We start from the raw sequence: 144,179 nt of genomic DNA, 5'->3' as shown, positions 1-144,179 counted from the left end.
AATATGAATACACAGAAAAATAATAGTGATCATATGCAAAGGGACGATCAACCCTATGCAAAAGAAAGGAAATTGTTTTGTACTTATTGCAAGAAGGAAAACCATACTAGAGACCGGTGCTGGAAGCTCATGAAAAATTTGATTTTTAAAGGTCATGATAAAAGTGCTAACGTGGCTCAGACTCAATCAAAGGAAGAACCGCTGATAGTGGAAAAACTTACACAAATCTTGAGAGAGTTCACTAAATCTATTGTTGTTGCCACTACCGTAGTCGAATCAGGTATGCATTATGCTCATTTGAGTTCATGTTTTATGTCAAAACATAATGATACTGCGTGGGTAGTGGATTCAGAAGCATCTGATCATATGACAGGTTATAAACATTGTTTGATGGATTATAAAGAAAACAAATGGATTAAACCTATTTCTGCCGCTAATGGTACCCATATGCATGTTGAAGCCAAAGGAAAAGTGATTTTTTTTCAAAAGTAGAGAATGTTTTATGTATCCCTTCCTTGACTGCAAATTTAATGTCAGTTAGCAAAATAACACATGCTTTAGATTGTTATGCTATATTTTCTGCAACTGACGTTATTTTTCAGGATCGAAAGACAAGGAGGAGGATTGGTAAAGGAAAGAAATCAAATGGGTTATACATGTTGGACGAGTTCAATAAAACCTTTGTTGAGTTTGATAAAACTTTTGTTGTCGCATCCTATGACAAACATTATCTATGGCATGCTAGACTTGGACATGCCTCTATTCGTGTGTTGAAAAAGTTAATACCTTCTATGAATTTTGATTATAATAAATGTGAAGTATGTAAATTCACAAAAATGACTAGACCTCCTTTTCCAATATCTTAAATTTTTTCTGAGCATGCGTTTGATATCATTTATTCTGACGTCTAGAGACCATCATCTGTAGCCTGTATAAATGGATTCAAGTATTATGTGCTGTTTATTGGTGATTTTTCTAAGGTTACATGGATTTATTTTTTGAAAGGCAAGGATGAAGTTTTTTCAAAATTTGAAGATTTTTACAATCTCATACAAACACAATACAATTGCAAAATAAAAATTTTGTGAACAGATAGCGATAAGGAATATGTGAATGAAAATTTTATTGACTTCAAAAGGAAACATGGTATGAAACATGAAACTTCTTGTGTCAAAATGCCGCAACAAAATGGCATTGTTGAAAGAAAAAAATGGCACCTATTAGAAGTCACCAGGGCTTTGTTGTTTTAGATGAATGTTCATGAAACTTATTGGTGTGATGTTGTGAGTACTGCTAGATTTATTATAAATTGTCTAACAACTCCACATCTTGACTATAAAACTTCTATTGAAATGCTGAAAGGTAGACATCACTCTATCAATCATATGAAGACCTTTGGTTGTGTTGCTTATGTTTGGAATCAACCAATGCATAGAAATAAGTTGAAACATAGAGCAATCAAATGTGTGTTTTTAGGTTACTCCCCATCGCAAAAAGGTTATCGTTGCTTTGATGTAAAGAATCAAAGATTGTATGCTTCAAGAGCCGTACACTTTAATGAAGAGAAAGCCTTCTTTGAAACTGAAGGTAGCAGACAAGAGGGAGCTTTCGAGTCACACTATAGCTCTTCCTAACATAACTCATGATGATGTCTTGCCTCATGCATATGACCAGTTTGACACCAACGACTCTAGTCTTGAGAATGTTAGCAACAACAATTCAACCTTTGAAAACACTGATAATGGCAGCAATCAAAAAATTGTCCTTCGAAGGTCTGAAAGAGTTACTAGACCTTCAAGCAGACTTGATGACTTTGTGACGTACCAAACATCATCATATCCCATTGAAAGACAGGTTCAGTATAATCATTTGCCTAAAAAATATGTTGCTTATCTCACAAAAATCTCTAAAGTACAGGAACCATCTACTTATGAAGAGGCATTATTAAGTCAGGAATGACTCTACTTATGAAGAGGCATTATTGAGTTAGGAATGACGCATGGCAATGAAAGAAGAACTCAAAGCCTTAGAGAAGAATGGAACCTGGAAAGTTGTTACAAAGCCTAAGGATAAAAAGATGTTGGTTGCAAGTGGGTTTATCGTATAAAGTTTAAAAGTGATGGCTCCATTGAGCGATTAAAGGCTCGCCTTGTAACAAAAAAATATTCTCAAACCCCAGGTATTGACTTTACAGAAGCCTTCGCACCAGTCACAAAAATGAGTATGCTAAGAATTCTTCTCTCTATTGCTAGTAATCTTAACTAGGATCTCTTTTAATTAGATGTAAAAAGTGTTTTTTTGCAAGGAAACCTAACTGAGGAAGTTTTCATGGAAATGCTTCTGGGACATCAAAGTAGAGACAATCCTAATGTTTCTTGCAAACCTAAAAAAGCTATATATGAGCTTAAGCAGTCTCCAAGAGCTTGGTATTCAAAATTAAGTCAAGCACTGAAAAAATTTATTTTTTCTAAATGTGCTTTTGATAACACTTTATTTGTGAAGAAGGATTCTAACAATATTGCTGTGATATTAGTTTATGTTGATGATATAATAGTAACAAAAAACAATATAGAAAACATCAATAATGTGAAGACATACTTACATAAAACCTTTGATATCAAGGATTTGGGAAAATTAAAATATCTTTTGGAAATTGAAATTGGTCATTCAAAAAAAGGGTTGTATTTATCACAAAGAAAGTATGCTATTGATTTATTGACTGAGATAGAAAAAATTGATGCTAAACTGACTGAAACACCCATTAAAGTCAACCACAAAGTGAAGAAGGTTGTCAAAGATCTGATTGAGGATATAACTCAATATCAAAAGCTAGTAGGAAAGTTTATTTATTTGACCGTAACGCGACCTGATATTGCATACATTGTTGGAGAGGTAAGCAAATTCATGCATGATCCACAAAAAATTTATCAAGCAACAGTTGACAAAATACTTTTATATATTAAAAAGGCTCCTAGTCAAGGAATTTGGCATAAAATAATGAACAAACGAATGTTTTTAGATATTCGGACACCGATTGAGTTGGTAGTACTCTTGATAGAAAATCCACAATTGTTTTTTGCATTTTTGTCGAAGAAAATGTGGTGTCTTAAAAAAGTACAAAACAAAAGGTGGTTTAAAGATCAAGCGTCGAGGCTACAGAGCAATGGCAACCACTGCATGTGAGCTCACTTGAACAAAGGCACTTATCAAATAAATTGGTCTCAAAATTCATACACCAATGCCAATATATTGTGATAATCAAGCCACAATACATATCGCTGCAAATTTTGTGTTTCATGAAAGGACAAAGCACAGTGAAATAGACTGCCATTATGTTAGAGACAAGGTGCAAAACAACTCCTTTTATGCCTAGTTCTAATCAGTTGACAAATATTTTTACAAAGGCAATTGGTAAAGAACAACTTTGAGTGAAAGAAAGAGAGCATTCTGTGGAAAATCAGATCAACAACAATTTAAGTTTGTTACAATCCAAATCCAAAATATTGTGTTGCCTTATCGATATATCATTTTTCCTTGTTTTATGTATAACACATAGAAGAAAATGAAAGATGGACTGATCGATTTCTCTTCCTGGATGTAGGTCTAAAAGACCGAACCACATTATATCTCTGTTCTTTTTTCCTTTTAGCACCACCTTTGTTCAAATTGAGATATAGCGCATCTGATGCATGCAATACACATCGAAACAAAAAATCCTATCATAGGCTTAGATCATATAACCGATGATAGGGAATTGAGATGGTGTTGCACCTCATCACCTGCCATCTGCTGTTGAGCCCTAGAGCTGACAGACTTTATCCCAAAGATGATGGGTGATCAGGTGCAGCCGCACACTAAAAGTGTGCAATCATGTTGCACTTGATCCTCCCTCGATGACAGCCCAACCACACAGGGCCCCACATGATCATAAGATTGGCTAAATGTTCTAGCTGGTAAGATAATGGCCAAGTGTAGGTCCCATTATTTTCTAATTTGGATCCTCACAATAGGATCTTAATACGGGTTCAGATTGGGATTGAGATTTATTAAATATGATTTCTTTCCAAATGGAATCACTTTTAGGTTGGATGTAATTCTGATCCAGATCAAAATCCAAACCAATTTTGTCTTTTGCTAGTTTCTATTGGTTTTTACAGGATCAAATATTACCAAATATATTTCACATCAGGATTACAACCTAAGTTATCTACCTGATTCTGGATTTGGATTTGGATCAACATTGTAGATTTCAGATTCAGATTTGGATATAACAAGATGTGACTTGTATCCAATTCATTTGCAGCCTTATCTGCAGAGATAACTATACATGGAGGACGACATCAGTCGAGCTTGCAACCAAAGCCTCAATTTGGCAGCAGTCCAATACAACAATCATAAGTTGCAATCCATGTAGAGCCAGATGGCTTAGAAGGGACTACTGTTGGATCAAATTTCGGATCACACAGTTTCACAATCATCATCATGATATAAAACATGATATAAATCAGGAAATATAATAGTATAGACATCATGATCAACAGACGATCGAAACAATAACAGGGAGCAAACATGTCAGGTTCCACCATATACCAAAATCCAGACATATGCAAATGAACAAACATATGCATAGAACATAATATAAACAACAGAAGCATGTTAATACTGTATAAACAACTAAGGCGTATGAAAGTACTCCCCTTAGAGAAGATTCACCCCCACATACAATGCAAAACAGGGTCCGACGTCCTTCCTCCATGATACAATAGCCTCGACGATCAGACCGGTGCACTCTGACGGATCGTCCTTCAAAAACAACCTTTACGAACCAAAGTTGCAGAAAAACCCCTTTCGGGATAACTCAGGAAAGAGAGAGAGAGAGAGGGGGTAATAGGGAAATGAAAAACCGCAGAACTCTTTTTCATAAATCAGTGCGTCTCAGATATGTTGTAACCCCAGCCCTAACCACGCTTTTATAACCCACGAACAATTACAAAGCGTGGAAGGAACCCGTTACGGAATCGGAGGAGACGTGACCCGTTAACGAAAATCGAAGAGTCGAGATCCGTTAAAGGAAACCGAAGAGCCATAACGGGCACAAACTACGAGGAGTCGTGACCCGTTATCATTTCTCATAACTCGTTAAAGAATCCAAATATCTACAGAAACTTTGGGCAAAAAGGTACTTTGGTCTTGATTGGATATGGCCATAAAGGGCCCGACCCGACCCAGCACGACGGGCAGGCGGGCGGGTGTGTGTGTGTGTGGTAGTCATCCCAACCTCTTGTTCTCAGGAACAAATGTAAGAGTTTACATGTGGGTTATAAAACCCACAACAAACTCAAACACAATCAATATGAGTCTATTCCACGTCATCAAAACCACTTTTTCCAAAAAAGAAGGAAAACAACCCACGTTTCATATTTGAATTCTCTCTCCCCTTCCTTCTTACACCTAACAACTACGTCGTGCAAAGATTGCCGTTGGAGATGTTTACAACAAATTCCTTGAGTTGGTCGATCAACAATCCGATTCGCGGATAGGGGAGGACAAGGACAACATGTCCTGTCCTCTCCTTTTTGTGGACAGTCCAGGATGCGCAGGGGGGACCGAACAATGCACGACGACAAAACATTGTCCGCACATCCCACATTTGTCTGCATCCCGCCAAATCAAATGCCCCCAAAGGGTGCTGCTTGAGGCTTGTAAATTACAGGGTTGGGGAAGAAGGCTTGCCTACCGTTTCTTATTTTTGGTCTATAAAAGGGCATGGACAAATCATGACGTCTAGCTGCAGGAGCTAGGGGTGGTTACCCGGGCCGCTAATTGACCACGCCGGCCCTGTCAAAGCCTGACCCGTCAATTGATGGGCCAGGCTAAAAGCCCGCTGTGGGCTGGCCCATTGGGAAACCCCTTCCCTACGGCCTGCCTGTTAGGCCCATGGGCCTAATCAGGCCTCGCGATATATATATATATATATATATATATATATATATATATATATATATATATATATATATATATATATAAACTCTCTCTCACTCACCCACCAAAAGCCTGGTTTGGGTCAAGCTTGGGTCTAATTTATAAGCCCAACCGCAACAAACATTTAATTGATTTGCATTTGATCTTGGTTTGGTTTGACAATTTTGGCTAGGGATGCAACAAATCCAAGATGGAGGTTTTTGCAAATTTTGGCTGTTCTGGATCAGATTCCAATCCAAATCTTAATGTATTTAGTTGTTTTGAATCCACACTGTTTGCATCCCTAATTTTGGCAATAAAAGCAGTGATCCAAGTAATCGAACACTAACACCATTGCCGTTAATATTTTGGTCCTATTAACAAATATTGGATTCCATTTTTGTTAGGTCCCATTAAGTCCCTCCAAAAATCGTATTTTCAAGTATTTTATGGAATTCAATAAAATTCAAGTATTTTCAAGGGGGATGGCAACAGTGTCACTGGTAAGGTTAGGAGCAACACTTCTCTTTCTCAATGAAGGTTATATATATTCGCAATGGTAAAATCAAAATTAGAATAAATTGATTTTCTTTGGGCTAATTCTATTTGAAAAGATTTTAATTTTGCTTTTAAACCCTTAATGGGGTTGTTCTCTCCAACCTACTTTGTACATTTGTGTCCAGAGTCTGTTTTGTTTTAATTGAGTCTTGATGCAATGTCTTGAGTCACTTGTGACTTTCTCCGGGCCGGAGGCAAAAATGTGAATGAATGTAAATGCAAATAGCTTTCTTCGTTATGATTGTTTCCAAGTGATTACGATTTATGTCCTTTATTCTTTTGCTTTCTTACACTTTCAGTTATCATTCGCTATTGCAAGCGAGCGACTAGAAAGCTTGCGGTGGTAAGGAAAGACCATCGCGGTTAGCTGGCCTATTGAAAAAGTAGGCCCGTGACAGGGGCAATATGCATCGTAATTATTTTATTCTTGGTCCCATATTTATCGTGAGCTTTGCCTCAATGAGTTTTGTGGATTCTTACCATGATCTTAATTATTTTCAATTTTAAAAAAATGCAAATTTTTCTTAAAATCATGCTAGGTTGAACTCGTTTAACTCAAGCTCACCAAGAACTCGAGCAAAGCTGAGCTTGCGCACCTTCTATTTGGTTCGTTTGGTTCAGCTCATTTAAGAGAGAGAGAGAGAGAGGTTCTCAAAGGCAGCACATGGCTGTTGGATGGTGCAGATGTACCAAATTAATTTATATCCATAATTAGATGTACATTTACATATAATCGGGCGGGTCAGGTTCTGTTGAACTTTGAGTTGGACCCAGAACTGGATTCCAATTCCAAATATCAGAATTGCTAAGAAAGAATCTCAACCTGATCATCATTCAGATACAGTTTTAGTCACCCTGAATCCAAACGGAGTCGAATCCCGGATAGTCATACACTACCCAAAACCTAACCGTTCATATCACCATTCAGCCAGTTTGTTGATAAATGCAACAAAGGGTCATATGGTTGAGAGGCGGTTGTGTGCAATAAATTGATATCCATCAAAGTGTCTGTGCCAATAATAAAAGCAGGTGACCGAGGACGATTAATAAACATCAACTGGAGAGAGAGAGAGAGATGAGTAATCAACCAGTTAAAGACACCCGCACACCTGTGAGTAGGGGGTGGGCAAGGGGCTGGGAGGTCCGATGGGCCAGGCCGACCTGACCCACCATGAGCTAGATTCGGGTCAAGGTTTTAGGAGAAGGCCGGTTAGTTACCAGGATCCCCGCCATTTATATATGTGGACCGGGTGTGGGTCAGCCAACAGGCTACTGGCTCGGCCTGAGCTATTTATTAATTATTAATAATATACAAATTAAAAAAACAATTAATTCCATAGTAACTTGGTAATTATTATTATTTACCTAATCAATTGCGTTAGTTTTATATAAACTAGAAAGATAATTAATTGGGTACATGGAAACTTGTTAATTATTTATTTGTTACCTAATTAGTTGGGTTTGGGCCCGGCTAAACCCAACCCTCTTCACATTGGCCCATTGGGCCGGGTCATGGACTGTTCTTCAAACCTGAATCAGTTCAGAACCGGGTCAAAATCCCGCCCGTTAGTAAATGAGTCGAGCCATCTCTGGGCCGGGCTGCAGTTAAAGCTTGGTGGGCCGAGCTCTAACCAGGGCAGGGCCGAGCCAGCCCTATGCCCACCCCTACCTGTCGAAAGTAACCATGTACAATATATACATGTAACACATTCCTCTCCCCCACCCATTTTGGAGCGAGTCAAAGAATAAAAACAATCAACCAAGACTAGTATATATATATATATATATATATATATATAGAGAGAGAGAGAGAGAGAGAGAGAGAGCCGAACTATAATCATCAACATTACGAAACAGGTTCAACCAACATTGAACCTACCAGATAACCCACCAGGCCCAAGACATGCCAATGGGCCCCAAAATGAAGGAAAAAAGAAAAAAGAGAAATGAAAAATGAAAAAAAGATAACAGAAAAACACGAAACAACTCCAGATTGTCGGCGAGCATCACCCTGGATCATGAATGGTCCTTGTGGGCAGATTATGTTGAAGATCAGGGATGTTGATGCGAAGAATGACATACACGTCCACCAAAATAAGATTCACCATTTTGTTGAACACTGCCGGAATATGCCTAAAGATAGCGTTGTTGCGAGTCATCCATACAACCCACCATGACGAAGGAAGCCAGGTACGCCAAATAATCCGCCAATAGTTGCAATGACAAACTTGCTTAGGACCCCACAGCAAATCGTTGGCGAACGATTCCTGGCGCACGCTGACCCCCGACTTATTCCAAGTCACCTTGAAAATGTTTTGAAAGACAGAGCACTCCCAAAAAAGGTGAAACGCAGATTCTTCGGCCGCCTCGCACAACACACATTTACTCGGCTGATGGAATCCGATGGATTTGAGGAAATTGTCAGTCTGCACCCGATCGTGTAAGATTAGCCAAGCCAGGAAACATGATCTCGGAGTCGGACCCTTGCCCCAGAGCAGGCTCGTCGGAAACCGGTCCACCCCAGACGGAAGGAGAGCGTGGTAGCCTTCTATTGAGCGGAAAGATCCGTTCGGAGCAAAGATGTGACCAACGAACCGAGACACCGAGTCAACATTACTATTATGTAACATAACCGCAGACCAAGCTTTGATCCATGATCGATGAAGCTTTGACATTGTTCGCTAACGCACGCTAGTGGCCCCCACCAAGGATTTCACACCTCTGTATTTAGCTAGAAGCATGCTTGTACACGGGGACCCAGGTTGGTGGGCAAGCCAGCTCTGCTTCACGAAGAGAATCATACTCCTTAGCCTTGGATCCTTGATTCCCACCCCCCCCTATATAGAGGAAGTCGAAGGGTGTCCCACCCTATCAGGTGGCATTTGTTGTTGGTACCTCGCCCCGACCACAGAAAATTCGTCACTACCTGAGTAAGCTTCTTACTAACCCCCATAGGCATCAGAAACATAGACATAAAAAATTCTGGCATAACAGAAAAAACGTGCTTGATGAGAGTCAGTCTACCCGCGATAGAAAGGTAGGAAGCTTGCCAACCCGATATTTTGTTCTGAACCCTTTGAATAGTAGCGCTCCAGGCTAGCGTTGTTACACGACTGATTTGAAGCAGCAGACCCAAGTAAGAAAAGGAGTTTTCCGATACCGAGCACCCGAATATCCGCTGGCCCATGTCCAGCATTGACGGAGGGGCATTGACCATGGATAAACAACACTTATCTTAGTTGATGGATAACCCTGACATCGATAGGAAAAAAAGAAGGACAAGCTTGAATCTTAATATTTGTTGGATGGACGCCCTTCCGAAGATAATTATGTCATCCGCGAAGGTCAAGATCTGACTACGACACTCCTGTATACCGAGATACTCAATTAGACCATCCTCCACTGCCCTCTTAACCAAAACCACAATGCCTTCAAAGACAATGTTAAAGAGTAACGGAGACAAAGGACATCCTTGCCGAAGACCACAACCAAGTTTGAACTGATTTCCCTTGACCCCATTGATCTGAATTTGTGACTGGGCATTGGTAACCAGCTCCTGCACCCAGCTAGAGAAACGTCTACCGAAGCCCAGGTTCGCCAACATGTTGAAGATGAACGACCAATGAACCGAGTCGTAGGCTTTATGAAAGTCAAGCTTAAGGGTGAAGAAGGCCTCTCCGCTGATCTTCAGAGAGTGCAACACTTCGGTGGCCAAAATGAAGGAATGTTGAAGCCTTCTGTTAGAAATGAAAGCAAACTGAGCCTCCGAAAAAATCCTAGGAGCGACTGACCGCATCCTATTAGCCAAGACCTTGGCAATAATGCGATATAAGCTCCCTAACACTGATATAGGTCGAAACCGCGAGATATCCGATGCGGCTTCCTCCTTAGGAATAAGTGACACAATTGCTAGGTGAGCATGAACCGACAATCTGCCATTGCGATGAAATTTAGCGAAGACACTAAGAATGTCACTCTTAACACATTGCCAGAATATGCGAAAGAAATCCACTGGATACCCATCAAAACCTGGAGCTTTCCACCCAGACGAGTCCTGCACCGCCGAGGCGATTTCTTCTTCGGTGAATAACCCCTGAATCGAGTTGGATAGTGCTCGATCCAAGGACAAAAATAAAGTCCTACCCATATTGCCACCTGCAGCTTGGTTGCTGGAATACAGGTTAGAGAAATAGTTGGTGACAACATTGATTACCTGATCGCCCGAAAATGAGACACCGTTGATATACATAGAATGAATCGCATGTCTTCGATGCCTGTGCGACGCTAAAAAATAAAAGAACCTTGTATTCCCGTCACCCGCTTTAAGCCAAGTCGCCCTTGACCGCTGCTTCCAATGAATCTCATCCTTTAGACGCCAAGATTACACTAGAAGAGTCAGCTCGGCCGATCTAGCATTAAGGCTGTCAATATCTGATGCATTCATATAGGTCGTATCCAAGAGAGACTGATTTATAGAAGACAGCTCACGCTCTCAATTCTCCATATTTTGGAATTTGCTTATTTTATTGGAGATAAGCCAAGGTTTGATATCGCGGGATAGTCGAAAAAGCTTAATCATGCATCTAGTAGCCGCCCGGATCGCATAGCAAGGTCTACTCCAAGATTGTTGGACTAATGACTCGAAACCCGCCTCCTTAAGCCACCATTGCTCAAATCTAAAGGATTTGTCGCCGGTGAATCCTTGTCCCCATCGGATAACAATCTGACTATGGTCCGAGACAGATGGTGGAAGTAGGTAACATGAAATGTCATTAATAGAACTCAGCAGATCTGACGAAACAAACACCCTATCTAGCAGACGAAAGCATGGTCTAGATCGTCGATTGGTCCACGAGAAAGCTTCGCCTACATGGGGAACGTGGTACAACCGGTTAATCTGAATAAAGTTTTGGAAAATCCCCATTGAAGCCGAGTAGGTCACCAGAATACTTGAGTCGATAGGAGACAGAAGGCAGTTGAAATCTCCCATGATAATATGATGGTCCCCAAATGAAGCAATGACGCTATTCAAGTCCAACCAAAACTCCTCCTGCCGGCTTTGACGGTAGGGACCATACACCATAGTGACCACAGCTGGATTGGCGTTTGAAGGAAGTGGAAGAGTAATGGATATGGAAAACGTACCTTCATCCACCTGTTGTAAGGCTAGAGAATGCTTCCCGAGGATGAGGATGCCTCCCGCATATTGAATCGTAAGCTTGAAGAAGAAAACTGCACCACGCCAGATTTCGGAGACGACGGAGCTCGGGATATCTGCCATCTTCGTTTCACAAAGTGCAATCAGATCAGGCTTTTCTTGACGGATCCAACTCGCCAGGAAAAGACGTTTGGAGAGGCAATTCAGTCCCCGAATATTCCAACACAAGATCTTCATAACTGAAAGTCCGGAAATCCCCGAGGAGTGCGGATCCTCATTGACCGCCTAGGAGAGACCCCAGACTCGCCGGGTGGAGAAAGCGAGGGCCGACGACGTCTTCTTATTGGGAGACCACCCCGCTCAGGTTGAGATAACCCCCCGACCGAAGGAGATAGGGCGCTGGCGTTCGTGAAACACCCCTCATCTACGACCAAGGTCGGTAAACGATCCGCGATCACAGCCAGGGACTCACGCATAACAGAATCGATGTTGAGTAATTGGGATTGGGTAAGGGCGAGTTCGAGACGCCGAGCTGCATCGTCCACAGACACACCCATAATGGATGCAAGATGATCACACACAGAGAGAGAGAGAGAGAGAGAGAGAGAGAGAATGGATAATTTTTTTTTTTTTTTGCTAACCAATGAAAAACCTCTGCACTCACGTTCAAGCTTGTTGGTGAAAAACTCTAGGTCTCCTTTACTCGTCAGGGTGTACATCCAGCTTCAACCTTACTGCAAGGGCTCTCCAACTTATAATTCCTTGCTAAGTCACTTGTCTTATCACAAAGATCGCCACAGTAACCCTCACGTGGCCAGCGGGAGAGGAGGTGTGGTTGTGAAGGTGTTGAGTTGAAGACCCTGGATCAAATCCTATTGGCACACGGGTGTGTCCATAGCTTTTAGACTGTCTAATACCCAAGTAACACCTGTTCTGTGATGTGGATCCCAAATAGGATAAGTGACAATGTTTTGCTGGAGGGCAGATCAGGTGCAAACACATTGCACACCTCCAGTATGCCACTGCTCCAGACTGCCCTTCATCTGGTGTTCTACATTAAATCCGTTTTACTTGGCGTACTCTCCTTTGTGAGTTATCCATATTGAGCTCCTTAGCGGCCAGCCGCACAAATGAGATGAGGGAAAAGGTCTGGACTACAGTTTCACTCATACCCCTCTTAAATCTTATGAAGCAAGTTGTTTGAACAAATCTGACCCTATAGATTGATTCAGAATGGTCGATTTAATAAAAATCCAGTTATGGATTTATTTATTTATTTTTGGCAAAAAAGTATGATTTTTTAAATCACAAAATTTTATATTTTCTAAAACATTGATCTTTGAATCGCTAAAAAATCTTGCACACAACTTCTATTTTGATGATTTGAATGTTGATATTCACTAAATGAATTATGTAGATCACATCTATGGAGTCCAATTTGATCAAAACAACTTGCATCGATGTGATCCCAAAGAGAGGTATGAAGATAGGGATGACTTTGAGGATTAGTGGAACCCATTTGAAAGGTTTGTCCTGTGGGCTATATGGGGCACCCTAATCTGATCCAGTCTCTATTTTCTAACCGAACTGGGTCAGGTCACCATCATGGGCCCCTTGGACGCCATTAATCTTAAGATGAGCAGCATCTAACCAAGGATGGATGGGACCTCCATCTCTTTGGTAGGCCCAGCCATTTTTTTGGATTTCATTCATGCTCTAGATGAACGGCATCAAAGGGGTTTAAAACGGGCGGCCCACAAAATGGAAGTCCGTTTGCTTTTGAGGGTATCGTTCATTTTCAAGATGAACGACATCCAAGGCACTCGTAGGTTGTAGGATAAATTAAGCATGTCCCAACCAATTTCAAACTTCTTTTTACCCCTGATTATCATATTATGAAAACCATTATTCCAGACAGAGGATAGAACATCATATTTAGTAGTAATGCAAATAGGTCGGAGTTTGGACAAAGGATCCAACCCTTATTCTTTGATCTGGGTATGATATATCCATGCGATGGTTGGATTTTGAATAGGGATGTAAATGGTTTAGATTCGGATTGGATGCGGCCAATACCACATTCCACTAATCAGAAGTTGGCTAAACAGATTCGAACTGGGATTTAGATTCGATTGGTGAAAATCTCATCCACTTTTTTACATGTAAACAGATTCAGATATCCATCAAATTTGGATATTTTTTTGGATTTGATAGCAAAAATTTGAAACCATATCTGCATCCAATTATAATTGGATATAGTTTTGGCTTACCCAATGCAACTAAATGGAATCAAATTCGGTCAGATATCAGATAAAATCTGATTCATTGACATCCCTAATTGTGAGCAAATGGATAGATTAAAATCTGATTTTGAAATTTTGTTTCAATTAAACAGAATGATGAAAGTTAACTTTAATTAATTTGAGTTTCTTTATAAATTATCATCGAGTATGCTTTAGTTTCAGAAAATACTTTTTTAATAGTGATAACATCATTTATAATAGGCAGAAATAAGAATTAAGATGCAAATTGCCCAGTAATCCAACTATATATGTAATTCAAGTTCCACCATTGAGCAACACCCAAATGGGCTCCAAATTCTCATCCTAAAAAGACATTGAACTAAGAAAATAGAAAAAAAGCAATATAATATAGCAGCACCAATTGATGTGCATCACTGACTGCGTATATCAGTTCCATATCTATACCTGCAGAACAAGGGAAAATTTAATCATCAGAGTGATATGGAAAAAAATATATTGTTTATTGCTTGTATTTGATTTGTGAGGGAAGATCAGGTGCAATGTGAATGCACACTTTTATCATCCACCATCTTTGTGATACATCCTGTCAGCTATGGGGCCCAACAGCAGACGGTGGGTGATCATGTAAAATATTGCAGAATTGTATCCGATCCTGAATCTATTTTCAAAACGATTCAGGGAATCAGCCGATTTCGATTTTGAGCTGAATCAAACTGAATTGGCCAATTTTTAACCAGCAAATGACGTGTCATAAAATATAAAAATTATAAAAAATGATTTAAACTACTTTTAAAAATATTTAAAAACAAGCTGAACCAGCTTGGTTTCGTATCAATTTTTGGCCGATACAATCGACCAATTTACGCTGATTCATCTCTCTCTCTCTCTCTCTCTCTCTCTCTCTCTATAAATAGGAGAAACACACACCAGATAGTAGAGACAGCCATTTTGCAGCGGTTGCAAAGTGACACCAAATTCATCAACCAACACCGGCTGCCCAGAAGAATGAAGAAGCACGGCTCCCTCCCCGAAGGCCTCCCTCACATTCACTGGCTCCGGCGCCACCTCGAACTCCAGATCGTTTATAAACACTGTCATTCTCGTGGAAGCCCCGCTAGAATCACCAAAATCTGCAACACCCACAAATTAACACCACAGAATTCATCAATCTACAATACCACCACACCAAACACCACCCTGATGGTTACCCATGTGGTCAGCGGGGTCCTGTATCAAGCTGAAGGCTCAGGATCAAATCCCACTAGCGCATAGGGCTGCCGCTGCTTTATCACAGTTGGGATACCGGATACGTAAGGCTGGCTGGTCGTGTCCTCATCCCCGAGTTTTATCTTGGTGACCCAATTCTTGGTGAGGGTTTTCTTTCTTAAAAAACAAAAAAAAAAAACGTCGGTTACCTTGAAGCACTGGATTGATGGTAGGACTTCCGTTATCGCCTTCCCCTACCACACTCAGTTTTTCCTCTTGTCTCTGCAGTTCATGGAGTTGCGCCATGCTTGATAATTCACAGGGTGCAGTGTTTGGAGAATAGAAGGACAATGGAGTGTTATGGAAAACTAAAGGTGGTGGGCAATGAACTGGGAAGTTGTGCAGTGCTGTTTGCTTACACCCTCCTTGATCAATACAAGCAGTGGTTGGTGAATTCACAGCTTCCATTGTGTTAGAGAAAGTGTTTTCAGATGAATAGGATGAATTGGTGGTGGCGGCTCTTTGTTGTGATGGTGTTTCAGTAGTGGTGGTGGTCGTTGTCGCCCGAATGTGAGATTTTTCGGCGTGAAGATGGCGTTGCTTGTGTTTGCTTCTGGACTTGCGGTTTTGGAACCAGTAGAAGACGTTGGCATCGCCCACTTGGCCGTATTCTTGCAGCTGAGCCCTGATCTTCCTTATCTCATCCCTTGGTGGGTTCACCATCCCAGAGTTGAAGATGGCCTCTAGAATCCTTATCTGCTCTGGCTTCGGGTTCCATCTGGTTTTGGGCTGTGGGTTTCTTTCTTCAAAGCCTGTTGAGAGAAGTATTTGAAAAGAATTGAGATAATTATGCTCTGATTTCAGTTTGTTATGTGCAGTATTCTAGGCACTATGAAGAGAATAATCCATGATGTTTGGAGATCTGTTAGTGTCTAAGACGGTGTTTCATGCACAACGATGTCAATCACCGGCGCACGTACAAGTTTTGTTTTGAGTTTGATTTGACAGTATATCACACATGAATCTTGCTCTCTCAGTAAATTTTTTCTTTCAATCCATAAAACTTGAGGGTGGAAAAGTAGGATAAGGTACTAAAACTCGGAAATGATCACAGTGCACTTACCACGATAAGAGGCTGGATGCTTCACCATCTACCCAGAGAGAGAGAGAGAGAGAGAGAGGGTGTTAGGGAAGGTGTGAATGCCAGGCAAATTCTGGTTTTTGGTAAGTTCCAAAAGCAATATACATAAAGATGAGATTAGAGAAGACCCCGCTCTCCAATCTCCTCCACCCCCAACAACCCTTCCCCCCCCCCCCCCCCCCTTCTTTTTTGCAACCTATGATATAAGGTTTGACTCTCTCTCTCTCTCTCAATGAGTGAGAGGGTTGTGAATGTTTATGTCCCATGATGTATCCGAAGACCCAAAAGGCAAGACAGAAGAGAAATGCTGAATACCTGATGATGAATAGTGTTGCTTCTGGCGAGCTGAAATTATGTCATGCTGCCACTGGTGATGACGAGGGTTGCAGGGCTTAGACTTGAACATGTTGGGCCAATGTCTGTTTGAAGAAGCCATGATGATGAAACTGTTGATGGCAAACTATGAAACCCAAACTGAAGGAATGACAGCCCACCCCACTGATGATATCACTGATTCTCTGCTCTTTCTTGCTTGTTGATGAGTGCCCCAATGACTGAAGGATTGACTAAACTCTCCTCTTGTAGCTCTCACCTGCCCCGGTGAACAGAGGATCGTTCCAATAAATAATCGTCCCCTGCTCATCTGTCAAAGAATACTACTGCCCATAAGTTTAAATGTAACAAAGAAGAAGTCTGAGAAGAATTAAAAGCCGTACACATTTAGGAGGAAAAGAGATGAAACGGGCTATCTCCTTGGACGCCTTCTATCCTTTTTTCTTCTTTCTACTAAGCCTTAAAGGCTGAATCTTGCTTCCCACTACTCAAAAGTACAATAATTTCCCCTTGTATGATTAACAGGGCATCTGATGAAAAGGCGACACGATTGTTCTTAAATAGAACCACTGATATATAGAGAGAGAGATGGACTATGATCAGCTCGTCCCTTTAGTCATTTTTTTTTTTGATAGGCAAGTTGGGGTTAGGCAGACCCCACCAGTAACACAATATACCATTGGGTTTTGAGCTTGCAACCTCCCAACACATGGTGACGTACACTAACAGGTCCTACCAAACAGGGGTAGAACGAAAAAACAGTCTCTCTCTCTCTCAAAAGTGAAAAATGGGCATTAATGAATAGTAAAAGGGGGAGCCATATATAGGAGGGTTTGAAAGTCAGAATAAGGGATAAAGGAAGAGGGTGTTGTGTGTTCTTCCCGAAACACAAATTTGCGTGTTTCGGTGTGTACGAAAGAATATCTTGGGACCCACGATAATTCATATGTCAATGTTGCCCACGATGACTTTATAATAAAATAACATATAAAAAAGGTAGATATGCTTTTGACGGAAATATCCTCCTCTAAGATAGATATGCGTTGGACAAAATGTCATCCCGCTCCTTGTTAATAGATTTTCATGTTCCGCCTTTGTTTTTAGCTTGTGTTACAACACATGGTCGTCTTCTCATTCCTGCTTGATGAGTTGTGGAGAATGATTCATAGTTTTTTCCCTTACAGAAAGGAGGGGGGGGGGGGGGGGTCTGGAGGTTCTCCACTGCGCGGTCAGCGGGCGGAGGGTCCAGCGGGGCCACCCCTGGCGAGGGGGTCTCTGAGGGTCTGCGCCCCCAGAACAATTTTTTCTTGGACCTGACTTGTTTAGGTTTAGGGTTGTCGCCCTTGCCTTGTATAAATTATTTCTTTTCTTTCTCTCTTGTAACTGTTTAAAAGAGCAATAAGATTTCTTTCTGGGCGGTCATTGTGTTTTTTACTCTCTTTCTAGTTTGAGGGAAGGTTTTTCCACGTAAATCTGTGTATCTCTCTTCTTTGTGGTTTGATTATTCTTGTTTCTTCATTTTCTTGCTTGAGCGTTTTCTAACACTACCTCGTGTAGAAATCAGATTAGAGAGTAACGATTTATAATAAAAATCAGATTAAAAAGTAGCGATTTAAAGTAGAAATCAGATAAGAGAGTAGCGATTTACAGCAGAAATCAAACCAAAGAATGGCGATTTATAGTATAAATCAGATCAGAGAGTAGCGATTTATAATAGAAATCAAATCAGAGAGTAGCGATTTATAATAGAAATCAGATAAGAGAGTAACGATTTATAGTAAAAATCAAATAAGAGAGAAGAGATTTATAGTAGAAATCAGATAAGAGAGTAGCGATTTACAGTAGAAATCAGATAAGAGAGTAGCGATTTACAGTAGAAATCAAATTTCTACTGTAAATCGCTACTCTCTGATTTGATTTCTATTGTAAATCGCTACTCTCTTATCTGATTTCTATTATAAATCGCTACTCGCTTATCTGATTTCTACTATAAATCGTTACTCTTTGATCAAATTTGTAATATAAATCGCTGCTCTCTGATTTGATTTATATTGTAAATCGCTACTCTCTTATCTGATTTCTACTGTAAATCGCTACTCTCTAATATGATTTTTACTATAAATCGCTACTCTCTGATCTGATTTCTACTGTAAATTGCTACTCTCTTATTTGATTTCTACTATAAATCACTACTCTTTTATCTGATTTCTACTGTAAATTGTTACTCTCTTATCTAATTTCTACTGTAAATCGCTACTCCCTCGTTTGATTTCTACTGTAAATCGCTACTCTCTTATCTGATTTCTACTGTAAATTGCTACTCTCTGATCTGCTTTCTACTGTAAATTGCTACTCTCTGATTTGATTTCTACTATAAATCGCTACCCTCTTATCTGATTTTTACTATAAATTGCTACTCTCTGATCTGATTTCTACTGTAAATCACTACTCTCTTATCTGATTTCTACTGTAAATCGCTACTCTCTTATCCGATTTCTACTATAAATTGCTACTCTACTCAGTTCGACGCTATCACTATTATCTTTGATGTAAATCGCTCTTCTTTGTCTACTCAGTTCGACACTTGCACCCTGGTATCATAATGAACAATAGACAGAATGTTGATTCCTCTGGGAGTTCAACTATTTCTCATGAATAGATGATGACAAAGGGTGCTCCGACAATAATAGACGACGGCGATGACAAAGAGTGCTCTGGCGGCAGTAGACGATGGTAAAGGGTGCTCCGACGATAGCAGACGACGACAAAGGGTGCTTCGACAACAACAAACAATGGCAAAGGGTGTGTCATCAAAGGGAGCTCTTGTTACAACAGATGGTGCATCGTCAAAGGATGATCCAGAACGTTTAGGGCAACATATTGCAAAGAGCTCCGGTTAAAGTAGATGAGTTTACTTCTTAGGGCAAAAACAATGATGATTTTAACCCTTTCTGGTAGAAGGACATTTTTGTCTTTTACTCAAAACATTCTTTTATGGCGCTAATGGCGAAAAAGGGTACTTAAGAATTTGCAAACACACCAGACTCCGATGCTAAGTGATGTTGACACACACGGGGAAACAAGCCCCACGTGCTTACATACGTGGTGCTTATTCAGACCCGAGAACATGCACTTGCGTGTTCCAGGGGGGAATATATAACCTGCTTCGCGATAAAGGTGGCAACTGTTTGGAGTGAGTAATTGCGACCTTGGATTGTTTTTGGGAAGATACCAACCTGGGTCAAAGAAGAAAAGGTCGTAATTCACTCGAGGCTTCCCAATTTTCCATTGTAACATCATAAATTTAGCTAAGAAAATCTTACCAAATAAACTTATGTTAGTAAAATGGTTACGAGAAGGCAACCCCTAGAAGAATAGATGCACACCAAAAGCTTGGAGCTACGTTATGAAGCGATCTCTTAAAAGTGACAATCGCCCCCACCAGTATAAAATCGGGTGTAGCATGGTTTAACACTTTTTTTTTTGGGATACAACCAAACTTGTGCCTAACTCACGTTATGCTGACTTCCTTCTACACTAGGCAAGAAGGCTACCACAGGAGCCCCAAGAACAAAAGGAGGAAAAAGAAAGAGAAACAAAATGTGTTTAACACATGCAACATATAAATAGGCTTGAAGAGATGCATTAGGCATCCTTCCATGAACACTCAAAACTGTTAGAGTGTCTTCAATACCCAAGACGTTGGGTCACTCGTTGGAATAAGGTGCACTCAAAATGGGACAAAAAAGGCCTTTGACCAAATGGTCAAAGTTCCCAAACCTTGAAAATAGAAAGATGCACTTGTTTAGAAATAAAATCGCAATTCATAATTTAAATATTTTTTTACAAGTTCAAAATAGTAAAAAATAATAGTCAATGGTCAAAGTTAAAAATCAAGATCAAAACTAGACCAAATTGAACCAAGCCGAGTTGAGTCAGGTTAGGCCAAAGCCAAATCCAAGTCTTAAGTCTAAAGTTCAAAGTTCAAATTGATAAGCCCCCAAGAGGGCATTGCTCTTCAAGCCAAATCCAAGTTATAAGTCTAGCCTTTTTTCTAGCTTATGGAGCTCATTAAGAGACATGAGTCTCATCTATTAATCACAAATTTTGAGTACTAACATCAGAATAGGACTTGAAGATACTCTCTATCTTCATGTACTTTAGTGCTTATCTGTTTACTCTAATGACTTATTTTTTTCATTGAACCAATAACTCAGATGACTAAGTCACTTGGTTGGGTTTTCATCATAAGTAATCTCTTTGATAGATTCTAATCTCATTCCCTCAAATGTATTTTGAATAATTTTTTGTGAAAAGCTTTTCGTAAGAGAATCAACTAAGTTCTGGCAAGACTCAATCACTCGTGGATATAGAATCTTTTACATCCGAAATCCAATTAGCATCGTTGTACTCCTCAAGGTTAGCAGGTTTTTAATTGTAAAAAAAAATTAATATTCAAAGTTTCCTTTAGGTACTTTGAAACCCTATGAACAACATTTTAATGCTTAAGTCTTGGAATCCTAGTGTACCTACTTAGCTTACTTATGCAAAATGTTATATTTGGTTTAGTTATATTCATAGCATACATAAGACTGCTAATGACACTCGCATATTCAAGCTGAGAAATATCTCTTTCAGTGTACTTAGACAATTTAGCATTGTGATCAAAGGAGGTGTGTATAGTTTTGCAGTCAAAGCATTTTTTTTATATAATGTGACTGAGTCAAGGCATATCCATAATAATGTTTAATAAGCCTAATGTCTAAAATCACATCAACAGATCTCATATCTTTCGTATCAAAATTGAAAGAAAGAAATAACTTCTCATTAATGCATGCTATGTTATTGCTTAAAAGTAACATGCCATCGATGTATAAACAAATAATCTTTATGTTCGCTTTATCTAACTTAGCATATATGCATTTCTCATATTCAAAAATATGAAAACCATAATTTAAAATAACTAGATCAAAAATTTTATGCCATTATTTTGGAACTTGTTTTAAATCGTATATGGACTTACCTTTTTCTTGTTCAAGGATTATAAACCCTTAATGTTGATCCATATAAATTTTTTCTTTAAGATTTTCATTTAAAAAATAGTTTTGACATCCATTTGGTGAATTTCAAATTTGTAAATTAAAGCTAAAACAATTCAAGTCCTAATTAAAGAGATCCTTAAAACTTAAGTATAAGTATAAAAATAGTCAATATTGGGTTTTTGTTTAAAACCTTTAGCAACTAATCTTACTTTAAATTGATCTATAGATCCATCAGCCATAATTTTTCTTTTAAAAATCCATTTGCATCCAAGAGTCCTAAAATATGAACATAAATCAACTAAAGTTCATGTTTTATTTTTAAATATTTATTCAATTTCATTTTCAAACTCTTCCTTTCAAGATGAAACATCGGCAGAGGACATAACTTTAGAAAATTAAGGTTAATGGGTCTCTATCTATCATGTAAAGATGAAAGTCTCGTCTAAAATTCTTTGGTTTTCTCAATCGTTTGTTTTTTCTTATTTCTTCATTTTAAGGTTAAAGAATATATTTTCTAGAAACTATTTCACACAAAACATTTGGAGAAGAAATATTTTTCAAATATTTAAATGTTAAATCTTCTCTAAATTCAGCTTGCATGGACTCATAAATCACATACCGATAAGCTTTACTATTTTGGAAAATCCAATAAAAACAGAAGTGCCTGTCTTAAGTTCAAGTTTGGGTTGTTTTGGTTTATTTAATCTTACTTATGCAACACATCCTCAAACTTTAAGATAACTTTTACTCGGTTTTTCATTTTTTAATAGTTCATAAGGGGTAACATCATGATTAAAGTACATAATTTAATATATAACAAGCACTAAGTAAAGCATAACTACATAAATAAAAATTCCATAACTAATAAGAATAGCATTCATCATATCAATTTAAGTCCTATTTTTTCTTTCTACAACTCTATTATGCTCGGATATGTAAGGTGTAGTATTTTGCCTAAATATGTCATGTTCTTCACAAAATTTAATAAATTTTATGAGATAGATACACATCCTCTATCAAACCTAAAAAAATATATATAATTTTCAAAATTTTCAACTTCGATCTTAAAAATCTTGAATTTCTTAAAAGACTTATCTTTGCTTTTCGTAAGGTATACATATGCAAATTTCAAAAAATCATCAATAATGGTTATGAAATAAAGATTAACCCCATGAGTTGGAGTGTTTTTGAAATCACATACATTACTATGTATTAGGTTCAAAATTCTTAAATTTCTTTCTGCACTATGGTATGACTTTTTTGAAAACTTCACTTATGTTTATGTAATTTCTTATATTTATGAATCAAACCTAAATTACTCATTTTTCTAACAAAATCAAAATTAACATGCCTAATCTAGCATGCCACAATTTAAACGAGTCAATCCAGACCATTTGAAGCAAATTATTTCTCCAAAAATATGTGGTTCTTCGACAATATCAAATTTTTAGATTCAAACACAAGCTTAAACCCATGTGTGGTTAGTAGAAAAGTCGATATAAAGTTCTTAGTCATGATGGGTATATGATATACATTAGTAAGGGTAAGACATTTTTTAGATATGAAATAAAGTTCAACTGTTCCTTTGCCTTAAACTTTCGCCGAATGAGAGTCTCTCATGTAAATTGAATTGTCTTCTCCCATAACATCGTATGTATGAACATACTCTCGTCAATCCAAATGAATTAGAGACCCCAAGTCTATGTACCCCCCTTTGTCACTTTAAACCATGAAGACTAAGTTCATTACAACCATTAGGTTCTTATTAGGAGCATTCACCTTGGTGCCTTGCCTCTTGCCATGTTGGCACTCTCTCACGTAGCATCCCGGCTTGCCACACACATAGAAAAACATCTCTCTTGGATTTCTTGAAAATTTTGGGTTTCTTATTCTTTGATTTGAAACTCGGTTTGAACCTTTGTTTGCGGTCTAACATATTCACCTTAGTGCTAACCTCTTTAACCTCAAGTTTATCTTTAATAAGAGCTTCTTCTTCAATATGAAGATGTTGTGCTAAGGTGAATTTTTCATTTTTCATGTTTCAACATGTTTTGATAGTCTTTTCATGAATTAGGTAATTTCTTAATTATAGTAGCAACCTGAAAGGACTCATCAAGATTCATATCATCTGCGTTAATATGATGAGACACAAATTGCATTTCATGTACTTGAGGCAGAAGGGGTATGTCATCAAAGGATTTGAACTCCAAATATTTACTAACAAGGAACTTACGATTTGCTGCATCCTCTATGTTATACTTAGTTTGAAGAACTTCCCACAGCTTTTGGTCGAGTCCATGTCTGCATACAGGGCGAACAGTTGATCAGACAAGGTGTTCCGAATATGTCCTCGACATAGTCGTCCCCCTTCCACTTTTTGTCGATTTTGATTCTTGGCTATGGTTTCATCCCCATGCTCCTTAGGACAAGGTTCAAACAGGATATATGCAACCTTCGCCATCGTTAGGAAGATCATCAACTTGTTCTGCCATCAAACTATAAAAGCTTTGGGAGTTCTTACTTTCAAACCTTAACGGTGGTTGCCATGGAGCAAAACTGCCGCTTTTAAATTGTTAAAGAAATGGTTACGAGAAAGACCACCTGTATTATAGAAAAATGGATACAAACTGAAAGCTTGGAGGCACGTTGTGAAGTGCTCTCTTAAAAGCGACAGTCATCCCCACCAATATAAAACCAAGTGTAGCAGGGTTTGACACGACTTCACTTTTGGGATATAAGCAAGCATGTGACTAACTCTTGCTATGCCAACTTCCTTCTACACTAAACAAGAAATCCACCACAACACAATCACTATACAACCCCAAGAAGAAAAGGCGGAAGAATAAAGAGAGCAGAGAAAGATAATATAGAAAAAACCAAAAGGTGTTTAAGACCAAGCACGAGCAGTGTATAAATAGGCTTGAAGAGATGTGTCAGGCATCTCTCCATAAACACTAAAAATGGCTAGAGTGTGCCTCTTCAATACCCAAGATGTTGGGACACCCGTTGAAATAAAGCACACTCAATACAGGATGAAAAAGTCCCTCGACCAAATGTTTAAAGTTCCCAAACATTGAAAATAGAAAGACACACCCGTTAGAAAATGAAATGACATATAATAATTTAAATACCCTTTTTACAAGTTCAAAATGGTAAAAAATAATAACACAAAGTCAAAGACCAAGACGGGACTAGACCGAACCGAGACAAGTCTGGCCAAGCCAAAGCCAAATCCAAATTTAAGTCCAAAATCAAATCTAAATCCAAAGTTCAAAGTTCAAAATGACAAGCCCTCTGAAGAGTGTTGCTCTTAAAGCCAACTGTAGGCAATAAAAACTCCTTGAGCTTTTTAAAAAATGATTAATATAGAACTAAACATTTTTCAATGTAGTAGAGTTTCCCTTCAAAATCATTTCCCAAAAATCTTAGTCAAATAAACACAAGATAAAGTTCAAAAGAGGTGATTCAAAAGACATAATTTTGAATCAAATAACAACTTATACATGGGCTGCTAGAATATGAGAACTAGAGTGTGAACCAGAAAATTTTTATGCTATTTCTTATGAATCCAACCTTGTATATTTTTTTTTGTATGATCTATTTTCTAGGAATTGACTGATTTGATCGATTATATTTTTTAACAAAAAAAAACATCATTCATGGCCAGTGGGGTGGTTGTTAGGGTACTGAGATGAAGGCACTGAATCAATTCCCACTAATGCACAGTTGTGTCTTTAGCTTTTAGAGGTAGGCCACGTAAGGCAGGGTGGTCATAGGGCCCCACTCGGGGTTTTCCTTGCTTTGGCGAGGGTTCCTCATCATAAAAAGCTTATTATGCAAACCACAAAGGAAATGAAGCAAAACCACAAGATAAAGAGAAGAAAGAAAATAAGTAAAGGCACGAGATTTACATACACTTAGGCCTACATCCATGAAATAAGGAGTAGCAAAAATCCACCAGCAAAATACGAGATAATACAAAGTGAGTAGGGTTGTCAATGGGTCAGGTTTGTACCAGATACCTGACCCACCCGAACCTGAATTCTCGGGTATGGGCATGAAAAGTGTTGTCCTAGATAATATTCAGGTCAATTCAAACCTGTTCAGAGCAATATGAGAGTTGGGTTTGGGTTATGATTTTTGCTAGGTACTCGACCCAACCCAGCCTTTTTTCAGGTCCCGAACCTGATCTAAATATTTTTATATTATTTTCAGTAAAACTAAATTTTTGAAATTACGTGGATCTAGGTTTGATATTTTATTTTTGTAAACTGACAAAACCTGAACCTGGCAATTTTATTATATGAGTGGGTTTGGATATATTCTGATGGGTTGGGTACTGTTATCATTGTAAAATTTTACTTTTGCAAGTCAAACTGACCTTTGAAAATCTTTTTGAAAATAACTTGCCTTCGTTTTTAAAATATAGGATAATTTCGAAGAATGGGACTCGCCTGTCAGTACGAGGTTCAACCGTTCCTGGCGTCATAACCAAGGGCAATCGAACCAATGATCAATCTGGTGCTTTGCTTTGCTCAACTTATCTAAATCGATGTTCTATTCCTAAATGCACAAAGAATCAGGCATGTGCTATGAAATTCTGAAAAATGCAGATTGAAAAACATGATGTCTGTTCAAATATTGAAAATACTTGAAAGAAGGAGATACTTTAAAAATCGTGAATTGTATTTGGAAAGCATTTCTGAAGGAAAGGGAAATCAATTTCTGGAAAAATCTTGATGTTTTGACAAAATTGATTTTTGAGAAAATTCACATAACTTTGAGAGAATCGATTTTTCTGAGATAGGATTTTGAACTCTTGAATTGATCAAAAGGTTGGGTGTGTAGCTCTATGAAAAACTATTCATGATGCATGAATGCAATTTGAGAAAATACTTTTTGAGGAATTTTTAGAAAACCATCGATAAAAAGATTTTTTGTGCCTAATAGAATTTAGATGAAATAAATTCTTTACATATCCCTGACTATGACCACAAATACGTATTGAATATATCTCATTTGATTCTAAAAGAAGAAAAATATTTGAAAAACCTTGAAATATGCAATGGGTTTTTAAGATAGCCTAAGAGTGTAGGCTGATTGTGGCTTAGAAAAAGATGATAAATCTGGGTTTCGTTCATATTCTGGCTATAGCCACAAATACGAAACCCACCAAGTTTATCAACTCCTTAGAAGCTAGTGCACGTGCCATTCGTGTAGACCATAGTGGATTTGAAATATGCATGAATCATCATTCATCACACATTAACATTTATTAAAAATAACACTATATGCAACGCAACCTTATTCTAAGCAAGAAATTTTAATTCTTATTCTAATGTTTACAATTACAATTTACATAAAAAGATAAAAAGAAAATAAAAGAAAATACACTCTTGAATGTTCCATCAAAACTAAAAAACTTATTAGTGAAAATATGTCAGCTTTTCTGGATTTATCCAATAATATCTAGAAATTACTGGATTTATCCATATATAAACCTTTTCCATGGTTTCCTGAGATAAATATAATAAAATATAATATAAAATTCAATAAATAATAAAAATAAATAACTTTAAAATTTAGATCTTTGGAAAAAATAACAAAAATGCCCCTGAAAACAAGACCATGGCCTTGAAATCAGGGTTTTCAGAAAAGATTTTTGTATAACTTTGGATTTACGGCTTAAATAGATTCAAATAAACCCCAAATTGAGTGTGAAGCTTTCTAGAATGATTATAAACATAATAAAACATTAAAAATATAAAACGTTTCATAAAAAACTAAAATATCATGAAAATAATGATTTTTGCCAGTGTTTTACTCGAATTAGGACTCCGCAGACACCCTGTTTTCATGATTTAATTAAATAATATATCAAATAAATTAAAAAATTAACAAAAATTGACATGGACACTTATGATAACCCTAAAATTAAACTGCAATCAAAAAATATATTTTTGGCATTATTTTAATATGACATTGAATAAAACCCTAAAATATATGATTTTGCTTGTGGACACGTATCTATCACGGTGTCAGACCCGAATAGGGTACCAAACTACCACAGAACTTCATAAACACTAACAGAGAGATACTAGACAAAAAAACAAAGATTTTCCTTTTTACAAATTAAAAAAATCATCTCTGGTTAGGGAGATATCATTTCGACAATATACGTTTGATTCTGGAGAATATATAACAAGTTGAAATCAATACAGTCGGTTTCAGGTACAGGAAAATATAGTAAACAGTGTTCAAAAATTATAAAATTTTAGCAGATGATAGTAGATACATAAATGAAAACACTTCTTTTTATGGATCATTGATTAGATCTGGGTTAGGGAGATACGATCTGCCCAAGTTGATCTAGGGTTTAAACAAGGTATAACGGACTCTATAAAACCGATTCTGGTTTCTAACAGAGGAAAAATAGTAGACATATATATAAAAATCTGAACATTTTATAGGAAATACTAGACATGATAAAAAAAACACTGCAACTTACAGATCATCGATCAAGTTTTTGATGAAGGAGATATCACCCGGGCAAGTCACTTCTGAATCCACATAGCGATTTCACGGTTCAAAAAGCAAGCTTCAATTTTTTATTTTTTGACAGAGTTCCAGAACCCAAAATAATCCAATTTTTTTTATAAGAAATCACTGACATGTTCACAGTTTAACCCTAAAAAATCATATTTTTTTTACAGGAACTTGAACATAAAATAACGTTGTTTCCGCGTGCCCGGGATTGAAATCCATGGATTATCGATAAAGTATTAATAAACTAATCTAAACATGAAAAATAATAAAGAAAATAGCAATAACAAATATAACAAATTTGGATTTGATGCTTGACTAAATAAAATAAACATTAATATGATAAAATAAAATAAAAAAATTAGGGAAAGCATGGTTGAAATTCGATTTAGCCTTCGAAAGAGGGATTCAACCCATTGAACGGGTGAATCTTATATTTTATTCGACATAAATATAAAAAATATGAATCTAAGCTATTCTAATGAATCAAAAATGTAAAATACATCATGGTACAACATTAGATCATGTTCTTAAATTTTTTTCATGGTTTTTGAACTAAAAGCATGCTTGAATCCAACAAATAATGGGTGATAATGGTGAAATCAATGAAATAAAGCAATAAAATGATTAAAATAACAAAATAAATGAAATAGAACCTTACCTTGGGAGCTGCAACAATAGAGAACGTGCTGGAGCTTGGAGGAGGCTGAAGGAGGAGAGATAAAAAGCAAGAAAGAGAGGGAGCTCTAATGAGGGTCGACCCCCCTTTTGGCCCCTTGAAATAGATTTTTTTTTGGATTTGTTTAGGAAGAGTTTTTATTTTTTTGGTCTCTTTTTAATTATTTTGGATAAGCCACATGAGAGGATGATTTTTCTAAAGTCTCCTAACTTAATTAAAGCCCTAATTACTATCCCAATTAAGTCCTAATTGTTTAAAATAAATCACAAATGTGGCACCACCCCGTGTGTGGGCCCACATTTGGTTTTTTTAAAACCCTAAAAAAGAGTTAAAACAGATTTAAAGTTTTAAAATCAAATAGAATTTTAAAATCAATTAGACTTTTAAACTTCTAACCTAATTAGGACACTGACTAACTAGTGTGAGTTTTATGAAAATGCTTTTGAAAATGATATTTTATATAAAAACAATGTAAAAACCAGACACCAAATATAAAAATCGATTCTCACAAGTGGTAGAGACCGGGTCGAACACAGAGAACAGGTAATACTTTGTATTCAAACACACAATTAACTATTCTTTATTGCCAAAATTGAAAATGTATGAAAAATGAACTACTTATTACAACAAATGAATACTCTACGCAGAGGGCTTAAAATGGTTTTATTACAACCCAAAAATTGAATTGAATTCCTAAATTCTACAAGAAAAGCAAAAGAGGTCTTCTATGCTCGTGCCTCGTGTTGCGTATCAGACGCGCGCATAAGATATCACTTGCTTGCTTTCTCTACGCTTTCCTGCACAATTCAAAAGTACACGAGCAACACAAGAGACGATAATAAAACTATACTAATATGCACTAAATGACTACTTAAAGTTAAATGCTAATACAAACACAATCAAGTGCTAAAAAGCTAAAACATACACGCATGACAATGCTAAAGTATACTAATGTAAAGCAAAAGACTGAACACACCCACATTTAATGAATGCAAGTAACCATACAAAATTAAGATTTTAACTAACTAATGTGCAGATGAATGATATGTCGATGCTAGTTGCTATGCAAGAGTGATCGGCTTAACTAAATGAGTGATATGTATGTGATGAATCCTAACTAAATGCTTAGTAAATGCTACATAACACACAACTCAACTCAACAATGCTGTAACCACAACACACTCTACTCTCAACTCACAATGCTCACAGCACAATCGACTGTAACACACACAACACTCCACTCTCACTCACAGCACACTCTACACTCTCTCACATTCACAACACACTTGCTATTCACTCAACACACACTCACACACATATGCTAACACACTAGCCACACTACTCTGTAAACAACACTATTGCTATTTACTCAACACACACTCACACTCATATGCTAACACACTCACCACACTACTTTGTAAACAACACTATTGCTATTCTGATCCAATAAATAGTAAACAATCCAGACATCAGTCACAGTAACAATTACCGGATCCAGTAGACGAGCAGTATCTCAGCGCTCCAACCGGATCCAATCATCCGATCAAACCGATCCAGTAAATCTGAGATCCATAACAACACACTCACCGGAGAACAATAAAAAATTGGCAATCAGAACTTCTGAATTTCTATTGATATTTAGACAGTTGATATTCATATATTCAATTTCAGCTGATCACAACTCGTGTGTTTCATTGCTGGACTGCAATTGATCAAAATCCCAAACCGAAAATTAGCTTGGGAATCGATACTCAAAAATCGTTAATCGACTTTGGAAACAATAATCGCCAAGAATCAGAATTAGCAACAGTGATTAATAAAATTCCGATAGAAATCAAAATAGCAACAACACTAATTCCAACATAATAGAATCGATCCAGACGTCCGATCAAACTGAAGATCAGTAAATTAGATGATCACAATGCTCCTTCACACAAACCACTATCGATTGCCGAAAAAAATAGTAAATGCTGATGCTGCCGAAAAAATTAGTAAATGTTGATGCTAATGAATCGATCGATCGATCACGATGATTTATCCTCTGATGATGCTAATGAATTCCGATCAGATGCAACTGATGCAATGAAACATGGTGGATGCTAATGCTGAAACAGAGGCAAAGAAGATGATGCAACAAAAATGCAAAAATGAAAACCATAATCTACAATATTGATACCAGATTATGCTAAGAAGAGAAAGATTGATAAGAAGAAGAAGAAGAAAGAGGAAAAGAGATGCTTACCACACAAACCGGATTGGGTTGGGAAAAAGACTGGTCGTTCCCTAGCGTCGGCGTTCCTGTTGCAAGGAAGAATGGATCGACGACCACCGACGAGCAGAGGGTTTGAGAAGAGATGAGGGGGAAGGAAGAAGAGAAGAAGAGGAGTCGGTGGGGGAGAGGAGAAGGGTTGAGAGAAAAGAGGGGATCCATTTTTTTTCAAAGGGAAGACGCCTCCCCTCTTCAGCCGTGGGGTTTAAAAAGCTAGAACTAGGTTCTTTTTTTTTTCTTTCAAAGCACTCCCTTATTTCTTAGTGATTTCTAAAAAAAGTTTTGCTAAAACAATGTTTTCACTAAAATGCAACATCCTACACTGTTTAATCTAAACTAATCTAATTAAAAGAAAGAGAGATATGAATGCGATTTTTCCTGGCTTACTCTAATTAAAATCTAAATTACTTAAACTCTTATCTAAACTACTAAAATAATTATAAGTGACTAATTCCTTAATAAATCGCAAAATAAAACTTGTAATTCATGCTTTTTCCAAACATTATCTTTTTCGCGCATTTTCTTAAAACTAATGAAAAATGAGAGAATTTAATGCGATTACTCATCGGATCATGCATGAATTAATATGATAAAATGCTAAAATAAATGCATGATCACTAACCCTAAGCTAACCAAAATACCGTCAAATGTGGTGCCACTTAAGTGGGCCCCACTTGGTTTTTCAGAAAACAATTTTAAAACTTTAAAAACAAAGGGGTTAAAATGATTTTTCTCAAAAACTTTAAAAGGACACTTAAACTAACTAATATATTTTTGTATTTTTGAAATATGGAAGATATAAAATGAAATGAAATTGAAGATTAGGGTTTTGCACCCCTGCAGGGTGAGCCCCGCTTAAGAAAAAGTTAAAAACTGATTTGAAAATCAAGTTTTTGAAATAAAGGGTTTGAAGAAGAAAAGCTTTTAAAAGAAAGTTTGAAAATAAAACTGAGGTTCTAAATCAATTAGAGTCCTAAATGGATTAAAACTCTTCCAGATGTGGCGCCAACTGTGTGGGCCCCACATCAAGGTTTTGAAAAAGTTGAAATAAAGACTGAAGAGGGTTTTTAAACGGATTTGTAATCGCCAAATGAGAATCAGAAGTTTCAAAAACAGAGTCCTAGATTGACTGAAACTCTGGAACAGAGTTCTAAAATTTTGAAACTCTTGAAATTTGGGTTTTTTGAAAAAAAATAAAGAGCTTTTGAAAGTTTTTTTCAAAAATTGGTAAAAATGAACAAAATACGAGACCAGGGTCAGAGTCAACTGGGACTATAGGATAGAGACCTAGAATTTTGAAACTCTCAGAACTGAATCTGTTTTCAAAAAGCAAGTGAAATAAAATAAAAGGAGGAGATCATATTAGAGTTCTGGACCGATTGAAACTCTGAGGTAGAGTCCTAAAATTTTGAAACTCTACAATAAAGTCCTAAAATTTTGAAATTTGATTATTTGAAAGATAAATAAAGAGGTTTTTGAAAGATTTTCTAAAGAATGAAGTCAGGGTTAGAGTCCTAATCTAACTGAGACTCTAGAACATAGTCCTGATCTGACTAAAACTCTAAAATTTTGACTTCTTTCAAAATATTTTGAAAGATTTTCTTGAAAACAGGTAAAAATAATAATGAAATATAGAGTTTTGATTCAACTGAAACTCTAAAAAAAGAGTCATAGTCCAATTGGGACTCTGAGATTTTGGTCAAAATGAAAGGAATGGACAAGGGATAAGACTTCTTCTAGTTTAAAATCAAAATAGAATTCTGAAGAGGTTCAAAAAGATAAAAAGATAGAGTCCTAATCTGACTAGGACTCTGAAAATTTGAAAAATCTCGATGAAAGAAGCGATCCAGAAGTGACACCACCTAGATAGGTCTCATTCGAGAATTGAGATAAGTTAAAATTGAGTTTAAATGAATCCAAATCATTTTCTAAGGAAAATATTTTAAAATATAAGATCCTGAGGGTTAACAAATGGAAAAATATCGATTTAAAAATCAGGTTTTGAAATTGATTTCGAAAGAAAAGTTTTAAAATTTGAATATGGATTGAAAGATTTTGAAAAATAGGAGTGCTGGATCTCAAAAATGAGATGCAATGCAATGAAATGATAAGAAATGACAGAAAATGATAAGAAATGATGTGAAATGTTATAAAATGATTGCAAAAGGCAAACCCTGTATAAGAGATTTGAAGCTCCGGACCCCTGACAGAGATAAAGATTTGAACATTTTTGTTCAAAGGCAAAAATTGATGATTGAAATTGAGCCAAAATAGAGATTGAATCTTGATTGCAAGATGACATATTGAAATTTAATGCAAAATTTGGGCTCCGAATAGCCCTGGTTCAGATGACCACCAACTAGTCTTTTGAAGACTTCAGAGAGTGGGTTCCAGTGGCAGGAGGCAGGTGTTTGTGAATGACAGTGAAAAATTGAGGTATTTACAGGTACCCAACTCATTGACAACCCTAGAAGAGACAGAGCTCTCCAAACTCTAATCCCCACTAGACCCAAAACTCTCATACCTAACTCTCAAAATGAGACTATACATACTACAAATAGCATAAAACCCTAGCCGGTACAAAAGAGAATTACAAAAGCAGACAGGTTTCATACCACCCAAATCTCTCAGTTACCATCATAAACCTCATTGAAAATTCTCGGTGTATGGTCACCCAAATATTTTCGAATCAGGTCATGGATTGGAGCAGGTCCAAAACTCAATACACCATAACAAAACTGAATCACACACGTACGATAGGCAGCATAAGCACCATAGCTCTTTGACCATGTCACAGGGTTACTCCAATTTTCTGTCTTGTCGTGTCCTCTTCTATTACTTGATGAAAATTTTTGCAAAAATGGCGTGTCCCATGTCTTGTTTATCGTGTCCTTGTGACACAGTCTTGTTGTTGGTACCATATGAGTCGTGATCAAAGTCAAAAAGTTGCAACCAGTATTGGGTTTTGTCTTCTTCCGTGAAGAATGGCGACCCCTTCAAGGAGGTGCACCCAATAAAGGAAACAAGAGAGCAATTGAAGCAAAAAAAAAGCTGTTTCTTCATAAATAGAACAGCAAATGGATCTTTGGATCTATGCACAAGAAGGGTAAGGTAGCCTTTTTATTTAATTCATTTGTCTCCCCGTACAATCATATCCAGTCCTCGGTCCATGAATTCCGCACTTTAGGATTCAATATTTGAATACCATCATGCACGTAGTACAGGAATGGGCTCACTGAGCAACTGATTAGTTAATGAACAAGGTGAAATACACAAACCATGGTATGCATGCTACAGTTGCTGCATGAAGGTGTGGACATTGGGCCGGGTACCATTGGCCTTTGCGGTGTACCGGATCCGGTGCTGGCTGTGCTTATCTGCCATGCCTGATATGTGTCGGGCACTAGGGCTGGTAATTAAACGAGCCGAACAAACCGAACAGGGCATGTTCAGGCTTAGTTCGTTTATCAGTGGATTAAGCTCGTGACTCTTTTTTTGAGGGAACAGAATAAATATCATTAAAGCATAAATAGCTGAATATCAGGGCAGCCTCAAGTCATGATCCAGCTCCTCCCTAACCAGCCCAAACATTGCCCCGGCCACTTGCTGGTAGCCCTTTCCTTCACCTCCCATCTAAGTTGGCATATGATGGAGTGAAGACTGCAAGAGTGGTATGCATTGATTCCTTTCCAACCAAATAAGCCTCCACACAAACCTCCATTGATGGTCTATATATGGAATACAAATGTGAGACAATCAAAGCCTCCCAAAGAAATGCCATCCGTGCAAGATGAACCATGTAAAAATGATTCTTCTTCCCAAAGACAAAGTGAACAAGGACTGGAAAGGTGAAAACCCTGGCTTTTGAGCCTAATCTCAGTATTAACATCATAGAGAAGAGTCAAGCCAAAAAGGATCCACGAAGCGGTAGACCTGCAGTCCATAAGTCCTTTTCGGAAAGCTATGTGAGAGCCGGCATGCCAAGGGATCGGTACATAGTTGACATCTTGAAGATGCTGTCACTAGTGAGAGGCCAACTCACCGTATCCTGCTTTAGTGAAAGAGAGTTTCCCGATAAGAAGACCATGAGTGCATTCCATTCATAGAGAACCACGTCTGAGGGTTCCCTTCTAAGCACAATATCTCATGTTCGAACCTCATTAGACCAAAAATCACATATTTTTTCATATTTAGCTCTAGATGTTTCATATAAGAGAGAAAAAGAATCCTTAAGTTTGGTGTCACCGACACTACACATCATGCCAAAATAAGGTTTTAGATCCATTGTCCACCTTAATCCGAATCATCATGGTGAATGGTAGGGATGGCTGTGGACTGGGGGAAAGCGGGCCCCGCCCCGTTTGGACCGGGGATGAAGGGTATGAAACGGGGATGGAGGCGGGGACGAAGGATAAAATCCATCCCCGTTCGGGGATGGACGTACCATTTTCCCTGCCCCGCCCCGTCCCTGCCTCATCCCCGCCCCGCCTCATCCCCGTTTGAACCAGGGATGGAGGACATGAAACAGGGATGAAGGCGGGGATGGAGGTTAAAGTCCATCACCGCCGGGGATGGAGGTTCTAATCTTGAGGCAGGGTGGGGGTGGAGACCTTGTCCCCCGCCCCGCCCCACTGTCATCCCTAGTGAATGGTTCAAAGCAACCATCCACCACTTTCAAATTCTGGATCCTTTTCTCCATTTGTGTTTTTCGGACTAGCTCCAAGGCCAACCAACCTGCTCATATTTTTCCAAGTAGACTAGGCTAAGCTTCTCGTTCCTTCTACACAACCTCCATAGCCACTTAGAGAGAGAGAGAGAGAGATTAAATCTCTTTAAATTATGCATTCCCAAACCCCCAACATGTAGTGGTTGTGATAAAATCAACCACTTGACGGGCGCCCTCTTCTTTCCATCAATAGACCCATGCCATATAATTTTTTTAAACAAAGAGTTGAGTCTATTTTCAATCTTCTTGAAAATTTGGAGAAGTGTATGATCGTAGGAGAGATGTTAAAACGAACAAAGCTAAGAAAGCAAATGGCAAGAGCATAATTGGATTTTTTTGACAAGTACGATCATCCACCGTACTCCAATGTGATTCTCTAAAGACTCCTAAATGAAGAGAGAGATCCAAATATTTAAATGGAAGGGTACGATTCTCACAATTGAATATTGCCAAGGCAAGCTTCCTCAAATCCCCGATATTGTCATTAAGCGCCATGATTTGGCTCTTTCCCTCATTCATATGAAGACCCAAAATCTTTGAAAAATATTTCAGAATCATCCACAAGGCCCATGTATTTCCTTCGAAGCCTCTCCAACGATCAAGAGGTCATTGTCGAACAGGAGGTGAGAGATATTAACCGATGTCCTGCACCCCTAAAAAATACCCTCTTCAGTTGCACTAGATAACATCACTGAGAGAGCTTCCATAGCTATAATAAAAAGAAAAGGGGAAAGTGGGTCCCCTTGGCACAACCCTCTTTTATGTTTAAAAAAATCATCATTCTCTCCGATGATTGTTACCACAATCGAGGTTGCGAAAAGCAAACCCTCCAACCATTTTCTCCACCTCTCACAAAACTCCATACATTGCAAACAACAAAACAAGAATGTCCGATCAAGGGAATCAAAAGTTTTCTCAAGATTAATTTTGAGAACAAAGGATTTCATACCTTTAAGCTTCATGGAGTGGATGGTCTCATATGATAAAACACATGCTTCATGAAGTCGTCGCTCAGGAATTAAAGCACTTTGTGATTCTAAGATAAGGTGGCCAAGAACCTCTTTGATCCATGGCCAAAGTCTTGGAGATGATCTTAAAAAGCGTACTCACCAAAGATATGGGTCTAAATCTTCCAATCACATCAGCTTGCGGGTCCTTTGGGATGAGAACAAGAGTTGATTTACCTATAGCTCCCAAGATGCTCGCATTGAGGTGGAAATCCGTCATCATTTGGAGTAGCTCAACTCTTGCACAATTTCAAGTAAGTTTAAAGAACTCTATTGAGCAATCATCCGGACCTAGGCTCTTACTCTTAGGGAGAGACCAAATAGCAACATTGATCTCCTCCGTCAAGAGACGAGGTCATCCTCACCTCTTCTGTTAAGGTATTATTAGCTAAACCGGAGATATCATAGTCTGCCATGACTTTATACGAGAAGCAGCATTTGAGGTACTCAATGGCACTAGGCAAGAGGTGTGGGCCCTCCTCCCTCACCTCATTTATCACCAATGAAGAGATGCCATTTACTCTTCTCGTAGAGTCATATTGGTGAAAGTAGTGGGTGTTCAATTTCTCGAATTTTAGCCAATGTGCCTTCGCTCTTTGCTTCCACCTAATACATTCTCGTACCCTCTATTCCCAAATAGGATCAACAAGGTTTTGTTATTCCATTTTCAGATTTTGGGCCATCTCCTCATCTATATTTTTTTCTTGCCTTTGTTATAAGATCTTTAATTGAGCCTCTCACTCCTCAATATATTTGAACTTAGCCAAACAATGCTCCTTGTTCCACTCAATAAGCTTACTTTTTAACAAAAGCAAGTTTAGCATTGATTCTTTGTGTGGCCCACCCTCCTACACAAGGAACTCAATTCCACCAATTGCATAAGAGCTCCATGAGACTCAGTTCCCTCAACCACCAAAGCTCCATTCTAAATCATCTCCTTCTAAGACCACTCTCCTCCCCTCAAGACAACCAAATAGTAAAGTGGTATAACAGTACCATGATTGGGTCCACCACTGCCTGCAAATCATTATGTTGTTGGAGCATGTTAGTGGAGATCAAGAATCTATCAAGCTTCTGCATCACCCCGCTTGTTGGACCATGTTTAGCGTGAACCTTGCATGGGTAGGTCTGAAAATTGAGCCTCTTCCAAGAAACCAAGAAGAATGGAATTGAAGTCATCACTCACACACCAATCCTTTGTCAATGAGAACCCCAAGTCACTTTTAATTTTCAGAAACTTTCTCCAAAAATCCTTCTTCAACCCACTAGTGCAAGGCCCATAATTAAACCATTGTTAGGAGGAAGTCCGTCTCTGCACTCCCTAACGAGAAGAGGACGATAATAGAGAAGCAACCTGTGTGAACAATGTTGCCAACCAAGTCATCTTGCCACACCACCAAGATGCCTCTGGGCCGTCCAACCTAGGGACGATAGGTAAAAGAACAATGCCTCTATAGCTCTTCCATAAAAGTGAGCTAGAGCTCAGCTCATCCTTAAAGGAGATGAGCCAAACACGAATTGGATCATGTAAAAACATTTCATGTTATTTAGATGTAGAATATATGTATATTTTATATTTTATATTTTATATATTACGTTCAACGGTTCATATTTTATGAATATATTATCACTCATCCTTCTCTTTGTATATAAATTTTATGTATTCTTCTCTTTATAAATTATACCAATGGGGGGGCTCCAGCTGTCTGGTAGGAGCAGTGACTGCACGTCACCTTGCGTTGGGACGTTGCAAGCTCAAATCCCAATGGTATGGTTGTATAACTGCTAGGGGTCTGCTAACTCCAGCTTGCCTATCAAAAGAATGATACATAAATTATATATATTTTTTGTACAATCTCACTCGAGCCAAACGCCCCATGTTTGGGCTCGCCAGCTATATGAACCGATCATGAATGAGTTAGTGACGAGCGAACCTAGCTGAGTCACCAGTTGCTCAGTTAGTCAACCAAATAACAACCTACTAGTAAGTGCACCGATTCTAGAAAGGGTTAAAATGCCAATTCAATGGATACCAGCTTGGCCTGGCCAGCTTGCTGGTCGGGTTTAAAGGGCCTGGCCTGAACCACTCAGAACTTGCACGACAAGGCCCAGGTCCTACCGAACCCCCGAAACAGACAGGTTGGACTTTTGGCTTTCCTGGATCTTGGTTATAGATACAACGGGTCAGGCAGGCCCCGACTGATATCCAGCTCAAGCTACATAGAAACAATCATGTGTTGGGTGACTTGGTAAGCACTGCACAGGACTTAGTGTGGTGTCCAATTGTTGATTTTCCACATGCACATTTGCCATGTGGAACAACCAGGGCTGGGAAACGGATCGAGCAGCTCATGAATCCGCTCCATTCAGCTCGTCCCCAACTCATTCATGATCGGTTGGTGAGCCAAGCCACGAGCTACTCATTTACCATAAACAAGTCGAGCACGAACAAAGGGTATTTCTTGGCTCAGCTCGTATCTTATAAAGAGAATTCTGTATAAGCAGTTAGTTTTTATGGCTCGTTGAGGAGGAGTTTGGTGTTCAAATCCTAGCATTCGCAGTTCATTAAACAAGTGAGACCCAAACCTGAGCCCAAGTCTGAGCTGGATCCACTGGTAAATGAGCCGAGCCCGAACAAGCGGTTTTTTATTGGTTGGGTAGATATGTTATTTTTTAATTGAGAGAGAGGGAGAGTGTTTCAGGGTAAAAAGAAGACTTAAAAAAAAGCGTTGAGGTTTTCTTTACAAGATTTGTATTATTACCATGCAATGTTCAACTGTTCTAGTTTTACAGTGTCACGTGAGCCTTATTAAATGACACATGCTCCCTAAGATCTAGGAGAGGTTTCACCTTATTTTTTTTCTTCAGCCTTTAATTACATTCTCAGGGTAAATTCTAAAAACTTTCTACTTTGGAAATAGGTAGTGTACACCTAAGGCATTCATGAGAAGCACTCGGCTCCACGTGAGAGGGAGAGGGCATTTTTGTTATCCGAATTGCGGAAATTGACTGTATTATCCTTGTAAAATAGGATATTTTTTGTAAAAGCCTCATAATTTGCCGAAATCCACCCCCATCTAAAATTTTGATTATTGACCTTTTTAGGACATTTTTGCTCTTTTGCAATTGTTGGGTATGTTCTTAAAATATGTGAATCTCCTTTTTTACTAAAATGCACATGTTGGAGGACATTGAAAATATAGTACAACTGTGAATGTCTCCAAAATGTGTGAACCTCCTTTTACTAAAACTGCATAAGATGCACGGGCAGGAGGGCATTCACAAATATGTGAACATTAGGACATTCATAAATGTGAGAGTATTTAGTTCAAGGAAGCTCGCATATATTAAAAACCTTTGCAACTCATGGTTTGCGAATGTCCTAAAAAATGTGTGAACCTCTTTTCACTCAATACTCTTACATTTCCGAATGTCCTAACTTTCACATATTTGCAAATGTCTTCTTGCATGTGCCCCTTATGCAGTTTTAGTAAAAGAAGGTTGTAAACATGAGTTGTAAAGGTCATACTATATTTGCTAATGTCCTTCTGCTTGTACCCCTTATGCGATTTTAGTAAAAAAAAGGTTCACACATTTTGAGGACATTCACAACAATGATTTGTGAATGTTGTATTATATTTGTGAAAATAAAAAATATTCTAAAAAAGTTGAAAGTCAAAATTTTGAACATAAGTTAGATTTTGTGAAATTGTGAGGGTTTTTTTGAAAATGTGCTATTTTAGGACAGTACCATCACTCTCTGTACTAACTCCGCCTGTGTAGTTATACACTGCCGGTCCCAAGCCCGGATAAAGGAGGAGGGTTGCGGTAGGCCTGTGACAGCCAGCATAAAAACTTTGTCATATCCTATGAAAATGAACCAATATGAGAGATCAATTCAAGAAAATGTACCGTGGTGTATGTTGTTTGCTGATGATATTGTTTTGATTGATGAGTCTAGAGCTGGGGTTAATGCTAAGTTAGAATTATGAAGACAGACATTGGAAGCTAGAGGTTTTAAGTTGAGTAAGAGTAAGACTGAATATATGGAATGTCGGTTTAGTAAGCAACGAAGTAGTGATGGGAGTGTAGTGAAGCTTGGTGAGCAAGATATACCGGTGAATGATTATTTCAAATATTTGGGATCTATCATTCAAAAGTATGGAGAAATTGATGGAGATGTAAATCATAGGATAAAGGTTGGGTGGATGAAATGGAAAAGTGCTATTGGAGTGCTGTGCGATCGTAGAATGCCATTGCGGTTGAAGGGAAAGTTTTATAGGACGACTATTAGACCCGCTTTACTATATGGTACGGAATGTTGGGCTGCCAAGAGACATCATATTCAAAAAATGAGTGTAGCTGAGATGCGGATGCTTAGATGGATGTGTGAAAATACAATAAAAGATAAGATTCGGAACGAAGAGATACGTAAGAAGGTAGGTGTTGCACCCATTGAAAATAAGATGGGTGTTGCACCCATTGAAAATAAGATGCGAGAGAATCGTTTACGGTGGTTTGGACATATTCGGCGAAGGCCTAATGATGCTCCAGTTAGAAGGTTGGAGAAATGAGAAAATATATTAGTTAAAAGAGGTCGGGGTAGGCCTAGGAAGACTTGGATGGAGATGATAGGAAAGGATATGAATGCTTTGAACCTCACCGAGGACATGGCGTTGGATAGAAATGATTGGAGGAAAAGGATTGATGTGGAAGACCCAAAATGAATTTCTTTTTTGGTTCATATCGCTGACCCCAATTGTTTTGGGATGAAGGCGTAGTTGTTGTTGTTGTACCATCATTCTCTGTACTAATTATCTCTCAATTTAAAAGTTTTTACTCTTGGATTTTTTCATGAGATTAAGGCAGAGCGTTGAACAGGAGGTTGTGGGGGTGGTTTCCACCATGCTCTTGTACTCTCTTGCTGTTTGGGAGCATTGGGATTGCTCAAACAATGCGTTGAGACTGGTGTTGGCAGGCCCAACACCACATTTCATCACCTTTCACGTGAAGATGTTTTTGGCAACTTCATCTCTCAACATCATAAATTGCCAAAACGATATTTTAGCAACATGAAACTGTATCTTTATTCCATTGCAAGGGTCCCAAACATAGCCTAAAACTTTTTACTTATTTTGCACCCCATAGATGAGGTAGCTCATGGTGTCCCTTCGCAAAGAATGATAGAGCATTACACGGACAGACCTTGGAATTGGTTTCGATGACAGGAATGGCCCAACAGGAGATTTTGCCTGGTTAAGTGCAAGCTTTCCTACATGTGATAATTTCTTGGTAGGAATATAAATGGTTTGGATTCAGGTCGGATGTGGTTAACAACAGATCCAACTAATCATGTTGGTTAAACGGATTTGAATTTAGATTAATTCTAGGATCATGAAAAGCTCGCACCAAATCTACTTTTTTTTTTTCTTTACATGCAATCAGATCCAGATACCCGTTAAATCTGGATATCCCTCAAATTTAGCAGCAAAAAAACAAAATCATTTCTGCATCCAACTATAACGAGAGAGAGAGAGAGAGCAAAGTTGCCAGAATTGATTCAAAAGAAAAAGGCCTGGATGTGTTTGAATCCAACCAAATCCAATCATTTTGATTTGGTCTGTTTAAAACAATGATTTTTTAATTTCAAACAAAAAGTAGAATATATATATATATATATATATATATATATAGAAAAAGCCATAAAGTCGAATGGGCATTCCTCGAACAAGACACTCGTTCGCCAAGTGTTAAAAGAAAAAAAAATTAGTGGCGGTCCGCTAATTCCCTGAAAAACAACCTTTAGCAGCGATCAGTGACCGCTGCTAAAGGATCCCAAAACTCAAAAAAAAAAGACTAGCATCGTCATTGATCGCGACGATGCTGGTCCGACATATCATCACACAGTTTAACTGTTTGATGATATATATATATATATATATATATATATATATATATATATATATATATATATATATATATATATATATATATATATATATATTCAGGCCATATCAGGCCGATTCGACTCAATACAGCCGAATGGGGGCTGAATTGGCCACCCCCAGATCGAATTCAATTGGATGTAATTATAAGTTTAGAGAAATTTATTTTTTGTTTTAGGTCCACATAAGTTGAAAAAGACAAAGCTGAACCCAACCCAAGCTGAAACTGATTAAACCGGAGCCTGTTGACACCTGAAACATCATATACCCCAAATGGTCAAAAACCCAAATAAATACTATATAACCTTTTACATCCCACCCAACAAAGAACAGGATCCAATGACCTGTACGGTCCAATAGTACATTTACATCTAGAACCAGACCCAACCCTTTACAAAACGAGGATGGACCCAAACAGACCCTTCCCACTAGCCAGGTTCCCTCGGCCAACAATTTCCTCCCTCTAGGTAGATAAAACAAGAGTAAGATTGGTTCTTAGAGATTAAAAAGAGGGAAAAAAACAAGATTTTGATCCTCTATCAGCCCAAAAGTGCCAGATCCCAAATAAAATCCAGCATGCACCATAAACCTGAATTAAGGATTATTTCAAACATGTTTTTCAGAATATAATCCAACGCTATTTATATTTCTTCAACCCTAATATCGAAACCCACAGGTGGCTTCCCTTGCCGCAAGGTTAAAGCTGGGTGTACTCCCTAGTGAGCAGGGGGACTTCAAGGGTTTTACCAACCAGATCAAAACCGTCTTATTGAACATATCCAAACAAAAGAAGCCCACAAGGGCTCTGCCTTCCTGGCAAGGGGCAACCTCAGTTTGTCACCTGACACAGGATGACCACAGTAGGAAACCCACGAAGGGTACCCTTGCTGCAAGGTTGAAACTGGGTGTACTCCCCATAGACAGAAAAGACCCTCAAGGGTTTTACCAACTAGAAAGGCCTGACAAGGTCCAGTGGGTGATGGGAGTTTTTTCCTTGGCCTAGTCCAAAAAAAAAGTACAAACAAAAGAAATGCAACTAAAATAACAAAAAAAAAATCTTTTTATTTTTGCTAAATTTTAATACAAAGCAAACCTAGAAACGGGTAATTATATCAGAAACATAAATGATTTGGCAAAAGAAATTCTCAGGCTTAACCAGCTAATGCATCATTTGTACTGATATTATTATTATTATTATTACAGCTTAGATCACTCAAAACAGCAAATGCATGCTGTTGACAAAATAAGAAAAATAAAACAGTGCTGTTTAAACTTTAAACTTACAACTGTCCCTCACCACAGGGTTATCTATTTTACAATTACAAAAAAAAATGATGACTTTTGTTTAGATTCTGTAGTTCCCGAAATACTTTTCCCAAAATTCCTACTTACAAGCAAATTAAAACGCTACACTAGGTTCAAGTGATTGATTACCTCACGGTACAAGCAAAATAGAGAGTTTCAAAATTGTAGGAGCTCCTAATCCTTGGGCTTATTTCGCATGGTTTTTCGCTTGTTCACGTCAAGATATCTTTTCCTCAAGCGGATAGCTTTTGGTGTAACCTGCTCCGAACACAATTTTGGTCAGAAATTGGCAGGAAAATTGAAAGATGAAAATAAAGAGAGCAAGAGTAACTGTTGATAACTTGCCTCAATGAGCTCATCAGCAGCAACATACCCGATAGCTTCTTCAAGAGTCATCTGCATAATTATTTGCAAAGAACAGTAATAAGAAAGCAGACATAGTCAAAACACATACCTCTATGGATCTGTATCATGAAATACAAGAAACAACTTTGGGGAAAAAAACTATTGATATAGACTCCATCACAGATTACAAGGTTAAAGGCGTTGGCAAGAATCATTTTGAACTACAAATGCCGGTATTCAGCTCATGTTGGATCCTCTCAAAGGATGAATTTTTATCACGATGGGTATGATAGAATGTCAATAAGATTAAGACAGATGTCAACAAGAATGAGCAATACCAGGCGAGGAGGGGCCAACCGCACATTTTCATCTTTGCCAGCAGAACGCACATTAGTTAACTCCTTTGCTCTTACAGGGTTAATCTGTGTTGGCAGCCATGTAAAGAATTATGACAGACATGTGGATGTTCATGGGTTCATTTATCTAATAAGGTACCATGCTCTCGTTCCTTACATCAAGATCACTGTCCCGTGAGTGCTCACCAACAATCATCCCTTCATAAGTCTGAGTAAACAGACAATAGTCAGTAACGAGATTTAGTTTGTCAGACATGGACTTAGAAGAATGCAATTTCCTTTAAGATAACAGGGTCATGAGGAAAGAAAACCTCTGTGCCAGGAGTAACAAACAGAGTTCCACGAGCCTCTAAACTCATGAGTGCATGTGCAGTAATAGCTCCATTACCCACTGATACCTGTTGAATTGGAAACAAATAGGTAGCACGTTCCATACCTCAGACAAATCAGGTAATTATGCAGTATAAAAACATTGAAAGACCGATACATTCTTAAAACGGGAAGGTTATCATGTCAAAGAAATATGTAATGCTGCCACGAAGACTGGGTACATGCATGTACGAAACTGCTATTCTCTAAACTGGACTCTTCACGGGCCATAGTTTTCTGGGTAAGCAAAATACACAAGTCTAAATACTGCATAACATATCTTGAAATTGGTTGATGTTTTTTTGTAACTAATGTGTTAATTATGATTTATCGTGAATTTCAATGGATTTTTAAAGACAAATCTCAAGAAAATGCTAGACCCTTTGCGCAATGATGTCTTTGTAAAAGTATCTCCAATAAGATACTAATATCAAGACCTTAATATTCTTGATAATAAACCCACCACGAATGCACAATAAGAACACTTTAGAACACTTGTGCACAAAGGCACAACTCACAAATGCACAAAGGCATAAAAACAATGGAATCGATTTATTGAGAACTTGGGCTTTGACCCAAAGCCATAAGAAATACAAGGAGGTGAAACCCCTATTTATAACAACACAAGAGGAGCCTTGGAGGGGCTCCACTCATAGACGTTGGAGCCCCTCCAACGGTCACAAATGTGACCGTTGGAGAGGGCCCAACGTCTATATTAGTGGGGCCCCCAAGGTACCTTTTGGTACTTTACAAAAAGAAAATAAAAAATAAAAGAAAAAGAAAACTAAAAAACAAATTACAATCACATTCATAAAGTGAATGTGCGTAAAATAGAAAAAAGACTAATTTACCCCTACGGCTAAACAAAACAGAAATATATATTTTATATATATAATAAGTAGATACATATACATATATATTAATATATGTATATGTATTACCTTATATATATAAAATATATATATTACATTGAATGATTAGGTAGATAATTTAACACCCCCCCTCAAACTTAGGGCAGGATGACCGAAAGTTTGCTAAGAAGAAAGTTGAAACGCGAAACACACAAAGCTTTAGTGAAGAAGTCCGCCAATTGATATTCAGACGTGACATATGGAAGGTCAATGATTCCTTTGAGGTACGTCTCCCGAACGTAGTGACAATCCATCTCTATGTGTTTGGTCCGCTCATGAAAAGTGTGATTTTTAGCAATATAAATCGCACTTTTGTTGTCACAGCAAAGCTTGGTAGGCCCTTCAATAGTGATCCCCATGTCTTCCAACAACTGATGAATCCAAACAATTTCCATGGTAGTAGTTGTCATGGCACGATATTCCGCTTCAGTTGATGATAGGAACACCTTTTGCTGCTTCTTACATCTCCATGAGATTAATGAGTCTCCTAAGAATACACAAAAACCAGTAGTGGAGTGACGGTTATTTGGGTCATCTCCCCAATCAGAGTCAGTATAAGCAATCAATCTTAACTCAGAAGAAGAAGACAGAAAAACTCCCTTATTAATAGTGTGCTTTATGTATCTTACGACACGTAAGATAGCACCCATGTGAACAGAAGTTGGTGCATGCTGAAACTGACTTGCCGTATGCACCGCATGTGAGATATCTGGTCTGGTGATACTTAGGTACATCAACGATCCTACTAATTGCCTGTAGGGAGTAGGATCGGAGAGAGGAACACCATCATCAATCTTCATTTTAGCTCCTACTATAGCAGGAGTTTCACAAATTTTATCATATGTAATACCTGACCTGTCAATAATCTCATATGCAAGCTTAGTTTGAGACAGAAAATATCATCTATGAGAGTAAGTTACCTCAATACCCAAAAAATAAGTTAAGAAGCCTAAGTCAGACATTTCAAACTTATCCTTAAAAATGGATTTTATGTTTTTAATCCCTTTAGAATCGCTCCCAGTTATAAGCATGTCATCCACATAAAGTAGTAGAATAACAATCCCTGTATTAGATTTTCTAACAAACAAAGCAGTATCAGTAAAGCAGGATGAGAAATCATTTTCAAACATTACGGAGTTAAACCTATCATACCAAGCCTTGGGAGCTTGTTTTAAACCATAAAGTGCTTTCCGAAGACGAAGCACTTTTCCTTTAGGATACTCCATTCCAGGAGGAGCATCCATATATACTTCTTCGTTTAGATCTCTGTTTAAAAACGCATTCTTAACATCCATTTGATAGATGTTCCATTTATTGATTGAAGCAACGGTTATAAGACATCGGACGGTGACCATTCGAGCAACGGGGGCAAAAGTCTCCTCATAATCAATCCCATATTTTTGACCATATCCTTTTGCAACTAAGCGGGCCTTATATCTCTCAAGAGACCCATCACTCTTAGTTTTGACTTTAAATACCCATCTACACCCTATTGCTTTCTTGTCTTTAGGAAGGTCTTGAAACTCCCAGGTCTTTGCTTTCTTTAGAGCTTCAAGTTCATTATTCATAGCGACTATACATTCCGGGCTTTTTCGTGCTTCCTCGAAATCCCTAGGTTCTATGTAAGAGTGAATGACGCTTAGACAGGCTCTATATTTCGGTGAGAAGGACTCATATGAGATGAACCTAGAAGGGGGTCTTCTTGATCTTTCGGTCCTACGAAGATTTCCTTCACTTGAAGGGGTAGACTCACTATCATATCTTTCGAGGGCACTTCTAAAAGTATTCCTATCTCTATGAGAGTAGGTTATAGGATCTCTATGGGGTTCTTCATTGATGTGTTGATCAGAATAAGTTTCATTATTGTTCAAGTCATTTTGATTTGTTTCATCATCACTAGTATCATCATCTTTAGTTAATAAATCAAACAGAAAAGAATAGTCTATATTCTCGTCATTAGTTTCAAGTTTTTTGAAACCACTAATATTTTCCAAGAAGCTTACATTTCTGGAAACATATAGTTTATCACTTTTAACATCATAACAGCGAAAGCCTTTATGAGTTTCAGAATAACCAAGAAAGGCACAAGGAATGGCCTTAGGGGAGAGTTTGTCATTTTTATCAGTAAGGACAAAACATTTACATCCAAAAATCCTTAACCTGCTATAATCAGGTTCTTTTTCGTATAATTTTTCAAATGGGGAAATCTTGCTCAAGCTTTTAGATGGAAGTCTATTTATGAGATAGACAGAAGTAAGAGCGGCCTCCGCCCAAAGTTTTTTCGGAATATTTTGGGAAATTAGCAAAGTTCGTGTGGTTTCAATAATATGCCTATGTTTTCGGGGGGGTTTAGGACAAGACTTTTGATGAAGAATTCCATAATTTTCAAGATAGCTTTTGAATTCATTGGAAAGGTATTCACCACCCGAATCGGTTCTAAGAATTTTTAAATTTCCACTGAATTGATTTAAAACCATCATATGAAATGTTTTAAAAGTTGAAAAAACTTCATGTTTATGTTTAAGAAAATATATCCAACTAAACCTAGTGAAGTCGTCCACAAAGATAACATAGTAAGAGAAACCTCCCTTGGATATCACCGGAGCCGGACCCCATACATCGGAGTGAACGATTTCAAAAGGTTTTGTTGTAAACATGGATCTTTGAGGAAAAGGAAGACTTCTCATTTTTCCAAGAATACATTCATTACAAACAAAATTTTCATTACAAAGATGCTTAATAAAAGGCAAATAAGAGATTTTAACAATGTTGGGATGACCCAATCTCTTATGTCATACATGAATATCTTTGTTTTGAGCAACATTACAAAATTGATTCTTGGGAATTTTAAGAAAATCAACATAGTAGAGGTCTCCTCTCCTAGAGCCTTCCCCAATCAACTTCCCGGACTGGCGATCCTGTATCCAACATTTATCAGAAGAGAATTTTTTATCGCAACCACAGTCTGAGAGTTGAGAAACGGAAAGTAAATTTAAGTTTAGTTTTGGTATAAGACGAATTTTGGGGATAAAGAAGTCTTGTTTTTCAAAATTGCCCATTCCTTTAATTTCAAGAGGTGTTCCATCCGCCGTTGAGACAAAAGATGGAAGACAATTTTTAGAATAATCAGAAAGAAAACAATGGCTTGGAGTCATATGAAACGAAGCACCGGAATCAAGTAGCCAAGAGGTCTTACCAAGAGAGGAAGAGGAAGAGGATGACATAGCGGCTCCATAAATGCCTCCTTTGAGAAGAGGTTGAAGAGCATCCATAATTTGATGAAGCGAAAGAGGTTCATTTGATGTCGAAGGCCGTTCCTCCGATTGGGATGCTAAAGCTGCGGCAAGAAATTTCTTCCATTTGGGACAATTGGGTTTGATATGTCCCGGTTCTTTACAAAAATGGCAAGTTAATTTGTTATAATCTCTCTTGCCATATCGATCATTTTGCCCTTGATTTTTTAAATGGGGCGGTTTGTAGGTCTTCAAATTATTTCCGGGTCTTGACACAACATTAACCACTTCATAATCACTTTGAGAAGGGGTAGCAAGGATGCTTGGTGTGAGAAATCAGATGTGGGAGTCACCTTACTATCGTAGCAAGAGATAGAGAGAGAGGTAAGAGGGAAGAGAGAAAAAAAAAATGTTGGGCGGCAATAGGATCTTCTCCCCTTTCCATTGATATTTATATGTTGTACAAGTGGTACAATACAGTACAGTGGTACAATACAGTACAGTATGCTGTACAAGTGGTACAATACAGTACAGTGGTACAATACAGTACAGTGGTACAATACAGTACATGAAATATATCCATTTACATATACATATTTAACAGCCTCCCTCAAGTTGAGGATGATCTTCAATCATGCTCAACTTGCCCTTAAGTAACCAAAATTGATGACTAACCAATCATTTGGTGAAGATGTCTGCCACTTGGTCTTCTGATCTGACATACGAAGCCTCAATTTCTTCTGTTTCAATCTTTTGTCTAACAAAATGCTGATCAATCTCAATGTGCTTCGTGCGACAATGATGAATAGGGTTAAAAGAAATATTAATGGCACTTTGATTATCACATAAAAGCAGAGAGGAAGAGATGGGTTCATTCAACTCTTGAAGAAGATGTCGTACCCAAGTGACATCAGCTGTCCCTGCTGCCATTGCCCTGTACTCTGCCTCAGTGCTGGATTTAGCAATGGCCTTTTGTTTCTTACTACTCCAAGTGACAATATTTGGGCCAATGAAAACACAATATCCTGAAACCGACCTACGCTCATCAGGGTCCCCACCCCAATCTGCATCACAATATGTAAGTAAACGGTGTCCTGTAGTGAAGCTTTCATCTTTGTGATAGAGCAATCCATCTCCAATAGTCCCTTTCAGATATCTGAGAATACGATTAATACATTCCATATGACAATCAGTGGGAGCATGCATAAACTGAGATGCTTGATTTACAGCATAAGCAATGTCAGGTCTTGTAAATGTAAGATATTGCAACATACCAACAATGCGGCGATATAAAGTGGAATCATGATATAATTGGCCTTCTTTTGCACTAAACTTATGATTTAAGACAGATGGGGTGCTGAGAGGTTTACAATTAATCATACCAGTGGTGTGAAGAATGTCAAGAGTATACTTGTGTTGACTTAGAGTGAGTCGATCATCTTGCCTATCGACTTCAACTCCCAAGAAGTATCGCAATGGGCCTAAGTCCTTCATCTTAAATTTGGCCATGAGTAAAGACTTGACCAAGGCAAGATGTGCATCATCACTCCCAGTGATAATGATGTCATCAACATATATAAGAACCCAAGTAGTAACATGATCATTCTTATACATAAATAAAGAATGATCAAGTATACTCTTAGAAAAGCCATGCTGCTGAATTTCCATGGAGAAACTCTCAAACCAAGACCGAGATGCCTGTTTTAAACCATAAAGAGACCTTCTCAATTTACAAACCCATGTAGCCGCATCATGTTCACTATATCCAGGAGGTTGCTCCATATACACCTCTTCCTTCAAGTCCCCATGTAGGAACGCATTCTTGACATCCAACTGGCTAAGAGACCAACCATGCTGAAGTGCCAAAGTGAGGATCACACGAATGGTGCCAATTTTGACAACAGGGCTAAAAGTTTCCTCATAATCTTGCCCATATTGTTGTGTGAATCCGCGTGCAACAAGGCGAGCTTTATATCTTTCAATGCTACCATCTGGTTTACGCTTGATCTTGTAAACCCATTTGGAACCAACAACATTTCTATCAACAGGTCGAGGAACAATATCCCATGTATGACATTCATGAAGTGCTGCCATTTCTTCGTTCATAGCTTCAACCCAAGCTCGAGAATGGGCTGCCTGATGGAAAGTAGACGGCTCTTTCTCTTTGGCCACATTGGTTAGAAACAACTGAAAGTCAAGAGAAAAATTGTTGTAACTAACCCAACGATGGATAGGATGCCTTTCACGTGTGGATCGTCGAAGAGGGGGAGCCTCGTGAGATGGAGTTGGAGGGGCTCCTCGACGGGCATAAACCAAACCTGAAAACCGTGAAGGTGCATCCTGGATGATGGAGTTGTCTGCTTCAAACTGAATTGGTTCATCAACAACAGGATCTCTGATAGAGTCATATAGCAAAGTATCACAAAGCCATGGATCATAAGTAGTTTGCTCATATACCTTAGAAGTATCACAAGTGCTGAAATGGTCATCATCAAAAACAACATTTCTAGACACCTTAATCTTACCCAAAATAGGATCATAACATCTATATCATTTATACCCATCGGCATATCCCAGAAATCTGCACTGAACTGCTCTGTCCTGAAACTTGTTACGTAAAGAATGATCCACATGGGCATAACAAATGCATCCGAAAGCATGCAAATCATCATAAGAAGGGTGAGAACCGTGAAGCAAATAATGAGACTGATCTCCTAATAATTCCATAGGCAACCTGTTAATGATATGCACTGCAGTGTGAAAAGCCTCAGTCCAAAGAGAGAAAGAAATATCAATATTGTGCATCATACTTAACGCGGTTTCAACAATATGCCGATGCTTACGTTCTGCTACTCCATTCTGTTGTGGAGTGTAAGGACAAGAGGAGTTACGTGTGATGCCATGGTCCTTTAAATATTCACTAAAATCATGAGATATGTATTCTCCACCACCATCACACTGGAAATAAGTGATATTTGAATTGAAAAGGTTCTGAACAAGAGCATGGAATTGTTTGAAAAGTTTGAACACTTCAGATTTAGATTTCATAAAGTAAATCCAAGTGTAACGAGTGAAAGAGTCAAGAAATAACACATAATAACGAGAGCCAGATAGAGATGAAACAGGAGCTGGGCCCCAAACATCAGAGTGAATAATTTCAAATGGCTTGGAAGCTCTTTTATTGATACTTTGAAAGGGAAGTACATGACTCTTGCAGACATTACAACTAGGACACTTATGATCTAATTTGACTTTGGGAATAAAACCCTGAGAAGACAATTTGTCAAGGAACCCTTGACTACAATGACCTAACCGACGATGCCAAGAAACTGGCTTATTACATTGCATAACAGAAGAAGACTGACTCAAATAAGCAGGAAAAGATGGAGTCACGGTAGATGACGTCTTCAAAGTCCCGGGGGCTGCTTCGAAGACGTACATGTTTCCGCGTCGTTCACCCTTAGCGAGCATCTTCTTGGTTCGAAGGTCCTTAAGACAAACAGAAGACGGAGTAAATTCCATGGATGAATTTGTTTCATCAACCAATTTAGAAACAGATAAAATGTTTTTCTCAATGGCAGGAGTGAGTAAGACATTTTTCAATGGTAGTGTAGATTGTGACAAAGAGAGAGATGTATTTCCAGTATGAGAAATAGGGTGGTGGGAACCATCTCCCGTGACAATAGTGCCAGTGCCAATATAAGGAACCATGTTGGAAAGTTTACCTGCATCAGAAGTAACATGTGTGGCTGCTCCATAATCAATATACCAAACTCCATCATCATTCTGACGCAAATTCATGTTGTTAAATGCAGTCATCAGAATTTGTTGCACATCATGTGGCAACCCTGCACTCTGTCCCTGATCAGTACCCTGATGTGCTCAAAAATTTCCCTGCGGCTGCCCCTGAAACTGTCTAACATTCATCTGTCCAGCTCTTTGTCCTGGCCTCCCTGCCTTGTTGTGATTCTGTGGGTTGTGCCAACAATCTGCTTTCACATGGCCACGCTTGTTGCAATGGAAGCAAGTAGGGACACGGGTACCTCTAGTGGCAGGTGGAGCAGTAGGAGTAGGAAGGAGTCCTCCACGGCCCATATGAGCAGCAGGTGGACGAAATGAGGTAGACCCAGATGTAAACATGACAGGATGAGGATCATCAATAAGATGATCTTGAGTCAAACTAACTTCATACTGTAGGAGTTTGGCCTGTAAATCCTCAAAGCATGGAAGTGTAGAGGCAACCTGTAATGCAGTGCAAAACATACGATATTGAGGCCCAAGGCTTCCCAATACCTGCTGAACAACATCTCTGTCAGAAACAGGATATCCAATAGCGGCTAACTGATCAATGATAATTTTGATATCCTCTAGAAATTCAGTAATGGTCTTAGTTCCCTTTCGCATAGATTGGAACTGCCATTTCAGTTGAAGTGCACGTGATTCAGAAACCTGTGAATAAGAGTGAGCAAGATGTCTCCATAGTTCTGCAGCAGTAAAATGGTCAGAGATAGTTTGTAAGATACGATCAGATAACGTGGCAGTCAAATAGGCAACCACAGATTGGTTCTTCTGAAACCAAACATCATACGCAGGATTTGGAATAGCAATGCAACTCACCTTCCCATCATTACCAGTTACCTCTTGCGTAATAGTCATAGGTGGGGCGGGTGATCCCCCATCCAGATGCCCGGAAAGACCATGACTTCGGATAAACGGCAGAATTTGGCGTTTCCAAAGTAAGTAGTTATCATGAGTTAATTTGTGAGAAACAAGTTCAGAAAGAAATCCGGGGCTGATTTTAGAATCCATAAGGAAGAAGATCAAGGATGAATCAAACAGCACGACAGAAATTCGTAGGTTGTACGGACAGAACCGTACGGACAGAAATTTTTGAGTTTTGGAAATCACGATTTTTCAGTTAATCGTGCAGAATGTACGATTTATCAACTATATTGCAAGAAATAGATAAGAAATCACAAGAAGTTTGAGAAAAGAGGCACTTTTGAGAAATGAGGGTTCCCAAATTTGGGGAAAACAGAAATTAGGGTTGATAAAATTGGGGATAACAGAATATGTAAGGAAAAGATGCACGATATAAAGAAATGAAGAAACGACGTCGAAATATAGTGATTCAACGGAGAAACAACAGAGAAAAGATGGAAAAAACACTCTCCTTGAGAACGCCCAAAAACGCACGTCAAGGTCCTTAGGGGCCTTCCAGATGATCGTGATTACCACGCCCTTGGCTCTGATACCATGTGAGAAATCAGATGTGGGAGTCACCTTACTATCGTAGCAAGAGATAGAGAGAGAGGTAAGAGGGAAGAGAGAAAAAAAATGTTGGGCGGCAATAGGATCTTCTCCCCTTTCCATTGATATTTATATGTTGTACAAGTGGTACAATACAGTACAGTGGTACAATACAGTACAGTATGTTGTACAAGTGGTACAATACAGTACAGTGGTACAATACAGTACATGAAATATATCCATTTACATATACATATTTAACACTTGGGTTATTTTTACTGATCCCCATACGTGTTTCCTCACCACTTAGCTTGGTGATGACATCTCCAATAGAGGGAGATGTGAAAGCGGATAGAAGAGAGGACCGAATTTGCTCAAATTCGGGTCTAAGACCATTTAGGAAGTTGAAAAATCGATCTTCCTCTAGTTGTTTGTGCCTTAATTCAATAGCTTCTCCGCTCCATTTTGGTTCGAGCATGGCAAGCTCGTCCCAAATAGATGATAATTCGGCAAAATATTCCCGAATAGATAAATCATTTTGTTGAAGAGTCAAGGCTTTCTTTTGGAGATAGTATTTGTGAGACAAGTCCCTTGAAGTATACATTTTTTCAAGGTACAACCAAGCTTCGGAGGCCCCTTTTAAACTTAATGATGTTGGCATTGATCTTGGTTTCGACGGATGAAAAAATCCAAGACAATATTTTGAAGTTCTTCATTTCCCACTCATCATGCTTTTTGGAATATTCTTCTAAGGCCTTTTGTCTATCTTCTCCTTCAAGAATCTTAATTTCCCCTTTCTCTATAATAGAAAGTTTGGGTTCGGGTTCCGATATGGAACCTTGAACGTAACCCCAAAGGCCTTTCCCTTTGATATGGGCTTCCATATTGCCGGCCCAAACATGGTAGTTCGAACCACTAAGTTTAAACCCAAGGGAGAAGTGGGAGTCTTTTTCACCCATTAGAGAGAAGAAAAGATGGAAAACAATGCGTACCTTAACGGTTTTTCAAACTTTTCTTGACAAAAGTTGCTTCTAAAATATTGCCCGAAGTAAATGCTTTACTCCAAAACTTCACTAGCTTGAGGGCACGTTTTTCGAGGTACTTCACAAGAGACGAGATGCACGATCCTCCTCCTTCCAACGAGGCTCTGATACCATGTGAAAGTATCTCCAATAAGATACTAATATAAAGACCTTAATATTCTTGATAATAAACCCACCACGAATGCACAATAAGAACACTTGTGCACAAAGGCACAACTCACAAATAACTCACAAATGCACAAAGGCATAAAAACAATGGAATCAATTTATTGAGAACTTGGGTTTTGACCCAAAGCCATAAGAAATACAAGGGGGTGAAACCCCTATTTATAACAACACAAGAGGAGCCTTGGAGGAGCTCCACTCATAGACGTTGGAGCCCCTCCAACGGTCACAGAGGGCCCAACGTCTATGTTAGTGGGGCCCCCAAGGTACCTTTTGGTACTTTACAAAAAGAAAATAAAAAATAAAAGAAAAAGAAAACTAAAAAACAAATTACAATCACATTCATAAAGTGAATGTGCGTAAAATAGAGAAAAAGACTAATTTACCCCTACGGCTAAACAAAACAGAAATATATATATAATAAGTAGATACATATACATATATATTAATATATGTATATGTATTACCTTATATATATAAAATATATATATTACATTGAATGATTAGGTAGATAATTTAACAGTCTTATCATATCAGACCAAGAAATAAAAGCAATTCATGACCTATTTGTGGTGGACAGGTTCAACTCTTTATTTCATCTCATTGAAATTTTGGTTTCTCTTTTCAACAATAATATTAGGGAACCACTTATCAAGTCTGTTCCTTTTGCAAATCCTACTGCAGAAACAAATGAGAAAAAGACGGAAACATATGCTTATATTAATCAGAAAAACATGAGTTTGAGTTTAATCCACTGCAGCATAATTCTCCAAGTACAAGACAAAGGAAGATGGCCAAAGAAAGGAGAGTTCTTTTAGATATGCAAGTGAATGGAGAATTTGGATTACTGGGACACGCAAAAGAGAGGCAGAATGACCACTTGGGTCTTAGACCTCTTCAGGTAACACATTAGGGTAATTTTAGAACTAAGCGCAGATGACATGGTAGAATCCCGTCAGATTTCCTTCATAAACTATAGAAAAGTGTACACTCCAGTCCTTACTTTCATGCCAAATGGAATATTAGGTTCAGTCTTAAGCATTCAGTCATGAGCTTTTAAAGCCTGTGGGGTCTTCTCTCTTAAGTTAGTAGTGGAGATAGTTATCCCCCTCATTATAGCCCGAAGATTTTTATTTTACTAAGGTTCATCTTGGATTTAGTTTCAGCTATCAATCAAGATGGACAGTTGTAGGGGGATTAATAGCCCATATTTCATCTTCACAAAGATGGGGCATTTCTGGGCCATCGTCCTTTTCCAGAAATCAATGACCTTTCAGTCTTCAATATCTCTTTAAGCGTTTAAATAAAGCAAGGGTGATACTTTCTGACAATCATGAATGAGAATGACAGTTTCTACAGGTAGCACTTTCCCGCATTTCAACCATCAAGTGTTTGATGGTGTCTGAAGGCTTAATACTACTTTGTCCACTTAATCTAGAAGACACATTGATGGCAACCTCCAATCGTATAATATGACCAATAGTGCTCCAGGATTTGATGCTCCTTTTATCATCTCAATAAGAGCAGATGTAATGCTGGCCATCAATCTAATTTTGCATTGATGATCAGAATTTACTCCACCATATACAAGAGGAACTTGATCCCTTTTGACAAAATACTCCAGTTCAGAATCAGTGAAGAGGTTTTGCCCCTCTTTAACACATAGCAGCTTCTTATCTGTAGATTTTTCTTCTAATTTTGGTGGTGAGAGTTTACCCTGCATAAAGGCCAGGATATTGTTTTAAACCATTAGTTCTCATTTGAACAAAAATGGATTATTTGAGTTGAAACCAGCTTTGCATATTTTCTCAAACTGCCATGGACAAACTAGGAACATTTACCTCTAGCATCATTTCAGATAAAGTAAGCATCACTAAAAAAAATTATGCATTGATTAACCAAATGGGTAGGAGTTGGGAGATGTGGATGGTTTGACTCAATCACCAAAGAGATAGATGGAACCACCATTTTCACGGTGATAGTGCATTCATAGTTATGTCTATAATATTATGAACAATGGATCATAGAAACATAGACTGAAATCTAGAAAGAAGTGAAATTATTGCTTAGTCTATCATAAACAAAGAAGCTCTCCTAACAATGGAAACAGTCAATTTTCACCAGTACAAAAAAAAGGTCAAAGAGTTGGATATGATGAATCTGTACTAATAAAAGTGGAAAGTAAAAAATTTTGTTGTTATTATCTGCAAGACTAGGTAGGCCAGACTAGTATGTTAGAATCACAACACAAGCAGACATACCAGCACTCCTTTCCTGACATTTCCAAGTGGTCCTCTGTATTTTGAGTATGCTGCAATATCAGCCAACAAGTTGTAAGAACCAACGAATACCATATCCATGACTAGTTTGGTTGATCAGTAAAATGCATGCCTTCTCTCACTAAAGGAACAAAACAAAAGCTGAAACTTTATGTAACAGAAAAACAGTAATGATCTTGCTAAGAAAATGCACATAGCCACCTCATACTAGCATCTAGTTGCTGTTAATGGGAGCATATTATAAATCCAGTAAATTAGATTTCCTAAATAATGTTTGGTGAGCTTTCTTGAGTGTGTGTAAGTACACATGCAACACCAGTGTTATTAAAAACGCGCCTCAAGGCGCAAAAAGCACGCCTCGCCTCGAGGCGAGGAACTTTTCGCCTTGAGGCGAAGGCCTTTTCGCCTTGAGGCGCACATAACAAGTGTAAAACCCTCAAGGCGTACGCCTCATGCACCTTGAGGCGTATGCCTTAAGGCGAGGCGCACCTCACCGTGAGGCGTGCATTAGAAAATCGGATGGGCCCGGACCCGAGTCCGACCCGGACCCGTATGCTCGAAGGTTTGAGAGAACCTGTGTCTTTAAAAAAGACACAAGCGCCTCTCTCGAACCTTCTCTCTCTACTTCGTCCCCTCTCTCGAACCTTCTCTCTCCACTCCGTCCCCCGCCACCGCTGTCGCCGGCCACCACCCGCCGCCGGTCATCGCCTCTTCCACCTTCTTCTTTCCTCTGCTGAGAAGGCGTCGACGACCCGCCGGCCACCACCGTCTTCTTTTCTTTGTTGCGAAGGCACCAGAGACTCACCGGCGACCTCGGCCGACATCCCCGACGCCGCCTTTTCTCTGCGTTTTCCAGAAATGTCGAAGTCTCTGCCGCCAGGTAAAGCCTCTTCTTTACTTCTTCTCAGTCAAGGGTCGACCGACAGGGGGGCAGAGCCCCCTGCCGTCGCCTCTCGTTGGCAGGGGGTTACCCCCTCCTCTGCTTTTCTCTCTTGGTTGACCGACAGGGGGGCAGAGTCCCCTATCGTCGGCAGGGCCCCTGCCTTTCTTTTGGGATTGACCGACAGGGGGGCGGTGCCCCCTGTCGTCGCCTCTCGTTGGCAGGGGGTTCCCCCCTCTGCTTTTCTCTCTTGGTCGACCGACAGGGGGGCGGAGCCACCTGTTGTCGCCTCTCGTCGACAGGGCCCCTACCTTTCTTTTGGGATCGACCGACAAAGGGGCGGTGCCCCCTGTCGTCGCCTCTCGTTGCCAGGGGTTACCCGCAGCCTTTCTATTGGGGTCAACCGACAGGGGGGCGGAGCCCCCTGTCATCGCCTCTCGTGGGCCCGGGGTCCCCCCTCTGCTTTTCTCTCTTGGTCAACCGACAGGGGGGCGGAGCCTCCTGTCGTCGCCAGGGGGTTACCCCCTACCTTTCTATTGGGGTCGACCGACAGGGGGGTTGTGCACCCCTGTCGTCGCTTCTCGTGGGTAGGGGTCCCCCCCCCTCTACTTTTCTCTCTTGGTCGATCGACAGGGGGGCGGAGCCCCCTGTCGTCGCCAGGGGCTTACCCCTTGCCTTTCTTTTAAGGTTGACCGATAGGGGAGCGGTGCCCCCCTGTCGTCGCTTCTCGTGGGCAGGGGGTCCCCCCCCTCTGCTTTTCTCTCTTGGTCGACCGACAGGAAGGCAAAGCCCACCTGTCGTCGCCTCTCGTCGGCAGGGCCCTTACCTTTCTTTTGGGATTGACCGCCAGGGGGGCGGAGCCCCCTGTCGTCCCTGTCCTTCTTGCTTTGTCGGCAGGGGGATCCAACCCCCCTACCATTTGCCTTGTCGACAGGGGGGCTCTGCTCCCCCCTGTCCTCCTTGCTTTGCCGGCAGGGGGCTCCAACCCCCCCTGCCATTTGCCTTGTCGATAGGGGGGCTCTGCTCCCCCTTGTCCAACTTGCTTTGCCTGCAGAGGGCTCCACCCCCCTGCCATTTGCCTTGTTGACAAGTAGCGAGGAAGGAAGTTGATAATTGCGATTGTTTGCAGGGTTTGCTCTCTTATATCTCTCTCTCTCTCTCTGTGTTACTATCTTTTTAGATTTTGTCCATGAACATGAACCTGCTTTTGATTAGCTTAGACTGGTATAGGTGTCATGCCACTGGATGTTGGGTTGTACAATATACTTCTATATGCATTGTTAGTAATTTATCGTTGATTCACATATCAAATCTGCCTGGTTGTTGGCATTGTTCCTCTTGGATTAGTTAACTACTTATATCTTTACTTTTAGTTGCTAATATGTGTTTGCATCACTACTAATAGTTCTCTGCATCGGGTGTCTTATTGTTTTGCTTGCATTTGCCATCATTTTCTTGTTAAGTTTATTTTCAATCTCAGAAATTTTATTTCCTGCATTTAGATTAGAATTTAGTTGTTAATTTATTAATTATCGTTTTTAGATACATTAATACTTGTGAGACTAGTTAAAAAAACTGCACTACATTAATACTTATGTTGAAGTTTTAGTGTAATACAATATGCTGATTTCTATGTCACATGGGTGCGGGTGCGGGGATTCGGTACTTCCAAAAAACCCGGATGCGGGGGTGCGGCAGGGGCAAAAATGTATATATATATATATATATATATATATATATATATATATATATATATATATATATATATATATATATATATCGTTAAAGACGTAGGAAATGTAAAAATATGTAAGCGTTTGTTTGGAGGGATTAGACTCTAAAACAGTGGCACAACCAAATGGAGTATCCCAACTACCGGCCCATCAGTTCACTGGTTCTGACTTCTATCATCTTGCTTTGGGCATGTTCAGGGCCTTCAGTAAATGGCCACGATTACTTGGGACCCTTTTGAGGGCTCTTACTGGTGCATTTTGTACGCCAGATTTTGGACCTTTGATTACGTTATACACTTTGTCCCCATAAAAACATAACCAACTAGCACCCGCACCCGCGTTGACGTTGAAGATAGTGCACCCATCTCGTCAGGGGGTTCCCCCGATGCGGGTTTTTTCAAATTTCATTTTATATGCAACTGAACGATAGCGCACCCATCTCATCAGGAGAACAGTTCGTCAGGAGAACAGTGAATGCTAATAGCCAGCAAGGCTACCACCATAATATTATCATTTATTATGGAGAGAGAAAATCCTTTACGAAAAAGAAGGATTAGCAAGGCTACCACCATCATTATCATTTATTATGGAGAGAGAAAATCCTTTACGAAAAAGAAGGATTTTGAAAAAGCAGGAGCAACAACAGCTGTCAGCAGAATTTTTTTTTTAAAAATTCCGCAGCCCATTTCATAGGGCAATTTTTTTTAAAAAAAAATCCAAAAAAAATGGACCTAAATGATCCTGGTTGCGGTCAACGCACCCAAGATCGGGTTGACCGCACCTGATGTTGCACCCGCTCCCGTGTCGAGTCGCGTCGACGCGGGTGCGGCACCCTGCTAGCCGAATCCCTGTGACATAGGCTGATTTTTAGATTTCTTTAAAAATCTGACTAAACATGACAAGTTTTGAATGTGGTTTACATTTTTTGCATTTGTTTTCATGTAATGTGGTCCGCAGAATCCATGATGTTAATATATATTTTGTTATATGTATTTTTGCAGTTGAACAATGGGAAAAGATGTGGGATGGGATCATGGAGTTAAACTTCTAAATCCCACTAAAGATCCCAAACTCGTAGGACATGTAATTTACAATTACTGTCATAAAGAGAGTACATGAGGCATCTATAGGCTAAAACATCACTTAACTGGCACAAAAAATGATGTAAGCATGTGCGAAGCGGTTCCACCTGACGTAAAAAGATTTTTTCAGAATCATCTACAGGATCAGAAACAAAAGAAAGAAGAGTTAGAACAAAACAAGTTGGATATCGGGAGAAGTGTTTATTTTGGATCATCAACAGACGATAAGGTGAATAAAGAAACTAGTGGATCATGTAGTAATGTAAAAACAAGTACAGGTAGTCCTATGAACCTTTTTGTGAATAAAGAAGCACGACAAACCACAATAAACACTGCTTTCAAAAAGGATGAAAGAAAAAATGTATGTCGTGCCATTGGTAGATTTTTTTATGCAAATGCCTTATCATTTAATCTTTGCAACAGTCCATATTTTGGTGCAATGGTAGAAGTTATTGCAAATTATGGGCGAGGGTTTAAACTGTCTTCTTATCACGAGATCAGAACGTGGATTTTGAAGGACGAAGTAGATTGTACTTATGAAATTTTGAAAGAGTTCAAAAAAGAATGGTCAAAGGTTGGTTGTTATGGCAGATGGTTGAACAAATGAAAAAGGAAGAAACTTAATTAATTTTCTTGTGAACAGCTCATCTGGGACAGTATTTTTGAAGTTCGTTGACAACAGCGACATGGAAAAAATTGGTGCAAATTTGTGTAAGTTGTTTGAAGAAGTTGTTAAAGAAGTTGGTGAAAATAATGTGGTGCAATTCATTACAGATAATGCACCAAATTATGTGGCAGCTGAGAATATGTTAACAGCAAGAAAAAACATGTTTTTGGATACCATGTGCAGCGCACTGCTTGGATCTTATGTTAGAAGATATTGGAAAGATATCAATTTTTAAAGATACAGTGGAAAAGGCAAAAAAATTTACAAGATACATTTATAGTCATGCATGGGTATTAAATTTAATGAGAAAATTCACAAAGAAGAAAGAACTTCTGCGTTCAGCCGTCACTCGTTTTGCCACAACATATCTTACACTTCATAGTATTGGATATTATAAGAAAGAGTTAAAGTCGATGTTCTTATCTTCAAATTTTAGATTATCTAATTACTATAAGAAAGTTGATGCTAAGAACATTTTTTATATTATTCTTAATGATCATAAGTTTGGGGCTGCCATATCATATGCAATTAAAGCTACACTATCTCTCGTGAAAGTGTTGTGACTCGTTAATGCAGACGAACCTGCTATAGAATTTTTGTATGAGGCAATGGATAGAGCGAAGAAGGAAATTGCTTCAAACCTTGACAATGTCGAAAGAAAATATAAACCTATTTGGGATATCATTGATAGACGATGGGACTTACAACTTCATAAGCCTTTGCATGCAGCTGCCTATTATTTAAATCCACATTTTCATTATGCTGACAACTTCAACCCTGATGGAGAAGTTATGAGCGGCTTTTATGATTGTGTTGAAAAATTAGTTTCTAATGCAAATATTTGGTTGAAAATTACAACAAAAATCGATGCATTTAAAAAGACAAAGAGCTTGTTTGGCAGAGAGGAAGCTGTTACAACAAGAAAATTAAAAAGTCCTGATAAGTTTGCAATTATGTTGTTATTTTTCAATATTTTTTTATGTTTTTGTTAATTATGACATTCTTAATATTTTTATTATTTTATTTGAATGCAGTTGATTGGTGGAGTTCATTTGGGCACGAAAATCCTAAATTGATGAATTTTGCAATTCAAATTTTAAGTTTGACATGTAGTGCATCGGGCTGTGAGAGGAATTAGATTACTTTCTCATTGGTTTGTGACTTTGTATTTTATTTTTGAAATACATTTTTATAAGTTTTATTATCTTATATTTGATTATCAATGATTTGAAATTATACTACATTACCTATGAATATGAACCAATATGCGAATTTCGTTGGGGCAGTCCCTACTAAGTGACGCTTTGTACTCTATAGGCCCGGAGGCAGTGATAAGTGGGCAAGGGTAGCTAGGGCATTGCCCAGAAGCAATGCGTCTAACCGGCGCCCGGGGGTGGGGTCAAATAGGCAAGGGTTCCCGCACTTTGTTGAACGGGTGAGGGTAAAAAAGATAGTTCAAGACCATACAATTAGGTTAGCCACTTGGAACATAAGGTCTTTAACTGGTAAGTTGGTAGAGTTAGTAGATGTTATGTGTAGGAGAAAGATTGATATTTTATGTTTACAAGAGACCAAATTGGTAGGTGAGAAAGCAAAAGTGATACAACCTTAGGGATATAAGATTTGGTATTCAGGAATACATAGGAATAGGAATGGAGTTGGGATTGTTATTAGTCGTGAGTTTATAGATAATGTAGTTGAGGTCTGTAGGAAGGGGGATATGATTATACTTATTAGATTAGTAGTAGGTACGGATATTATTAATTTTATTAGTGTTTATGCACCTCAAATCGGTTTAGACAATTCCATTAAGCATCAATTTTGGTAAGATTTAGACGGAGTAGTACAAGGGATATCTCTTGGAGAAAATATTTTCATCGACGGAAACCTTAATGGACATGTAGGCATTAGTAGGGATGGATTTGAGAGTATCCATGGAGGCTATGGTATAGGAGAAAGAAACGAAAGTGGAGAAAGGATTTTAGATTTTGGTTTGTCCTATGATTTGATCTTAGCCAACACGTGGTTTAGGAAGAGGGAGTCTCACCTAGTAACATTTAAAAGTGGGGTTAATAAGAGTCAGATAGATTTTTTCTTACTAAGAAAGAGAGATAGGGGTTGTTGCATCGATTGTAAGGTTATACCGGGAGAAAGTGTAGCTACACAGCATAGAGTCTTAATTTTAGATCTTAAAATTAGAAAATGTCACAAAAGGGATAGACATAGGATAGATCCTAGAATTAAGTGGTGGGCACTGAAAGGAGCTAAACAAGGAATGTTTGTAGAACAAGTAGCTAAGGAAGCTAATTGGTGTCTCGAGGAGGATGCAGAATCAATGTGGAATAAGATAGCGGGTTGCATGCAAAAGGTGGCGAAGGAGGTTTTGGGTGAGTCTAAAAGCGGTGCATCGCTAGGTAAGGATACATCATGGTGGAACGAAGATATTAAAAGAGAGTGTTATAGAAATCTAAGTAAGAGTCGTGATAATGAGAATTTGGAGAAGTATATGGTAGCAAAGAAGGAAGCTAAAAAAGTAGTTCGAAACGCGAGGGATAAGGTATATAAGGAGGTCTATGACAAGTTGGATACCAAGGAGGGCGAAAAAGATATTTATAGGCTTGCAAAGATGAGAGATATGAAATCGAGGGATCTGGGTATGGTTAGATGTATCAAAGATGCAACGCAAAGGGTTTTAGTTAAAGATGAGGAGATTAAGGAGAGATGGAAAGATTATTTTGATAAGCTATTTAATGGAAGGCATGCCCAGGATCTTGGAGACTTCTCCATTCCTTTTCATGAGATAAATCGTGACTTCATGTGCAAGATTCAAAAGAAAGAAATTGCAGAGGCTTTGAAGAAAATGCAATCCAGAAAGGCAGTTGGCCCGGATGGTATACCTATCGAGGCTTGGAAATGCTTGGGTGAGAAAGGTTTAGTATGGTTGGCAAATCTTTTTAACCAGATTTAGCGGACAAATAAGATGCCTAATGAGTGGAGGAAGAGTACTTTGGTGTCTCTCTATAAGAATAAGGGTGATATACAAGATTGCACAAATTATCGTGGTATAAAACTCATGAGTCATACTATGAAACTTTGGGAGAGGGTGATTGAGTATAGGTTGAGGAAGGTTGCCATGATATCGGAGAATCAATTTGGTTTTATGCCTGGAAGATCAACTATGGAAGCTATACATCTTCTTAGACAACTTATTGAGAGATATAGAGAAGGGAACAAAGATTTGCATATGGTTTTTATTGATTTGGAGAAGGCATACGATAGAGTACCTAGGGATGTTCTCTGGTGGACAATGATGAAGAAAGGTATCTCTCTCAAGTACATTAGTATAATTAAAGATATGTACGAAGGAGTAGTAACCAATGTCCGCACTTGTGGAGGGGTGACAAACAATTTTCCTATAACGGTTGGGTTACATCAAGGATCTGCATTAAGCCCTTTCCTTTTTGCTATAGTGATAGATGAACTTACGAGATCAATTCAAGAAAATGTGTTGTGGTGTATGTTGTTTGTTGATGATATTGTTTTGATTGATGAGTCTAGAGCTGGGGTTAATGCTAAGTTAGAATTATGGAGACAGACTTTGGAAGCAAGAGGTTTTACGTTGAGTAAGAGTAAGACAGAATATATGGAATGTCAGTTTAGTAAGCAACGAAGTAGTGATGAGAGTGTAGTGAAGCTTGATAAGCAAGAAATAGCGGTGGATGACTGTTTCAAATATTTGGGATCTATCATTCAAAAGACTAGAGAAATTGATGGAGATGAAAATCATAGGATTAAGGTTGGGTGGATGAAATGGAAAAGTGCAACTGGAGTGTTGTGCGATCGTAGAATGCCATTGCGGTTGAAGGGGAAGTTTTATAGGACGACAATTAGACCCACTTTACTATATGGTACGGAATGTTGGGCTGCCAAGAGACATCATTTTCAAAAAATGAGTGTAACTGAGATGCGTATGCTTCGATGGATGTGTGGAAAGACACTAAAAGATAAGATTCAGAACAAGGAAATACGTAAGAAGGTAGGCATTGCATCCATTGAAAATAAGATGAGTGAGAATCGTTTACGATGGTTTGGGCATATTCGGCGAAGGCCTAATGATGCTCCGGTTAGAAGGATGGAGAAATGGGAAAATATATTAGCTAAAAGAGGTCGGGGTAGGCCTAAGAAGACTTGGATGGAGATGATAAGAAAGGATATGAATGCTTTGAACCTCACCGAGGACATGACATTGGATAGAAATGAGTGGAGGAGAAGGATTCATGTGGAGGACCCAAAATGATTTTCTTTTAGGTTCATATCGCCGACCCCAATTGTTTGGGATGAAGGCGTTGTTGTTGTTGTTGTTGTAATGATTTGAAATTATAGGTATATACAAAACGAAGGAATAGACTTGAACAAGAGAAGATGAATGCATTGGTTTTTGTAATGTACAATATGAAATTAAGAAAGAGAAATATGAAGAGGAGGGCTACCAAAGACCCTATATGTCTAGATCATATAGACTCAGACGATGAGTGGATTGTGGAGAAGGAAGATCCAGTGTTGCCAAGTGATCCCAAATGGTTGGAGGATTCATGGTTGGATCTGAAATTCGACATAAATGTCATTAAGCATGTGCCTATTGAAAAAGTCACTTCACCTCATATTTCACAAAGTGGTTCTAGGCAAGACATGTCTTTAAGAGATCGAGGTAAAGTTATATTACTTTTACCTAACTATGAATATAAATGCATTTTTTTAATTACATAACATAAATATTTAATACATGATTTTTTATTGAAGGAAAAAGAAAAGCAAAAGAAGTAATTGAGGACGTGGATGAAGAAAGTGTAGATGATGAAGAGTCAGAGGATGAAGAAGAACCTATTTATATGGATTCTTCAGATGATGATATTGAATACTTAAATATTGATGATGACGAGACACAACAAGAGCCTAGGCCCTAATTCATATCATAGAGCTATTGATCATTTATATGTTTTTTGGGTCTTTCAGTTGTAATTGTGAATGTTAACACTCTCATTTTGAAGAATTCTGGACAAATACATTAACATTTGGTTGTTAATGTTAACATGCATTTTTTAATTATGACATGATGTTAGTGCTAATATGCATTTTGTTGTTAATGTTAGTTTTTTATTGAATGAATGCTCATATTTATGCAATTAGATACTTATATAGATCAAGTTGTTGCATTAATGTTACTTTTACATGTTAATCTCATATTTTTTTCGTATTTATTTGAGATTTTTTATTTCGTGTTGGTTGGCACTTCATCAATAAAGCATTTCTTATTTATTTATAATTTTAGATAATTTTTATAGTTTTTTTTAAGTTTAAAAAAAAATTTGAGGCTTACGCATTGCGCCTCGAGGCTTATGCCTAGCCTCAGATTTTGGTGGAGCACCTCGTTACGCCTCAATGCTTTTCACAACACTGTGCAACACCAAGAAAAATTTCAACTCTTCATGAACCAGGAAAAAGGCAACGCCAACAACTAATTGAATGATATTTTCACATGTTACAACATGCCTGTGGCCAAATAAAATGCATCCCAAACCGAAATATTACAAGTACACCTCATCCTGGACTATCGCAGGGGAAACTATGCCCGAAATCTTTTTTATCTGGCATTAATCCATGACAAACTTTTAAAGAGTCTAACATTGCAAGCAACTGGCTCTATAATATAGAGGATCTGTCTAGCTACAAAATAAGGCATACTGAAGATACAACAGAACACAGTCTCAAATGTCTTTTAGAAGAATAAAAACGAGAGAGAGAGAGAGAAGCAAAAGACGGCCATGGACTGATCTTCCCTTATCCACTAAGACAAAAATGATTTATTTCCACTTATGCAAATGATATTGTCACCAATACAAGTTCTTAACCAGAAAACCTTCACCAGGAAGTATAATGAAAGTTATTCTATGCTCGTACATCATGTGCTATGTGTATGAATATGTACTCACTAGTTTTATATATTCTTTATCAGAGAGGTTTGGTCCTCAAACACATGGGTGATCGCTCATAAATTTAGATATGGTCATCAGAGAACAGGACCAAAAGAAGGATCATGAGGTTAAAATATAGGCTTAAAGAATTAAGGAGCAGTGTCTCAGTATCTTATTATAAGAAATATCAAAGAAGGTAACATTAATCGCATCCCAGAGTCAAGTACCAAAGGGCTCAGATCTTCTGTTGGCAACAACGTATGATTAATGAACTTTGAGCTATTGAAAGGATGGGAGATGTGTGCTTTTGGTACTTCTAATTCAACCAATGAAGTCAAAATAGGCATGGTTTACTACCAAGCATTATCTCAAAACAGGAATTTTACGTGGGTATATAAGGTCAAGACCAAGGATGATTAGGTGTGAGACACTAATGGCCAAAGAATGTCATCAGCAACACAATGTTGATTGTACAAAAACCTCCATTCATGTGGTAATGTGTGTAATGAAGTGGATTGAATCCGATACACATGCAAGAACACACTTTCAATCAAGTAAAAATACTTGATTGAATCACGAAACCACCCACGCAAGGGTCTACAAACTTGTTATTGCATAGAAGCACTCAAGAATGAGTTGGGAATACAAGGCCAAAATAGGCCAATATATAATACAATGGAGCCAATAGGGCGCAGCTCCGTATAGCTGTTGGGGCTGCACCCAACGGTCATAAATATAGTTGTTGGGGCAGCTCCAACAGCTATATGGAGCTGTCCCATCAAATCTGAAAAAGACAAAAAGGTGAAAAAGGAAAAAGACAAAAATAAATACATGAAATAAAATGCAGAAATGTCAGCCCCTAATGGGCTGATGCCTATTACAGAGAAAAGACCGAAATACCCCTAATGGGTATTTCGGTTAACAATAAACACATATACATATATGTATATATACATATATATAATGTATATCTTAACACCCCCCCTCAAACTCATGGTGCAACAACCGAGAGTTGGCAAGTAGGAAGTGAAATCGGGGTGAAGGAAGTGCTTTGGTGAAGAAGTCCGCGAGTTGATAATCTGATGGAACATAAGGCAGTGTAATAGTCTTCCGCAGAATTTTTTCCGAACATAGTGGCAATCAATTTCAATGTGTTTTGAACTCTCATGAAACATATGATTGCTCGCGATATATACAACACTCTTGTTGTCACAACATAATTTGGAAGGTTCTGTGGTGTGAATGCCCAAATCCTCTAGTAGTTGTCGCAACCATACTAACTCAGACGTAGTCGTTGCTACGGCGTGATACTCAGCTTCAGTTGAGGAGAGAGACACCTTATGTTGCTTCTTGCATCGCCAGGGGATTAGGGAGTCACCTACAAAAATACACAAACCAGTAGTTGAGCGTCTATCATTCACATCCCCTCCCTAGTCAGAATCTGAGTATACAATGACTTTTAATGAGGAAGATGATGAAAACAATCCATGACTTATAGAATTCTTAATATATCTAATAATTCTCATTACAACACTCACATATGTACTATAGTGGGAGCATGCTGAAATTGATTGGCAGAATGAATAGCATGAGAGATATCAGGACAAGTAATAGAAAGGTAGTACAAAGCTCCAATCATTAGTTTGTATGAGGTTGAATCTTGCAGAGGTTCTCTATCATCCTTCTTTATTTTTGCATTTATGACCTCTGGAGTGTCAACCCGTTTTGCATCTGAGAGTCAAGATCTCTCTATGATCTATGCGGCATACTTAGTCTGTGACAAAAAATAACCACGAGGTGAGTAAACTACTTCAATTCTAAAGAAATACCGTAAAAATCCAATATTTGTCATATCAAAGTTGTCTTTGAGCACATCTTTGATATGGTTTACTCCCTGCTTATCATCTCCTGTGATTATCATATCATCTACGTAAAGCAGCAGTATAACCATCTCTGCATTGGAAGACTTAACGAACAATGCAGTGTCAGTAAAAGAAGATTTAAAATGCAGTTGAGTCATCAGATTACTAAACCTATCATACCAAGCTTTAGGAGCTTGTTTTAACCCATACAAGGCTTTTCGTAGACGAAAAGTTTTCACATGTGCTAAATTCAAACCTGGTGGAGGATCCATGTAAACCTCCTCATTCAGATTACCATTTAAAAAGACATTTTTCACGTCCATTTGAAAAATTTGCCATTTTTGGATTGATGCTATAGGGATGAGAATTCTGACAGTCGTCATTCGAGCAACTGGGGCAAAAGTCTCATCATAGTCAATTATATATTCTTGACTATATCCCTTAGCTACTAGTCTAGCTTTATATCTTTTCAATGTCCCATCCCATTTGGTTTTAATTTTGTAAACCCATCTATATCTTATAGTTTTCCTTTCTTTAGGTAATGTTTGAATTTCCCAAGTTTTTGTCTTTTCTAATGCTTCTAATTCATCGTTCATGACTTTAATCCATTCTTGATGATTTTTAGCTTCATAGTATAACCATGGTTTAGAATATGAGTGTATGGCCATTAAGCATGCTCGGTATCTTGGTTCAAAGAAATCATAGGATATAAATCTACTAGGGGCTTTTGAAATTCTTACTGATTTTCTAATACTAGCAGAATCAATATCTTGATTTTGAGAATATCTTTCTAAAGCACATGGTGGGTGCCCTTCGGTCTGCCTAGTATATGTTTATATGTTACTATAGGATGGGTCGATATTGTTAAGATTGTTGTCTATATTTTCACTTGCATCATGAGAGTCTTCATGTTCACTCTCATGCTCATTATGAAGATTTTCATACCCTTCATGTTCATTGATGAGATAAAAAAAATGAATAATCATCGTTTTCTTAAATTTTTTCCTTGCTAAAACTATCTTCATTTTCAAGAAATGTAACATTTCGTGAAACATATAATTTGTTCATTTACCTGTCATAACATCTATAGCCTTTTTTATTTTCGGCATAGCCCAAAAAAACACAAGGGATTGCTTTTGGAGAAAGTTTATCGTTCTTATGGGTAAGAACAAAACACTTACATCCAAAGACTCTCAATCTTTTATAATTGGGGGGAATTTTAAGCAATTTTTCAATAGAAGATATATTTTCAATAGCTTTTAAGGGCATTTTATTTATCAAATAGACTGTCGTAGGAGCAGCTTCGGCCCAAAATATTTTTGGAACATTTCTTGATACAAGAAGTGTTCTAGTGGTCTCAACAATATGTCTATGCTTTCTTTCAGCTAGTTCATTTTGTTAAGGAGTGTAAGGGCGAGACTTTTGATGAATGATGTCATTTGAATCAAGAAAATTTTTAAATTCTTTTGATACAAATTCTCCCCCGAAATCGGATCTAAAAATTTGAATATTGGTTTTGAATTGAGTCTTTACGTAGTAGAAAAATCTTTTAAAACAATCAAATACTTCTGACTTTTGCTTAAGAAAAAAGATCCAAGAATGTCTATTATAATCATCTACAAATATAACATAGTAAAATACCCCGCCTTTAGATATAACTGAAGTTGGTCCCCATACATCCGAATGTACTAACTCAAATGGATTTTTGGATATAAATTATTTTTGCCCAAAGGGTAAAGCTTTTATTTTGCCAAGAATGCAATCTTCAAAAACCAATTCTTTTCTTTATAATTAGTAAGAAATGGAAACAAGTGTAATTTAGTCACACTAGGATGTCTTAGTCTTTTGTGTCAATTTTTCTATATCTTTTTTTTCCACAAAATTACAAAAATATTGTTTTGATAACTCAAGAATGTCCATTACATAGAGATCTCATCTTCTATGGCCTTGCCCAATCGGCTTCCCGAACTGGAGATCCTGTATTAAACAATCATTAGAAGAGAATAAAACTTTACAACCATGATCCGTAAATTGTGAAACTGATAAAAGATTCAAATTTAATTTTGGCACAACCTTAATATTTGGTATGTGAAAGTTTAGTTGTTTTTGAAAGATTCCAAAACTTTTGATTTTTAAGGATGTTTCGTTGACGGTTGAAATATAAGAATCATTTGAGTTAGAATGATATTCGAATAATATTGACTCATTTAGAGTTATATGAAAAGAGGCACCAGAATCCAAGATCCAAGAAGTCTTACCAGGGTCACCACTTGTGGATACGTCTACCCCCGAAAAGGAAGAAGCTTGAGTTTTGAACATTGGTTGTAGTACCTTCATTAATTGAGCTAAAGATAAGGATCCAAGAAGCTTTTTGGACAAAACGGCTTGATGTGTCCTGGTTCATAACAATGATAGCATATGATTTTGCCACTTTTTTGTCATTCCTCTCATAGTTGTTAGGATTTCTCCCATTCTCATTTTTCACAAAGTGAGGAGGTTTATAACTCCTAGTATGATTACCGGGCTTTGACATAGCAAGCACAGTTTCTTCATCCTTTGAAGCGGATGGCTTCTTCAATCTATTTTCTTCCATAGTCAATTCTTCAAGAGTTTCGACTATAGATGACACACCTCTATGAAGAAGAGCTAATTTAGTTCCCTCAAATTCGGGCCTAAGCCCATTCACAAATTGGTAAAAATGTTTCATTTTAATTTGATTTTCACGGAGTTCTACATCTTGAGGACAATGCAATTTTGGCTCAAGAAGAGTCAATTCATCCCAAAGGAGAGAAAGTGCATTGTAATATTCTCTAATACTCATTTCTCCTTGGGTCATGGTTCTCACCTTGTTTTGGACATTGCATATGTGTGCAATATCTTTAAGACTATACATGTTTTTAAGATATTTCCATGTATCACTAGCGAAATCAAATTTCGCTAAACTAGAACATTTGTGGATGTCCACACTATTGATGAGTCATCCAATTATTTTGGAGTGATCTATCCTCCACTCTTTCCATTTGTTCTCATAATCGAAAACGGCTTTACCCATTTCCTCTTCTTGAAGAGCAACCTCTTTCCCATTCTCAATTTTCGTAAGAATGAACTTGGGTTCTCTTTCGGTACCGTCCAACAAACCCCATAATCCCTTTTCTCATATTTTGTGTTTAAATATGAATGCCCACATCACATAGTTTTTATCGTTTAGGCGTACGGGAATGGAGACCATTACCTCTCTTTCATTCTCCATTTCCTTACAAGGCTAAGAGAAAGGGTAGAGAACGAAGAAGAAAGAAAAAAGAGTGAAATACAAGACTTATTTGAGAGATGGCACGCTTCTTGATACAACAATCCTCGATTTGTTGTATCCCCTAAGCGTACGATTCTCTTCTTGATATTGTCACGAACTTTCTTCAAAAAACTTGCCTTTGGACTACTAAAGCTTTGATACCATGTAATGAAGTGGATTGAATCCGATACACATGCAAGAACACACTTTCAATCAAGTAAAAATACTTGATTGAATCACGAAACCACCCACACAAGGGTCTACAAACTTGTTATTACATAGAAGCACTCAAGAATGAGTTGGGAATACAAGGCCACAAGAGGCCAATATATAATACAATGGAGCCAATAGGGTGCAGCTCCATATAGCTGTTGAGGCTGCACCCAACGGTCATAAATATAGCTGTTGGGGCAGATCCAACAGCTATATGGAGCTGACCCATCAAATCTGAAAAAGACAAAAAGGTGAAAAAGGAAAAAGACAAATAAATACATGAAATAAAATGTAGAAATGTCAGCCCCTAATGGGCTGATGCCTATTACAAAGAAAAGACCAAAGAAATACCCCTAATGGGTATTTCGGTTAACAATAAACACATATATGTATATCTTAACAATGTGACAATATTATGTCCCTTTGGCAGTTGCAATAGTAAAGCAAATGGCACATATTAAGTTGTACAGAATCCACTCTTAAATAGAGATTTAAATGAAAGCAGCATATGTGGAACTTCCTCTTGGCATATTAGATGACCAAGTGGTGTGTACCAGTTGTAGACAGCACTTTGTGGACTCATATAAGCTTCAACAACTTGGTTTAGAAGGAAAAAAAAAGCAGGTCAACCAACTCTGATGGATTCAACGGTCATTGTAATTCACCGTTCTTTGTTTCAGTATCATCTAAAGACTGAAAAACATTGCTTCTCTATACAAGAAATATAATGATTACATGTGATGATATTGACTACGTTAGGTGCATCATAGATATCTTATTTCAGCTATTTGAAGTGATTGCCACATGTCCCGCTAGACATATGCAACAGAACTTGCAAGTAGAAACTCCACTAAAGGTAAATACAAAACAAAGAAGAGATAATGATATCTGTCATACAAAGTCTGACTAATCTAACTTCAATACTTGGTTATCAAGTTCATAGAACAAGTTATCCAGGTCTCCTCCAATGCGACAATTTATTTTCCCATAAAGGGAACATTTTTTTTAGTGGTATAAAAAAAATATCAAACACATTCTATTTTTGCGACAAGGCTGAAGAAGAAATTTAGTGTACAACACAATAGGAAATAAAAAGATAGAAGAACCATAAAAGATAACCTCATGTTTTAACAATCAAGTTGTCCATGTTAATAAAAGATCTATACATTATGGCAGTTGGTAGAATGGATTAGTTTAAAAGATATCCAAATGACTAAGATGCCTCATGTTCAGAGCACTACCAGATATAGAACATATTTTAGAACTCAGATGTAGATGATTAATATCTTTGTAGCATATCCCTCTTCTCACCACATTCTCCTATTCATTTATTCTGCTAGCCCTTATTTTAAGCACAGGTCATTGCTACTTTCGCAGTGGAATCACGTGTAGAAGTTTCAGCTAATAAGTGGCTGGTAATCAGAAGCAAATACACCAAAAACCACCTCCATGACCGGCAACAAAGAAAATACTGACAATCATGCTAGTGCAACAAAGAACTATGTTATGATAATCTTAAACTGCAATCACATCAAACTATTTTAATATACAGTTTACCCTTTGGCTGCAACAAAATAACAGATCTATTCTTCAAAAAAAAAATGTAAAGATGCACGAATCTGTCTTTCAGAAAGCAAACTATGAAAAAAGAAAAGGAATCATAAGAATCATGACCTAAAAAAGAACCATAAGAGATCACTAAACAATAAGAAAAAATCTACAAAAAAATTCACATCTATAAATAATGGAAATGTCTCATTCGCTTTGATATGAGCATAATAAAAGGAACAGAAGAACTATAAACCAAAATACTAGCCCATTTTTAAATGTGTAATCTGGAAAATATGATGTTATACACACAAGATAAATTGGTGACAAGACAAGTACACATACTCAGGAAAGCACGATGCATGAATCCAGTGCCACGTGTATCACTACTAAAGACACTTCTGTACCCAACCAGACCCCTGAAAAGTTCAACATGAAACAGTGTCATCTTCCAAGATGAGGTATACAGGAGTCAGTACTAAACTGAGGAAATTACATGGCTGAAGAACTACAAAACAAGGAAAAATCTTCAAGGCCTAAAATATCTGAAATCATTGAAATAGTAAAATTTCCTAAATTGCTTGTATAGCCAACCAGAATCCTGAGGAATTCAACCAGAAACAATGTCATCTTCCTTAGAACAAAATATCAAATATATTGGGAACAAAAACATCAGGACTGAAGTGCCTCAAGAACTACAAAATAAGGGATGGGAAGGAAAAAAGGAAAAATCATCCAAGTCTACAATATTGGAGAACAAAAAATGCTTCTAAATCAAAATGATGAAATTCTTAAAGTAAACAATTTAAATGTCAAAAAAGGGAATAGATATAGAATAAAAGCTGATGGGAACCTTGAGGGGCATGTCAAAGACATTCTTGTCCGACCAATATGGCCTGGAACAGGACCCATGTCCACAACTTCAGCCCTTCTATGTGATAAACCTTCCATGACAAGGCCTACATGCTCCTCATTAATCTGAAAAGATGTTTCAATTGAATAAAAATGGCAGACAACATTCAAACAATGAACAAGTATCTAGAAACATAGATGATTCATCAATGAAATTCTAGGTACCTCAACTGTCACTTCTTCCAATGGCTCAAGCTTTTCACCGTTCTCAATTTTATACCTGAACCAATGACAACAAAATGGGCTTATTTTAGCAAACATGAAGAACTGTGAATAAGAACTTCCACACACACACACGTGCACAATCTTGAAGGGATTTTAATACTGAAAGTGTAGAAAATGCCACGAATGACTTTTCTACTCCCCATTCAATACATAAATCAATTTCTCATATATAAATTATTTTATTCTTTTAGGTATCATAATCAGAATTCTCAGAAATAACAAACAATGCATATCTCATGGGGTTCCAGAGTTCTAGGATCTGTTACAATACATTTATTATTAGGCTTAACAAAATATGTTAGCCCCATAGAATTTCAGGCAAGTATTTTAGCCATGATAAAATGAGAATCTCTTGGATGTGCCAAACCTTCTTCCATATGCACAACCAACACAATCCACAGGTAGAGCCACATTGTGCACATTTTCCGTGATAAGGTTCTGTTCCAACATATCCAACACTCCCCAGAAAAGCCGCTAACATCAAGGTTCTTCCATTGTCAGCTCAATATGAATCTCAGTAAATATGAAGGAGATACATTTTAAGGAATATATCCAAGGAATGCAATACCGTTTCCAGCATCTTAAAATGGACTTGAAAATAAATATAAAATACAGCAGGTATATGGGTAATACCATAGCTGCACGCATCGGCAATCAATTCAATTTATTGTGATTTTACAGCAACATCTTTATTAAAAGTTAAATAAGTGTGGAAAGGTGACATCTAAATTTATCTGCACTGATGTATCTTGATGTGAATTTATCAGGCTTATTTTATTTCTTTTTATTTTCTTCTAATTGATGACAAATTTTTGAATTTCTTCTTCAAATTCTAAAACGAATTAAAATATTAAAACATAATTCCCTTTGCTTAAAATGTTATAGTTGCAGGGAAATTATCGAAGATTCTCATGAAATTCATTCACAGAAAGCTCCTGCAATACAAATGAAACTCAAAATGTAATAGCATTTGTCAGTGTCACCTCTGAATTGCCATATGAAGTGATAATAAGTCAAAAGCACAAAATATTTTTACCTAGTGAGATTTATATTACACCTAAATAACCAACCAGATCCAAAACCAGGCATATATCATTACAAACAAGAGACTAACTATATGAATCAAAATCAACATAAAATTCTTACTAAGAAGAGAAAGGGGAGAGAGAGAGAGACTCACATGACCTTAGGTGGTGAGACAGATAGTTCAAACGCCTCTCGTCTCATGTTCTCAATCAATATACCTGTGTTTGAATTTGATAACAGTTACATGTATGCTAGCCAACTTACAAAATACAAGAGCTAAAAGCACAAAAACTACCAATTGTTATCCAAGAGGCAAAAAGGATATACCAAACTTGTCAATTCAATGGAATTTACTCAAAAAATATAAAAAGAGAATTTTAAAGCACACACCAAGTTGGAGCTCGCCCCTCCCTTGAACTTCATAAGTTTCAGAGGAAATGCCTGGCAGCACATTTATGGCAAGATTAGTTTCTGCCTCAGCCATCAACCGTTCACCAATTTTTGCTCCCGTCAACTGCACAACATATACAATTAAATGACAAAAAAGGAAAAAGAAATAAAGTCATTTAGTAAAAGGAAAAGAACAAAAATAGCCATAAAGTTTCAAATGGACCATGATTTAATGCAAAGAAAATATTGCCGTCAATGGGCAAATAACTGGTAAAATTTCAATACTGATGCAAAATTTCTTCCATAAATTATTGAACTCCTCAGGGGCATCTCAAAAAACAAAGCACTCAATGAAAGTTCCTACGTTCATTCAACATCTCAACAGTTACATGAACCAAACTTTCATTCTAAGATAGGATGTTATCCTTTAAAACAGAACAAACATATATAATAGTTATGTTAAGAGTCGGTAGAAGCAGAAAGCGGATATGTGATTATAAATATAGATAGTCAAAGCATAAATTCAAGATTCAAGTTAACTGTCACTCCAAAATAATGAATTCTACCTTGCCATGTTCAATCTTTCAAAGCTAACAAACTCATCAGCAGTTCATGGTGGAACAAACAAGTCATTCAGAAACTACAATAAACCTAATTCATGAATGGACAACACAAAGAATAAAGTAAGCTGCTCCTGATTATCACTACTGTCAAGCAAGTGAAAATTTGACAAAATTTTTCCAACTTAGATCCTTTACTTTTTCATTGATTAAAGATATTTTTTACATTTTTATATATGTAAATATTTTCATTGAAAATATAATTGAAACTGTTAAAATTGTAAACTAATAACTATCTGTGTCAGGTAGTGTGTCCCTTTGACATAGTTTTCGATTGAGCCAAAACTGGTTTCAAACCGTTACGGGCCTGGGTCGATCAGAGGTCTCATATCCGTTTCCTGACCAAAACCCTCCATTCTATGCATGACTTTAACATGTTTGCATTCTGGGAAAAAAGGAAAAGAACATACAGAATGCAGTAGGTACAAGTGTTATACCATAACAAGAATGAGTAAAAACCATGGTTTTAAAACTCGTTGACTCGTCACTCGGGTCATCCTTGAATGACCAGTGACTCAGCCGGGTCAACTCGGTGACTCGGCTGGGTCATGTTAACTTTATATTTTATATAAAATATATAAATATATGTATATATTATATATTTTTTATAATATTTTATCGACATATTATATATAATATACATTATATGATATTTTTTATAATATATTTAATGTATAATCATATTTTTGTATATAATATACATAATATTTATATTATATTTTATATATGTAATATCTGGTAATTTTTTCTATATTTTTAAGCTCAAAAATATAATTTTTAATTAAATATTCATATTTAATATGTCAAAATTGCTTAAAATCATTAAATATGGCTGACGTCGATAGGGGTCTGAACCTGGTCCAAGGCCCATTGAAGATATTTAAAAATGATATGTAAAACATGTGAAATTCATTTATTTTAACCTTTAAATTCAAGCAAAATTCAGGTTAAAATTAGGTTAAATGCAGGCGAAATTCAGGAGTGAAATGGATGTAGGACCATTGTTAGATCCATTATAGAACGTAGATCTTGTAGGAGATCTGTTTTATCGAATTCGAATATGGGTTGGTTTAGAAAATGCATTTTTAGAATTTGACCGGCCTCTATTTTGGGGTCTTTTTCGTTCTGGATCGGACTCAACCCGCTCCGTTTACATTTGGGTTGACATCAATATATATTGACTAGTGCCTTGAATGGGCTAAGATCCAAATGGATATGGATTTGGATCATGGTCTCAACCCGGACCCATAATCCATCCATAACTTACTTAAAAACACAAAAATGAATTTAAACTTTAAGAAACATATATATAAGTAAAATTATATATATTTATTTTAAAGAGGTCATGATAAGGCCCACTTGTTAATCAGCTAGAAGGGGATGTCGCCCCCTAATGTGAAAACTTTCATAAGATAAGAAAAAATAATAATAATAATAAAAAAAAAAATAATAAGAAGAATGTAGAGGTAGAGTTCTACCTTGGGTAGAACTCTACCCCCAGGTGAACGAGGGTTTAGCACTCCTCCTCCGTTTTCTTCTTCTTCTTAGGTTGGCGCCTTGAGGCACGCTTTTAACAACACTACGTATATGTATGTTGTTTGTGATCTGGACCAGATTCGCAGCATCATATACACATACATGTATGTTAGTGGTGATCTGGACCAGATTCGCAGCACCTTATACGCGTAAGTGTATGCTATTTGCGATCTGGATCAGCTTCGCTATATGAGTATATATTTATGATGCCTGAGTTTTGGGCTGATTTCGAAGCGTAAATTACATGTATATCAGTCTACGAATTTGACTATATTCGCAGCACTGAAGTAGTATATCAACCTGCGATTTAGGCTGATTTTGCAGCGTATTACATGTATATCAGTCTGCGAATTTGATTATATTCGCAGCATTGATGTACATGTATACCAGCATGCGTTTTGGGCTGATTTCGCAACAAAAATTATAGGTACATTAGTTTGCGAATTTGACTATATTCGCAGCACTGATGTACATGTATATCAGCCTGCGTTTTGGGCTAATTTCACAGCATAAATTACACATACATCAGTATGCAAATTTGACTATATTCTCGGCACTGATGTACATGTATATCAGCCTACATTTTGGGCTGATTTCGCAGCATAAATTATATGTATATCAGTCTACGAATTTCACTATATTTACAGCATTTATGTACATGTATATCAGCCTGTGTTTTAAGCTCATTTCGTAGCATAAATTACAGGTACATCAGTCTGCGAATTTGACTATATTCGCAGTACTGATGTACATGTATATCAGCCTGTGTTTTGGGCTAATTTTGCAGCATAAATTATAAGTATATCAGTCTACAAATTTGACTATATTTGTAGCACTGATGTACATGTATAACAGCATGCGATTTGGTTTGATTTCGTAGCGTAAATACATGTATATCAGTCTGCCAATTTGTCTATGTTCGCAGCACTGATGTACATGTATACAAGTGATGCAGAGCAGGACTGGGTCCAGCCTACACCAAATGACCCAGGCAAGGGACCGGGTCTGCACATGGGGACTGACAATCAGATCTAGGTGGTGGGTCCGATCCAGATGGTAGTACCAAGGCGTCATAATAGAGCACTCCTGACGAGTACGAGGAACGCAGGCCCAGACGACCCAGATCCAGCAGCAAATGGATGTTGTCTCGGGTCCGGGACAGGACCCGAGACCCGGATCCAGCAGGGCCTTTAAAAACCCCTCTAGGGTTGCGTGCAGGAGGCGGTGAACAGAAAAAATCACAGCAGCCTTTCTTCTTTTAGCAGCTTTGCCTTTCGTTGTTTTCTCCTTTATTTCTTTCTGTCAGACGTAGGCACAGTGCAGCAACCTTTTGCATTCGTTCTTTATTTATTTCCTTGTTTCCTGTTAGTTGGACTGGCTTTGTCTTATCAGACACTCATTGAAAATAAATAATAAAGAGTATTGTTTTACTGTTTCGGTGGCCCTTTCCTCTGAATCTTTTCACTATCATCGCACGACGTGGGTCGTGCCTTCGGTTCAGCCCACAGCACACGAACAGCATCCTGTGTTTGCTGCTTATCATTGCGGTGTCTTGCACGACGTGGTGGACGAGTCCATCCATTCAACATCCAAGAGTCGCAGCAACCGGTAACCCACTGCATCAACAAGTCTGCATTTTGGACAGATTCGCAACAGCATATACATATATATATATATATATATATATGTTGTTATATGATGTTTACACCTGTTGCCCATGCACATGACGTTTGCACATATTGTTGGCACATGCCAATTGTGCATATTGTTTGCATATGTTGTCTATATTATGTTATTTGCATTACATTGTTTACGCTATGTTGTGTGCCTTATGTTGGTTGTGGGTGTTGTCTGCGCTCTTGAGTGGATTCACAGCCTAACAAATACATATATATATATATATATATAATTGTATTGATTGCTTTTGAGCAGATTCTCAGCTAGGGGTGGCAATCGGGTCGGGTTGGCGGGTTGGCGGGTCAGCATACCTCAACCCGAACCCGACCCATTTATTAAACGGGTCAGCTGTGGCAAACACGAACCCGACCCGTTTAATAAACGGGTAACCCGACACGACCCACCAACCCATTTAATAAATGGGTTGGGTCGGGTAAACGGGTTTTCAGGTTCGCGGGTCAGGTTGGCGGGTCGGGTTGGCGGGTTGATGGATCGGGTTGGCAGGTAGGCAGGTTGGCGGTCGGGTTGGCAGGTTGACGGGTCGGGCAGACGGGTTGGCGGGTCGGGTTGGCTGGTTGACCCACCCGCCTAACCCGTTTATTAAACGGGTCAGCCGGGTTGGCGGGTTGGCATACCCCCAACCCGAACCCGACCTGTTTAATAAATGGGTTACACGGGTCGACCCGTTTATTAAACGGGTTGGCTTAAGCCCAACCCGAACCCGCCTAAGAGGCGGGTTGGCGGGTCGTGTCAGAAATTGCCACCCCTATTCTCAGCACAAAAATATGTATATATGCAGATTGTTTTTTTTTAACGGATGTACTGCGGAAAATAGATATAAATGTTGTTTTCTTAGCTTCGCGGCAATATATGTATTGATAGGTAGATATGTTGTCTGCATTCGAGCATGAAATTTTGGTTATTATGTGTGCTTCATGTTCACTAAAAAATTTTGCAATGCTAATGTATTATGGTAATGTTTGATTCACCGACATGCCATTGACGGTTGTGAGCATGTGTTGCTTACGAAATCTTAGATTGTGATTTTTGCATTGTAAAATGATTTTGTTGGAAATTGGTTTTCCTAAATTAATTAAATTGTTTAATTTGATGGGGGCAAGAGCCCGAATTTGTTATTGCATGCTAATTTACATAACTATTCTTGTGTAAAGAACTCTTAATTGATTAAGATGGTAAAAGAGACCAAACAATGTAATATTTTTTCTTACCTGGTATCCCTCTGAAAGGGTGGGAACCTTGCATGGCTATTGTGGTAGACCGTGAGGATACTAAACATTATGCGCAATTGTTGTCCCCAATAACCCGATGTGTGGTTCGTGTTTTCAGCTACGGTTGTAGAAAACTTTCAACCACTTTGCATGTGGGTGGTATTATTGACTCAGATGTAGTTATTGGTATACCAAGAAAGTGGCATCAATAGATGTTGATTTTCTTGATGTCCTGACATTAGGTGTTGATTCCTAATGTTCCGATTGATGGTGTTGATTCCTAATGTTCCGATTGATGGTGTTGATTCCTAATATCGGTCGGAGAACAAGTGTGGAAACCAATCATTAAAATACAAATTATGTGTTAATTTATGACTAAAAATTGCCTTGAACCTCAGAAACTTTGCTCGTTTTGAATATCTGTGGGTTTATAAGAAAGTAAAAATTAAATTTGTATGTATTTGATAGGGGCATGCCTGCAAAAACAATTCTGATAATTAACTTTAAAAGTTATTCATGCATGTTGCATTGATTCATGCATTATTAAATGTTTAGCATTAATTTCATGCATCCCTTAATATTTGATATAGCATGAAATTGTTGAATACTTGCTTGAACATTGTTGAATGCTTGCTTAAACTGGTTAGATGGTAAGATGATTTGTTGCATGTGATTCCTCTTAAACTTGTGGTTGATTTAATTTATGTTATTTCCTTAATGTTGGATTTTTAGAAGATCTCATACGAGAACTTCAGTTCTTACCCGTTTTCTAAAAATGTTTTTCAAGCACTGAGGCTCAGTGATGAGAGGGACTGGCTAGTTGGAGGACTCAAGGTTTATGATTTGGTGGCCTAGGTTTTGATGTGTATCGGATCGGCTAGAGTGTATTTTGAAATTTTATGAACTTTATTAACATATTTGATTTAATAAATAAAGTTGAATGCATGGTTTGAATTTACTCTATGTCTGAAATGATTGATGGGTTGTGAATACTAAATCTGTAATGTGTCTCTTGTCCTTGGGAGGTTTTCCGTAATTGTTTAAAAAAAATCTGCATTTTTTTAGGGTCAGTTTGGGGTCATTACAATATAATATATGTAATTATATAATATATATATATATATGCATGACTCGCTCATGACTCGTCCAGGCCAACTTGGTGACTCGGTCGGGTTTTGTTCCAAATGAGTTTGTACTCGTTTTTGACCCAGTGATTGAGCGATCCAGGCCAAGTCAACCGAGTCACCGGGTTGACATGGCGAGTTTTTAAACCATGGTAAAAACAACTCTTTATGCGCCTTCAAATGGATCAGAACAGCTAACAGGTCAGGTCTGGATCAGGTTAGATGAAAAACTGGTCTGACCATGCCCAATGAAGTACCTGTATCAGTACCCGCTTTGACATGGGTACAGCATCCTTATTGAAGTAACCCATGATACATAGCTTGAAGGCAATAAAAAGCAAAAATAGCTCAACAAATTCTTATTATCAGACAACAAAAGAAACACTATCTTCAGAGTTAAGAGATCAGTACAGCTAATAAACTTAGAAAGTGGTAATTTTGATAATGGTCAATGAAAGATCATAAAATAGAAACAATATGGAATATATATATTGTTGGATGACCTTGAGAATCAGTAAGCTCCTAAGCCTTAGTATAGCTTAACAAATGTTTGATATAACTTCTAATATAGACAGAATGGTAATCCCGAGCTCCATTAGAATTAATTTAAAATGAACAAAAGCACATAGGAGCTAAATAGACATTTTAAATGCAAGATAAAGTTCCATTTTCGTAAGAGCTTTAATTTCCATTGAAAAAAGGGCTCCCGTAACAGGAATGAATTCAAATGGTTTTCAAGAAAATAATTTTGATATTAGTCAACAGAGAGAGCTCTCTAAGAAAACCACTTACATGAGTTCCATCACGGCCTGCTAGTGGAGAATCATTGACACCAAATGTCATGGAAATTGTTGGAGGGTCCAACTCAACAGTAGGCAATGCAGTCATCACCTGGTAGACATTGAGAATCACAGATTAAACTACTAAGCAATAGACTTTTTTAATATTGCAGAGCTTGATCAGTTCACCAATTAAATAGCTGAGTGCTGGCCCATCAATCTGCTATTCTTAAACAACCAAAGAACTCTCCATCAAGGGAATGTAAACAAAAAAATTCAATAACCAGAAGGTGCCAACAAAGCCAGCCAGGGTAGGGGGGGGTGCGCGGGAGTGAAACAGTAACTTGGAAGGTCAATGGACAACTTCCAAAAGCAATAAAGGTCTCCTTGCACCTATACATTTTTTTCCTTTGCAATGTTGAGTACAACATTGGCAGAATCAACACAGAAGAATTAACTAGGAGGCTCTTAAAGGTCCCTGCATATCTCCTTGGCAAAACATAACACCACGTGGAAAATGGCAAACCTACCACCACCAAGACTTCATTTAGTCCATCTGCGGACCCAGATTCATACCACAATAAGAGGACTCTTTAAACTATTCAACGGACTGTGAATAAGCTAGCAAAAGACAGATAAAAACTTTGCAGAATTGCCTCCGCAATCTTCTCTCTCTTGTAATGAAAAAGGGCGGAAGCACCAATAGAGCAAAAGTCACTCTTTAAGAGTGACCACTAGAGCCACGAACACAAACACCAAATGTGCACACACAAAAACTCTCAAATATAGAAAATGACTTAAAGTCATAAGTTGGATATTATTGAAGAAAGGAAGAGAGGGGTGTAAAACCCATGCTTACAAGAGGAGAAAACCTCCTCTATTTATAGAGGAGGGATGCACTATGAAGGGACCACAAGGGGGCTCCCTTGTAGACGTTGGGAGCCCCAACGGTCAGAAATCTGACCGTTGGGGCCCCAACGACTACAAGAGTGGGGCCCCTTGTGGTCTTGCAAAAAGACAAAATAAAAAAGAAAAAAGGAAAAAAGGAAAAAGTAAAAAACAAAAATACATTGGCTGTTTTTACAAGAATACCCCTATCGGGTATTTCACTAAAAAAGAAATAGTATATATATACATATATGTATATATATACTTATATATATATGGATGTATATATATATAAGTATATGTATATATATACATATTTTAACACGCCCCCTCAAACTTTACGGGGAGAAGACCGAAAGTTTGCTAAGGAGAAACATAAAACATGGAGTTGGGAGCGCCTTGGTGAAGAAGTCAGCTAATTGATACTCTGAAGTAACATATGGTAGTGAGATAGTCCCTCTGAGGTATTCGTCTCGAACATAATGGCAATCCATTTCGATATGCTTGGTCCGCTCATGAAAAGTGTGATTGCTAGCAATGTATATCGCACTTTTGTTACCACAACAGAGCTTGGTGGGAGTGGAAATGGTAACGCCCATGTCAGCAAGAAGACTTTTGAGCCATACGATTTCCATAGTTGCCATTGCCATGGCCCGATACTCAGCTTCAGTGGATGACAGTGAAACCTTCTGCTGCTTCTTGCATCTCCACGAAATGAGGGATTCACCTAAAAAAATACAAAGACCCGTTATTGAGATTCGATCATTGGGATTTCCTCCCCAGTCAGCATCAGTAAAAGCAGTTAAGTCAAGAGATAAGGAAGAGGATAAGAAGAGTCCCTTGGATATAGTATTTTTGATATAACGCACAATCCTTATTACGGTTGCCATGTGAACCGAAGTAGGTGCATGCTGAAACTGGCTTGCTGCGTGAACTGCATGAGCTATGTCTGGACGTGTGATGGATAGATAGGTGAGAGATCCGATTAATTGACGGTAGGGGGTTGAATCCTCAAGAAGAACACCATCTTCAAGTCTCAGCTTTGCATTAATAACTTCGAGAGTCTCAACTTTCTTTTCATCAGATATTCCTGATTTGGTGCAAATTTCTGCAGCCAATTTCATTTGAGATAGGATGTACCCACGCGGGGAATAAGCCACTTCAATCCCTAAAAAGTATCTCAAATAACCAAGGTCAGACATGTCAAAAGTTTCTTTTAACATAGACTTCACATCATTTACTCCTTTTTTGTCATTTCCAGTAATGATCATATCATCAACATACAGTAGAAGCATAATAATGGAGTCACCTGCCCTTTTAACAAAAAGAGCAGTGTCAGTATAACAAAAAAAAAAACTAAATTGATTAATACGTTACTAAACCTATCATACCAAGCTTTAGGAGCCTGCTTAAGTCCATATAAAGCCTTTTTTAATTTCAAATTTTTTCCATTTAAGTTCATACCTGGAGGCGGTTCCATATAAACTTCTTCATTTAAATTATCATTTAAAAAAGCATTTTTGACATCAAGTTGAAAGATAGGCCATTTTTTAACTGAGGCTATAGCAATAAGAGCTCAAACACTAGTCATTCGAGCAACCGGGGCAAACGTTTCATCATAATCTACCCCATACTCTTGAGCATATCCCTTGGCAACCAACCTAGCCTTATATTTTTCCAATGAACCATCACTCTTAGTTTTTACTTTAAAAACCCATCTACATCCAATGGGTTTCTTGCCATTGGAAGGATCAATGATTTCCCAAGTTTGTGCCATTTTAAGAGCATTAAGTTCAAGTTCCATAGCTTCATTCCAATGAGCATATTGCTTAGCATCATTGTAATGAGATGGTTCATGAAAGGAGTGAAGAGCAAGTAGGCATGCTCGAAAGTTAGGAGAAAAGGAATCATACGAAACAAATCTATTTGGTATTTTGGAAATCCAATTTGATCTTCTTTGAGAGGTCTCTTCGATTGACTCACTTTGAAAAAAAAAATCAAGGGCACAAGGAGGATTTTTTTCATTCCTTCTAGAGTAGACTTGAATTTGTCTTGAAACATTTTCTTCTAAATTTTGATCATCACTTGGATGTTCAAAATGATCTTCGCTAAGGGATTCACTAGGATCAATATGATCATCTATGATGTTTTCTTGAGGCAACAAGTCAAATAGAAAGGAATAATCAATATTTTCATTTGGTTGGTGCGAAAAACCATTTTCCTCTTCAATGAATGTGACATCTTTAGAGATATAAAGTTTGTTCTTAAGTATGTCAAAACATCGATAAACTTTTTGTTTTTTGCCATAACCCAAAAAGATACATTCAATAGCCCTAGGAGAAAGTTTATCATTTTTATGAGTTAGAACAAAACATTTACATCCAAAAATTCTTAGTCTTTTATAATCGGGAGACATATTGTAAAGTTTTTCAAATGGAGAAAGATTTTTCAAAGAGGATGAAGGAGTTCTATTGATAAGATATGTAGAGGTTAAAACTGCTTCAGCCCAAAAGGATTTTGGAATATTTCTTGAAATTAATAACGTTCTTGTAGTTTCTATTATGTGTCTATGCTTTCTTTCCGCAAGACCATTTTGTTACGGAGTGTTGGGGCAAGAACGTTGGTGACAAATTCCATTTTCCTTTAAATAGTTTTCAAAATCATTGGACATATATTTGCCTCCCGAATCGGACCTAAGAATAGATAGATTTCCCAAAAATTGATTTTTGACCATTGCATGAAATTCTTTAAAGAAGGAGAAAACTTCGGATTTGCGACTTAGAAAGTAAATCCACGTAAATCGAGTGAAGTCATCTATAAAGACCACGTAATACGAAAAATCTCCTTTAGACAAAATAGTCCCCACACATCGGAATGAATAAGTTCAAATGGCCGAGTGGTAAAGTAACTTCTTTGAGGAAATGGAGTAGCTTTAGATTTCCCAAAAATGCAATCTTTACAAGTCATGTAATTGTCTTTACAAGTATTGTTCAAAAACGGAAAAAAAGACATTTTTACAAAATTTGGATGACCAAGTCTCTCATACCATATTCCAATACTTTTGTCTTTAACAAGATTGCAAGATGACTTAGATGGAAGAGTCAAAAAATCCATAAAGTAGAGGTCATCCCTTCTATGGCCTTGCCCAATCAGCTTCCCTGACTGGAGATCCTGCACGGTGCAATCTTTAGGTGAGAAAGAGACTTGGCATCCATGATCGGTGATTTGAGAAACGGAAAAAAGGTTTAAATTAATTTTAGGAACAATTCTTACTTTAGGAACGAAAAAGTTTTTAAAATCAAGTGTTCCAATACTTTCAATTTTTAATGATGTACCATCGGCCGTTGAAACACAAGAGGATATGGGTTCGGACAAAACATTTGAAAGAGAGTTTTTATGAGATGTCATATGAAAAGAAGCACCGGAGTCTAGTATCCACATACCTGGAGGTGATGAAGAGTAGGTGATGGCGGCACCGGATGTTGAAGGAGAAGTCTTGAGAAGATGTTGAAGAACTTCGGAGATGTGATTTAGAGTTTCTTTGATATCTCCTTCTTTGGTACTTTCTTCCTTCTTTGGAGAATTTTCTCCAACCGCGGCAACCTTCCCTTTGAGTTTTGGACAAACCGGTCTAATGTGTCCCGGTTCATTACAATAATGGCATATTATTCCCTTTCTAAGCCCATTACTATTTTTGTTAAAATGGGGAGGTCTATATGCTTTAACATTCGATCCGAGCCTAGTAACGGCCAAAACTTCATCACTCTTAATGCTCAAGCCAAGTCGAGTTTCTTCTTGACATATCTCGGCAAGTGCATCTTCAATAGGTAGGGCTTTGCTTCTATGGAGAAGAGATGCCCTTACTTGTTCAAATTCCGGGCGAAGACCATGAAGAAATTGGAAAAAATGTTCTTTTTCAATTTGTTCTCTTCTTAATTCAATATCTTCCGGAGCCACCCACTTAGGCTCAAGAAGAGCAAGTTCATCCCAAAGAGGAGTTAGAGAACTAAAATAGTCCCGGACACTCATATCCATTTGTTTGGTGGAACGGATTTTTTTCTTGACAAAAAAATTGTCGAGCAAGATCCTTTTGGGTATACATACCCTTAAGAAAAAACCAAGCGTCATTGGCCCTTCTAAATTTGGCAATATTAGCACAATTTTTAAGGTCTACATTATTCATAAACCATGCCAAAATTTTGGCATGGTTACTTTCCCAATCCTCAATTTTGGATTGATGATCATTAATAGCTTTGATGCGCTCATCGCCATCTAAAGCTTTTTCAACTTCATTTTCAATTTTGGTGAGAACAAGAGAGGGTTCGGGAGTAGTTCCCATAACAAAACCCCAAAGTTTCTTAACTCTAAGATGATTTTCCATAGCGGAAGCCCACATGAGATAGTTGGACCCATTTAGCTTAAAAGAAAGCTCCACTTTAGAGTCACGTTCCATCGGCACCAAGAGTCCTTCCTTTCTTCAAAAGTTGAGAGGCACACGTTCCAAAGAAAAGCCCAATCACCAACCGTGCTCGGATACCATGTAATGAAAAAGGGCGGAAGCACCAATAGAGCAAAAGTCACTCTTTAAGAGTGACCACTAGAGCCACGAACACAAACACCAAATGTGCACACACAAAAACTCTCAAATATAGAAAATGACTTAAAGTCATAAGTTGGATATTATTGAAGAAAGGAAGAGAGGGGTGTAAAACCCATGCTTACAAGAGGAGAAAACCTTCTCTATTTATAGAGGAGGGAGGCACTATGAAGGGACCACAAGGGGGCTCCCTTGTAGACGTTGGGAGCCCCAACGGTCAGAAATCTGACCGTTGGGGCCCCAACGACTACAAGAGTGGGGGCCCTTGTGGTCTTGCAAAAAGACAAAAGAAAAAAGAAAAAAGGAAAAAGTAAAAAACAAAAATACATTGGCTGTTTTTACAAGAATACCCCTATCGGGTATTTCACTAAAAAAGAAATAGTATATATATACATATGTATATATATACTTATATATATACGGATGTATATATATATATAAGTATATGTATATATATATATACATATTTTAACATCTCTCTCTCTCTATCTATCTATCCATCTACACACACATAGATATATATTTTTTAAGTATTGAAAATTGCTGCATCTATGGCCATTAGTTTCTAATTACCAAAAAACCTGCACATACACTAGATTCCGGTGCTCTGAAAGTTGATCCCCACCAATTAGACCATGTAGATCATATCTATAAGGTTAGATTCACTTAAAAAATCACGAGCAATAAGATATTTCTCATTTCAAGTCATTGATACCATATACACATCTGCACCAGAGAGAGAGAGAGAGGCACAAACCACCATAGGTGTGGACAGGTCATGGGCATGCCCACACACAAAAAAAAAACAAAAAAAAATCCATTGTCGTTCCAAACTTTCTCATCGAAGTTGTAACAGGTGTTCATCCAACATGTGAAACCCATCCTAGATTACAATTCTTAATTTTTTCTCTTTTATTGATACAACACCTAATTACTTTAAAATATGTCTATTTCTAACATTATATTTCTCTTTTTTCAAGATCTGATAAATGTTTTGTTCTTGAGAAATCTTAAAAATCTAAATAAAAATAAATATTTTGAATATTTAAAAGTTAAGATTGAAAGTACCAAGAAAACATTGAATAATATTTTGATACTATGTCACATAAGTACAGCCATACAGGTTAAAGTGCGGGTAAGCAGGGTAGAACCCGGCAAATTCAAAAAATGCAGGTACGGGGACACACACACACATATATATATATATATATTCAGATTTCAAAATAATGTTTTTAGTGGAGGGAAGGAAGGAGGCAACTCCCAAACCTCTGTCTCTCCACACCGCCTTCTCATCCTTTTTTTCTTTCTTTCTTTCCCACTCTCTCGTTCCTTCTTGTTTTTGCTCTTAATCTTCCTCTTCTTCTCCTTCTCTCTCTTCTCTCCTTCCTCCTTCCTCCTTCCTCTTTTATTTTCTCTCTCCTCTTTTTCTTTTTCACTTTCTCTCTTCCTCCTCCTTCCCTCAGCCACTGGCAGCTAGTGGTGGATAGTCTGGAGGTCGTAAAAGGGGTTTGGCCCTGGTCAGATCTGAATAGAAAAACAAAAAAACACAGCAACAGGGTCAGTAACTGAGTTGGGTTTGACCTGACCCCAACTGACCCATAGCTGGTACGCCTGCAGTACCAGTACCCAGGTTGACACGGGTATGGCCACTGGGTAGATGTATCCATGTGACATAGCTGTGATGTGATGGAAATGACTTAATTTTATTTTTCAATTTTAACTTTTTCTTACAACAATATTTTGAATTTTTTAAAAAAAAACTTCAAAATCAAAAGGAAGGAAGAAAAACAGTTAATTAAGTGTGATTGTCTCAAGTGGATTCCCTTAGAAAATCCCTATTCCTTCACCTATGTCACATAAGTGTGGGTGTGGGTGCAAAGGGAGCGACACGACAGTTTTAACAAACTTGGGTTCGGGCCCTGTGGGGTGCATATATATATATATATATATATAGAGTCACTAGACCTATGTTGGTTTGTATAGTTTCCCGCTTCCGCTTCCTAGTTTGTAGGTTGGCAACCTCGGTGTGAACCACAATTTTCATGGATTTTTTATTCTTTTCTCTTGAATCTAACCGTACGGATGTGATCTGCATGCTTGGTTTTATAAGAACCCGTGCCTGAATCATCCGATTTTGATGCATAAACAAGATTTTTTTTAAGTTTTAAAATCAATGGCTCATAATCTTCATAAATATTCAAGCATTCAAAAATCGTATTTTTTCATCAAAAATATACGATCCAATGGTTGATTCATATCAAATTCATCATGCCAAGCACATCCACATGGTTGGATTTGAAAAAAAAAGTGTTAGAAATGCCCATATTTCAGTTCTCATATTCTAGAGCTGAGAGAGTCACTAGAATATGAGAACTGAAATATGAGAACTAGAAATATGGGCATTTCCAACACTTTTTTTTGCAAATCCAACCATGTGAATGCTCTTGGCATGGTGAATTTGCTAGGAATCAACCATTGGATCGTGTATTTTTTATGAAAAATTTTGTGATTTTTAAATGCTTGAATATTTATAAAGATTATGAGCCATTGATTTTAAAGCCTTAAAAAAATCTCATTTATGCATCAAAATCGGATGATTCAAGAGCAGGTTCTTATAAAACCAAGCATGTAGATCACATCCGAACGGTTAGATTCAAGAGAAAAGAATAAAAAATCCATGAAAATCGTGGTTCACACATTAGTTCTCATATTTCCAGTTCTCATATTCTAGTGACTATATATATATATATATATAGGGAAGGGTGTATTGTCGAACACCCTGATAATACACCCTTCCCATCCGAAAATAGTGGACGTAGCAGCTGCACAAAAAAATTTGTGCAAAAGGGGCTTTGGTGGCAGTAAAGAATGCCACTAAAGCCCCTTTTGTACAAAAAACTGTGCTCGACCTTAATCGCAGGAGTCCGGCAGGAAGGGTGTCCACTGTTATGCCCTTCCCTATATATATATATATATATATATATATATATATATATATATATATATATATATATATATATATATATATATATATATATTGGCATTGATATCGATCATCATTGGACTATCTCCGGTGGTCCCCCACCTCACCCTAAGAGAACACTAGCAAAAGGTGGAAATGAGCCTTTCACAATACAACAGCTACTTGTGTGAAAAACAAAAAAGCACCATACCCCATAATAACATATTATTCTTGGGAACGAAAGAGAATACCAACATGGCAAGATATTTGCTGAAGTTCCCCATGGAACTGCTAAAAGCTACACTAGTGAACAGCAGAAAACAAACCAAAAAAGATGCCAAATAGTGCACATCCTTAACTTGAAAATAAATAGAAACCGTAAAACTACATCAGTAAATTAAACCTGAAAGAGCCACTTCAGTAAATTAAATGAAGAAAGGGACCTGTCTTAACTGTGTGAAAATTGATTTAGAGTCCATAAACACGTACAACAATAAGATAATAGCAAAAAAGACATAAACACCTCTTTATTGGGAAAAAACTAACTAACAGAAAGGCATAGATGTACAACAACATTCTTCACAAGACAAATCTATATCACAATAAGCTATGATCCACTGGCTTGATGATAATCTGAATCCATATTCAAATTATAAACGTCAGTATCAGGCAGTTGTTGATTCTGTTCATGAATGGTAGCACCCAACAATCCTAGTTGACTTTGGAAAGACTGACCACTGTTTTTATCCAATGTCACTGATTCAAATCTTGTATCACATTGAGTGTTGGAATTTTTCTTCCAATCCTACTCCAAGAAGTCAAGCATGATTGCAACGGTTGAAAATTGAAACTGAACGATTATCATTAAAATTATCCCAACATTAAAATGTGGTGGTAAATGTAGCATTCTGTATTCAGAAAATAAGGAATGCCATATATCAGCATACAAGACAAAAAATCCAAATGCTTGAAATTTTCTTTTCTTTTCGTATGGAAGATTCAAAAGAAATGTATCAAGTTGCAAGAATTATGTACTAAAAATACCTCCACATTGGATACAGTATGACCTATTGATGGACTTGTCAACCCAGCCAACGAAACAATGTCACCAGCTCCTGCACTGTTGACCAGTGCTAAGCTCATACCCTTCTTTTTCATAAGTTTCAAAACCTATGAATACATTTTATATTGATTTAGTGATGATGAAAAACACTTGTGCGGAGAAAATGACTCGTAAACCAGATAGAAACTATTTCTACAATACAAAGAAAAGAATTTTAACATTTTGGTAGCACAGATTATGGCAAACCTTGCCTTCCTCGATTTTCTCAACCCCAACATCTGTTTTACGAATACCATGCACTCTATCACCTACACGAACAACTCCAGAAGAGACTCGGCCAGTCAATATTCGGCCAAGGTAAAAATCACGCTCCATCATGGAAACCTGCAGGTAATAAACAAACACTAGCATTAAATGAAAAAGTAAAAACATCATCCTTTCACAGAAGAAGATGACTCAGCGCTCTAAATACAAGGTTCGTAAGTTATAACAAATAAATAAATGCAAAATATGAATAACACAAGTCAGATTCTCTATCTAATTGATGTATTCTTTCCGTCTAAAAAGAGAAACATGCAGAAAAGTTTGAATGAATGGTAGTGCAATATGGAATTCATTTTCAGCACGTATGTAAAGGAAAGCAATTAACTCTAATAGGAGGAAAAAAAGAAAGGAAAACAAAAGAAAACTTAGTAGTCCAATTTCATATAACTTAATATGCTTGAGTCATTTGCCAAGGATTGACTTATACATGCAGGGAAAAGGTTGCACACATTGTGACTTGATAATGTTGCCAAAAGCACAAAACTGAAGCAGAATCTGGCTCGAGTTTATTATAAAACCTATTGGAAGCAAAGAATATTAGACTATTTTCATGTGGCACCAGCTGTTAGGAATTGCAAGCCCAGTGTAGGTTCATTTACAAATTTATGTATCTGTAACAGTGTGATGCCTTAAAGGTGGGTTTAGTTCAAGTAAAATCACCAATCTTAAAACAAAATAAAATTGATGCAGAGGCAGCAGTGTGCTGGTTGCTTTATAAGAAAATTAAAATGAGATCAAGTTATTCATGTATTGTAATATCGTGTGTTTTCTATAATTTTAAATTCTGAAATTTCTGAAAAATTGGCTAAGTATTTTGTAAAGTTAATGAAATCTTCGATTTCAGGCGATGTCAGCTGAGTCTGGGTGTGGCCCATGACCCATTGACAAGACCCAAATGAGGCAAATAAGATTTGGTAAAACTTTTTGCTTTTGACCTTTAAAATCGAGCGAAAATCGAGCAAAATTTGGGTTAAATTTAGGCGAAAATCAGATAGTATATCATTAGATGCGTCGCGTAATTCTGAAAACATTGATATTTTGTTCTTCTAAATTTGGGCTACGGTTGGCTCGAAAATTGCATTTTTTCAAAAATGATCCACCTCGATGTGACCAATTCTGGATTGGATAAGATCAAACCTGGTCTGTTTGATCCAAGTTGATATGGATCTGGACCCAGTCCAAAACTCATATTAAATAGGATCTGGTCCAGGTTGAGATCCATATGGATTTGGATCTTGGATCCGGAGTCGAAATCCAAGTCCAACCAATTTAAAGTTTTAAATTCAATTAAAAAGTTAAATTGAATAAAATTCCATGTTAAGAAGACTCCCAGAGGGGGGAAATACCCTCTGGAACATTCATGAAATTTATTATTTAATAATTAATTAAATATTAATAATTGATAAATTTTGAAATTATATTTTTGGATATGGTAGAGTTCCACATTTGTGAAAATCTATTATTATGGGAATCTAGAGGGGGCGTCACCCTCTAGAAGAGCCCAAATATGGCTAAAGATAATAAAAAAAAATAATAAAAAAATATATAAAAAAAAGGTAGTTAAGAAAGGGAGAAGTGGTTAGAGATAGAGTTCTACACTTGTGGAACTTTATCTCCTAACCAAAGAGGGACTCTAGAGAGGCGTCACCCTCTAAAGGAGCCCAATAACTATATACAACAACAACAACTACGCCTTCATCCCAAAACAATTAGGGTCGGCGATATAAACCAACAAAGAAAATCATTATGGGTCTTCCACATGAATCCTTCTCCTCCAATCATTTCTATCCAATGTCATGTCCTCGGTGAGGTTCAAAGCATTCATATCCTTTCCTATCATCTCCATCCAAGTCTTCCTAGGCCTACCCCGACCTCTTTTAACTAATATATTTTCTCATTTCTCCATCCTTCTAACTGGAGCATCATTAGGCCTTCGCCGAATATGTCCAAACCACCGTAAACGATTCTCTCTCATCTTATTTTCAATGGGTGCAACGCCATCCTTCTAAGATATGCTTATAATTGGAAGTGATTCTAAAAGGGTTAAAAGCATAAAATCAATTTTGAATGATAAGTTTGAAATGTCTGATTTGGGATTTCTAACTTATTTTTTGGGTATTGAAGTAGCATACTCTCACAGAGGGTATTTTTTATCTCAAACTAAGCTTGCCTCTGAGATTATTGACAGGTCAGGTATTACGAATGATAAGGTTTGTGAAACTCATGCTATAGTAGGAGCCAAAATGAAGATTGATGATGGTATTCCTCTCTCTGATCCCACCCCCTACAGACAGCTTGTGGGATCTTTGATGTATCTGAGTATTACTAGACCAGATAACTCTCATGCAGTTCATACTGCAAGTCAGTTCCAACATGCACCAATATCAGTTCACATGAGTGTCATCTTGCGGATTGTGAGGTATATAAAGGGCACACTAAACAAGGGAGTATTCTTATCTTATTCTTCTTAATTAAAATTAATTGCGTATACTGACTCTGAATGGGGAGGTGACCCAAATAACTGTCACTCCACCACTGGTTTTTGTGTGTTTTTAGAAGACTCGCTGATTTAATGGAGATGTAAGAAGCAGCAAAAAGTGTCCCTATCCTCAACAGAAGTTGAATATCGTGTCATGACGACTACTACCATGGAAATTGTATAAATTCATCAACTATTAGAAGACATGAGGATCTCAATAGAAGGGGTCCACCAAGCTATGTTGTGATAACAAGAGTGAAATATACATTGTCAAAAATCATATTTTTCATGAGCGGACTAAACACATTGAGATGGACTGTCACTATGTTCGGGAAGCGTATCTGAAAGAAGTTATAGATCTTTCATATGTAACTTCAGAATATCAATTGGCAGATTTCTTCACAAAAGCCTTGTGTGCTCCGCGGTTCAATTTCCTCCTTGGCAAACTTTCAGTCATCTTACCCTAAGTTTGAGGGGGTGTTAAATTATAATTCATAAGACAATGTATTAGTTGTAGGGGTATTTTAGTCATTTCTATATTTTATGCATATTCATGTTTTTTAATATGATTATAATTCCTCCTTTTTATTTTTTCTTACTTTTGTAATTTTTTTATTTCTTATTTTTGTTTTTTTATGTAATATTTTTGTACACATTCAGTGGTTGACTGTGTACAGTGTACAATAGTCAACCACTGACTGTTGTACATAGTTTAAAAAAGATAGACGTTGGGCTGATTCCCAACATCTCTAATAAAAGCCGTTAGGAATAGCCCAACGACTCTTTAAGTATGCTTATAAATAAGGGCTATGTGAGCCCATTGTAAGTATGTAATAGAGTAAGGAGTTGTCTCCTTAAGCTGATAAACACTATGCATTTATTGCACTTCTTTTGTAGTGTAAAGCTTATAAACATTGTGCATTTATTGCACTTCTTTTGTGGTGTAAAGCTTATAAACACTGTGCATTTATTTTGTGTCTTGATTATTTGAAGTATCAAGTTATTTGAAAACTTGATTGTTTGCAAGGATTCTTCACAATATATGGAAGGGGGGGGGGAATCGGTCAGGGATATATTTAAGCCATCGCGGTCTGGTTTCGGATCCGATCTGATCCAAACCAGACTTGTTGCAGGTCCAGAATATATCATTAGATGTGTCTCAAAATTCTAAAAACATTGATATTTTGTTTTTCTAAATTCGGGCTACGGTTGGCCCGAAAATCGTATTTTTTCAAAAAGACCTGCCTCGATATGATCGGATCGAATCTGTATGATCCAAGTTGATATGGATATGGACCCAGTTCAAGATCCCTATTAATTAGGATCTGGTCTAGGCTGAGATCCATATAGATAATGGATATGGATATGGATCTGGATCTGGATCTAAATCCAAGCCCAACTAATTTAAAGTTTTAAATTCAATATAAAGGTTTAATTGAGTAAATTTTGAAGTTAAAAAGACTCCCAAAGGGGTGGGACACCCTATGGAACTTTCTAAAATTTTACTATTTAATAAATAATTAATTAAATATTAAAAATTAATTAATTCCAAAATTTCTTTTGGATATGGCAGCTACCTAATATGCAAGGATTCTAGAAGAGCCCAAATAGGATTAAAGTAAAATAGTAAAACAAAATAAAATACTAAATGGATAAAAAAATAGTTAAAAAGGAAAGAGGAGATTAGAGATAGAGTTCTACATTAGAAGAACTCTATCTCATAGTCAAATGGGTGAGAAACTCGAGAAGGGATGTCACCCTCTCTATAGAAGACCAATATATATATATATATATATATATATATATATACATATATATATATAAAGGTCTAACTCGCCGCTCTCTCTAGATTTCGTTTTCTAGAGAGCGGGAGAGAGAGAGAGAGAAGGAAGAAGGGAAAAGAAAGAAAGAGAAAAAAAAAGAGAAGAGAGGAAAAGGAAAGGAAAGAAGAAGGAAGAGGACTTCCTTCCGTTCCGATCGCTCGATGTTTATTTCTGGTCTTTTTCCATATTCAATCGAAGGTACGGGTCCCTCTCTTAATTTGAACGCGGAGAAATAGCCCGAATCAAACTTATGTGGGGATTCTAGATGGAAAATATTAAATCTGATTTTTCTAGATGTTCAATCACATGTCTTGATGAACGAGGGTATGAAGTTATGAACCTTGATTTTTGTTGTATACAAGGCTTGTTTTTGTTGATTTTACAACAATAGTAGGATTAATATGTATATATATATATATTTATAAGGATCGGCCCTGTATATCGCAGCCATGGTTTGGGATCATGTGACCCAAACCAGGTCTGCCGTAGGAATGAATATATATATATATATATATATATATATATATATATATATATATATATATATATATGCGTGGGACTGACTGTACTTTCGGTTGACCCATCAAAGTCCAGTTTTGGATCAAATCTAATCCAAAACCAAACATGTTGCAAGGCCCCAGCATGTTGTTTTTTTATATAGTTGCTGATATGAATATGCTTGTAAAACTGATTTATTTTACGTTTTTTTTAGAACACTTCGGTTGGCTATACCACTAAGTGGTGCTGATTTTCGATCATAGTGGGCAGCATTATGAAGTTAGTTTCCAGCATTGGATATGTTTGCAAACCATCATCAAACAGTGTTTATATATGTGCAGAAATCCATGACTGATAACAAAATGATTTCTGAAAATAACTGTTTGCAAACTGTCATTAAAAGTATTTATATATGTGCAAAAAAATATGATGGTTTCTGAAATTAACTATGTTTGCAAGCTCTCATTAAAAGTATTTATATATGTGCAGAAAAATATGACTGTTTCTGAAATTAACTATGCTTGCAAACTGTCATCAAACAATGTTTATAAATGTACAGAAATACATGACGGTTTCTGAAAATAACTATGTTTGCAAACTGTCATCAAACAATGTTTATACATGTGCAAAAATATATGACTGTTTCTGAAAATAACTATGTTTACAATCTGCCTATGTATATCGGTACTCAAAACCGAGTTTGTAAAATCATATGTGAGTTTACCATTTCACTAATCTGTGTAAGATTTGTCCAGAACTATTACACAGGAAATCAGTTGGTTGTTGACAATAGAAACATGACAAAAAAAATCCGGTTATGCCCGATTAGTGCTAATTTCATTAAAACTTCTGTTTTATGCCATGAATACATTACATCGACCCCGATGAGGGTCATGAGCAGGTTGTTTATGTTCAGTTTCGTTTATGTTATATGGTTGTCATTATGTGGGTTGATACTGCCACATGGGTTGGCATCGAACCAGCTTTGAGATCATGAATTCCAAATTATGTTAGCATTATGTTAGAATATTTTCGTTATGCTGCTATGATTATGCTGAAATTTAATATGTCCTCAATGCTGCCAACTGACTTGTTAAGTGTGGTTTTTGAGCCTATGTGGGCTGCTGTAGGGCAGGATAGTGTTGCACATTTTGTGCAACACTACCCGCTGTCCACAGTATGTATGGCTGCATGTGTCTACATGAGAAACATGTTGCCAACAACATACTAATGCCCAAGGACAGCATGCTTCCCTGTGCATATGTTGCGGCCTAGTGATGACCCGGTGGTTATGTTACACTTCCCGAACAATGTAGTTATTTTCAGACTTATTTTGTATGAATGACATAACATTGATTGGATATATTATGCATTGTATTATCATGTTTACAAATGCTTAAGTCATACGCATGAAAAATTATGGGATTTATGATATGCATGGATATGATCATGTGCATGTTTGAGAGTTTATGCATAAAATGGATCGTGAAAATGCATGTTGCAAGCAATTGATTATATACTTATGTGAATTGTTTTTATATGTACATTTTTATTGTGTGTGAATGAACGTGCATTGTGGACATGTTTTGAACAACTATGTAAGGATATTAACTAAGGATTTTGCATAAGATGCATTGGTGGTCAGATGTGAACCAGTGTATACCATGTGGGCCAAGAGCATGTGTTGCTCCAAGAATTGTGTTTATGCATTGCAAAATTCATCCTTGAAATTTATTGGCTTCTAAATTAATTGCACTGTTAAAAATTATGGCGGACCAGGTCCCGTGTAGTGTTTTGCATGTTGATTTGCAAAACGATTCTTTTGTAAAGAATTTAACTCTTGTTAAAAAGATAAAAGAGGTAAACAGTATAATTAATGATTTTTCTTCCTATGTCCATTCCACAGTATGGGAATCTTGGATGGCGGTTTTGAAAAAACCGTGAGGATACTAAAACTCCGTATACGATTGTGACCCTGAACCTGATATAGTGATTCGCCTACCGGCCACAGTTTTAGGGAGTTTTCAATTACTTTTCCTGAGAGTGGTGTTGTGACACAGTTGTTATTGTATACCAAGAAAGTGGCATCAGTGGATGTTGATTTCTCTGGTGTTCCGACATTAGATATTGATTTCTAATGTTCTGATGGATGGTGTTAATTCCTGATATCGGTCGAGGGACAAGTGTGAAATCCAGTAACAAAATACAAATTGTGTGTTAAGCTACAACTGGAAACCTATCTTGGACTTCGGAAATTATGACGCCCGTTTTGAGTATCTACGAGTTTAATGAAAAGTAGAACTAAACTTGTGTGAATTTAATATGGACATGCATGTAAAAGAAAACTCTAATAATAACTTAATAAATTCATGCACATTTATTGTTCTGCATTAGTTTGTGCATTCTTATTTGTTTTGTCTCATGTGAGATATTGTTATTCATGATAATTGTTTTTAAATGCCTGAATGGTAATTGAATTATGAGATTGTTGTAGTTATGTTTCTCTTAAAACTTGCATGAATTTGATTTATACTTTTTCTTGCCTATTTGGATTTTTAGAAGAATTTGTACAAATAATCTTTGATTCCTACCAGTACTACCTATGTTTTTCACAGGATCTGGAGCTCAGTGATGAGAACGACTGCCACAAGGAGCCTACGAGACTGCGTGACTTGCTTCTGTTATTTTGAACAGTGTGGCTCAGTGATTTTGTACTTTATTTTAATTTTGTTCTCAGACCTTGATTTTTTATTAATAAAGTTAGTTGTTTTGATTTGTTGGTTCAAGATCCCTTGTGGTTTTGAATGTTGTTAAGTCTGTGAGGCCCCGGATCCTTGGGTTTTGGTTTCTGTAATTGTTTTAAAAAAATACTTTTCAATGAAGATGAGTTGGGGTTGTTACAGAGATGGTATCAGAGTCAAACCACAAAATCTTGCATTTGAACTATTTTTGTGTACCAAATTGTTTTTTTGGTAGTTGAGCCTGTCAGAATTTATCAGAAAGTCATGACTTATACTCCAGAGTAGTCTCCATTACTGGTAAAAGCTACCTGGTATTTTTATCCTTACTATTGTGAAATTGTTTAATTTTCATGTTGTTGACAGTAGGCATAGCTTAATTTAATTCTTGATGTGTGAATTAAGAAAATCTAATGTGATTGTATGGTTGTAATTTTGTGGGGATCATTCTTAAAGAGGTAGGTTTGATCAGGGTGTATTTTTTGATAATTTTTCATGTTTTAGATGTATACTCGTTCCCGAGCTTCGACTTCTGGTGTTGTCGCTGACTGGTAGGAGCAGAGAGAATTTATTGCAAACGCCCTCAACACCCTGGCGACGATGATGGCCACACACGTCCAGGCACAGGCAGCACAGCAGACGATGCGTATTCACCCCGCCGAGGTCACTCTGAACCCCGATGTGATCACTTACAAGAAGTTTCTAAGGTTGGATCCGCCAATCTTCTCTGAAAAGGCTGACCCAGAGGCCGCTGAGGGCTAGATCGAAGAGATCGAGAGAGTGTTTTGCATCCTGCATGTGCCCAAGGACAGGCGAACTGTCTTTGGCACGTGCCGGCTAAAAGACGATGCCAAGAAGTGGTGGGACACCCTGCGATAGATAAAGTACGCTGGAGTGGAGGACATCCCCTGAGAGACGTTTCGAGAGTTCTTGGATGTATACATCCCTGCCTATGCCCGAGAGCGTATGCAAGAGCAATTCCTCGATCTGGTTCAGAGGAACATGAATTTGGACTACACCAAATTCCAGAGCTTGGAGCGCTATTGCCTGAACTTGTTCGTTGATGATAAGGCAAGGACGGCGAAGTACGTTCGTGGACTGAAGGATAGTCTACGAGTTTGTGTGATGATGAGTCATCCTACGACGTTAATACGATTGAGTTTGCATCCATCTTGAATGAAAGTGATTCAAGGATGGATCGCAGAAGAGGGGCGACAACGGGAGCAATACTAGTGGCGGAGCGAGGAAGAACCCACCTGTGGGCAACAAGGCGCAAGGGAGCATAGCGAAGAGGCGGAGGACCCAACAGAGTCGACCCCAGCAGAGGCAGCAGCAGGGGAAGGCTCAGTTCATGTATCAAAGGTGCAACAAGAGTCACCCTCAGGGCTCTTGTCCGCTCTTCAAGGGAGTCTGCTACCAGTGTCAGCAGCCCGGACACATCGCCACTCACTGTCCTAATAAGTCAGCGGATCAGGAAGGACAACAACAGCAGTCATAACAGTAGTAGCAGAGGCCTCAGCAGCAGGCACAGTGGAGGACGAACGGGAGAGTGTACGATGCCACAGCTGCCGCACAAGACGATCAATCTGATATGATCGAAGGTATTTTTGTAGTCACTGACCACTATGCTCGTGTGATATTCGACTCGTGTAATGTGAAGGTATATATATATATATATATATATATATATATATATATATATATATATACACACAAACACATGTACAAACAGAAATGCCATAAATTGGTGGTTTGGCATCATCTAAGGAGAGGTGCCTCAGAGAGAGGAGAAACAATCGCATGTGCGGCAGAGAGAGAGGAGAAACAATCACATCACATAATTAAGCATGTTTCCTGTGAACTAATCAAATACAAGCTGGATCTGACTACATAATGGAACTCTAAAGTGCATTAAATTAGTACCATTGTTGAGTTAAAATTTGTTGCAAGGATATTAATCCAAGATACAAACCTATTGGAGTTTCATCTCTTCTCCTAGAATCTACAATAAGACCACAGAACCTTGATCATCATATCATGGCCCTGAAAAACAAAGAGCTTGCATGATTTCCGCTCTCATGATTCATCCCCTAGGAAACATGCTAAATAACAAAGTTTTAATACACTTGCAGAATATTTCTCAGTTCATCCACAACCACCTATACAGTGACATAAACAATAGTCTTGCTTCACTCAGTGAAATGATATCACAATTTTCCAAACCATTTAAGTACATTTTCATCCATGTTCAAAAACTGTTCTTCAAAGTATGTATTGCAATCAAAAGAATTGCAGGATTCAACTTATGTGGTGGCAAAATAATCACTTACCAGCATCCGAAAAGGTTCCTCAAGGTTTGCAGTGGGTGGGGGGACAAATTTTATGATAGAATCCAGAAGTGGTGCCATATTCCTTGCCTCGTCAGGTGGATTTTTGACAAAGCTGGAGGAAGCCCATCCCTCTTTTGCTGATGCATAAAGAACTGGAAAATCTAGCTGCTCCTCTGTGTAGCATTCATACAAGAAAATAAGGCAATTATTAAAATTTTGAACAGGTGCAATCACCTCAATGGATGAGTAATACTTCAAAAAGGGTTTGCTTCATGGCGAAAGGAGTGTGCCTTCCATTGAACTACAAGCACATAATTTCATCATCACCACCAGACTATGCACTTGCCATGAGACTAATGAAATCAAGCGGAAAGCAAACCATAATGTGCATAAACACAAGAACAAGTCCTACAAGGGATAATACAAATGCCAAAGGCAATACAAAAGCACCTAAGTGCATACAATGGCTACAAAGAGCCTAAATGTGAACAAGGACAATACACAAGCCAATCAATGGCAAATACATGAGATCATAAGAGGCATCAAAAAGCATATAAAAAAGAACACAAAAACATAAAAAAATAATAATTTTTATTGAGATAGAATGCTTAGAAAAGCATTACATTTAATGGGACAAGAGGTCCCTATTTATATACAAACAAGAGGGCCAAGAAGACACACAGCTGCTGGGAAAGTCTCCAACAGCTAGAAATATACTTGTTGGAGATTTCCAACAGCCATATTCACTAAAAGACAAAAGTGAATATGTTGGAGATTCTCAACAACTATATTGACTAAAAGACAAAACTGTTCTTTACAAAAGTGTAAAGGACAGATTAAAAATAAAATAAAAAAAGAGGTCAGTTCTGCCCCTAAAGGACAAATCCTATTACATGTACAGAATTACCATTCTGCCCCTAAAGAGCAGAGCCTATTACATGTACAAAATTACCACAATACCCCTAAAGGGTATTACCTATTACAAAGGGAAGAAAAACAGTTTAAAATTATATAATATATACATATACACTCATATATATACATTATATATATAAACATTATATATATATATATATACATTTTAACAAACACACCATCTCTAGTCTCTACAACAAGCAAACCATAGTTGACAAACCTGGTGATCTGACACGGGAATCGCCCAAGTCGGATCGGATCACCCACCAACTGGGCCGCCGATCCAGACCAGTCCTGGTTTAACCAGGATCGGCTGGGAATTGGCTGGCTCGACAAGTCAACCAATTCAATCCTGAATCATCCGATCTAGGACTGAAACATGTCTTGGTGTTTCGTGAGTCGTCTCAGGTTTGGAACTGGTTCATTTTGATACGAACCGGTTCAACACTTTAAAAGGCAGATTTTTTTTCAAGAAGGGTCTGCTAGTCGACCCTTCTCATTCTCTCTCGCCTCTTCTCGTTCTCAAAGTCTCAAACCACCTAAGGCGAAGGGCGACGACCACCAGCAGCCACCTTCTGCCGCAGCCAGGTGCTCTCTCTCTCTCGTACCAATGAAGAAGAACCCCTTCTTCTTCTTCTTCTTCTTCTTCTTCTTCTTCTTCTTCTTCTTCTTCTTCTTCTTCTTCTTCTTCTTCTTCTTCTTCTTCTTCTCTTCTTCTTCTTCTTCTTCTCTTCTTCTTCTTCTTCTTCTTCTTCTTCTTCTTCTTCTTCTTCTTCTTCTTCTTCTCTTCTTCTTCTTCTTCTTCTTCTTCTTCTTCTTCTTCTTCTTCTTCTTCTTCTTCTTCTTCTTCTTCTTCTTCTTCTTCTTCTTCTTCTTCTTCTTCTTCTTCTCTTCTTCTTCTTCTTCTTCTTCTTCTTCTTCTTCTTCTTCTTCTTCTTCTTCTTCTTCTTCTTCTTCTTCTTCTTCTTCTTCTTCTTCTTCTTCTTCTTCTTCTTCTTCTTCTTCTTCTTCTTCTTCTTCTTCTTCTTCTTCTTCTTCTCTTCTTCTTCTTCTTCTTCTTCTTCTTCTTCTTCTTCTTCTTCTTCTTCTTCTTCTTCTTCTTCTTCTTCTTCTTCTTCTTCTTCTTCTTCTTCTTCTTCTTCTTCTTCTTCTTCTTCTTCTTCTTCTTCTTCTTCTTCTTCTTCTTCTTCTTCTTCTTCTTCTTCTTCTTCTTCTTCTTCTTCTTCTTCTTCTTCTTCTTCTTCTTCTTCTTCTTCTTCTTCTTCTTCTTCTTCTTCTTCTTCTTCTTCTTCTTCTTCTTCTTCTTCTTCTTCTTCTTCTTCTTCTTCTTCTTCTTCTTCTTCTTCTTCTTCTTCTTCTTCTTCTTCTTCTTCTTCTTCTTCTTCTTCTTCTTCTTCTCCTATGTAGCTTAATTATTAATATTCATTTCACAATTTTCATTATTGATCTTATGTATGTGGCTATGTGCAGTTATAAAGCTTATTTATTATTTATGCAGACATTTTGTAGTTTTTGTTTTTTGATGTTTTGATTTAGTGAATTTGTTGCTAGGAGTTTGATTATTTGCATTCACATTGTAGAAAACATAGTGTCATATTCAATATTTAAAGTAGTATTTAAAAAGCACTAAAAAAATTTAGGTCCTAACCCGTCCGAGTCGACCCGCGAGTCAAGGATCGGGTGTTCCGAGCCCGAGTCACGGGTTTGCCAACTATGAAGCAAACACCTCCAGATATGAAATTGAGCTCATAAGCATTTTTTTTCTCTTCAAAATTCATCTTTTCATATTTCGTGAATCTACTCTCGATTGCAATTTTAGACAGGTGAAATAATTTGTTTTCATTTTCAATACGTAATATATTTTTTTCCATTTAAGGAACAATTGCTCGTTTCTCCTCTGCTATTTGATATTTTTATCAAAAGTCCTAAATGGTTTAGAGATGTCAAAATGCCGAAACAGAGAAAAAAAAAGAGGTGAACACCAAGTGTCAGGAACAATTGCTTGTTTCTTCACAGAAGTATGTTAAACAAGTGATACGCCTTGGACCTGTTAAATTGTAACTTTATATATATATATATATATATATATATATATATATATATATATTATTTATAATAATATAATAGGTAAATACTTATTAGGAGTATTTTGGTCATTTTAGTCCTTGTAATAGGTTGTGCACATGAGGGTCACATTAGTACTTTTACTTTATTCTTTTCTTTCTCTTTTTTTGTTTTTATAGGGACTATTTCGTCAAATACCAAATAGAGTTGGGTTCTTTTTTGACTAGTCAACATAGAGCTGACTAGTCAATAGAGCTGTTGGAATAGTCCAACAGCTCTATTGATACTGCCTCTTGTGTATAAATAGTGGTGAACCCTCTCTTGTTCTTTTATGCTTGTTCTCAAGCACTCTCTTAATAGATTTTTTATATTTTTTTTGTCTATATTTTCCATAAGTGGCATTGTGTTTGTGAATGTATCTTGACCCATAAGTGGTCTCTATTTGTGTATGTTATACTTGCCCATAAGAGGTATTTGTTTGTATTTGTCATATTTTATTACATGGTATCAGACCTTGGTGCTCTTGGGTTGTAACCTGTACGTGAAGATCAAGAAGAGGAACGTGAGATTAATGGAGCATTGATTCGTTGTCTTGGGAAGCGCATCATCAAACTTCTTCAACACCTTTCTTCTTGCAATCTTCTCTGCATCTTTCCTCTTCTTCTTGTCTCTCTATCTCTTTTTCTTCTCCGCTATGGCTGATAAAGAAATTGTAATGGTTGTTCCCATCAAATTTGATGGAAAAAACTACAATATGTTGGCCGCGACAATGAAAAGAAACCTGATGGGTAAAGATATGTGGCAATTTGTTGATGGTTCTATTTTGTAACTACAACCAATTCTCAAAAGAATAGTTTTTGGAGCCAATGGTGAATCCAAGGAAAAGAGTCTTAAGGGAGTTAAAAGGGAAAAATATATACTTGATTATAAAAAAGTCTATAAAGAGTGGAAAGTGGGTCATGCCAAAATTCTTTATCTCTTTATGGGTAGTATGCATGAATCATGCTCTAATATTATTGAATCTGAAAGAGCGGATAAAACTTTGGAATATGTTAGACAAACATATATCCAAAAAGATGTTGCTCATAAGTGGGATCTTAAAGACAAAATACATAGTTGCAAACAAGGTGATAAAACGGTGAGAGAATATTATAGTACCCTCAAAAGACTTTGATATTAATTAGCTAAGCTTGAGCCTGTATGTAATATCACGTATTTTCACACTTAGTCATTTTGTGAGTTTTCGAAAATTTGGCTAAGTATAGAAGAAAAATTGTTTGAACCTCGATATTAGGCCGATGCTTTGGAGTCTGAGCTTGGCCCAGGTCTAATTGTCAAGGCCTAAACGAGCCAATTGAAACGTGAGAAAAAGTTTTATTTTCAACCTTTAAATTTAAGCAAAATTCGGGTTATTTTTGGGCAAATTTTGAAAGCGAAATTCAAATTATATATCGTTGGATGCATCTCGAAATTCTGAGTGAAACGATATTTTACTTTCCTTGATCCGGGCTACGGTTGGCCCGAAAATCGCATTTTTTCAAAAATTGAGCAGTTTGTCGGTTCGAATCAGGATTTGAATCGGACCGAATCTGATGGATTTGATCCAAATTAATATGGATTTGGACTCTATCCAAGACCCATATTAATCTAGATTTGATCCAGCTCAGACCCATTTGGATTTTTAAGATGGATTTGGATCTTAGATCCGGATCCAAATCCAAATTCATGCCCAACGATTTTTCCAACTTTAAATTCATTAGAAACTTTTAAATTGAAGTTAATTAATGTTAAGAAGCCTCCCAAGTTAATTTGATAATTTTTGGAAGCTTCTGAAAATTTATTTATTATTTAATATTAAATAAATAATATAATTCTAAAAATTTAATTTGACAATTGTTTAGGACTCTAAGTAGAGCCCTTAAACCCATATAAAATCACTTTAGAAGTGTTCTAGTTCAATAATATGATTTTTGAAAGCTTCTAGGTATTTAGTTATTAATAAAATAAATAAATAAATAATTTTAATTAATTTCGAGATTTATTTTTAGAGAGTTTAGGACTCTTTACATAGCCCTTGTTCATGCCTTAGAAGCTTTAAGAAAGATTTTTAAAAAAATACTCAAATTTGAAAAGTTAAGAGTTTCAAAATTTTTGGAACTTCAAGAGAGAGGAGAATTCCAGCTGGGGCTGCACTCTCTTCTCCAGCCCATCTAGAGCTTTATAAATAGATAAAAAAAAAGAAAAAAAGAGAAGGAAAAAGAGAGGAAGAGAGAGAAAAAGAGAGGAAGAGAAAGAAGAAGGTCACCTTCTTCGATCATCCATCGTTTTCGACCATTAATCTTGTTTCTTTTTCAATCTACAGTAAAGGTACAAATTTCTCTCTTGTTTTGAACGAGAAAAAGAGCATGGATTCAATTTTCCATGCGATGTTTTAATAGAAATCCATGAGAAAAAGTAAACTTGAATACTTACTCTAAGATCCATGGGTAAAATTAATATATTTTCATCTTTTTCGAAATTTACTTTGGGAATATGTATATATATACGCATGTTATTACATATATATATATATATATATATATATATATATATATTTGATGAGTCGCCGATCTACTATGCTAGGGTTTTAAAATAGAATTTATTTCATGATAAAAATAGTTTATTCTATCTGTGTTTTATGATATTATCGATTTTCATGGAGGATCCATATTATGGACAGTTAGAGACATGCAAATATTTGGTGAAATAATATTGTATACATGTATTAACATGTTTATTTGACCATGAGTCTGTGCATACGTGAGTGTAAGTTTACCTAACCATGCCTTTTGAATCATTAATTCATAAGTCCTTGTATTTCTAAGCTAATAGCCTGATAACTATGCATGCTTATGTGAAGACGCAGTGCATATGACTGGAAGTGAATTCAAATACATAAATCTATGTGGAGTTTACTGTTTTTTATCATGTAGTTCAGGACGTGGTTTCTTTTAATGCATACATGTCTGGTGAATTGAGATTTTTTTTGTCAGGCACCCTATAGAAAAAAAATGGGATTTTTTTTTTTGGTTGCAGTCTGGTCGGCTGGCCAGACCTGGCAGTGCCTTGACAGGCCTGCTAGGCCCAGCTGAATCAGTTCAGCTGGCCTGGCATGGCCTGCCAAGCCGCAGGGACCCAGCCGAGTGGGCTCAGCTGGGCAGGTGTTTTAAAAAAAAATCTTATTTTTGGGCTTGCTGGGCTGTGTGGCAGCCCAGCTGAGTGATACTCGGCTGGCTGCCAGGCCCTGGCAGGACTCCCACAGGTCCAGTCTGGACCTGTGGCAGTGGCTGCCAGACTCAGCCAACCCGGTCGGCTGGGTGCTGGACTGTTTTATATATATATATATATATATATATATATATATATATATATATATATATATATATAAACTGTTACTAACATAATAATGTTATAATATCATCCCTCTATTGGTTTCGCATTAATCTACCAAGCGTATTCTCAAAAGGAGAAAACAAGATTAAAATTAGAGTTTGAAGACCAGCCCACTGAGATAGTGTAATAAGTAATGGAACATGATATCAAATCTAATCCATTTGACCATACATGCAGGGTGGATCATGTCCTAATTAGTGGTCGAAAACCAAACCCTATATTGGAGTTGTGAGCTCAAACGGAAGAAGATTCTCAAGTGTTGTATGGTGACCATTGAGTCATAACCAGCAATACCACAAAAGGAATCTCCAACAAGTTTCTTTACAAGACACAGTATTGCAATGATAAATATATAACATTGGCTGTTACATATGATCTTATGAACGATACTTCAAATAATAAAAGAGCTGCACTGTTTGGGTCTGGCATGCAGCGTTCAAATAGATAGCCATAGCCCATATATATAAAAAATTATTTTGCATGTTCAGCTTATTCCTTGAGATCCATAAGAAACCTTTATTTCAAAAAAAAAGATATAATACATATTCTTTATTGTGCTGGGCCGCATCCGATCCATAGTCGGCTGGGCCATGGGGCGTCAACCCCCAGCTGACTGGGTCAGCTGGGCTGGAGCCGAACCCGGGTGCTGGATTATGTTTTTAAAAAAAAATGTTTAAGCAGGCACCATAAAATTTCAGAGTTTTTTTATTGGTAATGGATTCAATTTTATGCATGCAAAGAATGAGATAATCACATGCTTATACTTAGAAGATCATGCTTAGTTAAAATGTTATGGCACTGTTGCTTTACATACATATGCATACGTGAAATTTATACGTTGTTGCATGTAAATGATTTCATAAGTATTCACATGTTTTAATTGAAATGATTCATGATTAAAAGCATGCATTTGACATGAATACATGTATTAAATGAAACCATGCATTGGACATGAATATGTGTATTGAATGAAAGCATGCATTTAACCTAGATATGTGTGAACTCAGGCATATGCATATGAATTTTATTGCTTTATGAACATCTCTGAAATTTGCATGCGCGAGTGTGCATTGAAAAGCATGCGAAAGAAATGCATAGTGGCATGTGATTAATGATTTTTGCATATGAATGCATCAATGATTAAAATGGATCATCAGGAGTTGTGTGAGACTTGAGCATGTGTTGTGCTATGTTTTAGTTGTTATATGCATTGCAAAAATCAAATGTGATATTGTTGTTTTATTGCAGTGTTCTATGTTGTGACGGGTTGTGGTCCCGTGAAGAGCTTCGCATGTGGATTTGCAAGCTTATGTTATTGATTTTGCATGTTGAATTGCAAAATTTAAAAGAAAACGAATTAATAACAAGATAAAAGAAAGTAAAGAACGGTGTAATCTACGTTTACTTAATGTCCCTTCTTTAGTGTGAGAATCTTAGATATTGCGGTTTTGAGGAAACCGTGAGGATACTAAAACTCTGTGTGTTGTTACTCCTGAACCTGATATTGAGGTTCTTCTCATGGCTACGGTTTTAGGAAGAATCTGTCACTTTGCTTGGGGTGGTGTGTAGACACAATTGTTGTTTTGGTATACCAAGAAAGTGACATTATGATTGTTGATTTTCATAGTGTTCCAACATTGCTTGTTGATTTCCAATATTTTGATAAATGATGTTGATTCCTGATATCAATCGAGGGCTAAGTTTGAAACCTAGTAATAAAATACAACTTGTGTGCTAAGTTACACTGAGAACCCTACTTGACCTTAGGAATTCTTACCCGCTTGAAGTATCCGTAGGCAACGGTAATTAAAAATAACTTAAATTTTGTGCATTTAATAGGGACATGCATATAAAAAGAAAACTTTGATAAAAAATAATAATTTATTCATGCATTGCACTGAAATCATGCATATTCCTGCTATGCATTATATCATGCATATTTACTTATTTCCTTAATTGTGATATATTGGTGAATGCATAATGTTTGTTCCCTAATGCATGTAAAATATCTTTAATGCTTAAATTATAGTTTCTATTGATAGTAATTATTTTCTATTGCATAAATAGTTAATTGAGTTGTGAATTTATGATAATTGCATCTCTCTAAAATATTGCATGAATCTTATTTATGTTCTTTTTACTTGTTTGTTTCATTAGAGGGATTTGTACGCAGGATTTTTTATATTCTGAGACCCTACTTTTTGTGTTTTTCGCAGCCTCAGATGCCTAGTTGAGTGACTTGCTTCTGAGAGGAGCTACGAAGGGACTACACGACTGTCTGACAGATTTTTTTGACAGCGTGGCTCTTCTTTTTATTTTATTTATAGTTTATTTTTCTTATGTTTCAAACTATATGCATTTGAATAAATAAAGTTTGGTTTGGTATGAAAGATGAGTATAAGATCCCTTGTGGTGGTGGTTGTGTTTTAACAGTAAGGCCCCAGGTCTCTAGGAGTGTTTTCGCACTTGTTTAAAAAAAATTGTCATTTTTTTATGGGTACGAGTTGAGGTCGTTACACTATATGGGAGACAAATAATGATGCTCAATAATAGAAGAAATATCAGCATAAGAAAGAATTGTTCCAATTTTTTAGATGTCTAAGACCCGAAAAATATCATTCATAGGAGAAAACATCTTCCCTTGCATGATGTCTTGACTCAAGTGTGTAGGGAGGAAGCAAGGTTGAAATCCATGTTCGATTCTAAGAAGATCAAGGACAATGTTTTGGTCGTGTCAAGACCGAGTACCAATACAAATGTCTACAAACCACCACATTTTTCAAAAGCTTACTATGAAAGAGCTAGATATGATGACCACAAAAAAAATATAATAACATGACATAATTTTAGAAAGTCGGGGCACATCAAGTCCTATTGTCCCAAGTTCAAAGGAAGAGAAGACAAAAAAATGGTATCCGTGGGAACGTCTCACAAAGAAAGAAATTGAACCAGTGAGGATTTAAAATTCATTGGAACCATGTCCTCTCAAATCATGAAGGGCCTTCATCCACTAATCAATAACTCTTTTTCTTCTCTTTCGGGAGCCACGGTCTCTACATCTTCACCTCCCGGTAAGATTTCTTTGACTTTTATATTCCAGAGCCTCATTTCATATGACTTCACATATGTCTTTGTTTTTTGAATGTTGTACTAATTCAACGCAAAATAATGTTTTTACCGTTGACGGGTCCTCTTTTAATATAAAAGGCAATAAAATTTTATGTTCCAAAACTTAGATTTATCCAAAAATTAAATTTAAACCTTATCTTTGTTTCTCAAATTACCGACCATGGGTGCAATGTCTCCTCATCTAAGCAATGTTTGGTGCAAAATCTTTAATCCGAGAAGGATATTGGGGAAGGACATAGAGAAGGAGACCTTTATTACATGGATCGTCTTTTGCTTTCAAAAGACAATTTTTGTTATAATATTCAAAATGTACACATAATTTTGTGGCATCAAAGACTAGGGCATCAAAGACTAGGACATCCTAGTTTATCAAAGTTATCCCATGCACCACATTTGAACAAATTTTGTAATGAAAAATTTTATTGTAAGGATTGTGTTCTTGGCAAAATGAAAGCCCTTTCTTTTCCTAAACAGACCTTCTTTCCTTCTAAACCGTTTGAATCAGTGCACTCTGAGTTAAGGGGACCTTCCCCTATCTTATCTAAAGGTGGTTACTTGTATTATGTGATTTTTTGTTGATGATTACACTAGATTTTCTTAGATATACTTTCTTAAGCACAAGAGTGAAGTTTTTAAAAATTTTAAAAAATATCATAATCTTGTCAAAAATCAATTTAAAACTGAAATTTCTATCTTCCGCTTAGGGATGGCAGTGGACCGAGGGAAAGCGGGGCCCCGCCCCGCCTCGCCCCGTTTGGACCGGGGATGAAGGGTATGAAACGGGGATGGAGGCGGGGACGAAGGTTAAAATCCATCCCCGTCCGGGGGTGGAGGCGGGGATGGACGTGCACTTTTCCCCGCCACGATCCCCACCTCATCCCCGCCCCAACCACTTTTCCCCACAATATCCCCGCCCCGCCTCGCCTCATCCCCGTTTGAACCAGGGATGGAGGACATGAAACGGGGATGAAGGAGGGGGTGGAGGATAAAATCCATCCCCGCCAGGGAGGCGGGGCGGGGGTGGAGACCTTGTCCCCCGCCCCGCCCCACTGTCATCCCTACTTCCGCTCCAACTCCGAGGGAGAGTTTATGTCAAGTGATTTCAAAACTTATTTTGAAAACAATGAAATTTTATACCAAAGATCGTTTGCCTATACACCTCAACAAAATGGATTAGCTGAAAGAAAACATAGGCACATAATTAAGACTACTAGAACCCTTTTAATTTCAAAAATGTTCGAAAACATTTTTGGACTGAAATTTGTTTGACTATTGTGTATCTTATTAACAGACTTTCATCATCTAAGCTTCAAAATATTTCTCCTTATGAAAAACTCTTTAAAATCTCTCCTGATTATCTTAAATTAAGACCTTTTGGATGTAAGCGCTTTGTTCTCACTAACAAAAATGATAAACTATCTCCTAAAGCTATACCATGTGCATTTTTTGGATATAAGAAAACCCAAAAAAGATTTAGATGTTTTGATTCAGAAAAGGATAAACTTTATATCTCAAGAAATGTTTATTTTTTGGAGAATGAAAGTTTCTTTCAAAATGTGCCTAAGAAAAACTCTGGGTATTCTTTTTATTTGAGATATTACCTCAAAATAGTAATGAGATTTCATTTAAGAATGTTAGTAATGAAGAGCCTCAACTAAATCTCCAGGATGGTGAGAATATTGAATCAGAAGAACCTGATTTAATTTAATATAGAAGACGTGTAAATGATAGACAACCAAGTGCTTTAGAAAATTATTCCACCACTGAAACACAACTAGGAGTTAGAAGATCAGATCAGATCTCTAGACTCCCTGATGAATCTTTTTCTCCATAATATAGAGCTTGTCTAGCTAAGATTTTGTCCTACTTTGAACCTACCACATATAATCAGGCAAAAGAATATCCTGAATGGATAAAAGCTATGAATAAAGAATTAGGAACACTTGAAAAATCTAAGACTTGAGAAATATCCTATTTGCTTAAAGGTAAGAAAGTCATAGGTTGCAAATGGGTTTATAAAGTTAAAACTAAGAGTGATGGGACCCTAGAAAGGAACAAGGCCATGTTAGCTGCCAAGGGTTATGCACAAGAATACGGGATAAATTATGATAAAACATTTACACCTGTAGCTAAGACGAATTCAGTTAGGACCCTTATAGTTGTTGTTAAAGGTTGGGATATCTACCAAATGGATGTAAAAAATATTTTTTAAATGGGGATCTAAAAGAAGAAGCTTATATGGATATACCTCTTGGATACAAAGCTCAACCTGGTAAGGTGCTTCGATTGAGAAAGGCTCTTTATGGTTTAAAACAGGCACCCAAAGCCTAGTATGATCGTTTTAGCTTTGTTATGCTCAAACTTGGGTTTAAATCTTGCTATACTGATATTGTCATGTTTACTAAGAAATTTGATGCAGGGATTATTGTTCTCCTTTATGTTGATGACATAATCATCACAAGTGAAGACAAAAAGGCAGTAAAGTATATTAAGTGTATTATTAAAAAATATTTTGAAATAACTGATCTTGGATTTCTTAGATTTTTCCTAAGAACTGAGGTTGCTTATTCTCCTATGAGATATTTACTTTCTTCAAACCAAGTTTGCTAATGATATTATTGACATGCCAGGAATTGCTTACGAAAAAATGGTGGATACCCCTAAAGTTATTATATCAAAATGAAGATTGATGATCCTACTCTACACCGCAGGATGATCCTACTCCATATCGCCAAATGATTGGTGCCTTAACTTATTTAACTATTACTAGGCCTGATATTGAGCATGTGGTTCATATTGTTAGCCAATTCCAACATTCTTCCACCACAGATTACATGAGTGTTGTGATGAAAATTGTTAGATATTTACAAACCTCTAACCCTAGAGGTTTTTATTATCTTTCTCTTCTCTTGAGTTAATTACTTATTCTGACTCAAATTGGGGAAATTTAAACTATCGCTGCTCAACTACTAGGTTTTTTTGTGTTTTTAGGTGATTCTCTGGTGTCGTGGAAATGCAAAAAACAACAAAAAGTATCATCATCATCCATTGAAGCTGAGTACTCTGCAATGGCTAACACAACATCAGAGATTGTTTGGTTGTGAAGATTACTTGAAGATATGAGTGCATATTCAATCACCCACAAGGTTATGTTGTTACAATAAAAGAGTCATCTATATAGCCGGCAATCACACATTTCATGAACGCACCAAACATATCAAAATGGATTGCCACTATGTTAGTGAAGAGTATTTGAAAAAGACCATCATCCTGCCCTATGTAGCATCGAAATTTCAATTGGCCACTTCTTTACGAAAACTCTCATTTCTCCCAGGTTTTATTTTTTGCTTGACAAACTTTCGGTGATTATACCGTAAGTTTGAGGGAGAGTGTTCAGTTATATATATATATATATATATATATATATATATATATATATATATATATATATATATGTGTGTGTGTGTGTGTGTGTGTAATAGGTAAATACTCATTAGGGGTATTTTGGTCATTTCAATCCTTGTAATACGTTGTGCACATTAGGGGTATATTAGTACTTTTACTTTATTCTTTTCTTTTTGTCCTTTGTTATTTTTATAGGCACTATTTGGTCAAATACCAAATAGAGTTGTGGGGTTCTTTTTTGACTAGTCAACATAGAGTTGACTAGTCAATAGAGTTGCTGGAACAATCTAACAGCTCTATTGAGACTGTCTCTTGTGTATACATAAGGGTGAACCCCCTCTTGTTCTTTTATGCTTGTTCTCAAGCACTCTCTCAATAGATTCTTTATATTTCTTTATGTTCTCTCTTGCCCGTAAGTAGCATTGTATATGTGATTATATCTTGACCCATAAGTGGTCTCCATTTGTGTATGTTGTACTTTCCCATAAGAGGCATTTGTTTGTATTTGCTATATTTCATTACAAGAACCAGGGTTACCGGAAACGCTAGAACAAAGTGTGAAATGCATTTCCCCGGAAACGATTTCCAAAATGCATGAAAAATGCCAAAAAAGTCTAGGAAACGTGCTTCCCAAGGTACGGGAAATAGGCTTGTTTCCCATGCTTTGTCCTTCGTATGGGAAACAGTTTCTCTCATATGGCATGTTTGCTATTAATGTTTTTATCATGTCTTTTTTGAAAGAAAAAAACAAGTGTTTTTTACTTTAAAACCCTTTAGAAATCTTTCTTTCTTTTGAGCTTTAAGGATGTAATGGTCATTTTGCATAAAAACTAAGTGAAAGGTGAAAACTAAATCTTGATGCCCTAGTCATGTTTCCTCCAATCCTCCCCAATGTCATGGAAGATGCCACTTAGCAACTTCTGCCATTTTCCCATTGCATTACTGGTCACAATTTTCCGACTGGTTCCCTGCTGTTCGGAGTTTGGACCAGCCGACCAGGTACCCCATGATCTCTCTCTCTCTCTCTCTCTCTCTCTCTCTCTCTCTCTCTCTCTCTCTCTCTCTCTCTCTCTCTCTATATATATATATATATATATATATATATATATATATATAATATATGGTTTTTCAGGTTGCAGCCTTGAGGAACACCACCAATCTCTCTCTCTTTCTGGCATCATTCCAGCTGGGTTCCCTAAGGGGCTAAGCCCCTAACCGACAAGGTCTCTCTCTCTCTCTCTCTCTCTCTCTCTCTCTCTCTCTCTCTCTCTCTCTCTCTCTCTCTGGCTGAGTTGTTAGCAGCCTTGGGAAGCTAACGTGAACTCCAATCTTGGGCAGTTATATGACTTATTTGTGCAGCTCATGGTGAACCTCAGAGTTAACAAGACTTGGTTAATGACGTTAGTCATTAGAAATCAGTTTTCCAGCTATTTAAAATTAGGATGTTATGTGGGATTGTTACTTGGTTTTGTTCTCATTTGATGATTTGAAGTTTGGTCATGTGCTGGCTACATTAATGTTATTAGTGTCCCCTGTTTTTGTTTAATGGTGTTTTAGTAACATGTTAGTTGCCAACAGATTTATTTTTTATCTTTCTTGATATTGCTTATTTGGAGCTTGGAAGTGATTGAAGGACCCCCCTCGGATCCTTCAGCTTTTTTATCTTTCACCATTCGTGTTGCCACTCTATATGTGATGTATGTCTGTGACTCTGTAGTGTGTTGAATTGTTCACTGTTGGCTCTGTTTATTTGCCTTTAGTTTGGCAGCTCAGTAATTCTTGCATTCCAAAGATTTTTTGTCAAAATTTTATTCTGTTTTTAATTCTTTTAAATGGTCATTTGGTATTTGACAGCATAGTTAAAAATTAACTGGTTGGTGATCATGAATTTATGATTTTGATGAATCAGATTGTTGACTTGATGCTTCGACTATTTGGCGTTTGGGCCTATATTCTTGATGATTTGTATGTCACCACTGAGTCATTATGTTATGGTGTTGCTCATAAGGCGTTATTGAACTTGTTTTTGAAAATCGCATTTTTATTATGATGTTTGTATGGTCAACATGCTTTTACGAAGTCAAATGTTCTACTTTATATGTGTTACAATTTACTCATTTTTCTCATAAATCTTATTATCATTGTTTCAGATTTCAGAATCTACAATTCTACACATTTTTAGATGGCACACCTAATAAATGATTCTACCGAGTTTGACGAAGACATTGAGGAGCATGAAGTCAACCAACTACAGCAAGAGGATATTGAAAGAAATGAATCCGAATATTCATTTGAAAACACTGAAGATATTGATAATGATGATGATGATAATCATGAAGATAATGTAGAACAAGGTACTATCCCTGCTACTGGAAAAAGCACAGTACTACTGTGGAAGCATATGAGAAAGGACAAAAAGTGTGGGAAAGGGCACGGCGGGTCAATTGCTTTCAAATGCTCATTTTGCAAGGAAATATTTCATGGGACATATACTCGTATTGTTTCTCATCTTTTAGGTAGAAGAAGAGGACATAGCACTGGAATTAGACATTGTAGAGTTCTTAAAGGAAATAAAGAGTTGCAGAACAAATTGAAAAGACAAGTGATAAGAGCGGAACAAGCTGCTACTGAAGTAGTTTTGAAGAGATCAAGTCAAGAACAGAAGAGTCATCTGCACATAGCTTTACAACTTCTCAAGCATCAAACAAAGGTGACATTCGTCAAACATTTCAAATGCTTAAAAAAGAAGAAATAGATTACAAGGTCATTTGATTTTTATGTGCTAATGGTGGCCCCTTCAATGTTTTGTGGTCCCCTTATTGGGAAGAAATGGTGGTATAAAGGGCCTTATGAAAAAGCTAGAACTACATTGTTGGATAATGAAAAGGAGCGTGTGCATAAAGAATTAGGTGACTTCGTAAAAAAACTCATATCATGGGTGACAATTATTTCAGATGGATGGACTAATGTGAAAAATGAGCATTTGATTAACATGCTTCTAATACACTTGGTTTGATGTTCTTATGTGCAGGTGATTTTTCTGGTGTGGAGCAGTCAGGAAAGAATATTGCAGAGTTCCTAAAAGTTGGCATCAATTCTGCAGGTATAGGACCCTTGAATGTAATGCAAATCATCACTGATAAGGTTGCTAATTGTAAAGCTGCTGGGACAGAGGTAACGAAATCACCTCCTCATATATTTTGGTCACCTTGTGTGGTGCATACGTTGAATTTAATTTTCAAGGATTTGGTGTAATGAAATATGTGAATACAAAACAAAATGCACATGCATTATTACAAGCCCAATATGAGATAATACACAAAGCACTAAGGCACTACACAAGCACAAAGTGCAGACTAGACTTTAAACTTCACAGAGTCAAGAAGATCAACACGATCAACATAAAAAATATATCTTTTTATTGCACATAACATGCTTAAGAAAGCATTAACAAATGGGGACTTAAAGTCTCAATTTATAGGCTACATCCAAGAAGTGGGAGCTCCCAACGAGTCAATGGGAGCTCTCAACGGTCATATTTATGACAGTTGGGAGCTTCCAACGAGCCTGTAATATCGTGCATTTTCATACTTAAAATGGCTAAGTTTGAGAGAAAAATCGTTTGAACCTCGATATTAGACCGATGCTTTTGAGTCTGGGCTTGGCCCAGGCCTCATCAACAAGGTTTAAACAAGCCACTTAAAATGTGAGAAAAAGTTCAATTTTTGACTTTTAAATTCAAGCAAAATTTAAGCGAAATTCAGGTTATTTTCGAGCGAATTTCAAAAGTAAAATCTGAGTTATATATCGTTGGATGCGTCTCAAAATTCTGAGCGCAACAATATTTTATTTTCCTTGATTCGAGCTACGGTTGGCCCGAAAATCGTATTTTTTCAAAAATTGAGTAGTTTGTCGGTTCGAATCCGGATTTGGATCAAACCGGATCTAATGGATTTGATCCGAATTTAAATGGATTTGGACCTTATCCAAGACCCATATTAGTTTGGATTTGATCCAGATCATAATCCAATTTCATTGTGGATATGGATTTGGATTTTGGATCCGGATCTGAATCTGGATCCAAATCCAAAACTGTGTCGAATGAAAATCTAGCTTTAAATTCAGTTTAAAGCTTTAAATTAATGTTAGATGGAGCTAAGAAGACTCCTAAAGTAATTAAATTATCTTTGAAATTTTGAAAATATTTAATTTATTATTAAATAATTAATTTTTTTTAATTCCAAAATTTAATTTTTTATGTTTGTTTAGGACTCCTAGATAGAGTCCTTATTGAAGTTATGAAGGCTCTAGAAGGTTTGAGAGACTTAGAGTCCTCTTAGAAAAAAAATTGAAAAGTCAACCACAAAGTCTAAGATTTTCGAAAAACCAAGGGAGAGATAGAGTCTCAAATGAAGTAGAGACCCCCTCTCCGGCCCATCTAAAAGGGACTGGAGAAGGGGGGGCGTCCTCCCCTATGAGGCCTATAAAAACTACAAAAAAAAGAGAAAAAATAGAAAGAGAAGGGAAAAAAAGAAATATGAGAGAGAAAGAGAGGAAAAGATAGGAAGAAGAGGAGAAGATCAATTTTTCTCCATCCATTCACGATTTTGATCATTTACCATTGTTTTTGGGTGATCTACATCTATGGTATGGATTTCCGCTCTTGAATCAAGTGAGAAATTGATTATAGATGGGATTTCCATGCAATATTTTGATAGAAATCCATGAAAAAAGTATTTATATGGATGTTTTCTCAAAAATACATGGAAGATGATCCATGTATTCTTGATTCTTTTCATCTTTTCAACGAAATAAAATTTTGTACATGCTAAAACAAAAATTATTTCATGATAAAGATAGCTTGTTATGCGTGTGCATTGTGATGTTATCGTTTTCCATGGAGGATCCATGTTATGGTCCGTTAGAGGCATCTAAAGATGTGATGAAACAATATTGTATGCACGCAATTTTCATAAAAAAGTTTGTATGATAGTGGTGTAGTTGAGAAATCTGGATATGCATGTGTTCTTCAATAAGTATACATGTATAAAGTCTAAATGTTCATGGCATGCATATGCTTTCGCTTTGCTTGGTGAGCATATATGAATATGACCATGCCCTAGTATGCATATTTGAATCATGAAGCTTGTAAAAGCACGTATATACAGATCTGTATATGCTTGAACATGAGTCTGGACACATGCCTAACTGAAATTAAATTTAAGAAAAGCATGCAGTCTTGAATGTGAATCTTTCTATACATACATACTTGCCATGTGAATATGAAATTGTGGGCATGTTTGAAGGTAGAAAGTATTTTTTTAGAACAGTTTTTTTTAGGTTGTTGCTGGGTTGCTGGCAGCCCAGCCGAGCTGAGTCGGTTGGGCAGGTCCAGCACCTGCCAGATCCAGCACCTGCCAGGTTCAGCACCTGTCAGGCCCAGCCGAGTAGCCGGCAGGGCAGGTGCAGGCTTGGCGGCTTTTGCAGGTCCAGCACACGTGTTGGACTATGTTTTACACGCCATGGGCCGTCAGCCCCCAGCCGATTGGGTCGGCTGGGCTGAGGGACTGACCCAGCCGACTCAGTCAGCTGGGTCGGTTTGGTTGTGTGCCAGGCCCAGCCGACTGGGTTGGCTGGGTCACATGTTAAAAATAAATAAATAAATAAATAAATGTTCTCAGATGTATTTTAAATTTCCAGATTTTGCTAAGTGTATATTTTAATACATGCTAAGAATGAAATTTTTCACGTGTTGACTTGGTGTGACATGCTTAAGCAATATGTTATTTCAAGTGTGTTTTAAGTGCATGTGCATGTATAAAGTGAAGGTGTTCAGTTATGTAATTAATTTCCAGATTTGTTATTTTAAAGTTGGGGCTTGGCTGTATGCATGTAAAAGAATAAAAAAAAATTGCATGCTTGCACACTAGTATATTGTGCTTAATCGAAGTGCTGATACACAGGTGTCTTTATGTGCAAGTGCACTCTTGCAATCGATATGACATGCATGCAAGTAACCGCATGAATGATTACATGCTTAAACTGAATATTCTATGTTGAGTTTAAGTGTTGATATAAGGTTGTCTTCTTATGCATGAGCATACGTGAAATTGTTATGTTGTTGCATGAGTATTTGCATGTTTCAAGTGAAATGATTCATGAAGGAAAGCATTCAAGTGAATTAAATGAAAGCATGCAATATGTGGACTCATGTACGTGCATATGAATATTATTGTTTCATACACATCTCTAAATTGGCATAAATGAATGTACATTGAGAAGCATTTAAAAAGGAATGCATAGTGGCATGATATTCATGATTTTTGCACGAGAATGCATAGATGATCAAAACGGATCATCATGAGCCGTGTGAGTCTTGGGCATGTGTAGCTCTTTGTTTTAGTTGTTCTATGCATTGCAAAAATCAAATGTGATATTATTGTTTTAATTGCATTGTTCTATGTGGTCACGGGTTGTGGTCCCATGAAAAGTTGTGCAGGTTGATTTGCGAGCTTGTGTTATTAATTCTGCATGTTGAATTGCAAATTAAAGAAGATGAATTAATAACAAATTAAAAGAAATTAAATAAGATGAATTAATAACAAAATAAAAGAAATTAAAGAACAGTGTAATCTACGTTTCCTTGATGTCCCTTCTATAGTTTAAGAATCTTGAACATTGCGGTTTTGGGAAACCGTGAGGATACTAAAACTCTGTGTGCGTTGTTGTTGCTCCTGAACCCGATATTGAGGTTCTTCTCCTATCCACGATTTTAGAAAGTTTCCACCACTTTACCTGTGGATGATGTGTAGACACAGTTGTTATTTTGGTATACCAAGAAAATAGTACTTGTAGATGTTTATTTCTCTGGTGTCTCAACATTAGATGCTGATTTCTAATGTTTCGATGGATGGCATTGTTTCCTAATATCGGTCGATGGCTAAGTTTGGAACCCAGTAATAAAATGCAACTTGTGTGCTAAGTTACCCTGGAAACCCTACTTAACCTCGAGAATTCTTACCCGTTTTGAGTATCTGCGGGCAATGATAATAATAAAAAAAAGTAAAATTTAAATGTGTATGCATCCTAATAGAAATATGCATACAAAAGATAACTTGATTAAAGATAATAAATTATTAATGCATTTTCCTGTTATGCATTAAATCATGCATATTTACTTGTTTCTTTACTTGTTCTATAAGATTAATTGCATGATATTACATCTTGTTGCATGATGAATATTTTTATTGCTTACTTGATATTATGCAATTATTTTAGTAGTATCCCTTTGAATTATTACACGAATTCTATCTGTATTCTTTATTCTTATTTGTTTCATTAGAGGGACTTGTACGCAGAATCTTTGGTTCTAACACCCATATTTGTTATATCTTACAGCATCTGACGCCCAGTAATGGGACTCACTTCTGAGAGAGCTATGAGTGCATTACGACTGCGGGACAAATCACTTAAGGACAACGTGGCTCTACTCCTTCACTTACTCATTTGCTAACTCTGATTCTTTTATTTTACACTTGTCTCGTACTATTGGATTTTTGAATTAATAAAGTTGATTCAGTTTGGGTTTGGTTTGAAAGATGGGGTGCAAGATCCCCTGTGGTTTTGTGGATGTGAAATTGAACTGTAAAGGCTTCGAGTTTTTGGGAAAAAAAACCGCAATTGATTTAAAAAAAACAAATTCTGCACTTTTTTAGGGGTTATAAGTTGGGGTCGTTACAAAGCCCCTACACAAGTACAAAAATACAAAAAGAGGAAATAAATGAAAAAGACAAGAATGTCCCTATTGGGCAAAAAAATATTACAATGAGTGAAAAGATGAAAATACCCCTGGTGGATATTACTTATTTTATATTTATATATATGTATATATATATATATTAACACTCCCCTCAAACTTACGGTGAAATTACCAAAAGTTTGTTAAGGAGAAAGATAAAGTGAGGTGCAGCAAGAACTTTAATGAAGAAATTTGCAAGCTGATACGTTGATGTAACATATGGCAGTTCAAATAGTTCCTCTCAGATATTCATTGCGCATATAATGACAATCCATCTCAATGTGTTTGGTTTGTTCATTGAAAGTGTGGTTGCTTGCAATGTAGATTGCACTCTTATTATCGCAACACATCTTCGAAGGATTTGAGATGATCACTCCCATGTCTTTGAGAAAACTTCTTAGTCACACAAGCTCCATTGTTATCTTGGCCATCGCATGGTATTCAACTCCAATTGAGGCCAAAGATACCTTTTGTTGTTTCTTGCACCTCCATAAAATTTTAGAATCTCTTAAGAAAACACAAAAACCGGTAATTGAGATTCTATTATTAGGGTTTTTTCTTCAATCAACATCAGTATAAGCAAGCAAATTTAAGGAGAAAGATGAGGATAAAAAAAGCCCTTTGCTTAGTAAGTTATTAATGTATCGAATAATTCTTAATACTGCACTCACGTGCACAGTCGTTGGAGCATGCTGAAATTGGCCGACTGCATGGACCGCATGGGATATGTTGGGTCTAGTAATGGACAGGTAGTGAGGGATTCGATCAGTTGTCTAAACGATATAAGATCTTAAAAAAAAGTCACATCTTCAAGTCTTAATTTTGCATTGACAACCTCAGGAGTCTCCACCTTGTTGTCAGAAATACTTGACTTAACACAAATGTCAGCTTCCAGCTTCATCTGAGATAAGATATATCCTCTGGAGGAATTGGCAACTTTAATACCTAAGAAATATCTCAAGAAACCTAGATCAGACATATCAAAATTTTCTTTTAACACAGATTTAATTTCACTAACTCTTTTTTTGTCACTTCATATAATTATCATATCGTCAATATATAATAATAATATCATAATATTTGTACCTGTATTATTAACAAAGAGAGTAGTGTCAGTAATAACATTATCGAAAACCCAAATTTATCATAACAGTATTAAATGGGTCATACAAAGCCTTAAGAGTTTGTTTAAGACCATATAAAGGTTTTCTTAATTTTAAATTTTTTTCTTGTTCGATCTTAAAACTCGGTGGATGCAACAGCTACGAGAGTTCTAACCGTAATCATTCTAGCTAAGGGGCAATTGTTTCTTCATAGTCAATTTCATATTGTTATGCATAGTCTTTGGTAACTAACTTAGCTTTGTATCGGTCTACAGTTCCATCAATTTTAGTTTTAACTTTAAAAAAACCCTGTAGATTTTTTTTCTAAAGGTAAATTCACTCTCTCCCAAGTATGAGTCCTATGAAGTGCTCCAAGCTCTAGATTCATAGTTCCAATCCAATGAGGACAATCTTTGGCTTCATTATAATGAGAGAGATCATGATAGGAATGAATGGTTAGAAGACATGTCTTGTAGTTTGGTGAGAAAGATTTATAGGATACAAACCTATTCAGTGGAGTAGAGGTTCTATCAGATTTGTAGGATACAAACCTATTCAGTGGAGTAGAGGTTCTATCGAATTTCCTAAGAGTGGTGTCTCTATTTGACACATCTTAACTAGGGATTTTATTCAACGAAAAGTCTTGAGAGTATCTCTCATAAGCATTTGTTTGGTTTTCTTGACTACGCCTTGTATAAACTTGAATATTTTGAGAAGGGTTCTCAACTAAATTATCATCATTGTGAAATAATTCCAAATTACCACTATCAGGATTTTGATCATACAAAGAAATATCATTATCATTCAAAGAGGTATCATAACTTAATTCACCATCATCTGATTCATGAGAATCAACTTTATGCCTTGGCAAGAAATCAAACAAGAAAGCATAGTTTACTTTTTCTTTGTTACTTTCTTTATCAAAACCATTTTCTTTTTCTAAGAAATTCACATCCTTGGATAAATAAAGTTTGTTATTCTTAGAATCGAAACATCTATATCCTTTTTGCGTTTCTCCATATCCCATAAAGACACATTCAATTGCTTTTGGAGACAATTTATCATTTTTGTGTGAAAGTACAAAGCATTTACAACCAAAAATATGTAATCTTTTGAAATCGGGTGGTATTTTAAATATTTTTTCAAATCAGGAGGTATTTTGCAAAACCAAAGAGCGCATTCTATTTATTAAATATGTTGAAGTTAAAATGGCTTCGGCCCAAAACTTTTTAGGAGCATTTTTACAAACAAGGTTCCAGTGGTTTCTATGATATGCCTATGCTTTCTTTCCGCCAACCCATTTTATTGAGGGTTTCTAGAGCACGATGTTTGATTCTATTTTTTAAAATAATTTTGAAACTCATTTGACATGTATTCTCCTCCTGAGTCGAATCTAAGGATAGAAATATTGCTTTGAAATTGATTTTTGACCACCATATGAAATTCTTCAAAGAAGGAAAAAACATTTGATTTTAAATTAAGGAAGTAGACTCATGCATATCTTGTGAAGTCATAAATGAAAACAACATAATAAGAATAACCACCCTTTGGTATGACTGAAGAAGGTCCCCATACATCCAAATGCACCAACTCAAAAGGTCTTTTTAAAATAAAAGTTCTTTGAGGAAAGGGAATAGATTGCATTTTTTCAAAGATCCAATCTTAAAAAGTAATATCTCTTCATTCCAATAAGTCTCCGCAAGGAGGAATAGATACATCTTGGAAAAGCTAGGGTGTCCAAGTCTTTTGTATCATATTTCAATATTTTTTTCTTAGACATAATTAAAAAATGCCTTAGAGGAAATAGACAAAAAATCTATGTAATAAAGATCTCCTCTTCTAGTTTCTTGCCCAATCTGTTCCACGGACCAGAAATCCTGCACGGTGCAACTTTTTTTATGAGAAAGAGTTTTCACATCCATAATCAGATATTTGAGAAACGAAAAAGATATTTAAATTAAGTTTAGGAACAAAATTTATTTTTGGAACAAGGAATATTTTAGAAGAGTTTGAATTTAAAGTTCTGATGTTTTTAATTTTTAAAGAGGTCCCATCAGCGTTTGAAACAAATGATAAATTTGGGTTGGTGCATATATCGAAAAAAGAAATCTTATAAGGGGCCATATAAAAACAGGCGCCCGAATCAAGAATCCAAAAACACATACCTGGAAGAAGAGACAATAGCAACACTGAATGTAGATGATAATTTGAGTATTTGTTGAAGTGCCTCCAATAGTTGAGAAAGAGAAAAAGTGTCTCCAACCCTCTTGAGTGTGGATTCTTCAATGGAAGCCACCTTGGTCTTGAAATTACCATTGAGCTTAGGACAATTAGGCCTTATGTGTCTCGGCTCATTACAATAGTGGCAAATACCTTTTCTTCCAACCATAGTTTCCACCATTATAGTTACCACTACTATAGTTATTATTGTTACTATAATTATTTTGCCTCCCACAGTTTGGAGGTTCGTAAGACTTCACATGGTTGTCGGGCTTAGATACCGCCAACACTTTATTTTCTTCTCTTTTAGACATACCAAAACGAGTTTTCTCTTGGTATATTTCGGCAACATTTTCCTCTAGAGGAAGAGGAGTAGATTTATAAAGAAGGAAAGATCTCATTGGATCATAATCGGGGCAAAGACCATAAATAATTGAAAGAATTGCTCTTTTTCCATTTATTGGTGTCTAAGCTCAACATAAAGTGCCAACTCATCTCATAGAGGAGATAGCGCACTTTAAAAAGTCACGAACATCTATGGCCCCTTGTTTGGCAGTTATCTTTTCTTGCAAAAAATATTGTCTTGCAAGATCTTTTTGGGTATACATACCCTTCATAAATGACCATGCTTCATTAGCCCTTTTAAACTTAGCAATGTTCGTACATATTTTTATGTCAACATTGTTCATAAACCATGCAAGAGGTTTTTTAATCCTCTACTTTTGATTGATAATCACTAATGGCTTTGGTACGATCATCTCCTTCAAGAATTTTAACTTGTTATCCTTCTTTCTTTGTGAGCAAAAGTTGAGGTTCGAGAATAGTGTTAATCACGTATCCCCAAAGCTTCTTTCCTTTAAGATTATTCTCCATGACGGAAGCCCACATCATATACTTTGTGCTATTTAGTTTGAAAGAGAAATCTATCTTGGAATCATGCTCCATTTTGAATGTGAGAAGGAAGAGGGAGATAAAGAAATAAAATATAAAAGAATACCGCTCCTTGAATCACCTCAATCACCATGAACACACAAGTCCAAGAGCACTATCGCTCTGATACCATGAAATGAAATATACGAAAATACAAAACAAAGTGCACATGCACTATTATAAGCCCAATATAGGATAATACACAAAGCACTAGGGCACTATACAAGCACAAAGTGGACACAAGAAACAGTCAAGAATATCAACATAAAAAATATATCTTTTATTGCACATAACATGCATATAGAAACATTAACAAATGGGGAATTAAGGTCCCATATTTATAGGCTACATCCAAGAAGTAGGAGCTCCCAACGGTCATATTTATGACAGTTGGGAGCTTCCAACGACTCTATGGTCTCAATGACCATAGAGCCCCTACACAAGTACAAATAATACAAAAAGGGGAAATAAAGGAAAAAGACAAGAATGTTGCTATTGGACAACAATTATTACAATGAGTGAAAAGACGAAAATACACTGCAGGGTATTACTTATTAAATATATATATATATATATATATATATATATTAACATTTGGGACGTGAATTTTTTGGCTGGGGGAGACACACAAAAGCAAAAGATATTGTGAAGTACATCACAAATCATTCTAAAGCTCTAGCAATATTCAGATCTAACGAGGGCTTAGAATTATTGAAGATTATGAAAACAAGGTTTGTTTCACATTATACTACATTCAAGTGCCTTCTAGATGTTAGAGAAAGCTTAAAAGTCAGTTATATGTGACAAATGGAATGAGTGGATTGGACAATGCAATGATGAAAATATGAAAAAGAAGGGAAAATTACACAAGATTGTGTTCTTTCATAAGATTTTTGGGATTCAGTGCGGTTAGCTTTACTTATAATGAAGCCAATATATAGAATGATCAAAGTCACTCATCAAGGACCTATCATTGGTGAAATATATGAAGACATGGATAATATGTTGGGTTATATAAAAGATAATCTAAAGGGCCATGAAGATATGTATGACAAGATTCGAGAGATTGTTAGAAATAGGTAGGAAAAGTTGAATATCCCATTTCATTGGCTTGCACACATACTTATGCCCAAATATTATGATCAAGAATACATTAATAGGTCAGCTCCAGGTGGTCGAAAACGTGTCTCTCCAGGTAACTTTGGGAACTTGTATTTGCATCATTTTTTATTTATCTTGTATTTGTTATTATTTTATATTTAAGTATCATTTGAGTGAGTGTGTGTGTGTGTTTCCTTTATTTTAGAGGAAGATGATGTTTGGGATAAAGGACTTGAAGCAATATACAAGTTCACACAAGAGGAGGAAGTTGGTGATCAACAAAGAAAGCACGTATATAAGTTTGTAAAGAAAGAAGGGAGGTTCTCTTCCACTAGAGCAAAAAAGGATGTGAAAGACAAGTCTATGTCTGTTTTAGATTGGTGGTGATACACCAGAGTTAAGATCCTTAGTAATCAAAGTTCTTTCTCAGGCCATCAGTACATCTTCTAAAGAGAGGGTGTGGAGCACATGCATGCAACTTCATTCATAGTGTGAAAAGAAATAGACTGAGTGCAGAACGTGCTGATACTTTGGTATATATTCAGCATTTAGAATAAAAGCACATCATTACAAGAATGTTCTTAAGAGTGCAAGTTTCCCGAGATATAAAATGAAACAAGATACCACATGAACAAGCTCCTTTTGAAACAACATAGGCAAGGAGAGGACAACAATGTAAGCATTCCACAATCCAACACTTGGCTTTGTGCTCTCCATAGGGTTAAAGATGAATTACATTGAAAACAAAAAACACCTGATTGGAGACCATGTGGCTCACCTCAATGTACTGAATGTAAAATCTATACTTGAATGAAATGAACACTCAGACAGGGCAATATCCCCAGTTTGCTTATAATTATTTAAAAAGAAAAGGATCCTTGACTATAAGATCCTATCTTTCTTATTGACTGACCAGAAGAAAAATCAGAGGAGACTGAATTATACTGTCATAAGCCACATAAAGTTTGAGAACTAGAAGTTCCAAAATCCTTTCTGTGGCAGTTGCAATCCTAAATCATACCTGAGGCACCAAGATTTGCGAAAAGATCAAACACCAGACTCTCCACCTCATCACATCTCTCTTCTGATACTGCACAAAAGAACAAAATGACACAAAACCAGTTAAAGTAACAAGAATAAGCAGCACAGTTTTGCCCTCAGGAAAGAAGATACACTTTATCATCACAGCTGCCACGACAGTCATACAAAAAGAAGTTAAATCATCCTCAAGCAACAAAGAAAACTGCAGTTTCTTCATATTTAAGTAAATTCGGAAACACAACGCACCTTAGGTGATTAAAGAACAAAAGATTAAAGTGTATTTATTTTTGGACGGAGCACCTCCATTTTTTCTTTAATAACCAGCCACGTGAATTTTATTGGAAAGCATACAATAAAAGTAATAACAAACAGCATAGAAAAAAACACTTAGTGAAATTACAAGATATACACTTACAAAATATAAAATACAGAAAAAAAATACAAGCAATGTCCTCCCAACCAAGAAAGGCCCTTAATTATTATTAGCATCCTACATTCCTCATCATCCCTCTGACTACAAGCATGGATGACATGAAAGCACGCATGCATTCATCAATCCACTTCAAGTTATTTCATTAATTCAAACCATAATGACTATTTAGTAGCTTTAACCAAGGTTGTAAGTATCATATTGTTACCCGTATCAGTTGGGCCCAAAGTAACACTGTATCGTATTGTATCGTATCGTAAACGTATCATAAATTTTTAATAAAAAATTTCAAAAAATAAAAAAATCAGAAAAAAAGTTAGCAAAAATTCTAAAAAATCATATCACATGAAACATTGATGAATTGCACAAAATACAACCATAAAATCACATATGAAGCATTTATGTCTCTATGATCTGCATAAGACATCATCAAACATCAACTATCTCACAAGAAAAATGCAAAATATTAAATATTTTGCAATTAAGAACACGTCACAAGACTCATACTTTAATATTACATAAACAAAATATGACAATAGTTGCACTCTATTTTCATATGGTTTTCACTCATTACTTGAGTGATCCATTGTCATGTCGGATCATCTTATGTCATCTTTGTTAGAGAAATGTAGAGATTGATTTCTACCTTAATATAAATCCTTAAGTTGGCAGGGGTTGTAGGGAGACAGCACCTCCCAAGGCAAAAAAAATGGAGAATAGCTTTGTAATTTTACTCATAATAAAGATTTTTTACCTTAACCCATTTCCTGGAGTTGAAAAATCGTAGAAATGCACTTTTTTTACCTTAACCCACTTCTTTGGGTGAAAAAAATAGTGAAAATGCACTTCTATTGGCCTCTAGACAAATGGAGAAGTCGGACCTCAACAGTTATTTAAAACCCCAAATGAAAAAAAATAACTTTCGGCCTTTTTAAAGTGTGTCAAATATGTATCGTATGATACACCCTGTATTATAGTACGATATGGCATAATACAGGGGTGTATCGTATGATACACCCAATATGGGTACGATACACCCGATACGGGTGCGATACACACTTGTGTCGCGATACGAGTGTGTATCATATCGCAAAAACCAAAAGTAACGATATGTATCGTATCGTACGATACAGTATGATATGTACAACACTGGCTTAACCCACCACCGCTGAATAGGGAGTAATGCTTAACCAAATCAAAGGGAATCACAATAATGTTTTTCCTTGTCTAAGTCTGCCATTAGGTTTAAAGAACTTAACCCAAAACTCCGTTAAGAATAAAAAACAGTTAGTCAAATGATGAATGATAGCATGTTGCAACCAAGAAAAAATGCAAGCATAATGGAACACAGAGGCAAAATGCAACGTCTATGAAACTTCCACAGAAAGCTAATTGTAAGGTTTGTTTCAAGGTTCGAAGAAGTGGTACCATGGGAATTAAAAACTCTGAGATCTTGTTCATGTTAGAATATATTGTGTTCATGCATGAGTACCATAATAGTTTCAAATAGTTGATAAAAGTATGTTTACGCATTATGAACTTCATACCTGCAGGCCTATCCACTTTGTTCAAGAGAAGAATTGGTCGGAGTCCATATTTTAAAGCCTTTGCCAAAACAAACTTTGTTTGTGCAAGTGGACCTTCACCAGCATCTACAACTAATATTGCTCCTTCAACCATGCCAACTACACGTTCAACCTGGCATTATAATAAATAAGATATTTTCATAGAAATGCTTTTTCCTACCTGTATAGAGAGACACAGTTAAAGACAAGTAGTCCAGAGATGTTGCAACACTAACAACAATCAGCTACGTTATTTAGTTGGAATACATACTTCACCACCAAAGTCTGCATGGCCTGGCGTATCAACCATGTTCAGTTCATTTCCACTCCATGATATTGAAGTAACCTGCAAATCACAACAACCACTAATCAATCTTAATAAGGAAACCTCAGGCAAATAATTTGGTCATGTGATGCAATCTCGAAAATGAGATGGCAAGGAGAAATCTATCTACCAACTATGAATCAACTAGGAAAAAGCAGGAAATTGCAGGAAATAACTAGAAATTGCAAGAAATTAACTAAAAACCTATGTAGTCAAAAGTGCTGACTACACGCAAGTAAAATGCCTAGGCTTTGCAAGGGTACTAAAGGTTAGATGAGCTACTTTAGGTAGATTTTGGGTAAAAGTTAGAACCAAAATGAAGATAATAGGTTCTAATAAAGGCCTTGGATAAAGATTTCGGCCAAATGGGTTGGGTTTGGAGGGATTTTGGGGCTGAACTAGGTTTAAAACTAGGTTAGAGGTGTCAAGTAAGGGATTTGGATCAAATATAGGGTTCAGGGTCAGGTTGGGGTCCAAAAACAAAATATGGAGATGTGTTCCTCACCCATGATGGAAGAGACAAGGGAAAGAGGGTTGTTAGGGTTCTTTACACCCTCAGCCACCACCTTCATTGGATGCCAACCATGGACAGAAGGCACCGCCAGTGGCCTGCGATGACTCTTTTGTAGGATTCCTGTCGATGGTGGGCAAGCTTCCTTAAGAAAAACAAAAGAATAGGAAGAGAAAATTGGGAGAGATGAAAAAAAAAGAGGGGATTCCAAAAGTGGTGGAGAACACTGCAGACTTTGGTCAGTTGATTTCTAGTCAGTGAACACCCTCAACCGGATTTATCCATGAGTCATGCAGTGGCCAGGTGATTAGAGTTATGGCTAGGTGGGTTAAGCGATTGAGAAGGCTAGGCAAGAGCTTTGCTAGATGGTGGTGGAGAGAGCCAGCAGCCTGGCCTCATTGGCGATAGATCGTTAGCTTCGTCCTGGCCCTCAATGAACCCTCCCTTGTCTGGTGCAGGCAGTCGGTGTGTGTAATTCCTGACGAATGGTGGGAGGATTTGGAAGGGTGTTTAATGGTCGATGGGGTTCAATGAATCCTCACAGCATTGGGTGTTTGCACGACTTGATTAGTTGCGACAACATGCTCGTGGACCATAGATTCACCTTGAAGCTTGCTTCCACCCAATGTTAGGGCTCCAGGTGTGCTCAAGGTGCCACTCCCAAGGTTGTGCATCGGCAACCCCATAGAGTGTTGAATTTGCACTACAATCATGGAGTTTATCTGTCATGCATGTATTAACAACCCTTCTAATTGCGCAAATCTCAAGTTGGTTTTTTCAACCATGCCATGAATCTCTTCATTTATATCATGTATACCACTCTCCATGTTGTGCATAGGACTCTTTAAACTGACAATCTGCACGACCATCACTTCATTAGAATCACCCACAGAACTATGTGACATCGTCGTAGATCTAGATGTCGGATCTGGGCTCTTATATCAATTGATGCAATCTCAAAATCAAAATCACGAGGAGAAATTTATCAACTATGGATTAACTTGGAAAAAACAGAAAATTCCAAAAAAATGCATGAAATAACTAGAAACTACAAGAAATTAATTGAAAACTAAAAATAAATGAAGTAAATGAAAGTTAACAATTCCCAAATCTCAACTAAACTCTTATTTGAACCCTAGATCTCTCCATTATTTATAGAAGAGGAATCTCAAACCTAGTAGATCTAACCTACTTATTTTGACAAACATTAATTAAGAAACATGTTAATCTTAATGAACTGCTAAATTGGGATATGGAACATTGGATCAATTATTTGGATCTGATATCTATTACAAAAGTTCCAAATAAAAGGAAGAATATTCAAACTATTACACCAGAACCAATTGCATCATGTAAAGTTGGATACATGTCGCTCCTGCTCCTGCTCCTGCTCCTGCATTATCATGCTTACTATTTCTTGCATAAACCCCAGTAATATGTCAAGGTTCTACAAAAATGCCACTATTTGTTCACATTTAAATGAACAGAAATTTATCTTTCAAAATCGTAAGTATAACTAAACCAAAGACATGGTGCAAGGAGCCAATCTCTAATCTAATAAAGGCATCATTCAGTGACATCAATAAATAGATACAATGTCATCCCTCCAACCATCATGCTTAGGACTTTAAATTTCTAATCACAGCAAAGTTACCTCCTACTTTACACACAATTGTACTATATAAAGTATGCCAACTCAAGTTGAAAACTGTTAGGAAATATTTTCCAGGGCAATTATAAGAATAGCATATTTATTAATATAAGAGTCACGAATGCCTCCAATATTTAAAATATATTGTGGCACCACCCCTAGATGTTTGCACAAATGATACTAAAGGTTTCATGTCATAGTATATGGAAAATAGTCATAATCTTCAGTGTAATATGATATTGTTGCAAAAAAATTTCAAACAATTTATCTTTTTCTCAATCTTTGATTTTTTTTACCTTTTTTACATTAATTTTTTCTTTCTTCACTCTTTATTTTCCAAATTCCTGAGATCTTTCCTCGGCTATAAAAACAACCAATAAAATGCTAACACCAATATTCATGACCCTGATCTATAAATTTTTATACTAAACCCATCCAAATAAGGTATTAATGTCATGCAGTCTTGATCAAAACACTAAATTAACAAAGAGAGAGAGAGAGAGATTTTAGAAACCATTATTGTGTAGCCCCCTCCATTCTTTCTCTCCCTCTTTTCCATCATCTTACTGAATATAATACAGTATCAAAGTTGTTGATAATCCAAATATGAATCCATCACCGGTCTGATTACTTTTCATTTGCTGGTTTTTTCCTTTCATCTTTTAGTACTCTAACACTTAGCTCTATGTGCTTAATATATCATCTAAGATCTAAGGGTAGGGTTCATGTCACATTAAAATCAGTGTCATAGCATCTATAGGTTATCACAATATTACAGAAAAGAAAATCAATAAACAGAAATTTTGTTATTTTATTATGTAATTTTCTCAAGTATGTTTATATCAGTGCCATCTTGATCTCAAATCAGTCTATTTTTTATGTTTGTTAGCTCCAATCCCACACACAAAAAGGTAAAGGACAAAAAGAGTGTGGATGTGTGTTTTTGTTATTCAAACTATATGCATTCAAGGGTTTGTTCTGCTTGATTTTCCTAGTATGATATGTTTCTTTCTAAATTTGATTTCCTCTCCATGGTTACTTTAGGACTTATTCCTTGTTTTCCCACCATGGCCTCAACAGTTAACAAAATTCAAGGGGTCATCTAGGAATCCATCAGAATGGTTGGGTTTGTTGCCATGATCTGCTGTTCTCTTTTTTCCTTTTTTAGTTTCTTTATTATGTGATTTTTGATAATTTTGTGCTTTAATTTTTTGTGTTGCTTTATTAGCTTTTGATATATGGGCTAAGATTTTCAGTTTTAGCTCTAGCATTTTGTGTATTATAATCTGTTTGAGGTTTTTGGTATTTCTTTTTAATACACTAACATGAAGATGCTCGCAAATAAACAATGGTATCACAAAGGACACCCTTGTGAAAACTAATCGATTGACTGGGACACCTTGAAGATCATTTCGAGAGCCAAACCAATGTATCTGTATATCGATGTGAGATGCACCAATTCTTGGATGCTTGTAGGACATTGAACCTTATGTCCAAGTATCCAAACAGAGCATAACAACACACTCAAACACCTAGAAGAACACCATAAAGCAGATACGCTGGATACAACAGGAGGGATCAAACAGAAACCAAGAGCAAAGGGCATCAAGCTGTGAATCCTCCACAATGTCGACAGTAACATGCAAAACCTTTCATGTCTAATAAGATAGGTTGACTGGTTAGAGTTGCACTATCTTAACCAAAGTATCTCAGGTTCAAATCCCATTGGGGGCAAACCATGGCTTCGTTTTTAGAACGAAAATTACAACCATCTTATTCGGTTGAGATAGCTTGGACATCCAAAACGAAAGAAGCGGTAAAGGCTTCAGAATAAATTCTAAACTCACAAAAACCAATTTCGAGCTAACCCATCATTCCATCACTTGCGTCAATTACCCCAATAAGGAAACCAATAGTATTCACAAAGCAATCATTCTTAATAACCTTATCAAAGCAAAAGAAGAGTACTCCAACGCCATCACAACGAACGTGTGTAATACAAAATCAAAAAAGCACTCCACGCCCAAACAGCTAAACCTATAAAAGTTCATCGAATAACAACGCGCTTAACGATCACCGACCCAACATAGAAGCCTAAAGATTTCGATTCTCGTACTAATACCATCTCAAGAACCGTGTGAATGAATGCACCAAGTTCACTCCCGATCGATTTAAGCCAAAACCAACTACACTTTCGACGTAGAAAAGCAACCAGAATCGACAAGGATGCAATCTTTTGCTCCGCGATCATTACCTTCAAATTTTCAATAAGGAGATCATGGTATTAAAAAAAAGAGGAGGTGGGTTGGTTGGCTGACCTTGGAGGCGATGGTGATGCCGCGCTCGCGCTCGAGGCTGATGGAGTCGAGGGCGCGCTCGTGGGGGAGGTCGGCGCCGCACTGCCGGAGGAGCCGGTCCATGAGGGTCGTCTTCCCGTGGTCGACGTGGGCGATCACAGCGACGTTCCTTATGCGGCTGGGCTCCAACGCCGAGCTCTCTGACCCCACCGCCTGAGAGGCGGCGGTGGCCGCCGAGAACCGCCGCCCGGGGCACCAGGATAGGCTGCTTCCTGGTAGGGAGAGCGCGCTCGTCGCCCTGCTGCGGCTGGTACGCCATAGAGACCGCAGCATCGACCCCGCCGCCACCATTGAGCTACAGAGAAGCACCGTCTCTCTCTGGAGTATGTGGGTAATAGTCTGGCACCCATACCTTCTCTTTTTGTGTAAATAAGTTGATTGGTGGTTCGTTTGGATGTATGACCTTCCCAATTCCAACTAGGTAGTATACTCTTCGTTCCAAAAAAAAAAAATATGTAATAGACAAGTAGGTACTCGGGTATAGGGATGGCAGTGGGGCGGGGCGGGGGACAAGGTTTCCACCCCCGCCCCGCCTCAAAACTTTATCCTCCCGTTTCATACCCTTCATCCCCGGTCCAAACGGGGATGAGGCGGGGCGGGGCGGGGATATTGCGGGGAAAAGTGGTCGGAGCGGGGTTGGGGCGGGGATGAGGCGGGGACGGGGCGGGGCGGGGAAAAGTGCACGTCCACCCCCGCCCCGCCTCCGCGGCGGGGATGGATTTTATCCTCCATCCCCGTTTCATACCCTTCATCCCCGGTCCAAACGGGGCGAGGCGGGGCGGAGCCCCGCTTTCCCCCGGTCCACTGCCATCCCTACTCGGGTAGTACCATAGTGACAAAAGTTTAAAACGGTAAAATATTGCGAGAAATAGAAATTTTTTGAAAAACTCATGTTTTTGGGGCAAAATATCGGCAATAATTAATACAATGAAAAAAAAATAACAAAATTGATATGAACATACAAATAAAAAATACCTAGTTTTTTTTATGATGAATAGTCATTAAAAACATAAATATTAGATTTAAAATGTGATATTTATGTGTTATCGAAAAAAATAGTGAAATTTTGAAAATATTGTGAGAAATTACTGTTTCAAATGTTTAGGTAATTTCTCGCTTTTTCTGCAGTTTTTTGAAAAAAAAAAGATGGGAAGTCATAAAGTGCCGTAGGGTCGGGCCTTCCCCATACTTGGGTGGGTACAGACCCAGATCCAACTCTCTGGTGTTGTTACCAGGTTAGGATGCCGATCCAACTGGACCTACCAAGGGAAAAAGCATACTCAACGGTTGTTAGGTTATGAGAAACCATACCTAGCCCATATCTGGTAAAAAAAACCTTTTATTTTTTTAAATAAAAAATTACAAAATAAGATTTTATTGGAACTCATGTCAAACATGGGTTTGATATGATATTTTACAAACCATACCCAATTCCATATATTAATCAAGCCATTGTGGGTCCAACGTGTTTTGTTAACGAAAAATGACCATATTGTCCTTATAAAATGACATGTTTTCATAAATATCTTGTAATTTGTTGAAATTTTTCCTATGTCCAAACTTTTGATTCTCAATTTTTTTATGACATTTTTATCCTTTCGCATATATAATATAGTGTTCGCATATCATGTTTGTGAATGTCCACAAAATGTGTGAACCTTATTTTACTAAACGAAAATTATGTTTGAGGACATCCACAATTGTGTGAGGACATTCACATGTGAAGGTCAAGAATTAATGTGTATATTCAATATTTATTTCATTAATTCTATTGTCATTCATGCATATACACAATTAACCAATTACATGCCTCTCATTTGGGCACAATCGAACATGATTTCAATACATTAACAATATATATGTCAAGCATACCACAATAATATGGATAAACATAATCCTATAACATTCATATGCATATTTCAATATCATGCATTGGCATATCATACATTTGCATATTTTCGATATCAGGCATTTACACATTTAAATATCATGCCTTAGCATAATTCAGTAACATGCATGAGTTGTTAACATGCATACATTTTATCATGTTTCATGCATGCACATCACATTTTAACAATTGACATATCATTTCATCATGCTGAAAATCATAGCATATCGTGTAACATTATACAATGCATGCACTTCCTTTAATGTCCCAAATTTTTATGGAAGATACTTACATGTATTAGCTTTCAAACCACAAAAATCTTATATTAAAATTATAAACCAAATGCCGAAACCTATTTTCAGACTACATGCAACAAGTTCAGTTTTGCCACATGACTGATCACCGTAGTTTTAGTCACCAAATTCTACATACAGAATAAAAAACTCATTTTTTTATTATAGTATCTCACATGTCTTAGCTTCCAGTCATAGAAAACCTTGTGTTCAAATTTGTTATCATTAATTAATTAAAAATATGGGATCATACACTACTTTAGAAACAAGACATAACCTATTTTTGCATAACTTAGATTTTTATCATACTTGTGTAAATTTTTTGTACTTATTAAAAATGAAAAAAATTCTAAGTTTTTTATCTCGTGTTGTTTATCTAACATTTGTAAAAATCTTGTCCGGAGATCAATGTATACTCTAGGAAAAATAATTCATGCAATTAAAAATATCAAAACCTCCATGTAAACTGAGTAGATTTTTTGTCTTGTTTTGCAGTGAGCTTCTCTCTCAAACTGTGTCACCCTGGGCCTCAATTTTTTTCAATAACATCTCCTAAGTGTATAGAAGACCTCCAACATTGAGTTTGCGGGTTGAGAGTTCTACATAAATCTCTAAGATTGGTCAAGTCCAAAAAAAACAAAACTGAATAGAGCATTTCCATCATACTTAAACATGGAATGCAACCAAAGTAAAACATATACATTTAGTAGTACAAACCAAGCATGGTGCATACATGTTTAAAAAAATATCAATCATACTGAACAATCATGCCAAAATAAAGAAACTAGCCTTTCCAACATGTGCATAACCCTAATCAACACATTTTTCATATGAATAATTTTTCTAGAATATTTTAACTTGCAAAACTACATCAACTACCATCCAAATAAATTTTCACACCAGTTTAACATGCACTAATCTCAGTGCTAAGCATGTTGCATTCACTATAATAAAAAAATGAATTCAAATTATCAATTTCCAATGCTATTTTAACATTTTTTACAAAGGAACACTTTTCTCTCTTTTTTAAATAACATATGAAGCTTGTATATAAAATCCTAAATTTACCACGAACCATATTTTATGTGCACACGTACAGTTCCTACTTAATTAAATTCTCATTTGTGCATTCGAACTCCTAAATAGATTTTCTTAACAATTGAATGGTTGGGTTTTCTCCAAAACCGATTTACCCAAATTTTGTTTTGAAGCCCATACTGCTATGAACCATAACTGACCACTCTAAGGGCTTTATTGGATTAACGTACTATGTATAGTCCATTGGTAAAACTCATACAATATTTGGATTTACAATAAACTTTTTAAAAAAAGGTTTTTATTTTCTCAAGATTGATTTTTATCCAAAAACATTTTTGGAGATTTAACTCCTCCAAAATCCATGTCTAATCAGTCTTAATTTTGTTAAGGACTGATATAGACATACACATACTCATACCTAACGTGTTCTTTGACTAATCCACGTGTAGATCACAATATCAAAAAATGTTTCTTCTAAAAAGACTCGCTTATTTACACTGGTCATATTTACACACATAGGCTAGAGTATCCTTACCTCAAAAATCCAAAACCAAAGTTGGGAATTGAGTCAAGGTGATGTGTTGGCTGGATTAACTTGCTAGTCCTCCTCCTAACAACAACACCTTCTCCACCAATAGAGTCTCTCCACACATGAGGAATGAGGAGAGTCAAGAGAGATAAGTAAGGGGGTCAAACTTAGGAGAGGGAGAGAGTAGAGAGGGAATGAGAAGAAAATAAGGGGGGGCATGAATGGCTCCCCTTTTTATAAGAGCTTGGGGATTTTCAAATCCTTTTAGGCAAGCTTCTAATCCCTTTCGATCTCCTAATTTATTTAGAATTAAATTTCCTATTTGATATTATCCAAAATCCTAGGCCTAATTGTTTTTGTAATACATTTATGAATGTTTTTTAAAATATCTAGCCATAGTTTTATTTAAAATTTAGAAAGTCTTGATTTTTTTTACTTGCTTCCAAGCACAAGCTCTTGCCATAAAAAAGGGGCCCACTAGAGAGGAAAGTCCCACACTAGGGATCATCTCTACCTTGCTTAAATAAATTTCTAATTTTAATTCAAATTCATTAGCTATTTTTCCTAAGTTTTAAATTAGAAAAAAAAATTGACTTTAGGTTTAGATATAAATCTATAGGGAGAAGTTCTCAAATCTAAATTCACATTAAATTAGATTCAAATTAACTTAAATACTAAATGTAAATTCACTCTTAATTACATTCAAATTCAAATTAAATTTTTGCATGATTGTGATACATAACACATTTATTTTACAGCCTTATAAACCATATATGCATGCTTGAATCACTATGACATTTTTTGACAACCTTAGAACACATATCTGCATGATTGAATCACTATGATTTTTTGTGTCAGCCTTAGAACATATATTTGAATTCTGTTAATGTCCTTCATTGTATTGCTAGTTTATGTATCATTCATCCATGTTACTTTGATTGCCTTAGATTAGGTGCATTGCATATAATTTATTTCATTCGATTTTGTTTATCAATACTAACCTTTTAGTTCTCTGGTAGGATGCTGGAGATAATCAGCGTAGAGGAGCTGATGGAGGCATGGATGAAGGGGCAGATCGAGACAATGAAGATGATGATGCTCCGAATCTTAGCGATAATTAGATTTATGTGTTGAATTTGTTGCACCTTCTTATTGTTTCAAACAAAACTCTTTATATATGTTCACTTGTAAATAATTAGAACTTGGCGAGGATTATAGTAGATAGATAAAAAATTTCTCCTTAAATTTGTTTCACCTGCTTTGTATATGTATTTTTTATGTATACTTTGTTTTGTATACACAGGATATAAAAATTGTATAACGAGAATTTTTTTCTCGATATTTATATTTCAAATACTTTTTTTTTGCGATGGATTAACGATGGATAATATTCGTCGCTAATTAGTATCGCCCTACAATTTAGCGACAAATTAGGGATGAATATTTATTCATCGTAAAACTGAATCAGACGATATTTTACGACAGATTATAATCCATCACTACAATAGTGACGGATGTGCATCTGTCGCAAAACCAAATCTTTGCGGATTAGCAATGGCCTCACGACGAATCATGACATTCACTAATCCATCTTAAATTAGCAACGGAAGTAGCGACAGATATGTTCCATCGCTAATTAGAGACTAGGAAATTGTGATGAAAGTTATCTATCGCTAGTTCGTTGCTAAACTGTTCAACGATGGATTTACGACAGATTAGCGACAGATTACGTCTGTCGCTAATCCGCAGATTTCTTGTAGTGGGTTGTTCCTCTCTCTCCTAACCTTATGGTCTCTCCTCTCTAGCCCACTAAGTTTAGCTCTCTTCCCTAGGTGCCAACCCAATTGACCCAGCCACCTATCTCCCTTGTGATGCATCACCACTACGACCTCATCTCCTT

General features: G+C 37.0%; 2 protein-coding genes across 4 annotated transcripts; both read right to left on the bottom strand.

The window, feature by feature from the left end:
* Positions 1-14,379: 14,379 nt before the first annotated feature.
* Positions 14,380-16,724, bottom strand: LOC149836762 (WUSCHEL-related homeobox 9-like). The gene is made up of 4 exons (XM_090007906.1): positions 16,604-16,724; positions 15,357-15,959; positions 14,869-15,071; positions 14,380-14,385 (listed from the first exon to the last, which is right to left on the bottom strand). Exons 1-4 carry the CDS (start codon positions 16,722-16,724, stop codon positions 14,380-14,382), a joined length of 933 nt encoding a protein of 310 aa, XP_089864032.1.
* A 27,355-nt stretch (positions 16,725-44,079) lies between these two features.
* Positions 44,080-138,873, bottom strand: LOC149836761 (uncharacterized). Of its 3 annotated transcripts, none has more exons than XM_090007110.1 (19): positions 138,493-138,873; positions 133,959-134,033; positions 133,670-133,820; positions 131,673-131,741; positions 104,555-104,727; positions 94,609-94,746; positions 94,344-94,469; positions 84,866-84,964; positions 77,888-78,011; positions 77,652-77,715; positions 76,412-76,466; positions 76,188-76,312; positions 75,680-75,753; positions 58,071-58,120; positions 45,150-45,236; positions 44,996-45,046; positions 44,821-44,904; positions 44,483-44,533; positions 44,080-44,395 (listed from the first exon to the last, which is right to left on the bottom strand). In XM_090007110.1, exons 1-19 carry the CDS (start codon positions 138,820-138,822, stop codon positions 44,312-44,314), a joined length of 2,010 nt encoding a protein of 669 aa, XP_089863236.1. In that variant the 5' UTR covers positions 138,823-138,873; the 3' UTR covers positions 44,080-44,311. The 3 variants fall into 3 exon arrangements, with proteins under 3 accessions (XP_089863236.1, XP_089863238.1, XP_089863237.1); XM_090007112.1 differs by having other exon boundaries at positions 76,418-76,466; XM_090007111.1 differs by having other exon boundaries at positions 131,673-131,735.
* Positions 138,874-144,179: the final 5,306 nt, after the last annotated feature.

The sequence above is a fragment of the Nuphar pumila genome, chromosome 5 (genome assembly GCF_984573655.1).
Source record: "Nuphar pumila chromosome 5, dmNupPumi1.hap1.1, whole genome shotgun sequence".
In the NCBI taxonomy this organism is placed as follows: domain Eukaryota; kingdom Viridiplantae; phylum Streptophyta; class Magnoliopsida; order Nymphaeales; family Nymphaeaceae; genus Nuphar; species Nuphar pumila.
Note: the sequence above shows the minus strand (reverse complement) of the source record. Positions and strands in the feature narration are given on the sequence as shown.

Coding starts and splice junctions, on each gene's coding strand:
- LOC149836762 (XM_090007906.1), bottom strand. CDS start 16,724: ATGGCTTCTTCAAACAGACATTGGCCCAACATGTTCAAGTCTAAGCCC. Junction 15,960..16,603: donor GCAACACTATTCATCATCAG/GTATTCAGCATT, acceptor TTCTCTCAACAG/GCTTTGAAGAAAGAAACCCA. Junction 15,072..15,356: donor CATCAATCCAGTGCTTCAAG/GTAACCGACGTT, acceptor TGGGTGTTGCAG/ATTTTGGTGATTCTAGCGGG.
- LOC149836761 (XM_090007110.1), bottom strand. CDS start 138,822: ATGGTGGCGGCGGGGTCGATGCTGCGGTCTCTATGGCGTACCAGCCGC. Junction 94,747..104,554: donor AGGAACCTTTTCGGATGCTG/GTAAGTGATTAT, acceptor TATTACCTGCAG/GTTTCCATGATGGAGCGTGA. Junction 78,012..84,865: donor CAGGCCGTGATGGAACTCAT/GTAAGTGGTTTT, acceptor TATGTTGTGCAG/TTGACGGGAGCAAAAATTGG.